Here is a 121,896-nt window from a genome sequence, read left to right as displayed (position 1 = left end):
TCAAAGTCTGCCTTCCTTTGATGTTACCTCGAGCCGAAGTAAACCTACCCCCACCTCTAAGGGAGTGAGTTTTAGAGAAGCATGAAAACACACAGCTGTAAAGGAAAGACAAAATGAGAACTGCAAAAAAGAATGCAGAAACAAAATCTCTTGGTCATTTTCTTTACATAGGATAAGATGAGCTTTATTGTCACTCCAAGCAAAACTGGAACTGTTGGGAGCCATCGATTTAATCAAATTAAAGCCAAAAATTAAATGTAAAGGATGATCATATGTATACACTCATTTAAAACTAATAGTCTAAAGTTATAGCCTTGCAATATATAAACAAATAAAGTTATTTTATAAAGATTTGGTGGAAAGTGTTATACAATCAGGTGGTGTTTATAAAATTCTTATATTGTTGAGGAAAATGCAATACAATGATTGGAAATTTAACAATAAACAAATTAGGAATACAACAGTGGAGGAAATTAATACATTTTTAAAGACTTATGTCATCTTCATCTGCCTCCATCTCACCCTTTACTACATCCATGAACTTTCTCTGTGGTCTTCCTCTTTTTGTCTCCATGTTCAACAGCCTTTTTCCAATACAGATTCAGTATCTCTTCTCTGCACATCTCCAAGCCATCTTAGCCTGGCCTCTCTAATGTTATCCCTCTGATATACTTATTTCCAATACTGAAAGTCTTATATCTTGAACTCTGCTCGGCCTCCACTCTTTTTGTTAGTGCCACTATCTCCAATCCACATATCATAGCAGGTCTCAGTATCATCTTGTAAACCTTTTCTTTCAGTCTTGCCAGAGTTACTACTGCAATCATGGACTGGTTACTTTTTGCTGAGTCTGTGCTTGGTCACTGATGTGATCAGATAGCAAACTATCTCTATGCGCACATGTTTAAATGCAAGAGATAATGGATTCAATTCTTCTTCTTATGCAGTGTAAAAAGCTCATATATATATATATATATATATATATATATATATATATATATATATATATATATATATATATATATATAATATTAACATTATAAATATACATATATATGTTACTTAACCTGAATATTAAACCTATAAATAATATAAATATTACATCTAAATCCTTCCATATGTCGTTAATAGTGTAAACTATCAGTTTGGGGTCCGTTTTTAAAATACCCAATTTACCTGATCTCTACGACGAGACGTCTCGTGAACCTTGAATTTAAGTTCAAGGGAACGGAATCAACAACAACAGGGTAAGACAGCCGGAAATCGCAGCTTAGTAGCGCCGAATTAAAAAAGTGAAAACAACAGATTATTCTACTTAGAGTTAGTCAAGACATTATAGAAGCAATTCTGGATAAGAATTACAATTCAAAACTGCGAAAAAATACAGAAAGATTCGTTGAAAATATTTGAAGACCCCCCTATTTCCGGTAATGGTAGGCTCTGGCTTTGTGACGTTTTAAAAATTCAGCAGGCAGGGTCGGCAGTTGCTTTACTACTGAGAGAAGAAAATCCGTTGTTGTGGAGCGGAAGAAAGGCGAAGAAGAAAACCGAGGAACGTTAAACGTACTCACGCACGAGCGTTTAAAGCCCAGCGTTTGCGGGTCGTTTTTTCTTCCTGCTTATTATTTTCCGTTTTGTTTAGCTATAATGGCTTGTGGAGCTACGTTAAAGCGGTCGATGGAGTTTGAGGCCCTCCTCAGTCCCCAGTCTCCCAAGCGGAGAAGGTGCAATCCACTACCGGGGACTTCTAGCACTCCGTCCCCTCAAAGATGCAGCCTCCGTCCCGCGGTCGACAGCCCTGCGCATTCGATGTCTCCTCCGGCCACTGGCGGCGAACACAGGCTCACTCCAGGTATGGGTTTAGACCAAATTTGACGGCTTTTTTCTCCCTTTCAGGGTGGGTGTCATGGGGGAGGGGGTTTGGGTGGAGTGGAATGGAATGGATAGCTAGCTACTTGAATAGGGGTTGGAGGCTAAATGTTAGCTTACCTCAGCTAACGTCAGGAAAAGGGAATGTCGTCGCTGATTTACCAGGACAGATCTCTTTACCAATCATAATGAATCCGTATAGGTACCGAAAAGTAGAAGCTACTCTGTAAGTATGGGGCTTGTGGCGTCACTGCAGCTCTCTGTTTTTGTCCTGTACTTTGCTGAGCTGGCTTACATTGGCTAAATTTGTTTTGTCCGTGAAAAAAAATATTAGATCCAGAGTTGTTTGCTTGGCTAATTCAAACAGTCTCTGGCGATAGGGGAAGTTGAATAAACATGACGCCCTTTTACAAGCTTTGCTCAGACAATCTTCAGCCATGTTACCACGTTCAATTATTTAATATATTTCATTAAACTTTAATTCGTTTAACTAAAACTGGACTGAAAGGACTGAACAGATCTTTCTTCTTTAACCCCTGCCCGTCGGTTCTCCTGCAGACAAATGGCATCACAGCAGCAGCCTCATCATTGCAGACTATTAATTAGGAGGTGCCTGGGTAATGTTCCTTAGTTTCAATGCCACAGTGCCACAATTGTGTTGTATTGAGGTGGGGGTTACTATTATGCACCACAACCATTTCTTTTCCTCCTCAGGCATGGAGGAAGGCATTGTTCATTTCCTTTATGCCCATACTTCCCTCTCCCATTGATTTGAAAATGCAGCTCCATCCACTCTGAGTCTTGGATGGGTGTGTGGGGTGCACAAATAGGCCCAGACTAATTGCTTGTGTATATCCACTGCATCAAGTGGCCTTAATGTATGTGCCAGTCAGTGATATTTGGCAGGATGGCAGCATGAGGCCTAATCAATCGGTTAATCCTGCCAAAAAAGATTGCAAGATTAATTTAGCTCTTTAACTTGCAGAAAACCACACAATTATAAACCCCTAGATTTTGGGGATTTAAACTCAAATGTGGCTCAGGAGGCAGATAAAGTGTTCTTTTTTTGCCTATCATTTGGCAAATACTGAACCCCAAAAACTGCTCCCGATATGTGTGGTAGAAGTACAAGGCTTTTATTCTGTATTGAACAGTTTGGAACTCACTAGAGAGGTTTTAGCTATAAAGCACGAAGTAATATTACCAGGACTGAGAAAATACATTTTAACCAATTGTTTTAAGTGGGGTTTAACTGGGGTTTACCAGTTATGTATAATCACCTCCTTTAGTTTTACTGGGAAATAATCAAACTCACCAGGTCACTGTTGTTGGGCAATTTGTCTCTTCCATGAAATTGTTTTAATAAAAAAGGCTTAATTATTATTTTTACATGAGTTATTAAGCAGCTGGAACACGATTGGACTGGATCATTATAGCCATTATTGCTGTTTCTTGCTGGGATTGTGTTACTTGACCTAACTACTGAGTGGGTGTGCATGTGTGTTTTCATTTTCTTTTCCTCCTTGGAACAGCAACATGGATGATGTTAAAACCGTGTGATATTTGAAAAATGAAAAAGAAATATGCTATTAGTCAGGGTTGTATTCATCAGAACATTAAACCAACGCGACTCCCAGTTTGCACAGTATGCCTGCTGGGCTGCACGTTTGTCTAGTATTGTTTGAACACAACTCTTTGGAATTTAGCTTTCAGTTTTAGTTTAAACACCCCAGGATCATTTCTCAGTCTGACCTAATAGAAAGTTTTGGAAACAAGTGAGCAAATACCTACATTTGCTTCCTGATTGGCTTAATATGTATGACTGATAAGAGCTAAGGCTTAATATAGAACTTCTTGTGTCTGCCTTTGGGTACTTTTCCTCCACTTGCTATCAGTTCCTCTTGGGTAGATACTGCACCTAAGTGGTGATTTTCGGTGCATCTGCCACCTTAAGAAACAGTATTGTTAGTTCTATGCAAAGCTTTGCAGACTGTCATCTGTGTTTTAGTTGTGTATTATCATGAGTGGTTCAGTATCAAAAATACACTGAACAACTGGACTGTGGGTTGCTCTCATTTGTGGTTGTGCTGTTGGTGGTTCTTTAGCTTCAATTTCTGCCACAGAGAAAACTAAAGTCGTAACACACAAAGAACATACGTGAAGAGAAGTGAGTGTTGACAACAATGAAAACCATCTGGGTGGTAATTTGGGATAATTATATGTATAGCAAAAAAATTAAAGAACATTTTACTGCTTGCAGGCAGCAGCGTTTATTAGTGCAACCATAATGCAAGGTGTTTTCCATAATTCTTCTTCAATGAACTGCTGTCATCTGTCACAGATTGCTAAATTCAAAGTGTGAATGGGCTGATCTTCTTGTTGTGTGTGCTATGGAACATAAGTTCATGGTGCGCAGCAACGTGGGATTCAATTAACTTGTGTGGAAAGGTAGGACAAGTTTAAAAATCATCAAGTCAGAACTAATCCGCTTGGGCAGTAAGGTTAAATGCACACATTTGAGCTGCTGTTGAAAAGATTCAAGATGGAGTTTCAGCTAGCTTTCATGCTCCCTGTTTCTCATAAAAACACAACAAAATGTTAACACTTTGGGGGATTCATGCAAAAGGACATAAATGAGGTACCATGAATGTACTTTCAGTAACACTTCCACCTCATGGTCAGTTCGAACGAAGAAAACAGTTTTTTGGGTTTTGTTTTTTTTTGGTTTTTTTTTAAATGCCTTACATCCAGTAGTTTGTGTGGGTTACATTAGTTTATACTGAGATTGTATGTAAAATGTTGATCTAAACCTCACTGAGGTTTGGTTAGGACGTAATCTTTGACAAAGGGGTCTCTGTTGTTGCTGTTGTCTGGACTGTAACAAAAAATGTGCTTCATTGTGCACATTATTGTATGATGACGCTGCGGGCAGTGCATGATATTGGTCAGAGATGAGGCAAAGCTGCCCTGTTCCTCACAGATACAGGTGTTCATGGCGGTTGGCTTGCTGTGAAATGCGTTTCATCTCTGCCTCTATGTAAATATTAACAGAGACTAACCAAAGAATCATATTGATTCAGGAGTGTTTTTAGTTTTGAGGGAATACAGGGCAGTTAAAAACATTTTTTTTTTTTCTTCTGCTGATTTGTTTATTTTGTTTTGTAATTACAGCGTGGCTGTGTTGTAAAAGAATTGGTTCAGGAGCTGCAAGTTTGAAGTAATGAAGATTTGTCTGCTTTAGAGACACAAAGTCCAGATACCTGATACTAAGCTCATCTTCCCTGAAAGAGGCCTCCCATGGGAGCAGCTCTGCAAGGCTGCCTTTCTGATGTGGTGTGCTAAGCGAAAGCAGCTTTGTATTTAACGAAAGGTCAACTGTCATCCCTCCCACCCAACTCTACCCGCACATGTTTTCCAGCTAGTCAGGTTCTCTCGTGTGCAGGCGAGAAGGCAAGAAAACGGGATCGGACGTTGCCAGTGGATCTTTAAGCAATTTCATTTCATACTGTAGATAGGAAACCTCTTCTCCTCTGCCAGTCTGGGCTTGTACTCCTGTGAAATTCCCCAAGATGACAAATGAGCTGAGTGTTTTCTTGAGAGGCGTTACTTAAAAGGATAAACTGTGTGGCACCTGTTAATTTATAGGTTGGTCAGAAAGCTTCCCAGGTCATAGTTCAAGTGATAACCATAAAAAAGAACATTTTACAAAAAAGAAAATTTAGCATACTATTAGAGAATATATCGGGGTCTTTCCTGGCTCAGAATGGGTCTTCGGGTATGACTATGCACCAAAACACAGTCTGCATGTAGTTAAGGCGCCATTGTGTTTCTGTGCAGGAGTCAACTCTGTACTGGTGTTAAATGAAGCCTATTTATCAGAGTGTCTGTACTGAACTAAATGCATAGCCATAAAAGGCTAGTACTAGTAGGACAAAGTACCAATATGGTGATTTTATTCAATTACATTGATACGCCAAAACATGTTGGCGCTTTAAACAGATCCCCACACAATTATCTTGGGTAGTGTATTGTTTTCATTTTAACATGCTGTAGTTATATTGTGTCAATTGTGAATGCAACTTAAACTCTATTGAATTTGTTATTGTAGCATTTCTTTTTATTAATCTTTCTATACAGCTGCTGCTGCTACTGGCAGAAAGCTTTAGAAAAATCAAGCCTGCTATAGCAGTTCTGATATTTTCACAAAGTCTGAAGTAAAGAAAATATGAACGTTCTGGGAATATCCAAAAGCCTGATTTGTAGTACTGCACTGAGTACCCGCTGTAGTGGGGGTTGTCGTTGTTTGCATACTGTGAATTGGCGTGTCTGCCGTCACCAGGCAGCCAAGCTGTTGATGTTGGACTTAGGTGCTGTTCAAAATTTAGTAGCTCTATGTTTTCTGAATCACAGGGAGAAGGGACCAACTCCATACTAGTGTTTTCAGAGCTACAAACACAAGGAAATGCATTTGTTTTTACTGGCAGAGCACTAGCCAACTATTGGCATGATGAGCGAGATAGAAGCAATAAGAGTGTATTGCATGTAACTAGTTTCTGCTTAGCTAAACTCTGCCAACCAATCTGAGATTGTTTTTTTTTACATTATATGTGACACAAAGTGCAGCAACTTTGTAAAACATGATTAACAAGACACACAAAATACTGCTTTTGTTTTTTAACTTTACTCATTAGTATTTTGAATGCTTTGGGTGTTGTTTTATATTAGTTGAGTAGTCTGATGTTAGAAAGTCTGATCTCTATGTTAAATGACTAGTTAATTAGTCATAAGAAACCTCCCTACCAGTAAAGCCTTGGTAATACTCTCTTATGGACATGGTTACCTGGAAACCTGATGACCGAGTAGTCATTCTTGTTAGACTTCTTTGAAGTCCACCACTTGGGGCACATGGATGTCAGTGGAGTCACAAAAACCAAACAGGCATACAGACATCTCCACAGACCCTCGCGCATACTGTGCGATAATATTTACGTGGTTCTGACCTGAGCAGATGCTGGCGAACTCGTGGATGTGGAGAGTATAATCTTACATCACAACCTATTTCCCAACATTCGAGATATTTGAAACCTACCTCCCCTACAGCCCTTTACGGGTGGAGGGTAAAATGAAGTGAGTCGGCTTTGCTTTCTCTCAGCATGTCCATGTCTAGCCGATCTTCTGCGTATTCACTGCTTAGCCTTTCAGCTGCAGCTTCTACACAGTGTTTCTCTGGCTTCCGGAAGTCTCTGTGATTGATTGCTTGGTCTAGTTGTGGCAGGGTTATTGTTGCCAAGCAGCGCTTTTGAGCTACTGACAGTTGGCAAAGCTTTAAGTGACATACAGCAGGAGAGGGGTTTCACTTGTTATTTAGATGAAAAGACCAGTGATCAGTGGATACTGTATGCATACAAAGCATGCACTCAGATGATTGTGTTCTCACTGATACTCTTTATTGATGGTATTAAATGACTAAAGTTTTTGGGGTGACTGTGGTTGAGCGGATCATCGGCTAATTGTAAGGTTGGTGGTTCAATCCCTGGCTGTTCCAGTCTGCTTGCCAGAGTATCCTTGGGCAAGGTACTAAACCCCAAGTTCACCATCTTCATATATGTTCAGTCAATGTGAATGTGAGAAAGTACTTGGATATAAAAAGTAGCACTCATTTGACTGTTTGTATGAATAGGTGAATGAGTTGTTGTATAAAGAGCTTTGAGTGCTGAAGTAGACTAGAAAAGTGCTATATAAGAACCAGTCCATTTGAACTCTTCAACACATTTGACTTTAAGCGTCTGGCTTTCTCTTCTTACACATATTCATGCAGGCTTTGTTTGATCAAATGTCAGTTTGAGTTCCCTTTACAAATGGAGGGTTTCTCCTAGGAAACTGGTTCGTGGAGATCTGTAGCTCTACCAAGTGGCACTTGGTAGAACCCATAGTAAAGGCTGAAAAAAATAATGCAAAAAAATAATTTCAGCTATTCTTTTGGCTTCCTAGAATTAAGTTGGCCAAGATAAAAATGATTAATTCTGTTTTTTCCTTTCAGCACATCCTTTACTTTTGGGCCTCCATAAAACCCTGCCAGGTTGTTGAATGTTTAGTTCAGTTCACACTTTATTATTCAGCAACTAATATAACTTAATGTTTGATTTGTCTTCAGGACAGCTTCAGCATTATGCCGTCTCTGCAGTTTGTTGTGAAACTTTTTCAACTTCAGTGGTTTTTAAATGGCATCAAAACAGTGATCTGCTTAAACATTGTCCCACATCATTTTTCTCTTCGTACAGCTGATACGAAGATGCAGAGCCTCTGTTGCCTGTAAGATGACGTTGTTCCGTTTGCAGTGACGATGTTTTATTAGTCGCTAAACAAAAAAAGTGCCTTCTAGATTGGTCTTGTGGTGTTTATGCTCAGACGGTTCAGAGGCACGACTACATCCAACAGGAGGATGCATCTCGGAGAACAACAATTCACTGCACAACCATATAGAATGCAGTAAATCCTCTGCTTTGCCAACAGGTCTAAACAACCTTATTGATGAGTGGGTTGAAGTGAAAGAATGGCTTCTTACTCTATCCCCAGCCAAAATAAACAAGGCACTTTTCCTCATATAGAGATGCAGAGTGTGTCGAGACTTTATCTTATTCGACTTATAGAGCGGGTAAAGTTCTCTGTATTCTCTTATCAGCTCAGTTTCAGGCCCCTGTGTAGATCCCCCCCCGCCACTTGTTATGTGAGTATGCAGGCCATGATATTAGCTGTTTTTAACATTGGACAGCAGACTAACATAGACTTCATTCTAAGGAGGAAAGGTGCTAGTCGATAAGTGCTTAGATACTGTACAGGAACAAAATTTACTTGTTGTGTCACAACTTAAGGAAGTGATGGACATCCATGAATTAGTAGAGTGTAACACTTTTTTACCTTTCATGTCAAGGTGAACTTGAGGTATTGTATTTGTCATTATTTTGTCCAACCAACAACCTGAAAGTGTCAGATAGTAAACCATCAAAAGCAGCACATTTTTCTTACTTGCATTAATATACTGGTGACAAGTAATATTTTTTTTGACAAGACTATGGCTTATAGATGCACAGTATACAGCTGGCCTGTTACTCTACTTATGTTTCTCTTAGGCTAAAAATGCATGAATCATGCAGCTTTTACAACAATACAAATCAGTTTGTACTGCATTTTCACAAAAACTGCTAAACAGACTATAGAAGGATAATGGTTGGGTACTTTGGTAAAGAAGTGATTGCTGTTGCTGCTTAGGTCTGAGCATTTGCACAAGTTTTAACTTGGCATCACAGACTGCCATTATGGAAACCGTGTGAAAGAGAAGTGAAAATGATAGTCATAAGATTTAAAAACCAAAAAAGACCTTGTTTGGCTGTGTATGTGTTTGTTACAGCTGTGTTAGTCATGTTAATGTCAATCTAGTGCACATCTGTTCGTTCTGTCAATCTTTAAGCCTATGTTGGCTAACAGAAAACACATGTAAAGTGTTGTTTTTTTTTTCTTTCTTTCTTTTTGCTGGATTATATTAACTTTGTTATGTGGTTGATCTTGAATTCAACAAGTGAACAGATTAATAAAAATAAGCATAGTTTTGTTTTTTGTTTTTTTCTCCTGGAGCAAATCAATGTGTGAAAAACAAAAGTTGGCTTATTCTGCTATTTAAATGTGGACATTTAAAGTTTGCACCAAATAATTCTAGATAATTTACACTGACCATCATTTCTACCACCAAATGTCTCAGTGTTGGGAGCATGTGTGAGTAAGTGTTTTTTGATCCCGTTTTTCCTGTTTCCTGTTTGCCCCCCGCAGAGCAAATCTTCCAGAACCTCCGTCACGAGTACAGCAGGATCCAGAGGCGGCGGCAGCTGGAAGGGGCCTTCAACCAGACTGAGGCCTGTAGCTCCAGTGATGCCCCCAGCCCCAGCTCCTCTCTCAATGCTCCCAGCTCCCCACCAGGTAGGAGACGTAATAAACTTGGTTTTCTGCACCATGCATTTTTTTTTCTTTCTTTTTCTTTTTTTCTGGTAAGCATAAAGACAAAAAAATAAATAAAACACACAACTACACAACACACTCACTACACAATTTCAAGAAAGGCAGATAAACTGTTTCCAAATGTTGATGAGAGATGTTGACTTCTGCATGGGGCTGGGTGACGCGCTCCGTGCTCCTGTTGTTGCATAGAAACACGTTAACTTGAAATCATACAGAAGTCAGCTTCTTTGCATGTAGCCATGCATGCCAAGATACATCAGTGATGCAAGTGTTTGTTATATGTGGATGTTTTATAGAGGGGAAGGTGGACTTAATTAATATCATTATCAATAATATACTTTATCATTGGTGAAATAAGATAGCTTGCCAGTTTAGACTGTTTCTATCAGCGCCACGTTGACGATTGTTGATCGCCATCATCGTCACCCATTGACATAACCCTACTTCTGTCCTAAATCTAACCTGCTGCTGGTGAGTCACTCGTATCCACTAGATACGATAAAAGTTTGGGTGCAAACAGAGAATACATGCGTCATGGGCATATTGTCCAAGTGCTGTTGACTGTAACACATGTGTTTCAGATGGAAAATAACTTTTAGATTAACATTAGATTATTTAAATACATACATCATTTAAAGAGACCTGTCATGTTATTACATGGTCAAGAGGAAGAAGACCCTTGTTGTACACTATACAAATTAAATAAAATGGAATTAAATCTGAAGCTCATAGATCAGATTCACTAAAAGAGTTGACTTTCTCCCCTCCTCGTCTGCTCTGTGCATCTTGATGTGGCTTCCATAAAAAAAAAAAAAATTTCCCCACTGCTATTTTGTGATGCAATGCATCAGATCTGATGGAATTACAAGCATTGTTTTGAGTTGTTGCATTCAGCAGTGGTTAAATTATTAGTTTGGTGCATAAAGTAAAAATTTTTCCCAGTGACTGTGAGTGTAATCCAAGCCTCAGGGCTTTGGGTCTGTGTGCTGTGTGACTCTATGCAGGACGACCTCGTAGATCACAATGACTGCACTGTTACTAACCTGGCCTCTTTCTGTCTGCGAGGCCACTGTTTTAACCTTCATCCCCACTCTGCCATCCTCCACTGTGATTTACAAACATTTTAGTCTATCTGGCTCATAGCAGACCTCAAAGACCACTCTGTAATGAATCACCGAGCTAAAGCCGGCTCCAGTTTGAGCCTGGCAGAGACGCTGGGGAGACTCAGAAAGAGGCAGCATTAGTGTTGCATGACCCTGCTGGTCTTTCTGAGGTGAGAGAGGACACAGAGCTGTAACTCTGCAGCCAGCCGAGCAGCTATTAGCTTAGAGAGGATGTTTCTGCCTATGACTGGGTATTGCACTATAGATGTGATTCTGCTTTATTTATTTATAGCTGATTTGTTTTGTTTTGGGGGTTTTTTTCTTCAGGTGCCTCAAGGAAGGACCAGCCTTCATTTACGCTGAGGCAGGTGAGCTACCTGTGTGAGCGCCTGCTCAAAGACCACGAGGAGAAGATCCGGGAGGAGTACGAACAGATCCTTAATACAAAACTTGCAGGTAAAAAAAATCCACCTTAATAATAAAACTGAAAGGACTCGAATATGAACAGCACCCTTTGTATTCTGGGGATGATGTACAGTCAGTGTGACAAACATTCTTCATAAGCGTTTACAGTGTAACTTCCTGGGAGTTTAAATGTGCTATTAAATCCCAAGATGAATATTTTATAACAGCCGGAGGGAGCAAAGACAGTAAAGAGGATATAAAATGTCATTTGGCAACAAAAGCAAATCTGCATTCATTTGAGTATGTCTGCTTTAAAACGGTTAATTTAAAAAAAAAAAAAAAAAGTGCTCACTCTGTTTTGACTCGGGCCTGAGTGTTTGGAGGGTTTATAAACTTCCAAATTCCAGCTTGGGCTTGTCATACACAGGAAGTGAGACCATCTGCTACATATCACACATTATGTTTATTAAAAGAAGTGTTGACTGTTGCACACAAAAGTACATTACTTCTTTTCTTCCTGTAAACGAAAACTTGTTAAGTTTGTCATTACTTTTGCATTGCTCTGTGACATGGCCCCAGGTGCATTATCACACTAACACAAATTCCTGTGTTAATGAGAACACACAGGATCTTTGCTTTATCGAGGTCCAAAGCCACACAGAACAGCGTTGCAGCCACAGTGACCCTGCTATAGAAATAGCAATATAGAAACTCTACCTCCGGCTGCTTTGGGGGGTCGGGGTCAGCAAACACTCGGCTTTAACATCACTCTGGGTTCTTGGTTGCTACATTTGTACTAGCTTACGGTCAGTTCTAGGAAAGCGGCAATGTCGTTGTTAGCAGCTATTTGTGGTCTGAGCCAAACCGTTTGTACTTTACTGATGTTTTTGTCCTTCCATAGAGTATAACTCAAAGTAATGTTCATATCTGCTCTACTCTAAAGTTGAATTTTCCTCCTCCACATAACTAAAGGGAGCCAATTGTAGCAGAAGTACACTGATTAAAACGGTGTCGGTGAGGCTTAGTAGTTCTACTGATGCTTTATTATGGACAGTTTTTATTAAAAGACCTGGAAATGTGATTGTGAATCAGTTTTCAGGTACTTAGCTTAATGAAAATGAAGACTTGTTCCTCCACCCATTTGATGTTTGCAGAATGTGGCACACACCCTCACCTCCATCCTCTTCTCTTTTCAGAACAATATGAATCTTTTGTAAAATTCACACAAGACCAGATAATGCGAAGATACGGAGCTCGACCTGCTAGTTGTGAGTACTGTTATCTTTATTTACTTTGTTTTTAAGTCTGTTCTCAGTTAAAAAGGACTGCCTCTCTTATAATAACAACTATTTTGTATTTCAGATGTGTCCTGAGCTCACATTCATGTGATCCCGGCTTCCTCTAATAAGATGGCTGCTCTTCTACTGCCTCCTTCCAGTTGATTTACATTTTATTTCCCTAACACCGCTCCCTCGTCCCTTAAACTGTTTGGGTGCCATGATTTATCCACTTTTTAATCCAGAAGTTGGTTTCTTACTTCAAAATTATTGCTGCTGGCCAAACTTAGAAAAGTCTGAGAGAAAGTCTATATGAAGCCCGCTATCTTTTGTTTGTTTTTGTTGTTTTTTTTTTTTTCCCCCCCCTTTTCTTTTCTTTTTTAAAAATATGCTTTTCTGGACTTCCTCACTAAGCAGATGTTTGTTGAATCTCTTGCCAGCGCTGTAGAAAAAGCTTATTGGCTTGTGACCGTTCTGTATAACCTTCCAGCAGCTGTATCTAATGGCTCCTGCTTATCACCTTGTCCCACTTTACTGTCCCCCCTTTCCTGACCTCCCTCCTCACAAAACTTACCCAAAATGTGGATTTTTCTCCCTTTTGAAAAAAATAAAAGTTCTGTGACTAAAACATGTTGTCTTGGGTGTTTATTTAAAGCTCCATATTTATATTAATAATGTGCACGTTAAGCCACAGCATCTCATCATAAGGTCAGTAATAGTTGCTCTTTTGTGACATTTTGACCATAAAACATGTTCTTTTTTGTATCATCTCAAATGTATTTGTTTGCACACCTAAATGACTGAACTTTGAATAAAATTATGTTGAACATCATTTTAACCTAAAACAGGTTATTGGAAATTGTCATCCTGAAGAATACTGCTGCTTGGTTTTTTTTTTAATCAACGGTTTGGCTTGTCTTCCAAAACAAAACAAGGGTTATAATTGAATGTAGATAAATGACTCAATTTGAATTTTACTGCTCTTGGTTTTGAATTTTCTGACATTTTGTACAGAAAAATGCAGATGAGCTGTGATTAATGGAGTATAATTAATGATTATAGCAAAAGACCTCTAACATGAGTTCATCCATGCATAATAATAAAACCTATTTATGTTGAAATCTCGGAGCTGATGAAGTGTTCAAATGGGAAATGTATGGCCATTAAGACTTGTTCTCAACTGGTGTCTTATCTGCCGCAATCGTGATTCTAAAAATAATCCCAGCCATTAGCCTTATTTGCGTGCTGTAGCGCCCCCCTGTGGTAGATGGGGGGAACTACAACCTCAATGTTAAAGCGGGTCTCTGACCTGAGTGCAGTTTATTGACACTGATCAGTTTGAATATGAGCTACACTTCTAATCAAGAGTATTTTCATTTCTATGTGTGGTTGGACGCTGGGGTGGAGGTATAGTGGTGGTCGGGATTAGGCCACGGCTAATCCCGAAGCACTACCGTGTCTGTGACGTCACTGACCACAGGTGTGGTACGAGGGGAACAGGTAGGCTGTTTACGGTGCGCGGTTTGGAAACGTGGGATTCGTGAAAAACAGTTGTGCTGTAGCTGGGAGGAAGAAGGGGGAGCATCGGGGGTTTGTTTATGTCGCGGAGGAAGTTTCCTGCAGGAAAAAAGAAATGAGAGGCCTTTAATTATCTCCAAGGGCTTTAGCGTTTTTTTCGGTCTCTTAGGGAGGGTCAGTCTGAAGAAGGCAGCTCTGCGGGTCGCCTGAAAGCATGGCCGGACTAAGATAAACAGGGGGGCTAAAAAAAAACAAAAAAAAAACCCCACAAAACATTACTGTAGGTAGGTTACTGTTTAACTCCAGCTCTCACTGATCAGCTCTTTCATTCAGGATTTGGAGTCGTTTGATTTAGTTTGGAGAAGTCGGTATTTGTATCTTTGGCACCGGCTGGAGCCATCTTCTCTCTTCCTGTTGAAGGTTAAGGTGAGTTAAGACAAAGTTCGTGATTCGCAATTTATTTTATGTATTTATTATAAGCAGCTATCCAAGAAGGTAAGAGCGCGAATGTAATTCAAGTCCTCTTAATGCCGACAGTCACAGAGTCCTAAAAATCAGACTTCGCCCAGAAAACAGGAAATGCTACAGCACCCGGTAACCCTGCACTGTTACTGTCCTGTGAGAGAAGTTGTAGGTCAAATTGTAGGCAACACGGAAGGAAGTGCCATAAAATAACATTATTATTAATAATAAATTAGAATCCCAGCCTATGGTCTTAAAAGTTAGTTTAATGCTTACAGTAATCTTCAGTGTATTTCATGTAGTTGAAATGCACGATTAAAGACGACACCCAGCTTCAGGTCAGCTCTTGTAAACAAGGCTGAAATAATCAGCTGAAACAAAACTGATTTAAGTAAAACATTTCTTTAGTCAGTTTTCTTGCGCACAACCCGGAGGAGGCTTTATTGAATACTGGATGTTTAGTTGTTCTGGGACATGACTGAGAGTCAGCTGCCTTCATAAAACGATGTGTTTGTTTTGGTTCCTGTTTCAAAACCTGTTAAGTGTCGTCTCCCGAAAAACTTCCAGATATAAGGAGAAAAAAATAAACCTAAACGTTCCTCAATAATCGGAGCGAAACTGAAACAAGAAACCAGACCTTTAAAACTAAATGAAATCCAAAGAAGTCTGACGGGGGGGGAAGAGAAGAGAATTATAATAATTGTTGGTGTCAGAGGAAAATAGGATCGGCTACTGGGTGTAAACAAAAATAAAAATACAAAATGAAAGCATGGATCCATCTGGCCTTGTATCAACGGTTCAGGCTGCTGGTGGTTTAATGGTGTGAGGGATCTTTTCTTGGCACTGTTGCAGTCGGGTCAATATGGGCTAAAATCGAGGAGGCAGCTCTGTCACAAAGACCTCAGGTAGTTATGAAAGCAAAAGAGAATCTAACAGAACGCGGCTGTCAAGACATCATAAATAGATGTGAAATGACCACATACTATTTATTAAATTAATATCCATCCACATTTTAAAAGCTTAAAAAGCTGCTCCTGCTGCCAGTAGTACTCAAATTTCTTTTACACTAACTTAGAATTCACTTTTAACTCAGGGCTGGAGCAGTGATGGCGGACGATGACCTGGAGCAGCAGGAGCCGTTTCCTGTGGAAACAGATGAGAGGCAGGCGAGGGATGAAGAGGAGCAACCGGATGGTGACGTGGAGATGGGATGTCATGAGAAGTTCCACCGTCTTGTCTCCAAATGGATGCTCCCAGAACACTTACGCGAAAAGTACCTGGAACGTGCCAACTGCTTTCCACCCCCCATCTTCATCATCCTCATCAGTATTGCAGAGGTAGTTCTGCATATGCATGACACCGACACTGTACAGGCACTAGGACGGTGATTATGGTCTACATTAGTATTAAATACATCCAGGGTAACTGTTAATAGTACTGTTTTGTTGTTCTTTTGTTCTTAACTTATTTACTGTACAGCACTTTGGTCCTGTGCTGGCTTTTTAAAAGTACTTTATAAATAAAGTTGGATTGATTTGGATAGGATAGCAGATATTAATGAGAAATTATTTATGTCTTATTTGACTGTTTGTATATCTTTGAAAATGTTTTCACAAAGATGAAGCTTCAAACTGAGCAGCTTTGTTCGGCATTTCTTTCTTTCCATGTCTTTCAACATCTGCACCGCCTCCTCTGAATGTCCAGATTCATCAAGTCATTGTTATCAGTGAAAGCAGCGGTAGCTTCAGGTTACACTGAGCTTCACTGCTGGGAGAAGCTTTTCCACAGAAAACCAGTGTGTCTTTGACATTCAGATTCAGTTAAATAAAAACATCCAGTGGAATATGGTAGCTCATCAGTTGATTTACTCTGACCTCAAAGAGTTATTTATGATGTACTTTTTTAATTAAGACTTTAAGTCAAGGTTACAAGGAGTGTATTTAAAAATCCCCTCTATGTTAAACACACATCACTGTAAGCTCTCATAGTGCCAATGTGAGCTCCTTTTTCTGGCTTTGTTGCCAGAACATTATGGCTTCTGCCATTTTGGTTTTTATTGGCGTGGGAAGTGATCATATTTAGACAAGAGGGTGGAGTGCTAACCTGAGAGCTAACGCTACCGAGCTTGTTTACATGTCAGCCTAAGAGCCACAAAGTGCCAAGAGGAAGACTTCCTCTACTTGGCCACACGTAACAAGGCTCCCATGTTAAAGAGCCCAACTTTCATGTTTACAGCCTGGTCTGTGCAGATACTGTCCCCTCTCACAACAACACTAGAAGTGGTGAATTTCAGTATAACTCGCCTATCTGGATACTGGAGTTAGGCGTGTGGGTATTATGATTGGCAGCTGTAGCTGACTGGTGTTTGTTAGGATTCACCTTTGCTCCTTGGAGTCACTGAACTGGATCTCTTCACTTTTTTAGTGTCCTTTGGAGTATTTCTAAAGGCTTAGCTGTATGTGGCTTGCTGTGTGGTATAGATTGTCTGTTTATGCTTCAGTTTCTATGAGCACATCAGGGCTTGTGAGATAATATCATTAAAAATGCTTAAAAAGGAACTGAGAGCGCAGAGGTGGAGCAGTCTAGACAGATGGCATCCACCTGAAAGCCAGGAAACGCTACACATTAATAAAATCTAAAAGCTTTCTTCTAAAGAAATTCACCAAAACTACAGCTGACATGGAATTAGCTATAGACCCAGTTTTTGTTTTTGTTTTTTAATTTTGTTTGTTCCTACCAGGCTGTAAAAATGTTTATTTTACCCTGGGAATCTATCCAGACTGCATTGCTTTTGGAGCCTCAAGTGCAATCTCTTGCATCCACCCTCTGGCTTTTTCCCAGCCCAACCAGTCTAGAAAATGACACAGGCCACCATAGACTCATAAAGCTTAATGTTGTGCAACATAGGCTGAAGGACTGAAGCTCACATGAGAAAAAGAGTCGACTGCACCTTATTGAAATATTGGCGTATCTTTATTTTTGTAGACCTACTTGTCTCACACTGGGGGATAAATAATGTACTTTAAATTGAATATAGAAAGTATTAATACATATGTCCTCTTTATTATCAGTGTTAGCTCATGGCCTGCTTCTAAATGTTTTAAAAGTTTTATAAAGCTCCTAAAAACCAAATCAGTTTTCCACTTGGTTATATTGTAACGTGAGAGCTGGTGTGACGCCTGTTGCCTCTGTTTGCATGCTGCCTTGTTCAAACTTAGGAATGAACAGCTCTCTTTGTAGCTCACAGATGTCCAGTGTCGCTGCATTTGAATGCCCATGGATACTTTCTCAGCGCGTTGTGGCTTTATACTCATAGAGATACAACCATGTAGACTCCCTGTATCATCAGACTGGGAGGATTTTTGAGGTCAAGTTAGTGGGAAACATGTCTCAGTGAAGCAAACCTCAACATCTGTATGTCTAATTCCCTCATGCTTTTGTTTTTTTCACAGCTGTTTTAGATTTAGCTTCACCCTGATATCTTTTCTACAGCGTTTTAGACTCTCATACTTCATGTCTAATGTTTTGTATCCACTCTGTTTCATTCATCAGCTGGCTGTATTTATCTACTATGCTGTGTGGAAGCCACAGAAGCAGTGGGTGACCCTGGATGAAGGCATCTGGAACAGCCCTTTAACCTACAAGCCTGAATGCAGGCAGGAGGCTTGGCGCTTTATCTCCTACATGTTTGTCCACGCCGGGTAAGCATGGGTAGAGCTTTTAGATATGTTAATTACACGAGTGAGGCTCTAATCAGTGCAAAAAACCCCAGAAAAACATAAAAAACAAAACAAAAATGTGGATAAAACTCACTCACGGGTGGTAATTAAACCCAGCGGTCACTTTTTTGTCACTTTTGAGATTGCAGGTTTTGCCTAAACCATCCTGTTTTGAGTTTTTAATGTTGAGTTTTTAGCTGCAGCAGTAGCCCTTCAAAATAACTCACCACAGAGGTGAGTAATTTTTCATGAAGATGGATAATATTATCCCAGCTGCCATGGGGTGAGAATGGGGGCACACCCTGGACAGATCAAAGGTTTATTACAAGGATAGCACAGAGAGAGGCAGACAGTCACACCTCCCACACCTACAACCAATTTCATTTTGAGCCCCCCCAAGAGGAAACCCGTGCAGGCACATGGATAGCATGCAAACTCAAGGTGAGCTTCAGGTCGTGTTAAAGAGTTGCATGGAGTCTTGGTAGTAATTGTTTGGCATGGCTGTAAAACCACTGCAAATGTACTGGATGCAGCAAGAAAGAAGTCATTAGTGCAAAAGCTGCAGAAAGACAGGAAAACCAAACATCATGACTCCACAGGAAAGCTATTAGCAAAGAGGAACAACAGTCTAACCAGCTCTAACTGGAAAAAAAAAAAAAACCCCTAAAGCTTAAGGCGGGTGATATTCTGTAACAAAAACCTCTGAAAAGACCAAAAGCAACAATGAAGTGTATGCTGTGTGTAAACAAAATCATATAGAGCTTATTGCTGTGGACACTCTTATCGTCCAAAACTATTAAAAATACTTACCTGAGGTGTGTTGTTGCCTTGGCTTTTTTTTGCCCATGAATAAACGCACTGTATATTGCTTTGAATCTGGCCTGTAAACTGCCTTAATATCTTCCTGGAACAACGTGCAGAAACAAACAAACCAAGTTTAGTCTCTTAAAGTAACATTTGTGCAACTGATTTACTAATAAAACTAGTTTAAACATCCTTAACACTTCAGAATGAGCGATCTAAATAAGGACTGTCTGTGTTCATGCTATTTTGTCCATCATGCTGTCCTGCATCTTAGTGGCCAAGTACTTATTGCCTACCTTGTATTTTCTAGTGTGCAGCACATTTTGGGCAACCTGTTGATGCAACTGGTGGTGGGAATCGCGCTGGAGCTGGTGCACAAAGGATTTGAAGTGGGGATGGTTTATCTTTCTGGTGTTCTTGCAGGTGAGACTTACCTTTTTTCTGTCTTTCACTTAACCGCCTCAAAACAGAGAAACACCTGCTGCTGATCTCCATTTTTTTGGAATACTGAAAGAGGATAGAGGACACACAAAGTGCCATGATGGTATAGTCAGGCTTTAAATTGGATTGCTGCCATGTCCCTGAGGCTAATCTGGGACTATCATCCAGTTATAATCGTACTAGTCTGATGTGACTCTTAATCCAGGATAAGGTCCTTAATCTTGATATATGATGTCCACTCAGAAATATTCCCCACTTGACAAACTTGTGTGGAATAGTCGTATGCAATGGCGGGGCCAAGCCAAAGCATCACGATGTCTACTTTCCTAGGCAGTATGGCGGAGACGGCTCTGTGCATGACCTCAGTCCTCTGGGACTCTAACTACCAGATGTCAGCAAGCCTCCCTTCCTGAGACTGAAGTCTTCCTGAAGTTAATTTTCCTGTTCATGTTCGTGTTTGAGTGTCAAAGCTGTGGATGTTTCTCCCTCAGGGTCTCTGGCCAGTTCCATTTTTGACCCTCTCAGTGCCTTGGTGGGGGCTTCTGGGGGTGTTTATGCCCTACTCGGCGGTTACTTCATGAACGCTGTGGTGGTAAGTTCATCAGCAGTTCATCGGGAAATCTGTTTGGGGTTTTTTTCATGTGACAAGGCAATATGGTGTAGGTAGTAAAGAGACATGGGCTACAGGTTAGTCTTGTAAGTAAAGACTAGAAATTGAAGTACTAATGTTGAATTTTGTCAGTGCATATGCTCTACAGGTTGGGTGTCAGAAGAGAAAGAAGTATTTGGGAATAAGTTGGGTGAAGAGATTTAAGTCAGAGCAGTGGATATTGGTGATTGGACCAGGCTTCAGTAGATGCATAGCTGAAGGGAACAGAGGAGGTGAAGTGTTGGTAGATGTGGTATCAAGGAGAGAAACGCAGAAAAACAGATCGTGGTGGATTTTGCAAAAAGGATGGAAATGACCGTGGTGAACACCTACTGCAAAAAAACCCATAAGAGTGGAGGAAGGTGCACACAGGTGGACTGTATCTTAAGCAGAAGGTGCAATCTGAAAAAGAGGAAGTAGTGTCAGGGGGAGAATCTAACTAGGCAACATTGGATGGTAGTCTATAGGATGACTTTGGAAATCAACAAGAGGAAGTGAGTGATGTGATCATAGCAATAGTTCGAACAGCTTTTTTAATTATAGGGGAACTTTTCTGTTCTTTTCCATTTCCATGATTTTGTTGTTGGACGCAGTGGTAGTAACTTCACATAATGAACAGTGTAAATTAATTCTATTTAGCCCTACATTGGGCCTTAGGACAGCCCCTTAGTTCATCCCCTCTTTGAAACAAGCAATTTTAGGTTCAGTCCTTTTAAGGCAGCTTTCTTATCACTGGCTGACCTCTGCAAACAGAACGTTTGTGCTAGCAGGGGCTGCTGTACTGACAGCCACTGCTGTCTGCCTGAAATGACCACATTAAAGTTATCAGCTTTCATTTTACATCATACAAAGTGATCATGATGAAACAGAGCATTTAGAGCTCTGGGGATGCTTTTGGCTCATAAGGATTATTTGTACATGTGCTGACCTCATTAGTTGAATCTTTATTTAATCTTAGCAATTTAATTTTCTATGACCAAAAATAGAGAAAAACAAAATAGCTGTACATTTACATTTCTGATTATCCAATGCCCCTTTTACTTTGTAAATTACTACCTGTGTTAACTTTAAATCTAAGTATTGATCTGGTGTTTGCTTCAATCTACAGAATTTCAGAGAGATGATTCCTCTCCTTGGAGTGTTTCGTATCCTCTTCATTGTAGTGTTTGGTAGGTTCTCCTATCTGTGTTTTGGCCTGTTTGTTTTTTGTACCTGAGGAAATTACCTTCAGAAACATTAGATTTATAACTGTTTGCTTTTTCCCAGTTGGTTTAGATTTCGGGTTTGCCTTCTACAGAAGATTTGTCAAACATGAAGATGGTTTACAGGTATGATTTTGCTACTGCTGTACAAAAGCCATAAACAAACAGGGCCTTTTGTTAATCTCCTCTGACACAGAAGATGCCTTAAGACGGATCCAGCTAAGTCAGCAAACCTCCACCAGCAGCAAGCTTGTTTTGTGATAGCATTACTTCCTTGTGGCTCCAGACGAGCTCAGTAGCTCTTGCTGAAACTTGATTATTCATGCCGATACACGCTCCTCTGTGCAACACATGCCAAAACTTTCCACACAACCTTTTTATTTGGTTATTAAACTGGTCTTGCAAGTTTTCTGAGTCGCTTTCCAGTGGGGGTGGGGGGCAGTAGCTTGACTACCTTGTAAATAGTCTGAAAGACTAAATTTAAAACCCATCTTTCCTCTTAGGTGTCCTTTGTTGCTCACTTTGGAGGAATTGTGGCAGGAATGACCGTCGGCTACGTCTTCTTCAGTGCTTACAATGCAAAGCTACTCAAAGACCCACGTTTCTGGATTTGTATAGTGGGCTATACAATCTTTGTTCTCTTTGCTGTGTTCTTCAACATCTTCCTTTCTCCAGCCCCGTAGGAGCATGAAGCTGCACTCAGGTCCTGTTTTAAACTCTAAAATTCTTGTGTCACTCAGGAAGCTGATTTTTACTGATTTGTTGTAGAGAACGGTTACTTTTCAGGGACCCGAGCACAGACTTGTTGGGGTTTTTTTGCTTGTTTGTTTTTTACTTTGAGCTCTCTTTAGGGCTGAATTTGTGTGAAATGGCTCCTCCTGCTGTTTATGTGTAGTGTTGCTTTTAGACTACGCAGATGAAAACGTGCCCATTGAAGCATTAATTTTGAACATGGGGCAGTTATATATGACTTAATTAACATATGTGGTTTACTCTTTCCTTGTGTGTTTTGTTTTGACTTTCTGTATTTTCCACTGTGTTCTTTTTATTTGGATCGTCAAGGACTCCCATTGATCCAATGTTCATAGAAAAGTTTCTTACATTGCTTAAAAACACTGTGCACTAGAAGAAAACATCATATTAACATCTGGCATCACATTTTAAGAGAGTTTTTATATGTATGTTTACATTGATGTAATGACTGGAAAAACAGGGTGAGTGTCCTAAATGCCTCTTCTTTAGCTATGAAGCCGCTTTACTATCAAGCGTGTTATTTTTAAAAATGTACTTTTTTTTTAACAAAAAAAATATTTTTTTGTTATTGAAACTGTAAATTATCTAAGATTATGTGTAAACTATGACAAAAAGACCAAACAGACCTTCTACACTCGTGTTTTCATAAATAAGTCACATTTGTAAATATTTTTTTCACATTAAATATGAAACCTCTGAAGATTTGTTTTGTGTTCCACTTGGTTAAATCTGGTTTTGATCAGGTCCACTGGTGGTATGCGTTTACATATTCTGCTCTCTGTGTTCCAGATGTTGTTGTGGGTAGAGTCATCATCCCTCCTTAATAGCACCTCCTTAATAGCCTGGGTCGGATATAGATATAGCCAGTAGGTTATCTACTAATAGGTGATCTGATTTAAATGTTTCTGGGTAATAAAGTAATGGAATTAATCTCCTGTTTATGTGCAGATGTGTGATCAAAATTATGGTTTTTAGAGGATCATTTCTGAAAAGTTCTCCCTTTGACATATTGGAGATGTACTGAAGTTCCTCAATAAATTAAACAAGATCAGTCTCATACAACAGCGACCCCACAAAGAACAGTTACAAATATGACCAGCAGAGGACGCAATGTGCCACACTACTTAGTAATGTCTGAAAAACAGGATAGAAACAAATATACAGACAGCTGCAGGAAACAGCTGCTTATATGGCAACTAATCCGCATCTGTACAGACAGTAAGTAAAAAACGGGTTTAATAAAAATAACACATTTTTAAAAAAAAGTTATGTGTGTGAAAAATCCAGTCAGATAGATCACAAAACACAGACATGACACAAGAACCATGAGCTACACTAGATGTAAACATTTTGTCAGTATAACCTCCAGTGGGAAACCTATTTTATTTTAGGCCAAAGTCAGCAAACTACGTTTTTCGCTCATGTATGTTTGGCCCAGTGCAGGCACACCTATTCTTACCTAATGCACTAATATGTGTGACACAGTGGTTACATTTATTTATTTATTTTTTGCAGTTTTGATAGAAATAAATGCAGAAACGGGGGAAAAAAAATTGAAAAAAATAAGCCCAAATAAAATTAAAAGTATAAATATTGCATTACTTTAGTATTTTTTAAAGCTCTGCTACATGTGGAGAAGTTGCATTAAAACAGATCAAGCACTAATATTGCTAAATCTCACCTGATTGCTGCTTATTGTTGCAGTTAAATGTAATGTGTAGAAATAAGCACATATGGGAAATTAGCACACTGACAACATCGATGTGCAATTCAGAAAACTGCTGAAGTTTAGAGTTGCCGGTCTCAGGTTCGCCTGCTGCTCATGTTACCACTGATGTTTCTTAGAGGAAAGCAGTCTGATTTATCCCTCGGTCATGCGACGAGCAGAGGGCTGAGGTTGGTTTTGCGTAACATTTTTGATACACTGCTTACATTTGGCCCTCTATATGAATCTGTGCCAGCACTCTTATGTTTAAAGAAATTAAAGACTCATTTTAAAACCCTCCACAGCATCCTCGATCCACCTACTGACATCGAGCATCCGAAAGACGAAGAGGATGGTGAGACAGATTTTTCCTATGGAAGTGGAATGAATATGCACCAGCTCTAAAATCCCCCCGAGGAAGTTCCAGCCTCTCATCTTCACTCTGCCACGGTGACTGATAGAAATTCAATAACAGAGAGACATTAACTAAGTAAAAGCAATGAAAATCTGCTGAATTAGTTCAAACATCAACATCTCCAAGGATAAAATGTCACATTTGGAGAAAATGGACAGCAAAGATGATTTCAGATATATGACAGATGTGATCTCTGGACAGGTCGTAACCCTCTTCAGCAAATCATATGCTTGAAATCATCTTTGGAAATGCAACTTTCTCCAAATATGCGATGTTTTCTCCTTGTTAACATTTCATTTTGTTAAGCTGAGATATATTATATCTTGATCATACCACTGTTAGCTCCCAAAAAATCTTTTTATACTGTGCTCCATTAGTCTAAAATACTGCTGCTAATGTTGCTGTTTGAACTAATTCAGCAGATTTTCTTTGCTTTTATTTAGTTACTGTCTCTCTGTTATTGAATTTCTATCAGTCATCGTGGCAGAGTGAAGATGAGAGGCTGGAACTTCCTCGGGGGGATTTTAGAGCTGGTGCATATCCATTCCACTTCCATAGGAAAAATCTGGCTCACCATCGTCTTCGTCTTTCGGATGCTTCCCCTTATGGCTGCAGTTGAGCATGTGTGGCTGAATGAGCATGCTGACTTTCTTTCCAATACCAAGCAGCCTGGGTGCAGTAGATCCACTAATGGGTGCTGCAGATCATTCTGTGTCCTCTCCCTCTCTGGTTTCCATGGGCCACGCTCTTGATGGGCTCTGGATACTGGAGAAGGGATGGCAGAAGAATAAAGCTCCGCTAACTCCAACCGGTCGCGGCAGATGGCTGCCTCCTCCCTGAGACTGGTTCTGCTGGAGGTTTCTTCCTGTTAAAAGGGAGTTTTTCCTTCCCACTGTCACCAAAGTGCTTGCCAATGGGGGATCATCTAATTGTTGGGGTTTTCTCTGTTGTATTATTGTAGGGTCGTTACCATACAATATAGAGCCCTTGAGGCAACCGTTGTTGTGATTTATACATACAAAGAAATAAATAAATAAATAAAACCAAATATAAATAAAAATTAATCACATTGCTGCTGAGGGAACTGCAGTTGGCCACTGTGAATCTTATAAAATTGAGAAAGAATCTTGAGCAGGAAACAAAATTGCTTCATCAGAAAAAGCTTGTGAAAGCTCAGAGGGCCTCCCTGCTGCTATCTATGTGCCTCATATAATCAGTGGCTCTGTTGTTGAACCAGTCTTCATGACATGCAAGTACCTCCTTTATTGTTATCAGCTAAATCCACACTTCAAGTGTTAACGGGATGGTAGTCCCAGTGTTGTAGACTGTTATCTTTCCACACCAACAGAAAAAGAAAAAAGTCTTTATGGTGTTTGTGTAATGCATCACTGTGATCTCCTGATACGGGGAGACAACAGGACTGAATCTGATGAGTATAAAGTCAAATGCACACTTCAAGTGTGAGAGGGATGCTAGTCCCAGTCCTGTAGACTGTTACGTTCACTGTAATTCAGCAAAGGCTTCTAAGAGTACAACTCCAACATGACTAACAATAAGCAGGAGGCAAAGGACTTTTGTGATCATCCCTTACAAGCCCAGGCTTTTTTCCCGCCTCATTCCCACATTGTCTGCAGGTGAGTTGAGGAGGCTATGCAGGGTTCTAACATGGGTTATTAAATACGCCACATTGCTAAAAGTTAAGAGCATTGACACAGATAAATATGAAGTGCCAAATGAAAGCAGAGGACTTCCCTGCATCAAAAAGTGGTTAACATCAGTTACCCAAAACCAAAGCCATCCACCTCACTGTCACCGGATGACTCCAGCTCAGGATACAGCTTCCTCCAACTACGAAACATTAGTGGTAACAGAAGCAACAAACGTATCTCTGACCTGCAAATCTAAACGTCATTACAGGACACAGCGGTCCAGCCTATAAATGTGCTTCTTTTACATTGAGAAACTTTACACCAGGGTTTATTTTGTTTTTTTGATTTATTTAGTAAATTTAGACGTCTGCACTGGGCAGACATAGGTGAGCTGTGACAACGGTGCTTTGGCTGTTTTATTCATTTAAACCCTCCTCTACCAGTCGTTTAATGTGCGCATTTCCACAAAAAATCTCAAATGACACATTACTATAAGCACTTATCTGAGCAAAAACAATACTGTCAGTTTTCTCACCTGTTTCATAGTTTTGGTTTTTGTATGCACTTGGAGAAATAAGTTTAAGTGTGGAAGAAAGCCTAATGCCCTCTGGTCCCCAAGGTCTTTGTGCTTGGTGTTTGTTTTTTAATGTGTTTTATATCCGGTTTCTTTCAGTGGGTGATTGAGTATGTGTGTTAATGATCCTAAAAAGCTGTAAATGACCACAGTAACTCTGTTGCATTACAGAACTCACTGATAGTTTGCTGTTAATAAATTGATTAAAATTGGAAAAACAAACAAAACAAAAAAACACACACCAAAAAACAAACAAACAAACAAACAAAAAACAGTGATTACAAGGCCATGTTTTATTTTAGATGTGATATATTTTTGTGCACCTACACCAGATTTTTGTAAATAACACACATACATACATTGAGCTGTGTGTCCTCTTAACAAGACAGGAAAGTAAAACAAGCAGCATAATGACTGCCATCTATTACTAACCCACTCGTCATGCTGAAAGTCAGTTTCTACTATAAAGCTATACTAAAGACTAAATAAACCAAAAAAAAAAAAAAAAAAAAAAACCAACAACCCAACACTTATATACATTCATGTACAAAATAAGTTAAATCAAAAGTAGTAAAGCAGAAACTGAGATTTACAAAAGACAAAACAGCAACATAAAAATGTTTAGTTTTCACCTAACAGTGTTGTCTCGCCTTCAATTTTTAAAGTGATAGCAACATAGAAACAAAATGCTGTTGGGGTCTAGTTAGCTGTGCCTCCATCTTCAGGTACAGATTCATAACGCTGGAGCTAGAGAGACAGAGAAGAAAAAACCCAAACATCTATGTTAGTCGAGTTTACAAGCCTTTCAGGAGCTCCTTGTGTCCATGCAGACTGTCAGATAAAAAAAATAAATAAATACACACTGTTACAGACAGGTATCAAAAAGCATCATGGCAGACAACACACTGGCCCACGAGAAGCGGTACAACACTCATACCAGAAGCCTTGGAATAGAGCTGTACCACGACAAAAGTAGGACGTGGTACATGATTGAGGTTTGCTTCTTTTTTCCTTACTGGTCTGGACACACTATGCACTACAACATAACAAAATTACCAGACAGTCACAAGGAGTTTTTGAGCCAATTCCTTTTCATTGCACTTCAGGAGATTATGTGATTGGTATAGGAAAGAATGTATGGAAAAGATTAAATTGAAAAATTATACATGATCCAAATTTTTCCAGCAAAACAGTTTCACAAATATGAAGTAAAATATTGAAAACAAACAACAAACTGGGAGGGATCAACTGCATGTTTTCAGGAAAGTATCACTCGTTTACATTTGTAACACTGGTTAAAATTTGTTAATGCTTCAATTGACCACACTGCTCCAAGGTCATGGGGTCATTTTGTCTCTCTTTGTCTCATTTCAAGGTATGTTGGATATGTTGCGCTACTTTTGTGCATGTTAAAGTTTGTAGTCTGAACTTTAGAATAATTGCAGACTAAAGGGTCCATTTTCGTGTTGTATTAAATTTTGTATTGATGTGAAATCAATGCACAACATTTTTTTGCTTTTTATTTCAACTTGTGGTATCTTGGCATTTATTCTCGCCAGCTGTGGGACACCATGTCTTTTTGCATTCTGTGTCTAAGTATAATGATTGTGCTTCAAAAATCTTAAAATCTAAAAAAGGTTTAAAAAAAAAAAAAAAAAAAGTCTTCTTTGTACAAACCACTGGAGGCTTACCTTTGCTTTAAGCTCTTTATTTTCTCCTGCCAAGCGTGCACACCTTTGCCTGAGATCAATCACCTCCTGCTGCAGAGCCTCAGCATCTTCTGAAGTCTGGCCAACAGCACCGAGGTGCTGCTTGACAAATCTGGGAGAAGGAGCCAGTTAAAGAATCTACAGCTGAAGGTTCACCTCAACACACAGATCATAATGTTGCAGGCTCATAATGTTTCAACAGATTCAGCTTGTGCCATTAGAAGGATACTCCAAAGCGTTGTTGGGCTTTTCTTGTTGTTCATATAGCGACACTAGAACTGAAGACCAGGAGGGGGAGGGGAAAAAAAAAAAAAAAGAGTTAACAAACTTTCTACTTATCACTGACTGTCAGTAATAGGGATGGGTATCGAAACCCGGTTCTTGTTGAGAACCGGTTCCCACTGTTTCAATTCCTTGGAATTGTTTGCCATTTTTGCAAACGATTCCCTTATCGATTCCAGTCACCCCGAATGATGTCACCACGTTGCGGAGCGTCATTTACCTGGCAGGAAACGCTCAAAAGTTTGGTTATACTTTACGAGAACGGATAACAACAGGGCAACTTGCAATACTTGCAAAGTAGATATTTCATTTAAGGTAGGAAACATACGAATATGCAAAAGCATTTGCTCACAAAACAGGCGATAACCTTAAATGAATGTCGTGTTTTTAATTCCGCTCCGGACTCGTGAATCTCAACCCAGCAGCAGCGGTAACGTTTGCACGTCCTCTCCCGTTAATACGGCAGGTAAATAATCAACTAACAGTGCATATTACGTTAGCGCGATCTGCCTTATTACAAAACCTGCCATTACTGTGCACTGCATTTAGGTGACCATGATGAGAGAGACAGAGTCTGGCTGGCTCAGATGCTGGCAGTTCTCGCTGCAGCCTACCGGTAGCGTCTCCTTTCAGGCCAGGATAGACGAATGTCACCGAGCAGTGACTAAGTTTGTGGTCAAAGGCTTGCACCCATTTGCCACAGCAGATGCCCCCGATTTTCGGTAAGTGAATGTGTTTGTAGGCAGGGACATTACTGGATATTCTTGTGTAATTGCTACAGAATAATTTATGTTATACTTTGTTATTGCTACAGAAGAATATTTATTTTATTATTTTACATTTACAATTTTTTTTACTGGGGACCCCGTGACACCCCATTGAAGAGCCATAGGCTGTGGATCTCTTAAGAGCTCACTGTTGGGTTTGTAAGGCCATGTTACTCCTAAATTTCTATCTTGTTCAAAGAGAAGATATAAAACAAAGTTCTAAGCTAATCGACCTTAGTGTTCTCCTTTTTTAAAAAGAATCGATCAGAGAATCGAATCATTAAACAGAATCGAAAATGGAATCGGAATCGTGAAAATCTTATCAATACCCATCCCTAGTCAGTAAATACTTGGATGGACTCTTAGTTCTGTTTACTTGATCTCTGATAACACAATTCGTGAGTTAAATGGCAAATTTGGACTGTTTACTCAAGCAAAGTCCTTGTACTGTGCATTTACGTTAACTCAAATCATAATCTAATGAATTTGAGAAGTTCTGCACCATTTCTTACAGTGAAAAACAAGTCAAAAATTCGTAATAGGTGGAAAATCCTACAAAAAATTTATGTTTGATATCTTACATTCTCTAGAATACAAGCTATCAAACCATGTTGTTAAGGTGTGTTTACTAAAAAGCCCGACACTGGTGAAAAGATTTTCGATGTTATGATTTTCCCTCAAGGCTGCTTGGTGTCAGATAACAATTTGCAGCGCTGTCAGAAGAGGGTCTAGCTTTCAGTTGTACTCTGTAATACTTTGCGAATAGCTCCCAAGGCTAGTATAAGGACTTTTAACAGAAAAAAAATGCACCATACCACTAGTTAGACTGTCAACAACACCGGCTTTCTCCAAGTATCTCCTAAACTGTTCCCTCTTGGGGTCTGGACCCTGCTGGAGGAAGAAAAATAAGACATGTTATTACCAGCTAATCATAAAGTACCTTTAAGCTGTCACATCTTGCCGTGTGAGTGGCCCAATATGATTAAGAGTGTCCTCACTATTTGTAATTTCATCCTATTTGATGCCCTGCACTTTCAAGGTGTAATAAAGAAAGTAGTATTTGTAGCCGTAGCTAGTTTATTTACGTTCTCCAAACTGTTTACCCACAAACATTTGCAGACCACCATCACCGAGAAATCCCAAATACGAGCCGTCACAGGTGCGATGGCGACCTCCTGATGAGCCTCCCTCCCTGCTAACATTAGCTTAGCTAGCTTGAAGCACAGGACATGAAGCGGGTTCTTAAAAACAGCAGAGTAAAATGAATAGAATGGAAGCACACGCACTTACTTTATAATGTGCCATAGTAATGTCGGTTAGAAAGCTGCCCTTTTTCGTGTAGACAGCTCCTATATTTAGCGTTCCGCTTAAAATGGGAGCACCTAACTTTGAGAATAAGGTACACCGCCGGCCGGGTCGGTAAAAGTTTACTTTCGTTTATCTTCTTCGCTCAACCAACTGCTCCACAGAGTCAAAGCTGCATTCAGGAGTTCCTCGGAAATATAAGAACGTGCAAAGGTTCCTCGTCATGAAACCAGTGATAAATTCTTACATATCTCCATTTCTGTTGTTTTTCCTCTTTTACAAAGCACTTAAAATTGGGCCAGTCTACGATTGGAGGGCAAATAATGCGTCAAAACTGGTAAACAAAACAACAACAAAACAATATTATTATGTGTTTAAGAATAATAATAATAAATAATAAACCATCAAAAAATTAGACGTGTCCAGCTCAGGCAATTTTTATACAGATACACTAGGTACACTTTTTAAGAGTTATTGTAGTTGCCGTATGCTATGCCGCATAGCATAGGCAATATAATTTACACAACAATAGATTTATTTACACAACATGGATTATTTAAACTGTTCTGCAATTGTGGAAGGAAATAATTCCTACATTTCAGAAGGCTCCTGAAAGCCTTTGCTTCACTGTAGCGGGCGCCTGCTTCCATCTGCTGGTAACAACACAGCATAACACCATAACCGCTCACTTTCTGTTTGGTTCGTCTTCATTATATGTTCCCTTTCAACCCAAGATAATTTGTGACTATTGTGTTAGTCCACAAAAAAAAAAATACTCTAGGTGGTTTTGAATAGCTCATTTAAAAAAAATAAAAGGTTTTATTATCTCCTCATTCGAGCGACAGTTCACAAAACAAGTCCGAGTACTAGTCAGGTGACAGCCGCGAACCTCATTAAAGTGGCAGGCTGCTCGGCCAATCACCTGTCGAATTGTAAACCAAGCAGCGAATCAGAATCAAAGGGCGGGACTAAATGGTGAGTTTTTTTCAGGGCGAGAGGAAATCCTAAGGAAATGTGTGGGATCACGCTCTGCGTTTCCAAGTAGCTCAGGCGTTATTGACAAACTATCTCCATCGGGTGACGTTACTTCATGGTGCCTACCAACGGCCCGCTACAAACAAACAACTAACCGATAAAGTAAACGGGGGGAATAAGGGGGGAAGCGACCGTGCTTAGGACAAAATGTCGATTCAGTACGAGGTGGAACAGCTGTCTGACAGCTACGGGGTTGCGGACTCGTTTCCCAAAGATTTCGGTTATGGTGAAGAAGAGGCCGACATCGAGGACAGCCCGGCACCGTCCGACAGCAAACCCAGGATCCTGCTTATGGGCCTGAGGAGAAGCGGCAAATCGTCGATACAGAAGGTAGGCAGAGATGTTAAACTGTTAGCCTTCCGAGGCGAGCACCGCCTGCCTCAGCCTCACGCGAGTATAAACGGGACGTTAGCCAAAATAGCTACCGAGTTGGGTTAGCATGTCGCGAGCGATGACGGTTATCAGTCAGCTGACAGCGTGCTCAGCTACGTAAAAATGGAAGAAATAATAATAACAATCATAGTCATAATAAAAAAAAAATTGTAGAAAGCTAATGGTCACTTGGTTATCAGTGTGAACTAACGCCGGTGTGTCCGCAGGAGTGAATTATTAATCAGCTGAACAGAGGCGCTCGGTGCATCTTTAATGGTGCGTGTGTACATGCAGCATGTGACTGTTTGGTTAACAACTTGTCCCACATGCAAAAGGGGGGAAAAAAAAAAAAAAAGAAAAATCTATGTCAGTCCCACCCAGCTGTGCGGTATAGATTTGGAGTGTGCCTTTCACATGACATCAGAGCGACCACACCTTTCAGTCTGCAAGCCATAGCACTTTTTAAATCAGTGCAGCACGTGCAAGGCCTCTTTACCTGAGTTGTACCCATTTTATCTAATTAAGAAAGAAGGAGAAAAAATTTTGTTCGGCCGCTACTTACCCCCCTCCAGTAACTGCCCCTGTGCATGATGGACTATTCAGACGCTCCCACACTCCCAAAAAAATCAGGAGCAGCCAGGACTCCAGTTTGTTTGCTCCAGGAAATTAAGCCCGCCGTATAGTGACACAGCTCCTTGTTAGGAGATGACCTCAGTAGCTGCTCTGAGATTGCTATGACCAGTGACACCTGTGTTTTCACCTGAATTCCTAATCATTCATTTCATAAGCAGTTTTGGCCTTCCATTAAAGCATATTCATGACTGTTTATAAAATGTTTTAAAAAAAATGTTGTTTAATTTGCTTAAGTTTGAAATGCTTTTTTGATTTTTTTTTTTTAAAAAATGGCCAAAGATAGTTAAATCTATGGATGATGATTAACACAGACTTTTTGCCCTAGCTAAATGCAGAGAAACGCCACCCTCACCCCACAAAGTAAAACCCTGTATGAGTGTAGATGACATTTAATATGAAGGCAAAACCTCTGTCAGCTTTGGCCACTGCTGTAAGCCTGGAGCCAAAAAAAAGTTGACATTACAAGTTATGGCGGAGGCAACAAGCCACCAACGCCTGTGGAAACTTTGCAGTTGTTGGCAAAGGGGGAAGGCACGTTCGGAGGCAGTGAGAGAGAAGGAAAAGCAGGAGTGTGGATATCAGAGAGGGGACTTGTGGATATTGTGGGTTGGTGCTAGGGATAGGCTCAGGCGGAGGCAGATGACTTGCTATGGTGATCCCTCATAGGAGGGCTGATGTTTATCCAAGGTAGCAAATCCATTTTGTGGTGTCGAAAGAGCTGGAAAAAAAGGCTTGTTTCCTTAAAACAAAACGAGAAAGAAGTTTTTAAAAAAGTTAATATATGTAAAGAATAAAAAAAAAAAAAAAAAAAGTTCATTATTAGTAATCCAGTTAACTACAACATAATTAAAAATAGGCACAGTATAAGGTGGAATGATAAGATTCCTTAAAGTCCAGAAACTGAGTCTCAGTTAATTTTGTTAATTCCCCAAAGTATAGAATTGTAACTGTAAATAATCAAATGACCACAACCACCTGTCATGCAGCAAACCCTCAAGGTTGGTTCCACTTTTTCTAGTTTTTTTTTCTTTCTTATCTTTATTTCATTTTTCGTCTATAGGCCGCTCAGAATGTTTCTTGGCGTGCCACTTTCACTGTTGTTACACTGTTGTTTAATAATAGATTAGCTGTAGTTGTGCCTTCTATGATATTTTATTATTTATGTTCAAATCCAAGGAGGAAGTAGGAAAAGGCTGAATATAGCTTGACGTGCCGCAAACCTAACCTACAGAAAGTGCATGGAGAAACTTTCTTGTGAAGAATCACACTTCTGTGCCAGTGCATATATGTGCACTCGCACTCTGTTTGCTATAATCCATACACCCTCAAGTCGAAGATTAACATTTTGATGTAAGCTGCCAAATGGGCCCGAGAAACATGTGATTTGGATTTTTTTGCTGGTTCATCGGCCGGTGACCTCAGTGGGCGACACATTGATTTAAAATGCCAGCAGGGGAGCAAATACTCCTACCACATCACACGTCCACTATATCTCGTTTTCTACCCTTTACAGTATTTGTTAGGCCTTCCTCTCATTAATTGTTAACTTCAGTTCAATGTACAGCAGCAGCTTTACTGAAAGCTGAAAAATGCTGACGAGAATGACGTGTTGCAATGGATCTGAGTCTGCAGTGTTTTGCCCTTTTCCCTCTTGTTCTACATGTGATGTCTGGATGATATCTTTATGCTAGAGTAACACTATAAGGCAAATTACAGCAATGTTGTGATAATCTTTCACATGACTGCAATATTTTAATAATGGGATTATGCAACAGCCACTTGTAAACCACAAGTGAAGAAAACCTTACACGTGTCTTCACACATACAAATGTACGGTCATCAGACTTAAAACGTTGTTGGATGACTTCCAGTCTGTTTAAATTCACACCTGCAACAAAAGTTAACAAGGTTATTATACTGAAAAAAAATTATTTACACATCTGTTAGACCCCTTCTTTATGGCCACCTCCTCAAACTCTTCCGTGAGGACAAACATCTCAGTTTAAACATGTCAAATCTCTATGAATCTGCCCAGGGTCTCCCTTTGGTAGGACACACCTGAAATTACTCATCTAGGAGGTTCCAACAAGGCATCTTAGTCAGATTCTCAAATCACCAAAGTCCCTTCTTTTAGTGTGGAGGAGTACCAGCTCATATGTGAGCCCCTTCCAAATTTCTTAGCTCCCCAGTTTTTATTGAAGTATTTATTTAATATAAAAATAAAAACTAGACTTTAGAAATAAAGAATTGTAATAAATTGATAAAACTAAATTGATATCCAACACACTTGATTTAAGAAAAACATACTTGTTATGTCGGTGGCAGTTAAGAATTGATTGCAGTATTGAAAATTTGAAGAAGTGCATGTTTGTCTAGTGACTACAGTGATTAGTGCAGTGTCCTCTGTCCCCAGTATTTCCAATAAATAAAGATGAAGTAACAAGAACAGACAGACGTCTTTGCATTTTTTCCCAGCAGCTAGTGTCAGAATTACCACAGATTTGTGGTCACTGCTATATTAAAGTTTCAGTGACCCTCTTACAAAAGTGTAATTTCTCATAATCCCACTGTTTGCTGAGTGTCATCATATACCAGTTTTCTCCACTAAATTTAATTAATGTAAATCCGGTTCCTCACTTTAGACTCTGTTTGCATTTATTCAACTGAAACATGGCATCAATTTTCATTTCAGGTGGTATTTCACAAAATGTCTCCCAATGAGACCTTGTTTCTGGAGAGCACCAACAAGATCTACAAGGACGACATCTCCAGTAGCTCTTTTGTCAACTTCCAGATCTGGGACTTCCCCGGCCAGGTCGACTTCTTTGACCCCACCTTCGACTACGAGATGATCTTCAGAGGAACCGGGGCTTTGATATTTGTTATTGATGCTCAGGTGAAATAAAGAGGAAGAATTGTTTGATAAGATAATGTGTAGAAGTGCAAAATCAGACCACTTTCAGAATCACGACCACTTACATTTTTATTAAGATGAAACTGTACAGAAGAAGAAAACAGGCATCCAAGTATACACCCATTTCAGCACTGAAGAATGAGCTGGGTGATGAACAGCCAGAGTGGCTTGAATAAAAGACAATTACATGCCACGGCTTTTATGCCTGCGCTGTCCACATGACTCTGAGTGCTTTCAAGAAGTAATCTCAGCTGCGATATAAGCCACAGCTCATCTGATTGCATGGCTTTATTTGTGCTCAAGGTGCATCAGATTCAATTTGCTTCAGCAGTTGGTCACACAGTGATATGAGAGGAGAGCTGTTTTCCTTTTGCTGTTTTGGGAGGCGAGGCAGAGGTGCATTTCCTCAAACCTCACTTTAAACTGATGAGAATGTACTCCTCCATGTTATCTGGAGTGACAGCTAATAATTATGTTGGGCTTAGCTCACAAGACTGTCATTCTCACTTCTTTAAGAGGAAGCGCATCTTGATTTTCCTGTTTATGTCACTGTGATAACTATTTTTTATTTTGAATTAATTAATTAATTTTTTGAAGGACGTTGTTGGATATTATATACACTCTATACGCTACATTAAAATATTTTCTCATAATGTTTTTAAGGTTTAAAAAAGAGCAGATTATGGATGTAGTGTTCTGTAACAATAAAGCAGCATGGTAGTATTAAAATTGTTAAATATTCTATGCTACATGTTGTTTCTGGTTTTGTGTCCAGAACAGAAGATTATAGGAAAATGCTTTAAATCTAATTTTAGATTCACTTTGTGAACGTGTCTGTTTTTGTGTCATCTTCTTTGTTATAGGATGATTATGTGGAGGCTCTGAGTAGGCTTCATCTCACTGTGTCGCGGGCCTACAGGGTCAATCCAGAGATAAACTTCGAGGTGTTTATCCACAAAGTTGACGGCTTGTCAGATGATCACAAGATCGAAACCCAAAGAGACATCCATCAGAGAGCCAATGATGATCTGGTAGATGCCAGTTTAGAGAAGCTGCATCTCAGGTACGATTAACTTGTGATTATTTTAATCATCTGTAAAAGCCAGAAGAAGGGAGGGGGGGGGGGGGCATCCATCCTGTTTTATATTTGATTTACAGCAAACAAAGTTTCACACACTCGATAGCACAATACAATAACTCTAACAGATTTCACTAATCAAGTAAACAGGCCACAGCTTAAATGGTCCTTGGTACAAGTTGGTACAGCAGTTAATCGCTTACCCCAAATCTCTCAGACAAAGCGTAGTCTCTACGTAATCAAGTTTGCTTCACTTGTTTGATTGGATAAACAGACACGAGTAAACACAAGTTTACTCGTGTAAACTTTTTAAAAATTAGTGACTGCTACGTCCCGACCCTCACCTATGGCCACGAGCTGTGGGTAGTGACCGAAAGAACGAGATCGCGGATACAAGCGGCAGAAATGAGTTTCCTCCGAAGGGTGGCTGGCCTCTCCCTTAGAGATAGGGTGAGAAGTTCGGCCATCCGGGAGGGGCTCAGAGTAGAGCCGCTGCTCCTCCACATCGAAAGGAGCCAGTTGAGGTGGTTCGGGCATCTGACAAGGATGCCCCCTGGGCGCCTCCTGGGTGAGGTGTTCCAGGCATGTCCCACCGGGAGGAGGCCCCGGGGCAGACCCAGGACGCGCCGGAGAGATTATATCTCTCGGCTGGCCTGGGAACGCCTTGGTGTTCCCCCGGATGAGCTGGAGGAGGTGGCTGGGGAGAGGGAGGTCTGGGCTTCTCTGCTTAGGCTGCTGCCCCCGCGACCCGATCTCGGATAAAGCGGATGAGGATGGATGGATGGATGGAGTGACTGCTTCAATCAGAGGGGCTTTTTGTTTGTTTTTCCTTTTTTCAATAATTGCAGTAGAAAAGCCATTGGGATGGTTGTTTTTATTAATGTCATTTGCTAATTGGTGTGGATGCTAATAATAAGGCCTAAAAGTAGCTTCTGTTTCCTTCTTTACATATCCAGTAGTCTGTGTCTTCAACATTGTCTGCATAGTTTTAGTGTTCCTGTGAGATTCCTCTTTGACCTCTTAATGAAGCAACAGTGGCCTCTGCTACAGCTATCAGAGCTGTTGTGATTAAGGCTCCAAAGGGCAGAAAAACTTAAGATGCAGAAAGAAAGCCAAAGTACACATCTGCTGTTTGGTTCATCTTTGTGTGCACAGAGCACACCATGGTTTGTTGTTTTCTGGCATAAATGCTAACAGTTTTAACTTTTATGTAGCCTGAGGACATGTGAGGATAAATGATGGCTTCCTAAATATGTTCATTTAGTGGTCTTTAGATTAAAGAAATTATCTTAAATTTTGTCATTGAATGCAATTAATACGTTGCCATTTCGCACAATGGATGTCATGGCTTCAGTTTTTTTAAATTCTTTATTTGGTTTGTTTTGATGTGTGATTGGTGTCAAAAATTCACCATCATAGTAAATTCATCTTGTGAAGCCTCAAGTTACTTGTTTTGGCTATACCCATTCTACTGTTTTGAAACAAGAGGAGGTAAAAGTAACTAAACAGACATGGACATTTGATACTTTAAGTACTTCTATTTTTGATTCTAATGGGGACCATCATTTACAAAGTGAACATTATGTTGTATTAATTAAGATTTGAAAGTAGTCTTTAAGACTAAACTTGTCAGGAAAGGGTTTACTTTGGTCATAGATCTGTGGAGGTGAATAGACATTTTGTCAGACAGTATAAAAATGTAGCGCAACTTCTTAATTTGAAAAGTAAAGTCAAGGCCAAAGTGTCTTAGACATGCATTGTTTCTAATGGCTACCACACATGATTCATTTTTGTGATATTTTCTAGCGTCAAACTAGTCCAGAATTACTAGATGCTGAAATTTATGTTGCAGCTCTAATAAGAGGAGTTAATGTTAATTGCAGCCTTTGCTCCGACACACTGTATAGGAAGCCTAAATGTGTTGTGTAGCACATTAAACAGACTGTCGGGGTTGAGCCTGGGCAGCTCTGCAGCAGCTTTACTGTTGATTTTTAGGACTGTGTTGGCACACTGTGGGGTGTTTTATGTGGAGTGAGATTGTTGTTTATTCTGGTTAGACAGCCTGAGCGGTCCTGGATATATAGTGGATCCCTGCCTTCTGCCTCTGGTGCTTTCTTCATCGTAATACATGGTGAAGTTGAGCTCCTGCCAAGTGTATGCAGACACTTCCATTTGGCTCACACCACTGTTTTCTCAGACACAAACCTTTTATTTATACATCTCACTAACCAATGTCTATAAGTCATGTGTGGCTAGTTTTCAGCAGTCCTATGAAGACTGTGTTGTTTTTTTTTATTTGTTGGATTTTTTTTGCCAAGTTAGCATTAAGTTTTTATCCTTGTGCTTTTGTCTGAATCAGGCTTTAATGCTTTGATTCAGATCTCTTTTCTACAATTCTGCAACTGTTTGTCATGTGATCTCGTGACTCTATGTATTTTTACCTGGTTTCATATGCATTTTGAGGAAGTGAGAAGTATTTCCTACTTGTAACAGCTTATATGCTTCCTTTTTTCTTCATCATTCAGCTTTTACTTGACGAGTATTTATGACCACTCAATCTTTGAAGCCTTCAGCAAAGTGGTGCAGAAGCTCATCCCACAGCTCCCCACCTTGGAGAACCTCCTAAATATCTTCATTTCTGTAAGCACACAAAAACAAACCCTTTATGCATAAGAATTCTCTTGCAACTTTGTCACTGATGGAGTGATTTATGCGTGACAGCATTCATGGCGTGAGTCATTGCCAGCACGGAAGCCACATTAGTTTTGGCAGTTCCTCCACTGTCCTTACAGCCTTTTCTGAAGATATTTGAGATCCTCAGTTGTAATGCTACTTCGTCCCACAGTGCTAGTAGTAGTCGCTCTGTAACTTTTAACTGATTTATCTCAGGGTATGAGATAAACCCCTAACCCTAACTTTGAGTGGAGAACAACTGTTTCTTCCTTAAATGTACTGGTTTGGTAAGATTTACTCTATCAAGGCAGTCCATTCAGTAAACAAGTTCATATTTAGTTTGCCAAGTTTATTTTGGATGAGGTTTGGGTAACTAACAGGTACTTATCTGTTTAGTTATACGAAAAACATGTAAACAAAAACAAAATGCTCCAAAGTTATTGTAAATTTAAATCAGCAGCATCTTCAAAACAGCTTTAATAACTTTATCCCTTTTTAAAAAATAAATTTATTTTACAGTTGTATTAGACTGCATCAGTTTAAGCTTGTTGTGTTATAAGTTGACAGTTATCTTCACATGTAAAGCTTTAAGTATAAAGCTTTGACTTTAGCTTGCTCTTATGACACATTGTCTTCATACCTGAGTTACTGTGGGATCTGATTGTGTATATATGTTATAATACACGATAAAGTGATGAAAAAAAAGCCACAACTTGCTCATTTCCCATTCATTTTGATTTTTTTAAAAACATTCATTCTCATGAAGTTTCAGAGTTAGCTCATTTTCTATGTTTTATATTATTTTGCTATTTCAGGCTTTTAGACCATTTAAAAAAAAAAACAAAAAAAAAAACTTTTGTATTTTACAACCTGATCATTCACAAATCAAATATCAGATTTTTTTGTTTTGTTTTGTTTTGTTTTGTTTTGCAGCCCTTGTAAAATAAACTGTAAGTTAGTTTATTCTCTCAGTAAGGGCTCTGCTACCAGACATTAATTGTAACAGGAAGTAGCTTCCTGTTTCTTTACCATATAACACTTTTTGATTGCCTCTTTCTTCTGTCTGTCCTTTGTTTGTCTGTCTTCTTGTTGGTGACAGAATTCAGGGATAGAGAAGGCCTTTCTGTTTGACGTGGTCAGTAAGATCTACATCGCCACAGACAGCTCTCCTGTGGACATGCAGTCCTATGAACTGTGCTGTGATATGATTGATGTGGTTATCGATGTCTCCTGCATCTATGGGTGAGTTTTGTGCTTTAGTGATGCACCAAAAGAGGTCAGAGTTGAGTAATGAGTGCTCCATGATTTGATAAACATAATTTTGGTCAGTGGTGTCTATAAAGTTAATTTTATATTAACTTTTTGTATTCATTTGCATAATAATAACTACCGTCATATTTGCTTGAATCTTTTGAAATCTTTTAAGCCTTTAAGAGACGGAGTTCACCCACGTGCTGTCTGAGGGTGCTTTCATTGAAGCATAACTTAATTTATGCACAATTAATAACCTCATAGACAGGCTGCAGTTTATTTCCTGTTTCCTCTTTGAATGTTACAGTGTTTTGTTGTGTTTCACTAGTCTGAAGGAGGATGGCAGCGGCAGTGCTTATGACAAGGAGTCCATGGCCATCATCAAGCTCAACAACACCACTGTGCTGTACCTGAAAGAGGTCACCAAGTTCCTGGCCCTTGTCTGCATCCTGCGAGAAGAGAGCTTCGAGCGCAAAGGTAAGCTGTCAGATGACCTGTGATCCTCTGCTGCTCACTCGGCTTAATTTGGTTAATGGTTTTGGCTTGTGTCAAATGTCTTCATGTTTTCTTTCACTTTGTTTATCAGTGCAGTAATAGTGTGTGTCTGCATGTGTACAGATGGAGTGAAATTTGTAAACCTGGTTGTTATCATGCACTGAAGTACATTACACAGAAAGACAGCAAAAATAAACAAAAGTTGGGAGTGATAAAAGGAAGCAGTAATTGACTTTCAAGCTCCAAAAACAGGAGATCAACCACTTACAATTAATTTAAATAGCAACATACTTGATGGCAGTTTGGGTGAATATATTTGTGGCTTGTGATTGTCTGAGCCCATCTGCAGTTTGTTTCCCCATATTATGGAGAGTGGGATTATTTTTGATACTTAATTGCGTGTTTCTTTTAGAATTCAGCACAGTCGATGAATTCTAAAGTGAAATTAAAAGTTTGTCCCATCACAAGCTTGTAGCTGGAGCTGTTGTGCTAAAGGAAAAAAATAACAATTTGTAAGTTTGTAGCATGTTAGCCCTGGATCAGTTTGCGTATTCAGACAAGCTATGGGGTATACTATGAAGGACCTTCAACTAGAGATGGCACGATACCACTTTTTTATGTCCGATACCGATATCATAAATTTGGATATCTGCCGATACCGATATGAATCCGATATTGTGTGTTTTTTAATCAATAAAACTATTTTTTTTAATATCTTGCTGCATTTTGTATAAGTTCATACTCAAGTTTAAATAAACAACAACACTAAAGCTATTCTGTTATACCTGTGTGTAAAAAAAAATACACTGCACCCAAAATATTTCATAGTTCAGCAATACTGATCAATCTAATAAACCTTACCTAACTTAAAACCTAACTTAAACCTACTCCATCCTCCCTATTCTGGTATTTTAAAGAGTACTTAGCAGAAATATTAAGCAAACTAACTAATAGGGTTGCAAACTCCCAGCAAAAAAAAAAAAATAAAATAGGGAACCACCCACCCTCCACCTCATGATGCTTAATCGATGTAATCAACTTTAATTTGATGCAGGGTGGAAAAAAAATGCACAGAAACAAATTATTTTTCAAGAATAATTAAATAGATTCAACATCTTTCTTCAACAGAATTGCAGAATTCACAGATGGTACCTTCCCAAAGGAAAAAGTACTATAGCTTACTAGGGTATATAGACTTAAGAGTTACTATATATAGTAATGGACTTCTATACATTTTACATCAGATTAAAACTTTGGGTGTAAGATTCAGATAATTATTTATTAAAAGCTAGACATTTTAAATGAGAATAAGAAAGAAAAGTATGTCTTTGTGCCCCTTTTCCCTGTTCATGCCCCTATCGGCCCCTGGCTAAACTTTGCTAGATCCGCCCCTGCACAGTTACCAGCCGTCAGCTACGTAGAAAAGGATCCTGGTGTAGAAAGTAATATTAAATAAATTCTAACAACAGCTTATCAAGCTTAAATGTGCTGCTGTTGTTCAGCCGCTGGTTTCCTCTTTCTGGTGCAAAGTGGGCCAAAAACAAAGAAGAGAGACAGACTTGCGACAGAAAAGCCGATCAGCTGATCGTTAAGCAGTTTCATGATTGAAGTAGCAGCAGGAGAGGGAGAGAGAGAGAGAGAGAGGCAGTCGCTCCATATATCGGTTGTTAAGCTTAACGTGGGAACGCTTTACAAACATTCAGAGATGAACTTACACACTTGCTTTACTTCTCTCTGGGATAACTTCCTCGGAGATGAAATGCTGGTTTGGTAGCGAGGCTACAAATACACACAGCCGCTCTATCACATGACGCATACTGCTGCAACCTGCTACTTATGAGCCGAGTTACGCTGTGTTGCAAGTTTTGTGAGATGCTTTTTTGATATTTAATGGATCGGATTACATTTTTTATTTTTCACCGATATCCGATCCAGTAATTTAGGTCAGTATCGGACCGATACCGATACGTAATATCGGATCGGTCCATCTCTACCTTTAACATAGCTGGGCTTTCTTTGCATTAGCTGGTTGGACAAAGCCTAAAACCTCAGGATGTCACATCATGGTTGTGGACTTTCTCTGCCTGTCTCAGGTTCTGTGAGTGTCACCTACTCTGATGAGAGATGTTATCAGATGATATTAAAATGCTAATAAGAATTTATAAGGAACATAAAAAATATAACATTGAAATGCAATACCGCAGCAAACGAGATGAGATTAATGCAACAGAAAATCACTAATCTTGGGATTTAGTGCAGTCTTAAAATAAACAATTCAAGTTAATTATTTTAATTCTTAGAGCACTCTCAATACTGCTGTTTATTTCTAATGTGATGGCTGCACATTAGAGTGCTGAAATTTTAAACATCATACATTTAAACATTAAAAGGTTACTGTCCCATAGCCTAACAAAGGAGACATGGGAATAAAAGTTAAATTCAATTTATTGATCATATACGTGTTCTTTTTGTTTGTTCTGTGTGCTAATTGTTAAAATCCCAACAGCAGAATAAAATATAAAAACACTTTTACATTTTCTGCATCACCAAATGGAATACCTGCATATTTCACTGAGTTTTGAGTTAGTGTAACATTTACTCAACAAGTTCCACATATAAAATGTTCCCTTAGCAGAGGATCTATATCAAATTGTAAAGTTGTAAATACAGAAATCGTTGAAACCGTGCTGCTTCCAGAGTAATCTTTATAATTGGCAGCAGCATATGGCAATTCTATAGATTTGTAGACTTTCAGAAGCACTGTTACTACTACTCATTTCCAAATGGTAGTAAATGGCTTAACGTATATAAATGACCCCATATCTCAAATTGATTGAAGAAACGAGATGGAATTGACAAACATACACATATGTAAACAGACTGCTGAATTTGTAAGTTTGCTGACTTACCAAAGAATGAACCAGTTGCTTGTTCTTATGCTATTTTCATTTTAATAGAGAGAGTCAGAATATCAACCATAAATCCAGGAAAAAAAGCATGTCATTGAGTAAAATAAGTTTGAATCCCAAAGCAAAACATGATTTGGTACTTGGTGAAGAAAACCACCAAGTACCCCAGTTTGGCAACTCGAAGCTTCAGCTCCCTCTACAGGATTGTAGTCTGGAGACTGGCTCAGCTACTTTATGACTTTAATGGACTTTAGCCACTACATTGTTGACAATGTTTTGGGTCATTGTCAGGCTGGAAGAGCCATCCACGACCGGTCTTCAGTGTTCTGGCTGAGGGAAGGAGGTTCTTGTCTAACATGATACCTCGCCCTGTCCATTGGGCCCTCAGTGTGGTGAAGTTGACCTGTACCCTAAACAGAAAAACTGCCCTAAAGCGTAATATTTCCACCTCCGAGCTTGACTGTGAGGATGGTGTTCTTTGGATATATTCAACATTTCTCTTCTTCCAAACACTGCAGTTCAAGTCGATGCCAAAGAGGTGAAATTTTGGTGTCATCTGACCACAACACTTTTTCCCAAACCTTCTTTGAGTCATTTAGATGTCAACTGATAAACTTCAGATGGGCCTGTTCATGTGCCTTCTTGAGCAGGGGGACATTTTTGGTCCTGCACGATTTGAATCTATTACAGCATACTGTGTTACCAGTGGTGTTCTTGGTGGTCCCAACTATGTTCAGATGATTAACATGCTCCTCCTATGTAGTTCTGGGCTGATCCTCATCCCAATCCTGCAAAGAACTCCAGACGGAGGGCGAGTCAGTGATTTTTATATTTTATTCGATTTCCAAAAAACTGTACCAACAGCTGTTACGTTCTCACAAAGCTTCGTGCTGATGGTCTTGTATCCAGCCTTGCAGCTCTACGTTCTTGCCTTTCATGTCCTTTGACAGGTCTTTGGTCTTGCCCATGGTGGTGGAGAGTGTGGATTTTTGGTTAATATTCTCTCCCTCTTCGTCAAAATATAACTACCATTTAAAAATTAGTGACCGTTCATTTCATTGGAAGTGAGCAAACTTTCAAGTTCTGTGTATGTGTGTTTGTCAGACTTATCAATTGTTTAATGACATAGTTGTTTTGTTTTTTCGCGTTCCCAGGACTAATAGACTACAACTTCCACTGTTTCCGGAAGGCTATCCATGAAGTCTTTGAGGTAGGAGTTTCCACTCCGCGTCCAGCTGGTCTACAGGCAATGGGCTCACCCTGCTCCAAGGCTGTTGCACTCAATGGCACACCACGCAACACCATCTAGCTGCTGATGCAAAATTTAAAAAACAAAAAACAAAAAGATGCAACAAGAAGGAAGAGGAAAGGAAAGATTAGGAAGGGCTCGGGAGCCTGTAGAGAAAAGACTACAAAACTGGGGCTCACCAGCGCACCAGTCACTATCCCATGCTCCCAGCACTTAAAGCACTGAGAAATGCCTCAAGCAAAGAGTGTGGGAGCAGCAGTGGAACACAGAGGGGTCAGGCCAAGATGGACGATTGAAGGGAAATTCAGGCATCAGGTAAATGCAAAGCACTGTGTTAGCTTTGAGGAAGCCGAGAGACTAAACTGCACCTGAACAGGAAAAGGTTCAGGATCTTTCTTTGGATTTCTTAAAGCAGTCAAAGGCTGTGATAATTAGCTGCTGTTTCCTCTGTATGAACAATGTGATGTGGGGGAATAAAACCCTCTGTTATAACCTCTTCATATGGACAAACTGTCAGTTTGGAGGCTTCTGTCTCGTGATGAACCCACCCCGACCACTTCTGTGCTGAAAAAGACGATGGACGCAAACTGCTGGTCCAAACCCAAACATGTTCAGAGATGGCCTTATGTAGATAAAAGCTTGACTGTAGTGCAAGCTTTTTCTCTCACCACCATTCACCTCACCTTACCTGAATGCTGCCCAAAACTTGCTTTTTGGTTTGACTAGTGAAGGGAAAATAAGCAGACTAAAAAGGGATTGTGTTGTCCAGTTAAAGTGTGTGTGTGTGTGTGTGTGTGTCAGTCAATGAAAGGTTTTGATTAAATCCCAGGCGAGTTATTGTGAAGGAACTTTACAGAAAATGTATATATGTCCTTTTAGCTAAGAGCAGCTTAGCATGATTAAACTCCTCTCATTCAGTGAAAATAACTCTTCTGTGCTCGTGCTCCACTGAGGAACAACTTCTGATTGACTTTATAATGAATAGAAAAAGGAGTTTACTGGAAATTTGGACATACACATTGCAAAAGCACTGCCACCATGAATGAATCGGAGCCAGTTACACTACGCCACAATTTAAGAAAAAAAAATTAATTAAATTTGTTAAGTATGAGTGAGGTGCAAGGTTGATGAACAGGTCAAGAAACCAGATGGACTCACAGTTTAGGATTGTCAGACATGTCAGCATGCTTGCATGCTTTTCCACTCAGTCACAGTCCCGCCAAAAATTATTAACCCATGTAGCAACCTGATTTAGTTTAGTCCTGATGAGCGGAGTCACAAGAGCAAATCATTACTCCAAGCATGCATACATCAGTGTGTTTTTTCAGTTGCATTGTTCTCAACCAAAACATTGTTTCTTGTTTTGAAAAGGGGAGAGTGGAAATCGAATTAACAAAGAAAATCAAACTGCTAAAGTAGGAGAAAAAGACCAAATTTTATTATAATCGCCATTAAAATGATGCACTGTTCACGTCTGTATGTTTGTGTTTGCTTCTGTCAGGACTGAGAGGTAAAAGCTCGTACCAGTTGCACCTAAATATCGGGACTTTGACTCAGGAACCAGGATTACCACATTATCTAGCTAACTTTCCTGAGTAAAACTGAGTTCTAGTTTTGAAGGTGCGCTTGGTTTTGTTCAGCAAAGTTATTCAGGTAATTCTGGTGCTCCTTGAAACTGGCCCGAGAAGTTGTTTCATTAGTCACCTGAGAATAAGTCGCCGCTTCATTGTTGCACATCAGAACTGTGGTGGATGATTGATTTCATGTAATGTGATGCTATACTGTGTGAAATAAATGAAAATTTAAAGTGTGTTCTTGTGCTTTTATTAGTTAGTTGACTAAGAAATATTTGAGAAACTCCGCATGAATGTCTGCATTCTGTTTGACAACCCTTTCTTCACTATCTAATGCAAAAGTGCAAACAAACACAAGATGGTGCTGCGGGACCATCCAAGTCTCCTCTCCACTATTATATCCAGTTTTCTCTTTGCCAAGACCAGTAAGTCTTTTTCATACTTGTTAAAAATACAGAAAGTGTGCATCCATTGCTTCACCTGTGCGGTGAATTATACAGCCTGTTAAATGTCACCAGCGTCTATAACAACAGCGAGAACTGCTGCTTCGTTTATTGGTTCTGCATTATGAGCATAACAATAGAATAAATTGGATTACTCAGTATTGAGGAAACACAGGGGTTTACTCGCATCCAATTTATAAAAAAGGCATCTTCATGCCGATTCTATGTTTTCGTGTTAAAATGCCAAATAACCGTTTTAAACATTTGTTATTTGCTCAAAAAAACTACTCCAGTATAAAACAAGACAGACTGTTAATTGTCAGTTTTCTTAAAGTTGGCTGTTTGTTGTTCAGATGGCATCATAATGAGTGAGGAAAGAAATCTCCCCCCCCCCCCCTTTTCTGGTTTAGTGCATATAAAAACAACTCAGTGAATAGCTTCACCATGCAAGTTATTCACCAGTTAAGTTAAATAAGCCTCACAGCTACTGTCACGACCCATTATGTGGGGAGTAGGCGAGACAGCTAAACACCACTTCCACACAATTTAGATGCAATAAAACACTGACAGCTTTTTTATCCACTTCATTAAGCCAGTAATTTCTTATAAAAATCTCCCGCATTAATCCTGCCGATGGTTTCCCTGCGGTTCCTTAAGCTCTCCTCCAACCTTAGCCGCCTTGCTTTGATGCTTACTCAAATAGGCGCTAATTTGAGATAAATTATGCATCCACATGTAGCCTACCCATGCCAAAGAATATAAAGTGTGACACTGTGAAAGATGGTGAATTAAAGCAAAGTGTGATACCTTGACGGACTAATGGCAGATGGGTTAGGCCTGTCAGCCGGATGGTTTGTTGATCTGCATGTCACTTCACATTTGAAGAAGTAGAGAGGTCACGCTTATGATGTTTTGAAGGTCATTTGGAGTCACAGCTATTCCTGGAAGACCTTGCGGTGAGATGCAGAGCCAATGATATACTTAAATAAAGACACTCTGAAAGAATAAACTGAGCCATTTTTAGTTCTCCTTTAATTCCAATATGAATATCAAACATTTTTGATTCCATGCAGGGAAATTCAAGTGTCACACCAGCTGAAATACAAGAACAGATGCACACATAAGTAAGTTCAACAGTCAAAATTTCTATCTAAATATGAGCATCTTTTATACGCCAGCATAGCTCGAGAAATTAAAAGGTCCTTAATTCTCTATACGCTGACGCGAAGTACATGGAGACAAAAATAGTAGCAAATAAACTGAGGCGGCAACAAAATCTGAATACAGAAAAAGCACTTGGGGGAACAAAAATTGTCTGGTGGTTAATGTGTCTCATGCCTGCAGACAGCTTAAAAAGCAGCTATTGCACTTGTACTGTAGCAGCAAAAACAAAGCGTGCTTCTAATAATGCAAAACCTGGATGTGTGCACTTCATCCTGAGCATGTTGCAGGTGTATTTATTGTCAGTTCGCTGAAACCCCCCCCCCCCCCCCAGAAAACCTCTCTGCATTTACCCAGGTTGAATTTAAAGTGACTGAAGTAAACTACATGCAATCAAGATATTGGTAAAATAATATCCATGAGCTACTGTTTACTGAAACACCTGGGTCACCTCGTGTCCACTCTGTATCACAGTGACTGAAAAGAATCTGTAGATGGGGCTGTTGTCTGCTGTTTCAGCTGCCGTCTCTCGCTCTTTGGCCGGTCTTTCTGCTCCGTGGTGCAGGCAACATGGAGATCAACATCACACGCGGAGACCTTCCAGTCAGAGAGAGCTGGAGAAAAAGGAGACTGTGGGGAAGTTGAGGAAGCAGCAGAGAGCGAGCCGCATGATGTACAACTGTAATTTGGCGCTGCAGCAGGTCTTGAAATTGCCTTGCTTTATCAAAGGCAACACTCCTCCTTCCCCTGTCCCTAATAAGTAAGCTTAACTAATAATGAAATAAAGCGAGCAGAACATACTTTTGCCTGTGATGTCATGCCCACTTCCGCACGCCGGTCCGCCCATCATCTCAGATCTCTTAGTATCATTACGACGACGATATTGCTATTACGTTCTTAATAAAACTCAGTCAGCGGTGTGCTATCTCCCATCTTTACATTTTATTAACCATGCTTATGAGAGATGAGGGAAAAATGATGTGGCTAAGTAAGACGTCTCGGATAGGTGACAGATGTAATACAGGCTACATGGGAGCTCCAGTGAGAGCAATTATCCAGCATAGACAAGGTAAGCTGGTGCTGAGATGATCTGACATCAAAAACTGTAAGCAAGGCAGTTAGTAGCACGATCATAGCAGTTCTGCTTTGCTTATAGTCAAAACTGGAGTTCCTAATAGCGTCTAATAACTGCTCCAAAATATGCACAAGGCATCTTTTAAATCACAAAAAACAGATGCCTAGTCATGTAACAGGATAAAGGGTGTTCAAAAGTTCTTTTTTTCTACCTTTCTTCTTTTAAAAAGGTGGCTAACTTAAGAGATTTGTGTGTCAGATTGCCAATCATAACAGAAAAGTAATAAAGGCATTATTTGAGCAGTAATTGAGTCAGTAAGTCACTGCCTTGGTCCAGCTTCTTTGCTTACTCATAAACTATCCTCCTTCATTTTGGAGGCTTTATTTGTTATCTCTCTGGTACCTAGGTAAAAAAAAATCAGTCAAGTGGACAAAGCTTAAGTAAGGAAATACAACTTTCATGGGGATATTTTGTTATCCAATAAAAACCCATCCATGCCGAAAACACCACCTGATTTTCCCACAGCCGACACACAAACAGAAAACCTAGTTTGAGGTTTCTGTTGCAACATATCATTAAAGCAAAACAGACCTGTCATAAGGTGTTCGCTTCTTTTTTTTTGAGAAGCTAACCAGCATACCAAACTGCTCTACTACCCTTAATGTGCAGCAATGGGAGAAGCGGTATGAGGAGAGGGGAAAAGGATAACGACAGTGGGAGTTAGAGGAAGGGACAGGCGTCTCCTGCATTTTCTGGTCAGGCAGCAGAGCGTGGAGCGAAGGGGCCAGCGGGCCAGCAGCCAGCTAATGGGGACCAGCAGTGAGCACGGGGCCAGGGACAGCGCTGACAAAAGGAACAGCGACAGATGCCATTATCTCAGCCTCATGCAGATACAATGGAGCTGGACAACACGGGTCCTGACACTTGCAGACATTTGTGAGCGAGCGTGTGGGCCGAGAGAAGGGGGCATGTATGTGTGTGCGCGTGTGTACACTGTGAAGTTAATAGAACACGATGGAGGGGAAGTGGATTATCATGGAGACTACAATTTCTTGGTAACACTCTGAGCTCCGCTGCACCCCTTGCATGCATGCGTGCATGCGCGTATGCAATTCACGTGTGTATTTGAGTATAGCCTACATGACCTCATCTTGTTACAGAAAGACAGCTGGATCAGTCACCCATCACTTGCTTAGAATTCAGGGGCATCGTGGAAAGCACACCACATTTGGTTTCATATTTCTCTGGGTGCTACTCTTGGACTTAAATTATGCAGCGTTCACTTCAACCAAGGATGTTCTGGTCATTTGGACAACCAAAAACGTGTCAGGGTGGGGTTTGCGAGGGGTGGGGGATATTAGCTGGCTGTGGTGATGCTTTTAGCAGGATTGGCAAAGGCAGAGAAGGGCTGTTAAGCAGCAGTTTTTGGGAGGGATAAGAAATGTGAGCTTTAGCCAGTGTAGTGCGGTGACATGGGACAGCGTTATTGACTGTGGCGGTGCATGCTGACAGTGGATTGTCAGCCCCTGCAGTCATTTGCCAGACTGAGCGAATGCAAGGATCAGAGTTCTTGGAGCTTAGAGAACGAGAGCAAAGAAAGTGAGACAGGGAGGGATGGCACGAAAAGGAGAGCAGAGACTGGCAGCCATACAAATGCAGGAATATAAACATAATACACACACACAAAAACACACGCACACAAACACACACTGAGATGTGGGCGCCCCGCAGAGTGTCTGACACTGATGCTGCCAGACTAATCAGGGTACTCTCCCACTCTCTCACTTGCTCATTAGTAATAGAGGAGAAGCCAGACAGTTGTGACGTTGCAACGAGGTTTTGTCTTGCCGTTGTAACCATGTTTGGTGTGAGAGGGTAAGCAGTGATTTTAGAAGTGTTTGAAACAGGTCTGTGACATACTTTGAATCCACTCTCACATGATAGATTGAGCGGTAATATTTTTTTTTTTTGTTGTTGGCTATGTAGAAGCTGTCTGCTTTAATAGATCAGTAACTTTAAAATACAATATCTGAATACATTTTACAGACTTGTAGCATCTCATTTCTGTGTAAGAAGGAATTTGTGTGGCTGCAAGGATTCTAAAGGCAAAAAGCTGGCTAATGAAATCAGCAGAGGCTGAATATCTCAGATTCAAGAGAATATTGGAAAAAATCGGATATTTTTTCATCTATTGCTTGAGAAATTTTTCATATATTCAAGCCAGCCTTGACTCGCATTATTTTAAAATTCAAAACAGAAAAAGGGGGTCCAGGTGAAGAACTGCAGGAAAGCTATGACCAGGACACAGTTATGTTTGTGCCTGTAGTGCTTTCTAATTACTTAACATAACTTTATTTTGTCATTTCAGCCAACACCTTTGACATAATGTTTTGCCATTTGAGGTGTGGTGTATTCATTTTGTGACATATAATGAATAAAAAAGATGTCCCTAGTTTACATGATGAGGTTTCAGGTCAGATTTGCTGACCTTATCATAACCGATTTACTCTTCAAACTAAACAAAAAAATGTATTAGCCATAGGTTGTGTTTTGTAACAGTTTATCTCAAAGTGTTTGTTTGATGCAACCTGTTTTAGTTAAAAAAAATGCATAAATCTCAGGATTTATGCATCCTTTCATATCAACCCACCGGTAACAAATGCAAAAAACAAAGCAGAACAATTTTCCTTCTTTCTCCACTCATTTAGCTCCCCCTCATTTTTATAGGACTTTATTAATTCTCGAGAACACAAGGGGTTAACAAGTGACAAGATTCCAAAAGACCCTAGACCTTTCCTAAAAATAACATTTGAGGGAAAACCTGCTCTTGCATTAACCAGTGTGTCAGCATGTAAATCCTTCACAACACTCTCACACAAACTGACTTTATTAGCTGTTCCATTAATGCCCGTTTATTTTTTTTATGTTTTCCCTTTACGGTCCCAGCATGACTTATACAACCAGAGGTTTGCTTTTCGTGATTTGTTGCCCCTAGATGGAATAACAACAGCAAGAAGAATACCGAAACGGCTACTGCCAAGACATTACAAAGGCTCCTCGGCGCTGAACGGCACAAGGCAAAAGACTAGCGTTGTTATAGCTGTCAAAAAGGCCTCTGAGAATGCCCGCACCGAAGTGCGTTTAAAAGTGATGGAGTGGGCTTGAGTAAAGAGAGTTGGGAGCTTTTAATGCAACAGAACATAAGAAAACAAAGATCCTAAGGTCATATTTAAGTGTGTTATTGACTGGAGCAAAAACAAATCTAAACACAACTCATACATAGTACTTTAAAAGCTTAAACTAACTCAATAAAACTCATGTAGTTGAATGTGGGACCACTGAACAGCAGTCATAAAAAGAAGGTCTTTAAATAAACCAATAAAATGTATATTCAGATCTCAGGGAAAAGTACAGAAAAAAAATCAAAAGTAATGATGCAGAAAACTCCCCCTTTGTCTGGCATATTATTACATATCGCATTATTGATTTTCACTGAAGCATCAAGTAGTGTTTTCGTCTCACAACCGATTGTAACTGCTTTATATACTGTTAATATAGTCAAGCAATCCCAAAACTACAAGTCAGGTCAGAAGTTAAATCGGAGACAGCCTGCGATGATTAATGTGGAGCAAAAAGGGCTTCCTGCACTAATCTGTATTCATTTTTTTAAGACCTGCAAATTAAACAGCAAGAATTCAACACATTAAACGATTTCCCTTTGGGTGCATGAGTTTTCTGTGCATCCCAAAAGAGTTGCAAATTGTTCTTGAAGTTTTACACCGTGACAATGCTGCTTTTACTCTATGTTATTAATGTTAGGCTGGGGCACAAAATAGGACTGTGTTAGAGTTTCAGGATATTAATAAGAAAAGAAAGTTGAATGAAACCAGCACTTGGGTCCAAATAGAAAAACCTAATAAATGCAGTGAAGGAAAAAAAAAGAATGCCTTGCTCGGAACTATATTGGAGAAGAAGCATAAAGTCATTGAAAATGCCTTTTTCAGAGTTTCAAGGAACTTTGGTGCAGAAAGTTATGGGACTTATAAGAAAGGCAATGGGCATGGATACTAAAATAAAAATAGTGCTTCCATTTACGAATAGATGGACTTTGGAGGTGGCAGATGATCAAAGCAGCCAGATGATCAGACTGTAGATGGAGATGGCTTAGAGAGCCGGGGTCGCAGGGTTATGTTTGTCTTTGGACACTCTGTGCACACTCTTGACTGGGTGCACACTCGTTTCCCCCCCAGAAAACTTTGGAAACTTGGGTGTAGTTTCTGACTTTTGTCCCTCCTTCCTTCTTCCCTTCCCTGTTTCCTTTCCCTCTACCACTCAATCTGGGAGTCATGCTAATGACCCCGCTGTCTGCCCTGGCAGTTTCTCATAACACAACTTATCAGCACAGAGCAGGAGTATGGGTATTTTTAAACTCTCTTGCACACACACACACACACACGCACTTACATGCATATACTTTCTTACTATTCAGTAGACTCGCGGGGAACCTGTACTGAGGTCCAGATTGAAAATGTGATGTGTGCTAATGCATTCAGAACAGAGGTGAGGTTGGTCCTTTCCTTTTCTGTAAGCCAGCAGTGGGAACACCAGCCCCAATATGGTAAGCTAGAAAGGCGAGCACATTACAGTGGCTGAGTAATGAGAACCATGGAGCTCCAGTCATTCCCACATTCACACACACACACAGAGGCTGGTCTGTGGGAGTGTGTGAAGCAGTATAAGACTCCAGCAGAGTAGTACCAGTGCTATCCTCTCCTGATGGTGATGCTGTGTGAAGTGCAGAGCTGTTCGACACAGACTCCAGCTGCTGCTGCCCTGTATTCAAATGGCACCACAAGACATCGGCACGCTGTCTCTTGGTTCTTATTAGACTCAGCCTCTCACTCTTTTTGTCTCTTGTCTTTTTTTTTTTTGTTTTTTCTTCTCCCAAACCTCTCAACTTATGTACACCCGCGGCATCCCACTTTTGCTTTGCTTCCCCCCCTCTCTCTCCGCCTCCCCTTTTCTTTACTTCTTTCCTCTTCTTGTCATGTGTTCTGTGCTCTTGTGACTGTTAGGCATCAATTTGTGGCACATCAAACGATGTGGAGGGGGGGAAGAGGATGCATGGGGAGAGAAGTTTATAAGTATTCTTAATTTATTTGCTGAGTGCCTTCAAAGGAACATCTGAGAATCTCAGCGCTTTATTTATGTCAATTGCTGTTTTTTTTGTTGCTTTTTTTATTCCACAGTCATGCAACTTTTACTTGTAAAAATCGAAGTGGGATCAGTCAGGTTGTGTACATGTGCTAAAAATACACATTGTAGCATGCAGCACATGTCAGTGTGTGCATTTGTATTTGTGAGTGGGTGTTCTGTGACAGCAAGCATTTTCACGAAGCATAATAGAGAGGTGAGACACTGGAGTTTGCAGCATGCTAGTTTTCCACTTTATCACGTGCACTCAGGTCCACACAAAGTACAAACAATGAGTCACCCTTATATAAAGCATATGAGGGATGCATGTATGCAGGGTTATGGTGCATGATGTTCATCTAAAGTTTGGAAAGAATGTTTAAACGACATTTACGCATTTAGAAACCATGTAAATGTATTCACAAGGTATATATAGTCATACCGACACATTCTTGCTTACTGTAACATGTTGAAAACTACTTTTGGGGAATTTTATCTTAAAAAAGCGACAATATTGCTATGTAAGATGCCTACTGAAGGGGAGTTTTTTAATATATTTCACACATGGTGTCAATAGGATCTATATGCTTAAAGGATGGACAAATTTATATAACTGAAAGAAGCAAGATGAAGGAAATTCAAACATGAAAAATAACAACAAAAAATAATAAGTTTCCAAGTGGTAATTATTATTATAGTTAAATAATCAGTTTCGTCACTTAAAGTATTAGAAATAATGGAAAAAAAATAGGCCCATCAGAATTCAGAGTAGTGCCTGGTTAGTATAAATACTTTTTAAATGTTTTGCTTATAAAAATAAATAAATAAATAAATAAAATGCTCTATAGCTCTATAAAAAAGTTAACTTACACATAATGTATCGCTCAATATTGGCATACGATTATTAATGTCACATTGGAATGTCACACCACTCTGCATTTAATTATTTGTTATTATTAATTTCCATCTCTGTTCTACGGGTCACCCCCAACTGGTCTCGGCAGATGACCGCCGTCCCTGAGCCTGGTTCTGCCGGAGGTTTCTTCCTGCTAAAATGGAGTTTTTCCTTCCCACTGTTGCCAAAGTGCTTGCTCATAGAAGGTCATATGACTGTTGCGGTTTTCTCTGTTTTCGTTGTATTATTGTAGGTTCTTTACCGTAAAATATAAAGAGCCTTGAGGCTATATGAATTAAATTCAATTGAAACTGGACACCATTTAATTTTTAAGGGCAACAAGCATGAAGGGGCACATAGAAAAAAGGAGTGTAGAGAGTGGTGTGACGGCATTCTGGATGCAGGTGGTCTTATGTAGCATTAGTGAGTTTAAAAACTTACCTGTTGTACACCTGTTTCTCACTTGAACCGGAAAACGGAGGTGATGAATTCGAAGATACCGGTAGCTGAAAAATGAAGTCGACCTCTGGTGAGTGCACATGCTCGACGGCTGCCTGAGCTAACTTTACTAAAAAGTTAGCACAATAAGCTAGTTTAATATCAGTATCAGTGTGCGTAAGCTGGCAAACCACCAGCCAGACTACGATATAAATAAATGAGAACCACAGACTGGAGTAAAGTTTAGCTCTGAGGGTGGATAGTGGACTCTAATTCAACTTTAAATAGACTACACGGTGCGTTTTGGTAAGTATTCTTTAGTGAGGTTCAACTAATCCCCGTTAGTACAATGTTTGTTGAGTTAATTGTTAGTATTGTTACTAATTGTAGGAAATAAACTGATAATTAACCCAACAATGATTATCAGTAACTGCAGGATAGTTAAATAAAACACTGATTGGGTAGTTCGGATGCTATTAATTGTATCTCTTTGTCAAAGAGATACATCTAACAGTAACTTACTAACTAACTCTGTTTAGCTGCTTTGGTCTAAGGGTCTAGTTTACTAAAAAGATGTCTTATTTCCTATTTCTCAATTTCCTATAGCAGAAAAATGCAAAACAATTTCTGCAATCTAAAAGAGACAGAAGGAACCAAAGAAAATTTCCCCCAGTCTTTTCTGAACTCACTGAAAAACCAAACTGGACTAAAACAGCAGAAAACAAGCAAAACAAAAATAATTTTTATTTTGAATTTGATAATATCTTCTAGTAGAGCTGCACCAGCTGTGAAATTTTACATCAGTACCCATGTTTAAAATAAAATTTTCCCAGTAGCTCAAAGTCTTGATTGATTTCCTCCTTTGTGCCAAGAAAGTAAAGACATTTTCATTGAGTACCAATTCATTCATTTATTCATATTTAGAAACTTGATCCTGCAAACCTGTTGGAACTTAACACAAAACAGGGGAATATTGGACAGTATTAACTTACTTTGATTTTTTTATTGTGCTATCCCTTTCTTTTTGCTACCATGCAAGATCACTGCTTGAATGTTGGCATGTTAAGTGGCGTTCAAAATGACTTTAATTTAGTTAATTTAGTGTCTGCTATCACTTGGCGTGCCTTGCATAGTGCCTGAGTGGAGTTTGCAGTGAGAGGAAACCTGAACTGTTTATTATTTCTGAGGCAAAAATAAGACGGAAAACCTTCAGTCAGCACTCGGTCCATCTGAGCCGGACTCATTTTAAAAGACAAGCAGCTCTTCCACTGAGGGATCCAGGGTCACCAGTATATGCTAATAGGAAATCTCTGTGGACTTGCAGTTTCTCATCACATAACCCATCTGCACAACACAGTGGCTGTGTATTTTAGACTCTGCTGCAGCCCGCCTTCCTCTCTTCCTCCCTGTCTTTCTCTCTCCCCTCTTCTGTCTTACTGTCTTTCTCAGACTCGCATATATGTGGTGGTTTGAGCACAAGCAAGAGCACCTAAACTCACACACACAAAGTGCGCACTCACGCACACACGCATACACACGCGCACACAGCAGGAGTGGGGCCTGCAGCTCCTGGGTGTTTTGCGGGTTGGATTCACACCGATGCTTTCTCTGACTGCACTATTGTTATTTAAATGTGGGAGGGCGATCAGCAGCAAGCATTAATGGCATCCTCAGCACTGCGGATTCTGCACAAGACACACACACTTGCACGCACAAAAGCGTACGCACATAGACATGCACACGTGCATGTGCGAGACTCACACTTTCACGCAAACCTTGTGGATGCACCTTGAGGGCCATATGAATAACAAATACCTCTGCCATCTGCAATACCACAGAGTATTCCCGACCATTTCGGCACATTAGTCAGCAGTCCTTTGACTTAGGCTCTCCACGCACTACTTGGTGTATTAGCAGCAATCTCCCTCGCCACGATACGCTGCGTTTAAGAGAGTGCAGTTTGAAGAGAAGTTTGTTTTCTAAGCTTAAACTTTATGTCGCTGCCGATCTGACCTTGTCCTCTCGAGTTTGATGTAATGGGAGGTGCTTGAGTCATTTGCTGCGGCGATGTTTTGTTCTGTCAAGGCCAATCTGAGCCCAGCTCGAATACCTGTGGTGATGGTATCGTTTTAAACTGGTGAAGACCTCCCCCACCTCCCCGACACTGCCAGACCAAATGGGATTAGACAGGCACCCCTGGCCATTAACACTTGATCCTTACCTGATTTCTTTCTCCCTAGGAAACCACGGCTGAAATAGTCAGACATGTTGCCTTTCGATTCCACATGATAAAAGATGTTAGTTCAGAACTGTGGCAAGTGAGTCCAGCGGTCTTATAATGCAGCAAAATGAATTTGGAAGAAAGTTTTGTTGTCTTCCAAGTTCATAATGTAGTAGAAATTATATGCAGTGGAGTATTTTTTAAGGTGCAACACAATATTTGAATTTGAGGCTTAGCTCAGTACTGTCATTGTTGGTGGTTGTGATTGTTTGACAGAATTTGGCAGTTACATATATTCTCAGGGGCTGAAATTCACTTAGGGTACCAACTTAACCAACCAGAAAATTTTGTTTTCAGTAATGTGTAGACACAGATTACTGAGATATACATCAAACTTTCCTGCAAGGTCAAAATGGACATAATTGTTGCTTTTGTATAGTCCATTTTTGCAGGATATTTCTAGTTTTCAGATGAGTGCATATTATAGGTATTATACACCGGATTCCCTAACAGACTTGTCACATCTATAGACAATCATTTGGAGATGGTTTTGGAATATCTGTGAATTTCAGTTGAAGCATATATGGCGACAGGTCTGAGAATCCCGCTAAACTCCCAAGCTGTCATAATGTTATGTTTGTTGACACTAAGGTTTTGTTTGACATTAGATGGCCAACATTTAGGTACACTTAGTGAATTTCACTTATTATTTAAATTGCTCTTTTAAGTATTCTATCAGGAAATTATTGAACAGCTCTCCAAGTTTATCATGTGCAGACTTTAAGTTGTTAGTGTCCAAACTGTGCAATATTAAAAACTGCAGTGGCATCTCTACATTTTTGCTCAGCAGCTGCAAAGTTTGTGATATGGGGCTAATAATGTTGTAGCCTGTAGTTATTTACTAAGATAATAGCTTTCCCACCTGCACCGCGCAAAATTCTTTTGTTTTGCTCTTTTTTTCCAGCAAAAATTTGAATATGATTTTAGATGCTTCAAGCCTCGCTGAAAGATGTTGATATCACTTAAATGCTAAAGTGTTTAGCACTTTTCTAATATCAGTTTTAGGTCAGATACATCAATAGATGTTTTGATAGATTACTTTTCAATTTGCCTCTCAGAAATTTGGGTAATTGTTTATGTAATCAATGTTAAAGTCAAGATAATGTAAATTTGGTGTATCACAGAACACATTTTCTCATTTCTGTGTAATTAAATAAGCAATTATTTAATAATTATTGCTTACAGTAATGGGTTAACTAACTACTTTCTCTGAAAGAAAGCGTAAAAACTAGTAATTACATGTAGTTATTATTAAAAAAAAATACTAGAAGGCACTTTTTGTGACAGGAGAGCTGATTTGGAGAGCTGGCAAGCATCTCTGAGTTCATGAGCACAAGAATCTCCTCGGTTCCTTGGAAGTTTGCCTTTCATCGATGTTGATATTTAAATGCAAGCGTTTTTGAGGAACATTCACGAATATGTGTTTTTGTGTGTGTGTGTGTAAGAGTGCATCTGTGTGAGTCCGAGTGTGTGTTGCAGAGTGTTGTCAGAAGTGATCCTATTTTCATTACTCACTGGCTCAAAGGAGGAGGTGAGGCCCTGGCTTGCAGCAGTGATAAATGCATTACCCCAATAAACCCTGTCTCCACTGAGGTGCTGAATGCTGACACGCACACACACAAAAACACAGACACGAGGGAGGTGGTGGGGGAGGAGGTGGTGACAGAGAGGGAGTAAGAAGGATGTATAGATGGAAGGAGTGAAGAGACAATCAGATAAGGAGAGAAAGACAGTGACAGCTAAGAGGAGATGAGAAAGAGAAGATGGAGGAAGAGAAAGGAAAAAAACAACAGAGGTTGGAATACAGGGGAAAAGTGAAAGGGAAAAGTGACAGGTGCCCAGGAAAACGGAGTGACAGTAGAGAGAGGAGACAGAAGAAAGGATGGAGGCAGACACTAAAGAGAAAGAATGAGAGAGAGAGAGAGAGGGAGGTGGAGGGAGTGGTGGGTGCAGAGAAGCAGAAGGTTAGGGGTAGAGGGGTGCTAATGGCTGTATGCAGAGCAGGACTGGAGGGCATGCGGGGGCTTGTGGGAGCAGAGGAGCAGCAGGGTAGGTGGATGGTTTCACTAGGTATAGATAGGAAGGGAGGTGAAGGATCAGTGGTGTCCAGCTGGCCTCTTCCTCTGCCCCTCATTAGAGTAGCACAGGTCTGTTGAGAATAGTAATCCAGGAGGAGATGAGGTCCATATTCTGTGTGGAGTGTTCATTTCCCCACATGTAGCTTTAAGTTTATTAAATTAACCGTATTCCTGCCTGATCTAACCTACATTAAGAGAAATTCTCACATATGCACACTCCCACTTTTGGATTCAGTTTGAGTTTATTTATCAACGTGCCATCAAATTGAAATATTCTAAATGTCTTCATGTAATATTGATTTCATCCACACACAGCCCGGCGCATTTGGTATCATTAAAATGTGGGCATCTGCACTAGAAGTGTGGTATTGAACAAAGTTTGGATGCGCAGCACAACTTTGTAGTGATTGACATAAACGGTCAGTATGCCAAACTGTGTGTGTCGTTGATATCGTGCATGTTTTTGCTTTTTATTTTGGTGTAAAAACACAGATGTACATGATGTTTAATGTCTTAGGCAGATACACTATGTGCTAGTTTAGGCATCCATGTCTGTGGCCAAAATATGCTTGTGTGGGCATATTATAGGATGAATGTGTGTGCAAAGGCTGTATGGTTAAAAAGTGGTGTGTTTAGTAAGAATGCATCTTAGTGTATGTATTTATAAAGGCAGTTGTTTATGTTTGTGCAGCATATGTGTGTGCATATATGGAATGAGAATATAAAGAATCTGGCCTTGTGTGTATGCAGTGTTTTCATGAATATTTGTGAATGACTGTGGGTGTGTGTGCTCAAACTCCTAATCACCAACTCCCTCCCTCTCTCTCTCTTCTTTGCCTCCCAGCCCACCGCCTCTGGTAATGAGGTGAGGGTAGGAGCAGATCAGAACCCTTAGCGAAGTGGACTGGCCCCGTCCTCAGTCGCAGCTACATGCGGGTCAGGCCTCCCTCATTAGCCGCCATCACTGTGACATCACAGGTGAAAGCGGCGGTGTGCAAATTGAAAACACCAAGTTCACCAAATCAAATCAGAACCCGAACAAAGATCTGCCAAGTCTGAGCTTTAAAAAAAAAGGGGGGGGGGGGAGAAAATAGAAAAAGTGTTAAGCAGGTCTTTTTAAATGTATTCTTTTTTTTTTGGATTTTTAATGAATTAGAGGAGGAGCTGGATGTTGTGTGTTGAAGTGGTGGGAGGGTGTCTGAGAGGGGTGAGAGGGGAGAATACAATTAAAAGAGAGCAGAGAGTCAGGGGGACTGACCTGGTGATGGGAGAGGAGAAGGGGCAGTTCTGAGTGCACGTGAACCACATAATGAAAGGTTGAACTTTTTGTGGCCAGGCTGGCATACCAAATCAACTCACCCTGGGAGTGTTGAGGGGGACAAGAGGGGAAAGAGTCTGTAGTGCGGCGTGAGAGAGGGAGGAAGGAGAAATGGAAAGATCAAGTGACCCGAATGAAAGAAGCAAAGGCGAAGGAGAGGCACAGACTTTAACGAGGGACAAGGGAGGTAGAGGGGGACTGAGCATGGGAGGGACAGAGGGATGCAGACCAACTAGCTGAATGAGTAGCGAGGAGGAGGCTGGAGAAGGAATGGAGGGAGAGACGGAGAGAGTGAGAGGCCCCCGCTACGTGGCTGCCATGGGGGCCTGAGTGACAGAAATTAATAATTAGTGACAATGATTGACAGCACTCCCTCCATCTGCGGCTCTCTGCCGCCTCGCAACGCCTGCCTCCGCCAGCGACCGCGGGCACAATGAGCTCCAGAGGGATTGTGGGAGACGCACTTGATTGACAACTGCCTCCTGGAGAGACGAGGGAGGTGGAGTGGTGGGCTGAGGCAGAGGAGAGAGAAAGGAAGGAGTGAAAGAGAGGAGGGTCGGTGTAGGAGAGGGAGCGATGGAGGGAGAGGTGGGTGAAAGGGGCAAAGAGGGGACGGAACAAGAGAGGGGGGTTGGGAATTTAGGAAGATGGTCAGAGATTGAGGGAAGAAATGCTGCCATCAGCTCCTTTCCGTCTCCTCTTCTATTATCATCCCCACTTTCTCCATCACACCTAGAGTTGCTCATATTGCCATTCCCTCCTCCACCAGCGCCCTGACACTAGCAGCCTTATGCAAAAGTGACAAATTTACCACAGAAGGGAGGAAATGGATAAATAAAGAGGAGAAAATGAGAAAGCGGGGTTGAGGCCTCGGGTTTCCGTGGTGAGGGGGAATAGCCTGTAAATAGTCATCAGCGGGGAATTTGTCACTCTCTCTGCTTCTGTCCTGTCTCTCTTTTCCTCGCGCCATCCTTCTCCACCCTTCCATCACTCCTGCTAGCCATCCCTACTTTCTTTCTCTTTGCTGTCAGCTGTGACACCACGAAGTGTCTCGGGTTTGCTATGTGCGTTTTCTTTCTCTGGAGGTGGAAATGCATCCGTGTAGGAATGAAACCTTGTATGACGATGCGCAGACCTCATGACATGAAGTCAAACAAATGTCATTTCTCCAACACATTTTTTCCTGTCCTTTCCCCCCCCCCTTTTTCTTTTATCTTTGTTCCTTATCCGCCCGTCACATTTTTCTTCTCTCCCTGCCCTGTTTTTTTTCTTTCTTTCATTTCATTCCCTTTTGATACCCTTTTTCATCTACTTCCCTCTGGTGTACCCTTCTCTTCATCCTTTTTCCTTCCATGCCAGACCCATTTCAGCCTGCCATGACATGGCCTGAGCTAATGTGCTCCAGTACGGCTTAATCGCTGCACAGGTCTCCAAGGCTTACTACTACACACTGTAACAAAGTACACTACTTACCTCAGGGCCACACAGAGAATAGGCTTGTACAGAACACAGCGAGATCCAGTGGGAATCAGTTTCACATCACAACACATTATTGATTTTTTTTTTTCTCTCCCCCCAAAACAGACACGTTTTTCATTGTTGCCTTAACCTAGCTTCCTATCTCTCTGTCCTTTATAAAGATGGGGAGGGAGCTTAGGATTAAGGTCATGCCCTAGAGGTAAATGCTGTAATGGATCTTTTTTTTTCCAGTTTTAACGGTTAACATTTTTTCTACTGAGAGTGAACCCATCACTGGTTAGTTTGCACTTTTTTTTGCTATGTCATGTTGCAACAGCTTATACCTCTTTCTCTCAAGACTTCTGCAGCACTGCAATGAACTAAGTTAGAATTTATTTTTTTCATTTAATCAGAAAATAATATTTAAAAAATGATTTTAGTTTTATTTTTTTGTGCAACCAGACACACAGAGGAGAACTTGGAAAGAACTCAGAAATCATTTGTTGTGAGGGTTCCGATCCAGCCGCTGTGAGCTTGATAAAAACTTTATTATTTTTGTTGTTGACATTTTACTGTTCAGGTTGACCTGACTGTGAAGAGGGAGATGGGTTGACATAATATGTGTGTGCTCTTTGGGGAGCTTTCTTAGCACATAACTGTCTTGGTTTTTTGGCCTTAATGTGTGTTTGTGGGTTAAGAAATTTTAATTGGTTTTTGTTGAAGCATTTGTTGAATGCAAATAAATGTCCTTGAACGGCCCGCATCATTTCTTCTTCTCTGTCCATGGCCCAACTGATGCTTGTAACTTTGCAGCAACCCTGTACTCTTTGCGCGCACACACACACACACACACACACACACACACACACACACACTAAACAGACGGCAAAGAACACGTGGAGTTGACAGCTGGTAACTGCAGGGCCCAGCAGGTGCAGAGTGTGTGTATGTGTGTGAGCGTGTGGTTGGCCCCAGAGGGCCCCTGACTCATGGCCAGAGAGGCAGGCAGAGGTGTGTGTGTGTATGTGCGTATACATGGTTATAAGGGGGGCCTGGCTGACTGACTAGCCTGGAGTTGACTTCACTTCAGCTCCAGTGATTGATTGCAATAGGCCTGGACATGAGGCGATGTATTGCCCGTGGATACTACCTTTGACTACCTTCATTACATCAATAGCCCTCTCTCGCTCCTCTTTCCTGTTTTGTTGTTGTTTTTTGTGTGTTCTTGTGGCCTTTTACTGAACTTTGAAGAGTTCACTTTATTATGATAATCGGCACCGGACTGCGAACTTTGTGGAGAGACTCACTTGATGAAATGGATCATCACTTGGACGCAGAAAAAGTTTGACTTGAATGCGGTGAACGTCGAAACTTTTTGTGCACACACCGGAAACTCTATCTCTATATCTTCTTTCCTTTACCAGAACCAGCTTGTTCTTGGTCAGTATGCCATTTGATGGAGTGCTCTTTGCCAGCCTGCCCGCCTCTGGCTATGGTGCCATCTTGAAAAGCGCCGCGGCACACACACCTGGCCTGCCGGCTGCCTCTTTGGTCTGCCTCACCTTTTGTCAGCACCATGTTAATGAAGGCCCTGTCAGTGTCCACTGCTCGCACACCGGGGTGCCTTTTAATGAGTTCGCTATTTGATCACTATAGACACCCGGCATGAACCATGTTCCCTTTTTTTTTTTTTTTTTTTTTTTTTTTTTTTTTTTTTTCAGATCCCTCATGGTTGCTTCTGCTTCAGTCTTGTATGCATGTTCACAAAATTTTGTGTTTGTGTGTGTGGGGGCGGGGGTAAAGGGGAAGGAGACAAGGAGGAGGGGGCTGGTCAGCTGATTAGGACTAGTTTATAATAAAAGGGGAGGGCGGTTGTCTTTTAAAAGAAGGGGGGAAAAGAAAAGAAAATTATTATTTTTATTCCCCCCTCTCTCTATACCCAAGTGAGTCGTGGCTCTCTCTTTTCAGGGGTAGATGAAAGCAGCTGGGCGCAGGGCTTCCAACAAAAAGTGCCAAGCGATCACAAACAAACCTTCAGATGAATCACATCAAAGGCGCTGCCCCAATTGTTAGCCCTCTCATATCTGCGGAAAATTGGCTCATTAAGGGCAAAAAATGACATTGTTTACATTAGCCGGGGCCCTGATTAGTGCTAGCCATGTTTGTTGTGTTGCTCTGCTGTCCGCTTACCAACAGACCACTTCAGCCGCTCTGCACAATCGCTCCTTTGAAGGCTTTCTTTCTGTGGAAAAAAAAGGAGATAGAAAGAGTGAGGACAACAACAACAACAACAAAAAGAAATGGAAAAACAGAGTGGAAAAATACACCAATGCACACACACAAACACAAACTGCGTTTGCAAACCCACACAAATGGACATGATAGCTGCTCTTTTTTTCTCTCTCTGCCTCTCTGCTCTCCTCTGCTTATTGGCTTTTCTCTCTTTAGGACTAATTAGGTTGCTTGTGGAAATAAAGGTGATAGGAGAGGACAGTTGGGCCAATGATGAGTCTGTTTGTGCTGTAATTGCACTGATAAAGAGGCTAGTGTTGTTGGCGGCAAAGAAAAGAAAAGAAAGAGCTTGACAATGAAACGCCCGGGGCTCTTCTTTGTGGCGACGGCTGCGTATCTGTGAAAAGAACACCTTTTGTGGAGCAAAGCTTTTGTAAACTGGGATGATTTCTAATCTGTGGAAAGTGCTATGTGTTTTAGACAGGCATGTGTGTGTTTGATCTCATAGATCTAAGGTGTAAGGGTCCTTATACCTTCTCATCTACTACTTGAACTCCTTTTTTCGCTCATCTGCCCTTTTTAAAAAAACAAAACAAAGCTAAACAAACAACAAACATCTAGACACTGTGGAATCATTCAGCCCTACAGAAGAGATGAAATTAGACTGTTTTAATTTCTAATCACTTCTGCACAGACCCTGTCTTGTTGCATGCTATGCCATGTTATATATGCACAGAGAAAGCCGGACTGTGTTTGTATATTCTTTTTTATGGCTTGCTTGAACAGATGCCGAGATTCATTAAAAAAAACACGGCTAAGACTTTGTATAAAGGTCATGGCCTATAATGCATTATGAACACACTCATAAGATATTATAATGGATTTATGGGGCTGTATATAAACTGAACTCACATGTCCAGAAAGCTTAAATATGAAATGAGCGTTTCAACTGCTCCAATCCACTGCTGGCATGTTTTACAGAACCACAGTGTGCTTGTTAGGCTGTTATAAATAGTTAATAACAAGCTGAAATGAAAGCTGTCTGTATGTATGTTTAATATGCCAGGTATCTCAATACACAGGCTGACAGCAGCAGTGGCCTTGCTCAGCGTTTATTGCAGCTATTACAAATCTTAAGAAATGCAAAGAACCAGTAAGACTGGGAATAAAGACAAGATAAATACAGAATAATATTTATAGCCGCAGAGTTGAGAGTACCACAGCCACCTGACTGCTGCTATCAATAGCAAGCAAACCTACCTGTTAGATACTGAGATAGCAGCATCTAACAGGTAGGTTTGCTTGCTATTGTCGTCCTTGAACGTGACACCCGTTTGGTGTCTTTAGTCTGGCTCAGGATAGTTTTCTTGGGCAAACAAAAACGAGTGACAAGCTCACTGCTGTGTATTTTCCACAGGTTTCTGTGATCTCTACAAACACTTTCCCTTTTCTCTTTTCATCAGAAGGTTAGCACACAAATTGTGAACTATGCTCTCCTTTTTTGTTTTTCTTTTTTTTGGTTGAGTGTAACTAATCAAAGCAAGTGTCAGTGATCGTTACCATGGTAACATCAGTCTTAAGCTTTACTTAGCCTGGGGGTAAGTTGTCAATATTTATTTGGTGCTAAATTAAGACAGGTCTAGCCCTACAGGCCTGTCTAAAGTATCCTTGTGAAACCATCCATCCATCCATTCTCTTCCACTTATTCAATTCAGGGTCACGAGGGGGATGGACTCTATCCCAGCTGCCATAGGGCGACAGCGGGGGTACAACCTGGAAAGGTTGCCGGTCTGTCGCAGGGCTAGGTATTTGACACATGGAGGTAAAAAGCATTGGGAATGCTGTACGTATAAAACCTTGTGCCCATTATAAAAGCTGTTATGAGACCTTTTCATCTCATTTTACTTGTGTAAATACAGGTGCTGGAGTTTTTTTTTTAGGAAAACCTCACATATTTGGCCCTCACACCCAAGGAGGAAGAAAACAACCAATAGTTTGAATGAGATTCAAAGGTTTTTGTATTCCTGCTAAAAAAAACAACTTAATTGACACCTCAGTTCAGAAGGTAGGGACAGACACAGGTGATAAAGAAAAGAAAGACCTGCATGTGGTCTTTCTAGACCTAGCCAGTGCGTTTGGGTCAGTGCTACATGAAGTACTGTGACTGCATATGATTTGTTATGCGTTCCAGAGAGCATAGCTGACTAAGCCTTGAGAGGATGCCACTGAGGAGGCAGATGAAAGGCAGAAACTGTGATACGTAACCATAGCGTTTATATTGTGCTATACTCTCAGGGATTGTAACATCTGGTCTTATTAATCAGTCGAATTCAGAACTCATGAAGAAAAAGGTAGAACAGGTCATCAAGTAATCAGAAGGTTGGTGTTTCGATCCCTGTATGGCTAAGCCTCCAGTCTGCAAGCATAAGTATCTTTGGGCAAGATGCTGAACCCCAAGTTCGTCTTCCATGCATTTATATGAATGTGCGTGAATTTTAGATAGAAAGCAGTTAGGTGTAGAAAAAGTGCTTGTATAGGTGAATGTTGTAGAAAAGTGCTATTTATCAATCGGGCTGATTACTACTTTTGCCAAGTTCTCCAAGCTGTTCCTCCTGTCTCTGTATCAGTTGCCCTCAAACAGTGATGAGGGACAGGTTTGTCCCATTTTTGATTGTCAGTGACATCAGGAGAACCCAAAATTTGTGGGAGAATAGTCACAACGTGTCTGAAGCATTTTTTCCCAGCTGAAGTTGTACATGTGGATTTACTTCTTTTTATGTTGCCAGGTTCAAATTCATTCAGTCTTTCTTATAACACAGACCATGAATCGTCTACGTATTTTGTCTTATTAAAGTGCTTATAATGTATTATACACAAGACATTCATAAAAAACTGTTATCATGGATGCAAGAATTCTGTGATCATCTCTATCGTTTGAGTCCGAGACTTTTTTTGGCAAACTACTTCCAACAAGTTCCCATATTGACACGTTTGACCTATTAAAATTCAGGAGAGGACATTTCATTTATCTTAGCTTGGTCTGGCAGCAGTGAGAGAACAAGACAGTGCATGACAAAAAAAAAAGATGGAAAAAACTTTGGGAGTAAAACTTCAAGTTATGGGTGAGCAGGTCAAGCTGCACTGCTAACGACAGCCACCGACCCTGAGCTCGCCCTGCGTTACCCTTCACCTTCCTCTGCTCCCCAGCCCGACTCACCTTTGCCCTGGGAGAGAAATGGAGTCTGAGATAGAAGAGGAGGGAGGATTGAGGGAAGGATGGAGAAGAGATCCCCCTCAACATAATGATAACCGCAGAGATCTGGCCACCGTCCCCCACCGGGCCCTGGACACTCAGCCCCGCGGCCCCCAGGTCAGCTCAGCACATTATACTCGCTCTCTCCTCCTGAACTCTCTGACTCCACATTTACATACCCACCACTTTTTTTTCCCGCTTACTTTTTCTCTTTTTTTTTTCCTAGTTTGCTATATTTCACCTCCTTTTATTTTCCACTACACCTCATTTTCTTTTCAGTTTCTCCCAGAACTCCTCCCTTTCTCCTCTTTGTCTTTTGCATTTCATCTGTGCAGACCATGCGCTGTGCGTGTATGTGTGTGAGTGTGTAATAATTACCATTTAGAATACTAGTAGATCTCTGAGGGAGGGAGCACAAGTTTGCCAACGCTCAGGCATGGTGGGAGCTGTTTGGTTTGTGTTTAGGTGCCCTTGGTGTGCTCTGCAGAGAAATCAGAATTTCCTTGACTTTTGACCGTTGTTCTCCCCAGGGGGGCGGCGGGTGGGATATAAGGGCACAGACTGACTTCCATTTGCCGTTTAAAGACCCATATGGAAAATATAAATTGGTAGCAGCAGGAAAGACTGAAACCATTGGCATTCCGGGCATCCAGCATTTGAATTCATGAGGTTGTGTTGTGTCTCTGCCCACTTCTCGATTGGAATATTTAAGAACGCGTCACACGGGGAAAGATGGATAGAGATGTCAGCAGTGCTTGCTTCTGTCATTGTTTTTTGTCCGAACCTCTTTCTGAATATTTACTCTGTTTCTTGGTAATATCTGATACATAAACAGAATAAATGTTGACAGCTACGATGAGTTGATTTAGGATCAACAGTGTGCTTTCTATATTTACAAATTGCTGAAGCCTGGGGAAAAGCTTGTACATCCAAAATCTTGTTTGTTTTTATACATTTATTGGTGACATCCGGGAAATGTGCTCATCAAGGCAAACTTACATAATGTTCATCATTAAGGAAACATAACTAGTGGAAATAAGTCGACAGCAAACTATTTCCACAACAAGACATCTTGATCTTTTCTACAGTGTTTAATATGGCAAATTTACTTGTTTTCAAAAAGTGTAATTCTTCTAGTTTTTAACCCTTAACAACCTCTGAAAGACCTGTTCTCTGTTCATTTTTTTATGAGCTGATAACCTACAGTACAGTACCACCCAACATTAAAAAAGCAAAAACAAAGAATTCAACTCCCCCCAGAAGACAAGGGCGATGCTAAAATTGATGTTTTTATTATAAACTGCTGATGTCAGCCTGTTTTTTTTGTTTTTTTGAAATCCCTAATCGCATTGTTTTAATTTAAACTGATGTCAGCATTGTTAATATGGAAAATCTAGTATAGTATATTAAACTTTTTGTGTCATTGTGCAGTCGTACAATGTTGTATGTATGTATTTTTTTTTATCTTTACCCATATGACTTGAGCTGAATTTGCTGAAGCTGCTATAAGCTTCAAAAATACCGGCAGCCACCAGTGCTACTCCTCAGCCTCCTCGTAGACACACCAATGGTATCAGTTTAAAGCGTCTACCTCGCCTCGTTCTTGTGTTATCACATTCACAAATAGTTCACATTGCTCAGCCGCCGACCCGGCAGGGTGATGAAAATACCCCATCAGGCTTTTATAGCGGAGGGGTAAAACCTTGAGATTCCAAGTGCTCTTCATGAACTTTCGTAGGATATATTACTCAATATGGTTTCTTGAAATTCTTTTTTCAAAGTCAACTCTAACCTTGGGTGCTAAAAGGGAAGGTTGAGGTCAAATGAGGACACACAGGATGTTTCTCTTAGTGTTAAGTTTGTACAGAAAGGCGACAACACTGAGCAAAACCAGCCCAAAGCTGGTTTTGCTACTGTCGAAACATGTGCATGTAGAAATGGATGCTACGATGCTACACACATCACTACTTGTCACTGCCTTTGTTATTTGTTGAAGGTCAGGCTCTGACTGCTGGGCTGGGATCAGCATACACTGCATACATCCTGTCTCTGCAGCTTGCAAAGCGCTGATGGTGTGTTCGTAGGATCTTGTATTTTTGTGCAATAAAAAAACAGTAATGTCCACATCGCCACTTAAAAACAAACAACAACAAGCTTAATGATAAAGAAAGAAAAAGGCATTTGATATATTTTTCCTCTGTTCTGCCTGTTGTGTAAATAATTCTTGAACTGTTATAATATAAGTTTAAAAAAAATTGTAATTGTAATGTGATTACTGAATGTAGTATTTAGTTATTTAGGATTTAGTTTAGCTAGTGTAGTTCAATTATTGTGTTACTAAAAATTGTAATGTGATCACAGTAACTCATTTTACCCAACACTTCCAGTGGACAGTAAAAAAAAAAAAAAAGTATAATAATTGTAATAATTTGTCTGTTTAAAAAAAAAAAAAAAAAAAAAGATGTATTTTGTCATGAATTGTTTTTTCAGCTATTTCTTTTGCGAAAGAACTACAGATTTTTAAATATTTTTGTGCACTAGCATGGCTACGCTATGTCAAAATGACCCATAACTAGTTGATAAAAAAGCAACACTTCCATGCAACACATTCACGGAAGCCATGAATCAGTGTCACGTTGACAGTGTCATAGATTTCCTGTCTTACATTGCTCCTCCTGCTTCATGGAACCACACTTGACTAGCACAAGGTGGTGGCTGAATGGAGTAAGGCTTGGTAGATGGATGAGCAGAATATAGTGTATATACTGTGTGTGCGTTTGTGCTAAGGAGGGGTCGTAGACTGACTGTTTGGCCTCGTAGGAGCACGCTTACTGGAGGACGGAGTTCTGTGTGGCTCGTGGGACAACGGACCAACTGTGACCTTGTGGATCATAACTGCCACCAGGGGTCACAGCCAGCCAGCTAGAGAGAGAGAAAGAGAGAGCGAACAAAGCTTGATGATGCCCCATTTTCTCCATCTCACCCTCCTTATGTCACTGCTATCAGTTTAAATGGAGCATTATGCAAAATGAAGATGATTTTGGCTTCAGGGGGTGTGATGAGTAGAATTGCGGGTTAATGTAGGGGAGAAAAGAAAAAAGATGGGGATTTTGTAAGGTGGGGAAAAAAGGGTGGAAGCAATAGTATGAGGTTCTGGGGTTTGGTGGGAGGTGCTGGTGGGGGATAAGGGGTATAAGAGGGTTAATATAAGTGACAAGTGAGTGTTTCATTCTATCTAAACCACCCTCCTAGACAGGTAACTCACTTAGAGAATTTGCTGAATGAGGCAGTCAGGCTATTGGGAAAGATCGTCACTCCAGTGTCTGTCTCAATATCTGCCAGAGGCGACACAGGACCCCGGGGTCCAGCCTTCCCATATAAAAGCCCACCTGAGAGCCAGCACAATAAAGGCCACTCAGCCAGATGCAATATACCACAAAGAGAATTTTCTGAAAAACTTGATTTAAGCTGGAAAGAAATTGAAAGTTATTTGCAAATAGTGATTTCCTAAAATCATATACCCCAGGTTGACTTAGGAGAGTCATTCATATAAGATTGACTGTTATCTACAAACTAAATGGATTTAGTTTCACCTGACTCAAAAGAAAAAGTTATTGGAAAACACTTAGCTAGGTCTCTCGTCTCTTCCTGTGCACTGTGGAGGGAGACTGCAGCGCAGCATATACCCTCAGAGGACTTTCCATTTCCATTGCATATACTGTTTTGAAAGGGACCAAATCTCAGACTTCCCTTGAAGTTTATTCTACCTGCCATGAGTCCAAAATGCAATTACCTAAAATTGTTGTAATTGTATCTCGGTCATGTGTTCAGCAACAATGAATTCCCGACTTCTTTAATATTGACTGTGTGTCTCTGTTGATTGTGTGAAATGTATGCAGCTGTGCTATTTTGTCAAATACAGCAGTAAAGTAATTAGTCTGACTCGTTGTAAACAATACATTTTTTATATGGAGCTTACATTAATACTTCAAAGACATGTATTTTATATTGCATTTTTTTTGTTTTAAATATGGAGTAGATGTAAAAATGAAATAAAGGTGGAAAACAATTTACAAAAATTTTTTTTGTTGAAAGTTTTTTTTTTTTTTTAGTTGATTATTGATTTCTTTCTTCTTCTTTTTTTTTTTAAATTCACCACACCACTTGTAAACTTCTCCCAATACACGGCACCACTGTCTGCATTAGATAAAGGAGGCAAAAATGCTAGCGTGGATGTAAGATGTAGCTGATCAGTTGATACTGGATTTTTGTTTATTTTTCAGCAGTGTATTTCACATACTAGTTAGCAATTCAACACATTGCTAACACAAACAATGGAGTCTATCTGAAGGAAACATTTCTATGGACCCCTTGCATATTTTTCTGCATTGTATTATGTAATGTAGGATAAGATAGCTCTATACAACACCAAAATATAACATCTTGCAGTATCTACATAAAATGTTTGACTCCCCCTGTCATGTAAAGACACAGGAAAAGTGCAGTCCTCTGTTTAAAAGTAATTTGAACTTCCGGCCGATGTGCTGATGAGGCTGCAGAGATCCCCCTGGGGTGTGTTAAATAGTTTCTGTGTATCACTATTACAGAGGTTAACAATTATTTTCTCCCTTGAAATGAGGGGCATTGACCCTAATATGAGGCCACTTAACATCCATAATAAGATGATAATTGGCCAGTGATGATGGCCTTGCCCCTCCCCCACCATCATTGCCGTCAGTTAATTGTAATAGATTACCTGTGTATTAGTTACATTCATCATTTCCAAAATAAAGCACGGGGAGATGCGTGTGTGCTTTGTACACTAGGATCTGTATTTGACTGATTATCAGTGGGGGCAGGGTGACTGAGACTTGAGTTAATAATACTTCAAATCATTTCCTCCTTCTCCATCCTGATATTTTCTTTTTACGCTCAATGCCCCACTTCCTCACATGCGCGGTTCACTGATGACTGTCGTAATTGCATGTTCACGGGCTCGATTTCCCCCGAGGGGTTCCCCAAATTAAAAGAAGTCATCCCACTCTTCCCTCATCTCCCTTTTCTCTAGCACCCTGTTTTACGCACACATAAACACGTACACAGACCTACACACACAATCGCGTACACACTTTATCTCTCCCCCTTCTTGTTCTCTCTTACAATCCTGCTCCAGGGATGCCATGCTTATTTGAATGGAACTTTCTTGTCTTTTTTCTTCTTCCTTTTCAAGCCGCGTGTCACTAATGAATAAATAAAACACACACAAGCAGTGGATTGACTTTCATGCATGGGTGCACTGGCTTTGATGAGACACCCCCCCCCTTCTCCAATCCTTAGACAAGCTGCTGAGGACAGTCACTCTCTGCTCTGTTAGGCTGCTGTTAAACATTTGTTCTGTATTCAGATGATTCACATTTTCAAGTTTGCACGTCCTCTCCACCTAAGGTCAAATAACTGTAAAGACAAAGAAATTCAAATTTTCATTTCGTGTTTAACGGGACACTTAGGATAATCTCATCTATTAATCTGGTACTCTAGACTGGTACTCTAGATGCTCTGGTTTGCAGCAATCCAGAGCATGCAAAATTCTGTGCTGCATGCGTGGTAATTATTGCAAAGACTATAAAAACTGCAGCAGCAGATGCTGCGGTTTGCTTTAGGATAAAGTGAGAGTGAGCACTGGCAGTGATAGCTACCAGAGATCAAAGCCTACAGAAACCAAAAGCAAATTCAAGGACAAGGTCAATCTTGTGCCACGGTTTAGTTGTGAAGTGATGACAGGGAGTCGCAAGCACCAAAACAGATTCAAAGAGCTTAAGAACAGATTTCTGCTTTACACCTGGATAATGATTGAAAATAACTTTCATGCTTTTTATGCATGACGTAAAATGTTATTTCGTAAAGGAGCTGTTTGTTTATCCTTAGTTTTTGTTGTGAAAGCGTTTTGCATTGAACAAAAAGTCTATGAAGAGTAGCCTTTGCTAGCATTTGGAAACCAATGCCAGCGGTTTGTGCCCTCTTAACTGCCAAGGGCCTGGCGTGCTGAGCAGGGCAGAGGGATCCTGGCACTAATTAGCTTGTAATGGCATCATAAATTATGGACAAATCAAGGCGGTGCATCAGACAGACGCTTTAATGAAAAGTTGTAATGGGTCACCCATGGAGGCCTGAGGGCTGAGGTCCTCTCGCCTGCCAGGGTTATCCATCACATCACAGCTAGCAACAGGATGGGATCCACAGACTGATCCAGAGACTGCATGAGTTGTCTGAAGGCTGAAGTTTTCAGTCTCTGTTTTTTCTTTCTCTTCTCCAGCAATACCTGGTTGATTGCTTTGTCACATTTAAGTTTGTCACCCGTGCTGAGCTGGTATTGGATATCCAAGTGAAGCAATCTTCTCCCCATTCAGCATTGTGACATCACCTCGCGTCATATCGAAATCCATATATGCACATAGGGCTTCTCACACATGTCCACACACCACACATGCATGACTTGTGATGATTGTTCCTACACAGAGGGGACCTTTCTTTCACAATGAAATCTTTGAGGAATTGCACATCAATTTCTGAAACGAGTGGTCAAATAAAACCGTTTTGGGACTTATTGATGTTTCTTTTGTCCCTCTGTGCAAAATGCAATAGGGTTCTGGCCATGGCTGCCAGATGAGCGTCTGAGAATCATTAGCAAAGCTGATTTGATTTACGTCCTGTGTAGATGGGGCCATCCAAATGATCTGCCTCACCATGGCCATCATCAATCACCGCCAACCAGAGGGCACAGCCAACACGCATGGGAAAGAGAGCGGGTTGGCACACCAAAGCACCCACAGGGTTGTGAGCATGTGTGGGCACATGTGTACAGACTATACAAATGTACATTTTGTAAATGTTTGCGTGTGACTGTTCCCATGTGTATTTGAGTAGATTTGTGTGTGTGTGTGTGTGTGTGTGTGTGTGTGTGTGTGTGTGTGTGTGTGTGTGTGTGTGTGTGTGTGTCTGTGTGTGTGTCTGTGTGTGTGTGTGTGTGTGTGTGTGTGTGTTTGCTCGTGTTTTTGTATAGGGTGGGGGTGGAGGGTTGGTGTGTGTGCATGCATGTATGATTGAGACTGAATATGCGATTATTACTAACATTTAATGGTAAATTTATGTTACTTTGTAATAGCAGCTTTTTCCAAGAAAGTAAAATCAGGTTGGCTGGTCTGTGATACTTTTATCTCAAACCTTTTGGATTCCTTGCGCAGAGGAAGGATGAGTTGTAAAATGATTTGGTATCATGCATGTATGCAGTTGACTGTTTCTCTTTTGACCACAAAAGGACAAGTACATCTTCACTGTGTCTTCTCAGCAGCTGGATAGCAACTAGTTTAACTAACATCTATCTACTCTGACAGAGAATGAATATTGGTGCAATTATGAGGATGTCTATGCAATAACATACAATAGCTGTTGCTGATTGTGGCTTATGATTTTAAAAATAATAAGGTAATAATAAACATAAACCCAACTACATATAAGGAATTTGTGTATCTGCACTAAATAAGCAGGACTGTACTGAACATAAGCCCTATTGGTGGGTCATTTATTACAACCCCCCAAGACTGCCAGGAGTTGGTACTGCTTCGCATACTGTCATTTCTGCATAACAAATCATCTATCCAGCCCTAACAAAGTAAATACAACTAGCCAATCAGATAAGGGATGAGTTTGTCTTTTTAAAGGAGGAGCAAGCCATAAAGCCATCATCTTGAGTGTCCTGTCATGTCACCTTTTTGTAGTATTGACAGAATACTTGACAGAGTACACCAACACAGTAGCTGTTCGTTGTGTAGGAATGCCAAAAATCTGGCTATTTCAAGTGAAATAAAAACTCATTGTACTCAACCAAAATAAAAAAGCCCTCAGAGGGTTTTGTAGACACTGAATACTAGTTCGTCACTCTTTTAAAATAAGAAACTCGATGTTAACATAACCAGAGAGGAAATTTGTATAAGTGGGACAAGGGCATCTCAGCTCAGTGTAAAGATAAAGTCCACTTTTAATTCTGAATATAATTGTAATTAATATAAAACTACTGGGACTTACTAAAGGAGGGTTGGGGGTTGGTACTTGTATAGCACGTCTAGCATTTACCAAATCTATTTAGAATTCTGTCCAGTGAGTAAAATTATTTTCTAACCTGAGCACTTCTTACCCAAGGCAACTGAGCTGGTAAAATTCCCATGCTGTTCATGATGTCCTGAAATCTCAGTCAAATTTTGTGGAGCTGCTAGATTAATCAAGACATTCTTATCAAACTTTCCCCTCAAAGTGCTCACCTATTTTCCCCTCCTTTGCTTTCAGTGCCTCTGTATATGTGTGTTTGTTTGTTTGCACGTGTATGAATTTATGTCTGTCTGACAAACCGAGTGAAGTGGTGGGCTAGTGAGAATAGGGTGCATTTCCATTTGAGGGCTCATGATTGACGGCCAACTCCAGCTTCCCTGGGAGTATGTTGTTGCTGGCAAGAATCCATGGTGCCTTGTTCACTTACAGAGAGCTGGCACAGGTTCCACTGCACAGTGGTGCACAATTCACATGCCATCGCACTGTTGCATCAGCAATAATCTCTCAAAGCCAACGGAGACAGGGAAATGGATCAACATTTAGTTAATCGAAGTGCTTTTATCCAAGCCTCCTCCCATCGTAACCACCTCCACGCTTAAACAGCGTGGTGCTTGTATTATTGGAACATGCATGCTCAAATATCTCTCTGTGATATGCAAATGAAACACTAATCCTTTAGATTGTAGGTTTATTTGCACTTTTATAGCATTCAGAATCCAGTGATTCCATTGGATTCAGGTTAAAGAAATATCAAATTAGATATGCAGTATCAAGTCCTGGATTTATTACTCAAATATAGGACTATTTGTTTTGTTGTTTCTAATTCACTGGAGCAATAGTAATGAGCTTCACTCAATACTTTAAAATTAGTATAGAGCATGCACATACCATGGATATTAGAGACATGAATATTACACATTAGGGAGAGAAGGGTTGTCTGTGCATGTGTGCGTGTCTGTGCATTCACAGGGTGAAGGCCAAATTAGCCAGGTTGTATAAGCAATTATTGGGGCACACTCTGTACCTAAGCGCCCTAATAGGTATGTAAAGAAGGCATTATTCAATTAGAGTGGTGGTTTGCTGTAGTGAGGAGCAGAGCAGTGGTGACAGCGCCGGTGTCTTCTCCTTATGAAACAACCTATTTAAGCTAAATCAACTCCCACTTAAGAGCTGCGGTAATAAGCGTGTGGCGACGCTCGCCGGCCCGCGGGGGCCCATCCGTCATGCTGTAATACGGAATCAGAATGAGTGATAACACCTAGTGCTGCTACAGCGCCTTAGCTGCTGCCGCAGGAACGGCTCTCAAACACACATAAGATAACATACACACCTGCACTGACACACTCATACACACATTGCTAGAAGCAGCAATACTGCTGGATGGCTTTGCTCATTTCCCTCTCCCACCCACCTCCTGTTCCTCCAACTTGCATATGTGGAAAGAAATTGTGTTTCTATGGATTTGCAAGTATGAGTTTCTGGTTTTTTTGGGGGGGGTTCTTTTGGGAAGGGGGGGAGCACACTTTTTATCTACATGTGTGTCAGTTGCTCCATTAAAATCAATTAACTAATTATGTATTAAAATATTCGAATAATATGCTAACTGTTTAATATGTTTGCGCTATCAGTTGGTTTTTAAAGGCGTCACACTGCTTTTACGTACTTCAGTCCTCAGAATTTCAATTTACAATAATAGATTAGAGTCAAAAAGCAACAAAAACAAAATTTTTAATTTTGACTCCAAACATTTAATGAACTCATAACTGCTTTTCAAAGATTGTTTTTTTTGGTTATTATTTGCTGTTTCCAAAAAGCTGAGGTACTTATTATAGAATAAGGTGATTTCAAAATAATTTAAAGGCAGTACTTTATTGAAAGGAGCACGGAGATGGCTCTTTTTGTTTGTTTCTTGAAAAATACATGTGTATTATCCCAGCAACTTCTCAGTGTGTTGCATCACCATGTTTGGAAAGTGAGGGTTTAGTTTACTCTATTTTTTCAAAGCCAAATTTTTTTCCCATTCTTGCTTGATGCTAAACAGTGTGCTCCTTTGTGTGTACTGTCTTTTAGTGTGCTTCAGATGTTTTCAATAGGTGACAGGAGTGCAGGCAGATCAGTTTGGTGCCCAGGCTCTTTAACTACAAAACCTTGCTTTTTAAAAAACATGAAAAATGTGGTCTGTCATTGTCTTGCTGAAACAAGCAAATCTTTCCCTGATAACGACACTCCCTGCATTTCAGCATATGTTGCTTCAAATCCAGTAGATATCATTCAAAATTATTGGGGTCTTCACAGATGTGCAAATTACCCATGCCATGTCCCTCATCATGTACAGGTATGTGAAAATTTTCCCAAGACTCTTTGCATTCCTGTGAAAAACTAAGTAATGTACAACCTTACTGCTTCCATAAGAATTAAGAGGTTAAATAGTAGCCAAATGCACTTGATAACTGATCATCATCATTAAATGTGCCCTCCTCTATAAAAGCAGATGTTTTGGCAGCTTGCTACTCTGGAGCATTTAGGTAGTAGTTAACACAATACTACAATCTTCTCAGGAATGGATATCCAAGCAATTCACTCCAAGGACAGACCATAATGTTCAGAGAAATTGCAAAATACCCACAAGCTACATGTCATACTGTACAGACTTTAGTTTGCATGGTAAATATTAAAGTTCCTGAGAAAATGTGGTTTGTTTAGAAGGGTTGCCAGGAGAAAGCTTCTCGTCTCTAAAGAGGATTTGTTTGGAAAGTTGCATCAGAAAAAAACACAAGAACTCTGGAAAATTGTCCTTTGGACAGCTGACAATTGGTGATATTCAGCCAAGCAGCACAGCGCCACCTTGGCAAAAACCAAACAGCAAATCAGCACAAACACCTCATACTAAGCATATCAAGCACAGTGATGGTGGTGGGTTTGGGTCATGCAACAGGACACTGATTCCAACCACACCAGGAAATCTACTACAGAATGACTGAAAAAGAAAAGTTTCAAGGTGTTGCGATGGCACAGTCAAGGTTCAGACATCAACCGATTGAAATGCTGTCATGAGCCTGCAAATGTCAATGAAGTGAAGTAACGTTGGAAAGAGGAGAGGACCAAAATTCTACAATATGAGAGACTGTTAGTGAAAGTCATACAGAAAGCAACTACTTATGGTTATTGTTACTAAAGGTGCTTCTATTGTCTACGTTATTGAATCATACGCCTCAGAGTGCTATGGAAACGTTCTTTTCTGTATCCTGGCTTTGAACTGTGTGCGGATAAGAAAATGAATGTTCCCTCTACTCTCTGTCCTACATTTGTCAAACCACAGTCCACTGTAAATGGCTTAGGGTCAAAGGATGTGTCTGTGGTTACAGGATGTTGTTCATGCATCAGTTGTTATTTATTTATTTATTTTTTAACCTGAATTTGGTGATGCAGTGACTGAACTATGTTTACTAACACTGGTTTTCCAAAGAGTTTCTGTAGCCAACAGAATGATTTTGAACAAAGTAGAGTAGTTTCTATTTTTAATCCAGCGCTGACTGAAAGCCCAATACTAGTTTCCAGCCAATATTAGTTTTCAGCCAAAACATCTTTGTAACTTTATGTTGATGAATGTTTTTCTGAAATATTTGAACTACAGACATTCTTTCAAAGAGTCAAGAAACCTTGGCTCTCTTTACTTTTGAAAGACTCTGCTTCTTTGGGATGTTTTTGTGTTCATAATCATGTTACTAATAAAATTAACTAGTTTTGAGATCTTCTGTCACATCTTTCTTTGACCATTATCAAACGTTGGCAGTCTTTTGTTAAACCAGCCCCAACCTTCTTGAAATGTATTTGTTTCATAAAACTTTTATTTATTTATTTTTATATATACAGGAAATTACATAACATATGAATAAGTTTTGAAGCTTTAAGTGTAGTAGTTTTGTTTTGATTGTTATATGCAAATCATTACATTGTATTAACTTTTGGCATAGAGTCCCAAATAGGGCTGTTCGACTGGTTGATGATATCAGGGATTGATGATGTTTGGAGTAATTCAACTTGCCAATCAAGGTGATATTTAGCTTGTTTTACCATTAATGCATCATAATTATTGATAAATTCATAGTAAAATCAATCTGTGTTGCAGGTTACATGACAAAGCACTCCGGCATATTAAAAAGCAAGGCACTCATCCAACACAAGAGGCACTTGGACCAGGAAACAGAGTTGCTACGTCATCACTTAGCAAGCTGGTAATAATTCCTTATCGTAGATGTACTCACACATGAAAGAGTTGCTCTTTAATATGTTATCTACTATATTTAAGCACACAGGTTATTTTGCACAAGTTAGTTTGCACTAATTAGTGGGTATGCACTCCACACGATGGTATACAAGATGCCTGCAGCACATGAAAGTAAAGGCCAGGGATGGAGATAGTCGGCTCCATTCACCAGTAGGAATAGGTAGTTCAGTTTCTTGGAATTTTCAGTCTGCTTGCCTATCGATCTCGCTTATTGGTTCCACTTTGACTTGTGCTACAATCAGCTTATTTCACTTTGTGTCCTAAACAAGGAAAAGAGTGGCACAGTCATAGATGTGGACCTTATTTTATTTTTATTGCACAAAAGATTGAAGATGGGATGGTAAAGTGAAAGCTGCATCCAGAACAAAAACAACCACATTATGCTGCTAACGCAATTTCGACTCTTTGCAAGCATCTGCACAGACAGCATGCTAGCACTAAGCTAGCCAAGAACCCAAAGTGATGTTACAGCTGAGTGAATGCTGACCAAAGCCCAGCAGCCAGACCCTGAACTTCAACAGGTAACAAGCAGATGAGCAGTCAGGCTGCAGCCTCCATTTCTATCTGTTCACGTTTCTAACGTAGACTTACTGTGGAGATCGCTTTTAAGTCTCTTTGTGCTGGTTTTCATCTTTGCTTTGTGCATCAGGTTTGTGTTCATACCTTAATACTAGGAGAAAGCTCATGTGTGTTCCCATTAGAATAGGGATTGTTCTTGTGTGTGGGACTGTAGCCTATGATTTATATTGTTAAATGGGTTTTAGGTAATTTTATAGAGAAACACAAAAGTAACGTAGGGAGAAGTGTAATAAATGACTTTCTCCTGGTAGTAATCGAGTAATGTACTGCATTACTTTTAAGAAAAGTGTTTTGTGTAATGCATTAACTTTTTTTTGAGTAACAACCCAAACACTGATCACAACAAAGAGTGGAAATACCTTCAACATTTGAGGAAAAGCCACCCATTGGTGCAAATAAAGTCAACCTTAAAAGTCCATAAAGTTGTGAAGATGATCAACTTTGACAGCACTGCCTTAAGAAAAGCCACATATGCACTGCCCACATCACAGACCTACTGGTGTTACACATGAAGCTGTTTTTTCAATAAACACTTGCATGGCTGTAAATGATGTCCTGGGGGTAAAACATTGTGCCATATGTGCCCATTGCTGATTAATGTTATGTTCTTTATGAAAGAATTTATCTAATTCTTAAAGCTTTCTAATCAATCATGAATCAACCCTACGTAGGCCTTAGACTTTCATCCTGTCAGTGGGACTGCATTATTTAAAGTTTCTACTATACATGTACTTCTACTCACCACTAGTCTGTGTGCAGATAAAACTTATTACCAAGAAACACCAAAACAAATGCAAACAAACAGAAAAACGGGTACTTTCCAGAGTTTAATTATGGATAGTTGAATGTACAGATGAAAACAACAACAGATCATCTACAGTGATGAAAACGGAGGAGGGAAAAACACAGTCAATAAGCGGCATGCTTGAAACATTTGAGAAGCCTGATTTCATGGGCATCCTTCGTTCTTTTTTTTATCTCTTGTTTGTTTTTCTGCTGCATTCATCCCCCATCTCTCCCTCTCTCTTTCTGTAGCTGACTCTTTCCTAGCTCTCTCTATCTCCATGGCTCATCAGTGTGGTTGTTCATCGGTAATGACTCCCACTGTGGCAGGGCCCCTTTAAGGTTGAGGTCCCCCTTCCCACCCCTCCATCCTTCCCCCTCCTTCAGTCCCATCTGCCATGCATTATTCATGGCTTCACAATCAAATGAGGGAACAACGGTTGGTAGCAGGAGACATGGTGCATGGCTCTTCCTCCCCAAAAGTCCCCCGAGGTGCCCCAGTCTGGTACCCACCATCACCCACTCCCCTTAACCCCCACCCCAGCTCAGCCCAGCACTTCATACTCACCCCTCCCGACACAGTGAGTGACTTTTGTTATTTTTTTTTCTCCTTTTTTTTTTTTTTTTTGCAATGGCGTGGGGGTCCAGACACATTGACTCCATCCTACTCTTCCCTGGGGTTGTTGGCAGTCACACTGGTCACTGGTGACCTCCATTGCCCTTTGGGGTACTCATCACTTCCTCTTCCTCTCCACAGGGATGCACACAAAGTGTCTGGCACCTTTTTAGTAAAGGGCTAAGGATGGTTGGGTTGTCATAGGTCTTTCTTCTTTCTTCTTCTTTCTTCTACAGTAAAAACTATACAACTGACAAGCTGTTAAACTAAAGATGTTAGATTGTACAAACTGCTGTTGCTGTCATTGCCCATCCCCCCCTCCACTGTGCTCTCTCTCTCTCTCTCTCAGAGCTTTGTGACAACAGGCATCCACTCATCTCATTTACTAAGATATCATCGTCTAGATAACTCTTCTAACTTCAGTTCATCATAATATGCGATTATGTTATCTTTCAGAAACCTGCCGGTCTATTTTAAAAATCCAAACAATGAACATGCAAAGGAAACTTACAGTCATGTCAAAAATGGGGTACATAATTATTGACTTAATGCTTCCACTGGAATTAAGAGAGTAGCAGTCAGGTGCTGCTAATCAAATACACTTGATTAACTGATCATCAACAGGAGTGACAAACCTCTGTAAAAGCAGATGTTTTGGGAGTTTGCTGGTTTGGAGCATTCAGGTGTATGTTAAGAAAATCCCACAATGGAACATCCCAGTAAATTCACCCCAAGCTCAGACCATCCAGTGCTGAGAGAAAACAAACAAAACCCACAAAACCTCTGGAACGGCGTCTTTTCGAATAGAAAGTGGGAATGTTTGGCCATAATGTACAGTGCTATGTTTCCAAGCATGTCAAGCACAGCTGTGGAGGGTCGATGAGTTGGGCTTGTTTTACAGCAGTCACCAAGTCAACCGTGAACTCGTCTGAACTCTAAGTATTCTGGAGTCAAATATGGAGCAGTTTTAAGGTCCAGCCACAGCGTTTCAGAGAGCTGTGAAGAGCAAACGTCAGTGAACGAAAACAAAGTTGTTGCCAGAATTCCTCTGGCATGATGTGAGAGACTCATAAAATCAAAGATAAAATGATTACTTCAAGTTACTGCTGCTAAAGGTGGCTTTCCAAGCTGCTGAATTATAGGGTGTACTTAGTTTTTCACAGGAAAAACACAACGCAAAACTTTTGTTTTTCACAAGACTTTAAATCTCTTCTGATCCTCTTAAATTAATAAATGATAAATAAAATTCATGTGTAGCACACACTCATAATGTACCCAATCATTGTCTGGACAGGATCAGGTACAGGACAACAACCAAAGCATCTCTGCCTGGTTTCGGGGGGTGATGGTGACAATAATGACTGTGGCTGCTGGCTACTGATAAACAAGAGCTGCATCTCGAGGTTAAATTTGTTAATTAATTAATTAATTACATTAATGCTCCAGGTATTAATGTGGAAAGTAGAAAGTTCCTCTTTTGTTTGAATGTACCAATGCACTCATAGAATAAAAGGATGGGAATTATGGATGAGAATCAGACAGAAGTTTAATTGGTAATTTATTTGTATCGTGTTTCCCATAAAAACAAATGGACACGCGTATAAATCGTCACTCTTTTTGAAACATAACGCATCTCTCTCTCACGTTTTACATTTGAGGACTGTGTCTTTGAAGTTGATCAGTATATGAAATGATTAGCTGGTGCAGAACTTGCATCAGCGTTTCCCACCATTCATTCTTGGACCCAGTGTGTGGGGGTCAGTGAGAACCGCTACGATTAGAGTTCTAGCAAGAAAGACAAAAAAGGAGAAAATTCCTTTAGTGTGATGCCTGTAGTAGAATAGTTGAATGAACAGGAAGATTACAGATTAACATATTAAATGCCAAGATAGGCCCACCTGGTGTGTGACAGATCTTTCACACAGCGCAGCCAGTGGAAATGGAAATGTATCATAACTAGGTCTCTTGTGAGTAATTTTATTCTGATCACTCCTGGTCTTCTCCTTTGCTGCTTTTTTTTTCATTAGAGGCTTTATGTGTGAAGGATTAAGTCCTGTAATCATGTTGCTAATTGAAATCGGGGGCTGTGATATTGTAAATTTCTTAAAGCCGCACAGTCTCTCGCCTGACACTGGGTCTGAGTTCTCCCATTTCTTTCGCTCCAATTCAGAATAACCTAAAACATAGCAGCCAGTCCTCTGCTTCTCCTAGCCAACCCATAAATATGCCATTATGGTACTCTTATTATCCTCATTATTGGGATGGCTGGAGTGGCGCCTGCGTCTATCACGGCCCTCTAATGTGGGTCTAATAGTTCTGACCTGTACGGGACACAGGTGGTCTCCAGAACAGCCTTGATTGGGTCCATTTATTAAGCCGCTCTGGCGCCAGAAACGGTCCAGTTAGTCATTTGCGTGCGGGGCAGGTTCCATTCTCAAAACTGCTGATCGGTTAGAGGCGACCTCCCCCCCTCTGCAACGTCTCACCCTATAGCCTCAGCTTTGTTCTTTCCTAATGGCTCAATTAAATTGGTTAATTTGGAATGGAGACCCTCTTCAAATCTGTGATTATCACCTAGCCCCCTTCCCTGCCACATAACCAAAGCGCGTGCACGCACACACACACACACATACTGCTGTTGCTTCAGTGCCCCCCCCACCCCGCCCCAACTGCAAGCCCACACATTTATTATTCATTGCAATCAAATAAGTGAGGTGGTTGAAGAAAGTTGCTTTTCTCTCTCTCTCTCTCTCTCACTTTCTTTCTTACCTCTCTCTCATTCTCTCTACCTCCATCCCCTCCCTGCACCTCCTCTCCACTCGTCACCTCTCCTCTCCCAGGGAAGAATTGCTTTTATTGCGACAAACACTCTGTGGAGCCCTCGGCTTTCGGCAGTCCCAGCCAGTCATTGATGCAGGCAGTCAGGAAAGCAGGCAGCCAACCAGCCAGGCAGCCCTCCCCGTCAGGAAAATGAGCAATTCTCTCATTGTAATAATGCGCCTCTGTCATCTTCCCATTATCGGCATGATAAAAGATGAAATATTCAGGGAGGCTGGCCTCCTAACCTGATCTGGGCGCGATATTGGGCCTGTGGAAAATGAGTTTTATCAGCTTTAATATACTCCTTGGCAGACTGACCCTTGAAATTAAACATTATTACAGAGCGGATATTTAAAAAACCGGGGCCACAAATTACATCAAAATGAAAATATTAAGGAACATTACGAATATATCAAGTGGCGCTTCTCTCCCTCTCTTCTCACACTTGCACACCGGCTCTCCTCATCCTGACACCCCCTTTCTCATCCAGCCTCACCCGCCCCACCATTTCACCACCACCACCGCCACCCCCATCCTCGATGAGCGTGGTTGGGGATACGGCAGACGACGTTGTAAGTGTCACTGTTGTTGTTGTGTGTGTGTGTGTGTGTGTGTGTGTGTGTGTGTGTGTGTGTGTGTGTGTCTGCAGTGGGCTGGCAGAGAAATAATAACAATGCTGCCTGTCCCACCAGCTTCATACGTCTGCATAAACTAATTAGACCTAGACGCTCTCATCACCTGCTTTATTGAGAATGGAGGGAGAACACTGGCACGAAGTGTGGGACTTGAGTTGCAGAGTGTGTTCCTATACTTGTGTGTTTGCATGTTCTAGAGGGAGTGTGCAATGAAATTAGTGTTCAATGTGCATTTAAGATGGGGAATTGAAAGTGTGTGAGCCTCTTTTACAGTCGCGGTGGGACTTTATGTGGCAGTTACAAATTTGCCAAGTAAATAATTCTTCCTCCTCAAAACACTTCAGGTTTTTCGACTGCTCAGGTATTAGCTTTCTTTGGACTGACTCCTGTACAGCGATGCTCATGGAAAATAATGGAAATACCAGCAGGAAGTGAGTTTCTCTAATCAGTTTAAAAGTAAAAATCCCCCAAATCTATCTGTCCCCCAAAATGGAGAGAAAGTGATGTTGGTTCTGTGAAGTGTGTGGTGATTTGTCACTTTGTGATGGGGGGATATGAGAAATGCAATAAAAGGCGGAGGAGAGATGTGATTTGAATAGATTTCAGAGGAAGTCGGTCCTTGGGGGAGTTGGATGAGTAAGCAGTGTCCCCGAGGACCGAATTAAAACTTTACTTTTGGTCACGGCGCCCCCCTCCTCATAGTGCTCCCTTTCTTATCGCCCGCATGTGCGAATGTGTGTACGCATGGTTTATAGTGTGTGTGTGTGTGTGTGTGTGTGTGTGTGTGTGTTGGTGTACAAGCATGTATTCGTCTGACTTCTCTGTTTGTGTCCCCGTGTGTGCCAATGTGTTTTCAGATGTGTGTTTTTACTTGTGTATGTGTATCCCACGCAAATTGAGTGCCCTCCCCTGCCCCTCGCCCCGAGGTTATGGGGGGATACACACAGCTCCCTCTGCCAGGCTCAGATGAGTATTCACAGCAGCACGCCCCTCTCCCTTAACCCAGCACAGGGGAGCTTTGCATATTGAGGCCGTGTATGTATCTAAGTGTGTGTTTGTGTGCGAGTGTGTGCACTAGCCTCCCCTCCACAGAAATGAACAGGGGGTCCAGATGATTCCATGCACATGCATTATTATTATTCCATTGGTGATTCAGCTGGCTTGGTTGGTGCCAAACTCACATAGCTGCATGCATACTTGCACGGTAGCTTAACATGAATTGATGCATGCTACCAGCATATATTTTACTGTATGCTGTTAATGCTCAAAGCTCTGATTCTCATTGGCCGGGCTGATGCCGTATGTCCAGAGCAGAGACAGAGGGGGAGTGAAGTAAGCTTCTGTGTGCTCTGTCCAGCCCAACTCCCAGTGCCTGAAAGATTGCTTTTAATGCTCTGCTAAAAGAGGGAGAAGCAATCTGATCAAGCCAAGAAAAGGGGAAAAAAAGAAATAAGGGGAAAAAAAGAAAATAGGGTTGAAAAAAGGGAATAAGGCGAATAGAGAGAATAGACACCACAGGGGTTGGTTGCCGGGAGGGTAGAAAACAGAAGAGGGAAAATGGCTTTCTCCATCCATTCCTCCATTCCACCCTCCCTCTCTCTCCCTCTCTGTTTCTCTCTCCTCTCTCTCTCTCTCTCTCTGCCACTTGATTCATTATGCTGATATACACAGTATTTGCTTCCTGAGTGAGCCCCCCTGCACTCCCGCCCTCCTGGAATGCACACACTGGCGAATGTACACTTGCACACAAACACACAGCAAGGTGGCGGTGGTGCCATAAATATAGCAAACGACACAGCCTAGCAGCCGCGCAAGGTCAGCCGCGGCCCAGGATGACAGTGCCGTGGGCGCTGCACCGAGCTCTTGTTAGAAATGCACACAGATAGCTCATTAGGACAGGCCCCTGAGGCCCCTCAGCACACACATGCACACACAAACATATACAAACATTGATCCATTTACTATTTAATTGCAAAGTTACAGAGTACGCCAAAGTGTAGAACACGCACGGCTCTTTGGCGAGTTTTAATCTGCTCTCCCCATCAAATACTGCTTCATTCCGAGGGTGCGCGCTCATTTTTAGTTTCTGTGTTTATAGTGCGGACTTGCAAGCATGTACATGGAAAAGTCTTTTAATTTTTTTTTTCATATCTTCAAGGTGTTAGACTCATGTATTTACACGTTATATTTATTTCCCTGCATGGAGTGTTGCATCCTTTTAAAAGGGTGTGCTGCTCATTTTTACTCATATCAAGACAACTTTCACCCAGGAGATTCTGGATTTAAGATCCATCTTTTTTTGCTTTCATTTGGTTTTGACTCACTGTTTACTTCCATTTTCACTATCTGTTTAGTTTAGTTTGATTGTTTTTAAGCACCGAAATAGTTTTGGTGCCTAAATAAATAAATGGCTCAGGTACCTAAAGATCAGATGTAAAACGAGGGATGTTGCTTTTCAAGTCTGAAAAGTGACCACAGTGCAGAAGTGCCTTAAACACGCTTTTTTTCCCCCGAAATGCCAGCAAAGAAGTCCAAGTTTATTGCAAGTTTATAGTCTTACTGATGTTCTTTTTGTAGAATATGAAGGAAAAGGAAAGGGAAAAAGCCGGTGGCGCTTCAGGGGAAGCCTACATTGTGAATGTAAAGTCGCTAACCTATGAGCGTGGAGCGTACCTCAGTTTCTCAATCAGTTCCCCACTTTGCTCTTTACATTCATTTTCAAATGACTATGATGACTACTTCCATCTTCCTTATACAGTCTGTAATTAAATAGGTTAAATGCAGCCTTTCACAGTGTTATCTGCAAGTTGCTCACATTTTTTTTGTGATACCAGATTGACAACTCCACCAAGTATGTGACATGCCTTTATTTACTTTACTGCTAGATATTTATCTTCTGTGTATATTGATTCTCCTTCTGGGCTAGGTAGGTACAGGTGGTTGTCTATTAGGAATGTGTATGGGTGTCATTAAAACTTTTAACAATCGATCAACTGGCTGATAAAATGTGAATCAGGTGACGTTTCTGCGATGTTTAAATGATCTCAGTATTTCTTTAGAAACCAGAACAGAGATCTAACCACGGAGCGGTCTCTTGAGTTTTCTTGCCTTTGTGAGAGATATCATGTTAAACAATAAAGGGAGAGCTGTGAAGTGTGGAAAAATGTGTATGAGGAAAAAAATTGGCAGGCGGGCCTTCATGAGAAAAGGGATGTGAGGACGAGGAAAGCTGGGAATCACTCACGCAGGAACAACTGGAGAAAAAGGACCAGTTGATTACGAGTCTACATTAACCTTATAATTGCAGGGTAAAAGTTTGAGTGTGTGTCAGGGTGAAGTGTTTACATCGCGTGTTTGTGTATAAGTGTTGAGGTTAGGGAGGGAGAGAGCAGGTGTGTGTGTGTGTGTGTGTGTGTGTTTGTGTTTGTGTGTGGACTCGAACGTAGTAGAGGTACTTGGCTCATGCTCTGGACACGCCTGAGAGACTCTCTGAGTGTTGCCCTCCTCCCTCCTCCATGCGAGCCTCAGACACATGCTGGGACATACACAACTAGTTTTTCACTCTCCTTTTTTTCTCTCTGCTATCTAGTTTTTCGTTTCTGTCACAGATAATAATTTTTTATCAAGCAGATTTTCTTCTACAAAGGCATTGTTGCTTCATATTGCATGTATTGCTATCCATCTATTATATGCTGAGTAATTGCTGTCTTGTGCTCCAACCCTCTCCACCCTTCATATACACCAGTTATAGGCACTCCATTGACCGTCTCTTTTCTCAGTGTCATCTCCAACACTACCCTACTATGTGAAATAGATAAATGCATTGGATACTGATTGTCCCTTATGCCAACCTCCACCTCCATGCACCCCTTCTCTGGCCCCCTCCTCTGCCCCCTCTCTGCCTCCTGCCTGGCCGGCGGTGGTGTCAGTCTGGCAGGCCTTGGGGCCCCGTCAGGTGACCACTGGGCTGTGACGGGCAGCAGCTCTGCGTCCCTCTCCCTGCAGTCTGGCGCCCGCTGGGGTCTCGTCCGGGAGCCCAGCCTGCCAAAGTGACCTCAGTCCAACTGAGAAAAAAAAAAACTCATACAGGTCACGGTCCACTTCATTTTTACTCTGCAAACTGGACAATGCTGCAAACAAATTAACCAATATCAGTTACTTTGTGATAGAAATTCCACGTGTTCTTACATAATAAATGCCTTAAATGCAGTTAATATTCCAAAAGAAAGGCTGACTTGTCTGTCTAAATTATTTTACTAATGTTATTACATATTGTTCATTCAGTCTTCACAGATATGCAATCAGTGGTTTATGTTTTACGCCCAAATAATAATTCATGTTTGCACTTTCAAGAGATTGTTTCTCATTGTGATGAACATGTCATTATCACAGTTCCACCAAAATGCTCCAGTAATGGTTTGGAAGTATAAAAAGCCCACAAAAGTACATTTTCATATTGCCAACAGTATAAATGATTGTAATTCTTCACTGTTCAACATCTGTATGAACATTTGTGGTTATGATCTTTAGTTTTTTTGCATCACATTATAGTGTATGTGTCTCTTATGTAAAATACTAATGACTCGAGAATATTTGCCCTTGTTTGTTCGCAGAGGCAAGTGTTAAAATGGTTGAACTTAAATTTCGATTTTCAGTAAAATTGAGCACATCTCACGTCTATTCATAGAGGATATATGTTAGTTAAGCAGCACTATAATAACTGGATATCAAGGTTTCTTCTTTCCTGCCTACCAGTTGAAATCTTAATTCACATGCACGTTATTTAATCTTACGTTTGAAATGCGGCTTGCTCATTTTTAACCGTCGTCAAATGCAGATGCTTCAGGATTTGTTCTTGCGTTGAAGACTTTCGAGGCAACATTAAGCTGCTCTTGAGAGGTCTAATTATTAGTGCGCCAGAAAGATCCAGGTGTGTTACACAAACAATTTTCTCTGCCACCATCTCTGGTGGCAAGAACACAACATCGCAGGCTCTCCTGTGACCGAGCATTGAGCTGTGCCTGCTGAGGCGAACCTCCCCCAGCATCCCTGAGAGGGTGATGCAGCGAGGTGACACTGTTAGGGAGGAGAGCTCTGTGTTGTGTGTCTGTTTGTGTATGTGGCTGTTTACCTGCATTAAATGGTAAGAAAGCGTGTGCCTGTTTCGGCACGCGCGCATTTTATTATTTATTTTTTGTGACTTTACATCCAGTTCAAAGAACTATTTCTGATGTGGGTTTCGGTGCAGGCAGTGTGCACTTTATTATCCCGCTGTATGTTTGCAGTGCAATGTACTGTGCTTTACTTCCAACCCCTACCTCCCCGTCCTCTCCCTGTGCCCCGCCCTACCTCAGCCCCATGGAGATGCGTCGGGGTCAGGGAATATGGGGAGAGGAACACAGGGAGGCCGCACTCCACAACTTGAAAGGAATTCTAATGAACCAGCACAGTCGCACTCGCTATTCCCACGACAACAGGCCCCAAACAAATAGCTGCATTTGAAGTCCCCTCGCTTTATGACTTTGAAAATGCTGTGTGTGTGTGAGAGAGAGAGAGAGCTTGTGGTTGTTTTTGTTTTTGGGGTACAGTAAGTGTCTGTTGTGCGAGTGTGCCCATGTGTGCACACAAATGTCTACCTCCACATTTTTATTTTTTTCCAGAAGAAATTGGCCTGGGAACTGATCGGCTTTAAAGTCTGCACCAGACGATGTAATTATTGTCTGCTATGACCAGAGATAGACTTTTCTGGTTGTAATCACCAGATTTTTATTGGTGTAGTTCCTCCCCCAATAAACACTTCACATGTGCTGTGAGGAGACATCTGCTGTGCATGTATGAACGGATAATTGGAGGCTAATTTTTCTTTTATATTTAACATCAAGATACTTTTTTTAATCCAAGATAAGGTAATCATCAAAACACGTTTACTTAGTGCTGTATATTTCACTGTCATCACTCTTGGTGTTATTTAATTGTTAGATTTGATCAAAATGAGCTAATTTGCAAATTTTTCTTATAATTGATCGTACGTTGAAATTTTCCTAGTGAATATACAAACACCACAAAATTGAAAGAAACTTTAAAAGCTTGCAAAAACATTATTAACCTGGCTTTTGTGGAACAAAAACGCCTCTGTTCATTTTTTGAACTTTGAATTTCAGGTTCGGCCTTGCTTTAAGGTTTGAGCGAAAAAAATTAAGTATTTGTCTTTCATTTATCTCAAATCATTTAGATTTAAGGGATTTCCTTTGAGTTTTAATTACATTTTGAAGAGAAAATGTAGTTTTATGCCAAACTTGCGTTACTCTTGAGCTAAAAAACACTTAAACCTGGTTTAATATGATATAGTCTTATAGTATGCCTTTCACTCACTCTTGTGTGTGTGTGTGTGTGTGTGTGTGTGTGTGTGTGTGTGTGTGTGTGTGTGTGTGTGTGTGGTTTGTAAATGGTTAAATAACACTTCCATGTCTTGTTCACCAAGTAAGGTTCTCACCCTACATTTCCATTCTTTTAATTCACACACGAAGATTGCTAAAAGAAGATATAAAATTAACAAGAAAGATGAGTGAAGCAGATGAGGGAGGTGTTGGCCAGTTTGGTGTCTGCATAAATATTAATATCAGTACCCCTTCAGTGCCCTCAGAACCTCCTCCCCCAACCCTTTTCAAACCCCCACTGTGTATGTGTGTGTTTCTCTTTGACAACCTCAGGATGCATGTACAACGGCTCCTATGAACCGGGATGTCTTTTATTTCTCAGTCCAGTGCCTTTGCATCAACTGAGCGTGGCGTGGAGCGGGTGGCTGCCAGGTTTGGTTGGCTGCCTGCTTCGGCTGGCGGGACCAGCTTGTCTGTCTGCGCTGCTTGTTGTTTCGCCTGCTCTGCGCAGACGGTGCGGGTGAGAATGTCAATCCACAAAAGCAGCATGACTAGAGCTGTGTAAACAGTAAATAATAAACAAGTACTCTAATACATTATTGAGAGAATCACTTTAGGCAACTGGGACAGCATGAAACGCATAACCCCCAACACCCCCCCACCCTGTCTCTTTTCAAACTCGCGCTCTTTATGTTTTGGGTCGGTGATGCTGCAGATAGGCTCTAGCACTGTACTGTAGCTTCATGTTTATCCTTTGACATGCATTCTGCTCTCTTTATTTTGAGATGGTAATTAATTTAATATTACTGCGCTGATAAATGGGGGTTTTATAGCTCTTAATTCATTGATTAGTAGTTATTTTTTAATTATTGATTGGCCTGCACATTATTGTTGTTTTTGATGATTAAGTCTGGTAAGTTTATTCCATCCAACAGTCAAAAACTCAGGAAAAATCAGCAAATCTTTACATTTGAGAAGGTTGTTTTTAACCTTTCTGCTTCACACATTAGTTTTGATTTTAAATTAAATTAACCAATTGGCAAATTGTTTCATCAGTACTGGCCACGTCAAATTGTCAAATGTTAGAATTTAATGATTTTTTTCCACTTTGTAATTTACCAGCAACAGTGAAATGGATACACAGTTGTAATCATGAACTAAAAGCAAAGCATTTTTCTTTTTTTTTTGTAAATGTTTGTGTAATATTTCTAGTAGCGAGTTGGATGATATTGTGTGAACATAAAACAGCACCTGAATCTACCTGCTTGTAGCAAATGGAATATCCTCCTCCAGTGGCTTATTGAGCAGAATAATTACATTGCCCATATTGAATTCCACTAATGCTCCAAATGTAGGTCTTATTTAATACCACAACTCCCCGAGGGTTCAGAGAATGATTTGGAGCACACTTCCTTTCACTGTATCTAATGTTCCAGATAGATTTGTATATAAAAAAAACCCATCCAGAGTCACTGCAGTGGTAAACTTGGCTGAATTGGCCTGAAAGCTACCTGGGAATGTACTTATTATTTCTATGAAAATCTCTGCGATAGATTTAACCACAGTGATTATTTTGCTTTCAGCCTGCCATATATTCATATGGTGACTGCTCTGCTGTTCATTTCTCAGACTTTAACCGTTCACGCTTTTGAGGAAAATCATTAAGGTGCATATAAATCTGCAAGAATCTGAGCTGTTGATGTATGTTTATGTAAACACATGCCACACGTAATGATTATGTGTAACGTAAGTCTTAGGGTTACGGCGTCTACAAATCCTTGAATGAAATTAAAAGCGATTAGGGGTGGGGATGTCTAATTTTCATGAAGGAACAATCACCATGTTTAGCTCTAGGGCTTTTAAATCATATCTGTGGCTTGTGGGGGGTGATACTCACAACAGCCTGAAGATGGCAGCCAAAACCTAGTTAGCTGTCATGTGAATTTGCCGGAGCGTTTTCAAAATATTACTTCATAGGTCAAATGTATCTTCTGTGGTAGAATCATGTCTTACCTTCATGTGTTCATATCACATAAAATACGGCAGTCAGCGTAGCGGCAAGACAAATTTAAGCTTTGTTAGTTTTAAGTGAGATGCATTTTCAACGTGCTGCAATAAAGGGGAAGTTAAACATGATGGATGGCATTCAGAAAATACAGTAAAGTAGTTGCTGCAATGAAAACAGGAGAAAAAAATTGTATGATTGGATGGAAAACAAATTGAGGATGTCTGCTGTTTTATCAACACTTTCAGGGCTGAAAATGTAAAACTTGGGAGAGGGCTTCGGCTTAAAACATGAAAATTACTCGAGGTCTTTGTGCATTAAATAAAAAGGCAAAAGAGTTATGCTAATTTCTAATTAAATAAAGTGTGAATCTGTTTTCAATTAAACAGAAAAAATGAATAGTGGTGATGCAGGTAATTTGCTCCCAAATGGATTTTATCCACTGTTGCAGTCTCACCTTCCTAAGTTGAGTGTTGGCAAAAAACACATCAGCAAACCTTTTTTTTTTTTTTTTTTTTTTTTTTGCCACAGCATGAAGAACTTTCCAGCAGACACTTCTCTGCATCAGCATCCTTCTTTCACCGGCTGTTCATCTCTCCATTCTCAGCTGAGACAATGGAGGGGAGGAGAGGAAACAATGGGAGGTTTGAGTGGACGAGTGAGAAGAAGGGAGACAGAGGGGGTTCACACACACACACACACACACACACACACACACACACACAGGCGAGCACCCAGACAGAAGGAGGGTGGTGAAGAGGGAAAGGTCATGTGGGTCAGCGATCAGGCTCTCTTAATCTGTGTGTGCGTGTCTTTTGGGTGCGCTTGCATGACTGTATGGAACCCCACACACACACGCAGACATAACAGCATGGGCAGTCTGGGTCATGCCTGTCCCTTCACAGTCCACTGCGCCATTATTGACGGCTTGAACTGATACCCCAACAATGAGGGTGTGCACGGTCATATGTTGTATGTGAATTTATGTGCACATGCTGGTGGATGCGGTGTGAGGGGATTGGTCGTTACTCTTAAAGATGTCAGAGAGATTCAGAGTCCAGATTCCTCTCTTTATTTCAACCTTTTTTTTTTTTTTTTGTTGTTCCGTCTTGCATTACACACACACACACACACACACACACACACACACACACACACACACACACACACACACACACACACACACACACACACACACACACACACACAAAGTCTCTGCTGACACACCAACTGCTGGTATTTTGCACACATGCACACGCAGGCACAATAGGAGCCGAGTAGGGAGCCGAGGAATGGGGCCCCTGCGGGAGGGGCCTCCTCCTGGTCCGAATCAATATATGAGAAGCCATGCAAGTATAACAGAATCATTACTCTCACAGGGCTTAGGAGGGTACAATACACAGTATGGTTTGTGTGTGTGAGATAGTGTTTACATGTATGCTTTGACACCTGTTGTCTCCATCCTGCTGGTGTCGGGGGGTTTTTCTTTTTTAATAAAGCCAACTTTCTTTGATATCATTAGTATTAAGTCAGAGGATTGTCATTGTGCAAATCATCGCTGGCTCTGCAGCTTATTCAGTATTGTTTCCTCCTACACAGAACAGTATAACAATGTAACCGCACACACCTAAGTACCCACTGTCAAACACGTGCAGTGCTGCGGGTTCAGCGCAAAGAATAACAATCTACCGCTGCCTGAACCTGTGTCTAACAAGACTTTGTATTCTTCTCACTAATCATGATTACTGCCACAATCTTCCCCTCCAGCCCAACTCTTTCTACCCCCTCACACATCAGTGACAACCTCCTTTCATCTGCCGACGTTCAGCCCCACATCCACAATGTATTTACAAGGTCTGAAATGAACAGAGCAATTATTATCAGTCATGCTAATTCTGCAGATAATGATCAAAAGCCGAGTCCTGCTCCTTTTTCTTCTTCCTATCTCCCTCTCCGCCTGCTCTGGGGAGCGAACAGCGGTGACAAACCTCCCCTTTTATTATTTATTATATTATCATGGCCTGTTTAAAGATTTAGTGAGGCCCACAAACCACTACTTTTAATGACCAATTAACAGGAGCAAAGCTCTCTTCGGAGCACCGCGGCCTCGTTCAGGATTTGCTAGAGTAAACAGTGGCGCGGCGTTGGTTGTGCTGGTAGTGGTGGTAGACAGGGTGTATGTCTCGTTACCGGCTCACTGTTCAAACTCGCGCACGTACAAACAGCCATGCACACACACACATACATGCACACACAAGCCCTCTGCTCCACTGCTTATTAAAACCTGGAGGAGCAGCAGTGCTTACCAAAACCTTGAGAGAGAGAGAGTCAGTCAGCAAGAGACAGAGTGAAGAGTCCCGCTCCCACTGGGTATGTGTTTTTTTTTTTTTTTTTTTTTTTTCTTCACTGCCCCTTTTTTTTTCTTTTTAAGAAGAAGGGGCGAAATCTAAAATGATAAACCTTGCTGCAACATCAGCTTAGCTAAAACTGATCCGAGAGCCAGTGAAACGGCGTTGAAGAGAGAGTAAATGAGTAGAGCCTGGATCATTAGCATTGCTCAATAATGTAGCTGGGGGGTAGGACAGCACCACTCAAGGCCACAGGCTTTCTGAGCGGCTAATTTGGACCCGTCTTGTTTATGGGTATGGCAAGCAGGCCCCTCAAGATGACTGTCAAGCTGAGGCTCGCTCCCCAAACTAAACAAACACAAATGAATACACACCAGTTGAAATCCAAAACATGCATGGCTGATCAAGCATATTCCGAAGCACATCCATGGATGGTTCACTACTGTAACTTCTTAGCAGCTGGGTTTTGAAGTTAGCACACAGTTATTTAAAGTCGTCCGTGTTGCAGTTTTACTAGGAATACCTTTTAAAAACAGTTTTAGCTCAAACACAAAGCAGAAATGAAAACGTGCATTTTTTTAATGTGTGGAGTTTAATATAAAGGCTACCTCTAAAGCAGGCAGTCTTTACTTGCCTTTTAAAGTATCTTGCAAAAACACAAGAGATGTAGCTTCTCAGTGATTTAAACTTTGGAGTCTTTTTTTTCTAATTTCTCTCTTATTGGTACACATATAACATTTTTTGGATCTCATGCATTTTAATTGTTGTTTTTCTTCTTTCTTCCGTTTATGTCCGCCCTCCTTCTATTTTGATTTTGGATGTTCTTTACTTTGCTGATTAACCTAACAGTCCTTTGCAATGCCATCCCTATGCCTCCTTACCTTTTCCCCATTACAAATCAGTGTGGTACTGTGTGCATATGCAAACCTGTATTTACATTTGCTGCGCAGTGTCTCCATCAGCACATTGTAGTGTACAGAACACACAAGGAGACGGGGTATTGTCTAGCAGAAGAGGTGTTGTGGAGGATCAGACAACCTGGTTAATAAGACAGTGTCTTGATTGTATTTGTTTTCCATTTGTCTCTCATCGTTTGCATTAAAGACGCTCAGCGGTAATTAAGCCACTAAGTGAAACTGAAACAGGCGAGTCATGGGGTGAGCTCCAAAGCAGCATTATGAGAGGAGAACAACAGGCGCAGAATGACAGAGCTTGGTAGAACAATGCATGGAAATGGAAATCCCCCCATCAGGAATATCCTATTGTACCAGAAAGACAAAACTAGAATAGACAAAGGGAAAAGACGGAAATAAAACCACAATGTTGAATTGATGCCAAGCGCTTAGCATAATGTAATAAATGCGTGGCGTTTATCGGTGCATGTGTACCAATATTGTAAAAGGTATAAAAGCAAGACGGTCAGGTAAATACAGTGTGGGAGGTTGCAAGTTGAAAGAGAGAAGCAAGAGAAGAGGGCACATAAAAAGCTACATGTTAAATCAATACATATGTAGCAATGCACTGATACTCCAGAGAGGCTGGGATTATGGCCTCTCTGGAGTATAAAGTGTATGTTTTCAAAGCAAACAACCCTCCTAAAGTCTTGGTCTCTTAGCTTTAAAAATAAAAATCATGTAAACTTTTAACTTTACTCTTCTCCAGTGTACGCTTTACTTGCAGCCAAGTGAAGCAAATGCATTTAATCCTATATATAGGATTGTATACAGAACAGAGAAAAACAGTAGATCCTCATGCATGACAATATGATCAACACACCTCAGGGGCTTTTACTTGATAAATTGCTTAAATTAATTATGCTATGTTCTGTGGGTCTAAATGATCTATATTTTCATTTCAGCAGTAATGTATACCTAAAAAATGATGAGATAAACCATGGTTTCATTCAGCAACTCCGTCCCAACACCTCCCTCAGAAGGTCCAAGAGCAGGGTAAGACCCTTCGTCAGCCTTTCTTGGATTCCCCTATTTACTCTGCCTTACTTCCCCCTTCTCTCCCCACTTACCCAATGAACCCCAGCAGCAAATCAATGGCCAGGGATAAACACAAATCCCCCATAGAGGTGACTTATAGAAAACAATTTGAACCTGCGGACCCCTCTTAGGCAGTCCTACCCAGCCTTTTTACAGTATGGTTCTAACCTCAAACCTTCTCTGTCTGGCAGTCAATTGAAATTAGATTCCCAGGTAGAAGCGAAGGAGTTGCAGAGATTCGGGAATAGTGTCAGGAGTGATGTTCCTGCTAGGAATACATCGCTAAATAAACAGTTTGCTAATGGTAACAAATGGTACTGCATTCAAAGGAAAAGGGGCTCTTTTACTTTAAAGTGTCATATATATATATATATATATATATATATATATATATATATATATATATATATATATATATATGTGTATATATATATATATATATATATATATATATATATATATATATATATATATATATATATATATATATATATATATATATATATATATATATATATATATATATATATATATATATATATATATATATATATATATATATATATATATATATATATATATATATATATGTATATATATATATATATATATGTATATATATATATATATATATATATATATATATATATATATATATATATATATATATATATATATATATATATATATATATATATATATATATATATATATATATATATATATATATATATATATATATATATATATATATGTATAGTATTAGTAGATATTGTAGATATTGATATTATTGAAGAAACAGATTTTTTTTAATTACTGGAAAATAAATAAAATCTTTTCAGGGAGCAAAGTGTCAGTATTAGTCTCATTCTTTTGCACACACACAACACTCGTATGGGACCCAGTGATATGCAAAAATAAACATGATGTGCAAGATCTAATGAGAGCAAGTTTGAAGAAGATGCAGAGATGAGGCCTTGGTTTCCTCAAGGGAAGACTTGGGCCCAGGGGTTGCACCGGGTAACTCTGGGAGGCGGCAAGAGAGTTAGAGGAGCTCGGGTGAAGAAGCTGTGAGGAGGAGGTGGGTAAGAGCAGGACTGTGTGCTGAGTGGGCCCTCAGAGGGCTCCATCCCCTACTTCCAGATTTAGTGAGGTTGTGGGAGGGTGAGGAGGAGGGTGCTTTTGCATTACCTATTCCTTTATTCTACTCATCCCCCCCTTACTCTCTCTCCCTAAGTCTCCGGCTCTGTCTCTCACTCTCCCTGGTCATGCTAATTGCTCCCAAGGTCAGAGCGTCGGCTGCTCTTCACCGAATGCCCACCCCCAGCCCTGGCTTTGAATGGCATGTTTTGATCAGGCCTAATTTGATTGGTCGACGCTGTCTGGGGTGGATAGGGACAGCACTTTACAGCCCACTGCTTTTGATGTGTGTGGATGTGTGCATGTGTGTGCGTGTCAGGGTGATGCATGTCAGGTTATGAAGTATCTGTGGATGAGTGCATGAGAGTGTTACACGTCAGTAGGGAAGTGTTTTTTGAGGGGTGTCAGAGTGTGTAAACGGGAGTGTGTGTAAAGGGTGGTTTATGTCACGGGCGAGGGTGATTTTGTGTACTTGAGTGTCAAGGAGAGTTTGATGTGTTTTGATACAGCATATGGCAAGGATATTGGGAAATGTGGGCTGACATGTGTTGAAATGCTGCTGTTCAAATAGCAACCTTCATGTTGTCGATACCTGACAAAACTCGAAGCATGCAGTGTGTACCACTGTGCAAGTTTTATTAATAAACTGCTCTTCTGATAAGGATTGAATGCTGGGTGAATGGTTAACGTTCACCACTTCATTTATCAACAAAAAATAAAACTGTGTTTATGAAACAGTCATTTACTTGAATAGTAACATCTTTGCTGAAAAAATCCCTTTATTTTACTCTGGTTGGCATTTTTTTTAAAGAAGTGATTGTTTATTGGACAGAAAACTGACCCACAGTAAGTTCCGCATGCTTAATTACAATTCAAATTAATGTCATGTTAATAGAATCAGCAGATTATTGATATTGTGTTTGATGTGATTGTTTAGGTTACCCTTGACTCTAGTATAATAACTTTTAATACCCAAAAGTCAAACTGTAAAGAAACTCCAGTGATACAGTGTCAACCATTTATAACTGCAAAGATTGCTGAATTTGTTCATCTGAAAGTCCAAGTTGCCAAAATATTAATCAAATCACCAAAGTCAAAATTTAGCATATGGATCTAAAATACTCAAAGTAACTTGAATGGTAACAGGACACATCTGAAGATGGAATAATAATATTCCCTGTCTTACACTAATGGTAGAAAAATTGTTTGAAAATGCAGACCAACTTTTTAAAAGTGTATCTGAACTCTGCACATCACTTCCACATAAAGCCAGTGGAAAAGAAAGGAGTTTTGTTTTAACTCATTTCACCTCTGTCCTGCCAGTTACGTCTGGATGCCTTAAGTGTTTCCCTCCCTGGGGTTCAGAAACAGCAACATCCCTTCTGTGGGTCTCCCTGTCTTAGCTACACTCAGTTCCCCAGTGAGTGCTAGTGTACTAGGTACAGTAGGAAGTCCTAGCATTTCAAACAGGCCATGTGTGTCTGCTATCTGACAGCAGCGCTGATCCGGCCCCTATGAGTGAGATTGATAGGGCCTGTGATCAGGGACGCCGCGCTCCCTCCATCGCCGGCGAGATGGATCACATCACACTGCCGTCTCCTCCGCTTCCAGGATAAATGAACTGAGGGGGAATCTATCACTCCCCACGAAAGAGAGGGAGAGAGGGAGAGAGATCGGGGAACAGAATACCTTACAGAGATACTGAGGAGGATGCAGAAGTAGGAAGGGTAGGAAAAAGGTGGGAAGTACAAAAAAAGCCCAGCTGAAACTGAGACAGAGGGAATAGTGCAAGGAATAAAAAGTGATTTGGGCCAAGGGAGAAAAGGGAAGTGGAGAAAAAAAGGTTGTATGATGGCGACAGCCCCCGCGGCCTGCTGCTAGGTCAGCCCCCTTCCTTGCCCCCAGTCCCCTCACAGGTTAGGTGTTAGGGTGTGGGCTTTTTTTGTGCTCGGCTGTCAGCCAGCTATTTGTCACTGTGAGCGATCTGATGCTCTGCTGAATCAATCACACAGGAGCGCTGTGGGTTGCGTGTGCTATATACATGTGTCTGAACATGAAACCGTGTTTGTGCGTATAAATACATGAATATATGTGCATGGAGGCGCAAAGCCGCGAAAAGAAGCACATTGCTCTCAACAGGAGGCCATAATGGACATGCTCTGCTCCTATTTACACCGGGAAAAGAAATGCATTAGGTCTAGAACAGGTGTTCTCAAACTTCTTCTTTTTTTTATTATACTTTCCAGTGGTCACAATCATTACTCAGCCCCTAGACTCCCCTCTCCTCTTGCTCATTTGGCCTGGCATAAATTAGTCTTTGTCATGGCTGATTGGGAATAGGCACCTTATTGCATTAGGCCATGGCTTATTAAGCAAATGCTCTTAAGACAGGCCTTGCTTAACTGGGTGACAGCTTCTCAATTAGGTCGTCTGTGAAAAATACCCAAGCTAATTGCCCCCAAACGTGAGCCTGAGAATCGGATTAGAACTTATTTTGTTTGACTTGTGTGGACATATTTTCCTTTGAGTTGACAGGTGTCATGGAGCTCAAAGTGGCTGTGCATGCATCAGTGAGTGCTGAAGCATTTGTAGTTATTTAGACACCCCCTTTTTCTATTTTGTGCGTGCGCTCGCGTAAGACAGTGCACTTCAGAGTGTGTTTATGCGCGTGTGTGAAGAGATAACTGACACTTTCTGCTTTTGCCGGATATAGTGCTCATGAGATCTCCTTCTTCTCCTCTCCGGTTGAAATGACAGCTTCAAAAACCTTTCCTCAATGATAATAAGTGACTGATTGGTGAGTCCTTAACTTCCTCTGCCTCCTCCAATAATCCCAACATGGCTCTCAAGTGGCTCTAGGCTGTCTTTATGAGTGCCTGCTTGCGTACTTTATGATTGCCTGATGTGAAAATGGCAACGGTGGTATGAGGGGGTAATTTGTCGGAACCCAACAAAGAAATGTTGTAACAATTAATCATGGGGTGAATACAGAAGAACGTGGTACAGTAATTATGTTCATTAAGTGGCGAGCACAAGAGCAATTATCTGGCATCAGCTTGGGTTGTTACAGTCATGTCAGGCCGAGATGTTGTAATAACTCACTGCTTTCAAAGGGTTATCCCCTCTCATTTAATACCGTGCGATCACCAAGAAAACATATGTGTATACAGTTTGGAGCAGGGTGGCCACAGTTTTGTCACGTGGTTGAGAAGCTATGCAGCTATATGCCCTTGAGTTTGTATACAAATCCAGTGAACTGTGCATCATTACTAATAAATAGACTCTGAATGTGACTAATTGCTTCTCCTTCATCTCCATAAGAGAAATGCATTGTTGTTATACAATAGATGTAATGTAACGGCAATTTGAACCACTTTCACTCCAAGTACGTGCAGTTAAGTTGTGTTTATTGCAAAGAGTGCTCCTTTGTTTAAAAAAAAATAGTAAAAATACTTGAAAAATTGAATATTCCTGCTGGTGGAATGTTTTAATATTCCTTGCTGTGGGAATTTTTCATTGCTATTGCTGTTTAAATCCAGTTTGAATTGACACCTGTTTAGATTCCTTCATCAGCTGATACAGTGTGCACTACTTACTGAGATACAGCTGAACACTTTGTCTAACATCTGCCTCAACTCCGCTGTCTAATACCACCACATTCTTTTTAAGGTCCTTACTGTATAATTTTTATATGTTTTATTTATTTGAATCGCTTTTTTTCAGGGTTCTGGCTGCTGTAACACTGTAATTTCCCAACTTTGAGGTTAAATAAAGTATTTTTTGTGCTAGTTTATTTTAATCTCCTTCTCCCTTTCTTTTTCTTCTTTTTTTCAACTTATTCACCTTCTTGATGGGAAAATGAAAGGAATATCACCTTGAGGTTCGATTTTGGTGTCCCCCCAAACTAATTCAGGTCAAACCATTGTGCCAAACAGCATTACTCCATTAGACAGTTGATTTTTAAAATACCATGCAGGAACTTGTCTATGCATTTGTTCATAAATGGCATCTAAAATCTAAATACATTTTTTTTTATTAGATAAATAATCAGTGCATTACAAATTGCAGATGCTAAGAATATATCTTGCGATGTGGTGAATACTTTTTTCTCCTGTCACTTTTACATGAATGGTTGCTCTGTTAGGGAAATGATGTCAACAGGCGTGATGTGAGGGAATAGAAAATGATATCATGCAAGGGTTGAGACCTGATTAGTTAAAAATGGATACTGAAGAATGGAAATTCCAGTTTTTCATGAAAGACATTCATGATGTAGACACAAAAAGCCATAAAAAAAATCTGCTTCAAGGAAAAGTTGAACATTACACGTTCTCTGCCCTGTAATGTGCGAGGTGGGCATGACTGGTTGTGATGTAGGGAAAGGAGCTATTCAGCAAACTGACAAGCATATTCCTTTAGTATCATACTGTTATAACTAGTTCCGAGTGTGGCCCAGAGATAAGATTGTTGTAGACAGAAAACAGAGCTATGACTCATTTCTGTTCTCTCCTAAACACATAGAAAAAGATGAGTTACCACCACACCTGCAGGAAAAAAAACAACAACAAAAAAACCCACCTGACTACACCTGTATGAAACTCCTAGCGATGCTTGACTGATGTATACCTACTCCCCATCTGACTTACAGTGAAAGAGACCTGCAAGCCCCAGTGAATCTTTAAACAACGGGCTGAAACTTAAATCCTTACTCACAAATCCCAGCCTTGTAGATACAAAACCTGGAAATGGCATCGGACTAATTAAGCTGATTGGCTCTGTCTGTCGTGAAAGAAGGCCGGCCTGCCAATCAAACACGGATGTTTCTGCTGTAACAAACTCTGGCAACATCTTTTCTTCTCCACTTGAAGCCGGGGGAAGAATCAACCTGACAGTGGAGCGTGTGATTGGACAGAACAGTGCAGGCTGTAGCTGTCAATCAGTCAGTGAAGAGTTGAGTATTTCTGACCCTTCTCACCACGCTGCACACCTCTGAAGCTTCCAGGCATGAAAATAATAGATACTTAGAGTAAGGACTCCCAGTGTAATTATACAAACCTGCAGAAGAAGCGCAGTTCTCCACTTTGTGAACACATTGTGCGCTCAGTTCTTTTCTGACATACTCTCTCCTCTTTCTGTGGTTGAGAAAACATCTGCAGGTATCTGTGCTCTCGAGGAGGGCAAGGCAAGAGAAAGATAAATAGCGTGGGCTTTTTATCACCAAAGCCCTCTTGCAAACAGACAATAGCCACACAGGTCTTATTTTAGTCACTGTCTTCTGTGGCTGCCAACAGTCTCAAGCTCCCTCTCTCCCATTTCCCTTTTATTTTCTTGTGTTTTTCCTTGGGCACAGTTTTCTCTCCCTCTCTTCCCTTTTCTTCCCTTCTCTCTCAATTGCAAGCCTATTTGGAGCATGTTTGTTTTCACGCTTTCTCCTCTCGTTCTCAATCTCTCCCTCCCGCTCATTTCCTCTTGCCTTCCCCACCTCCCTCTTCTCCTTCGTGTGTGTGTGTGTGTGTGTGTGTGTGTGTGTGTGTGTGTGTGTGTGTGTGTGTGCTGTACATCCATCGATGGATGCGAGGCGTGTATAACCTCAGGTAAGCTCAATGAAGCAGCCTGACTAGCCAGTGTGTCTGTGGGAGGCTCTGGCTCATCTCTGCCTGCATCCCTGTAGCCTTAATCTGTGACAGACCATTTCATAATCACAGCCAAGGGGGCTTCTCTCTCTCTCTCTCTGTGGCTCTCGCTCCTCCTCCTCCTCCTCCTCCACCTCCTCCTCCTCTTCTTCTTCTCCTTATTCCTGTGCTCCTCATCTCCCTCTATGCCTCTTCCTTCTTCTCTTTCTTCCTCTCCCAAAGTGCAATAATTCACAGGCATGCACCCTCCCACAGGCGGATTAGCAGGCGGCGTGCTCGTCCTACATAATCGCAGCACAATGAGCCCATACGTGCTGCCGCCACAGCCACGCCATAGGGCACAATGCATCTGTGCCGTCCCCCCGCACCAAATGACATGGGACAAAATGGACCCCATCTAGCTTCCACCACCTTCGGTGCAGGCAGGCCAGCAAGGAATCAGCGTTCCTATTTGGTCCCCTGTGGACTAAATTGGAGCTGGATGCATTAATGAAGAAAGATGTACTTTTACAAACTCTTTGTGTTTCACTTGAAACAACAATAGTTGTCAATAGTTAGATTCTTAGACCTTGCCAGTCAGACTCTGAATTAGTTTGTGTCTTCACGTCTTGATAAGTTTGTTACAAGTGGAAAAAAAAAAAGGCAAGGAAACAATTGTGGTGGGCATTGTTTTTGATTTCACATATGACAATTCAGTGAACACACTTGACTGCACTTAGCTTGCCTCTAAATTCTTCCGTGAGCCCAGCTGACTACACTGTGTAACATTAACATATTGTAAAAAAGGAACAAGCATCTTATGATTCATTTTCATTGTCAGAATAATAGCTGAGCCGATTAGCAGCATTGTTGCCATTGGAGAGGCAAAACATCATTACGCTCCTCAATCTGTTTGAGTAATTAAACCATTTGGGAGAATAATTTCATGTGTTTGCTGATTCAGTCAGAGGAGGAAAAAAAACTGCTGTGGAGCACTGCAGCTATATGTAATGTTACATTTATGTATTAGCTTTAAAGGGCTTAAGTGTGAAGCTGTGCACAACTGCTCTGGTAACGGAATGTCAAATAGGATCCATCGCTCCATTCCAATGCGTTTCATATAATACTATAATGAAAGGCAAGGATTTATACCGCATTAGTATCAAGCTCCATCAGATTTAAAGCCATAAATCCATTCTATATCCTCCAAGTTTTCCTCTAACATTTTCCGGGCGCTTAATTTAATTTTCTCTGAAAGTGCCAGGCAACCGCTGTTCTTTGGTGTCAGGTGAATGAAATAATTTGCACATACTTTGTGCCTAAACTGTGGAAATCCAGGAGGCAATTGCTTGCTTTGCTATATCACACAAACACACCAGATCTCCTTTTTCCTGATGCTCTGTTGTTGAAAATGTACTATTAGGCTTACTTTCAAAGTGTGCAGCTGGAATAACTGTGACTATCCTATTTGATTTATCCAGCTTTATCTAAACCAGATCTGCTGTGGTTCTTCTGTAAAAGCCATTCTCTGTCTTTCAAGTTCATTCTATAGCATGAGACATACATTAATCTCTCCTTCAGCAGGGTCCAAATCAGACCGGTACAGGTTTCTTGAAGACTTGGCCTGTATGTAAAACACAGACACGTTCAGCGTGGTATAGCTTCCTCTCCTCCTCTTATCCCTTTCTATTTTGCCAGCTCAGCACAAGCCCACACTGCGGTAATCCCTCACAAGTCAGGACAAAATGAGGGACACAGGGTGGGTTGCAGCTGGAACATGCACGGCCATGCATAAGAGATCTCCTAGATTCTGCCCCTACCTTAGCTTACCGACTGACGGAGAATGAATTAGCAATTACCGGTAGGCAAACCTTGTGGCCCAGTATGTAAGCGCTTTCTACGGTGTGGGCCTTTTCACGCATGCAGGTTTAAACACAAAGGACTTCATTAAAAGTATCACGGCCCGATGATGCTCGCTATATGTAATCCACATGCATGTTCACCCCTTTCTGCTTTGCAGCTCCAAAGAGGCTTGTTAATGCTTATTTGTGTAGAGGTAGGTGCTGAAATGCACAGCCATTAAGGACGCATGTATGGTTTGAAGATGTGCACATTAACGTTTAAACACATAAGCACTGTTTCGCATGGATATTGATGAAATATTTCTAAGAACAGAGAAGTTTTTTCACCCTAACAAATCTTCTCATTTTTAATAATAATTATAGTTCTAGTGTCAAATGTGTAAATTAATAAAGCCAACAGTGTGGCCTCTTATAGGATAGTGCTGTACATGCATACTAGTTAGGTTAGCTAGCCTTTGTACTAACAACATAAAAGAACATCCAGTTTAGAAGTACAGTATATGCAAGTCATAAGAGTTAATCTTGTAGGTTGGTGCGGCTAAACATCAGTAATGTTATGCTGCTGTTGTCTCACTTTTTGGTTTTGCTTTTCTCTTTTGCTTTCTCTCTCCCTCCCTTGCTCATGTCAGTCTGCTGATTTATGGCTCTGTTTAAGTGAAGGCCACACGTATCTCCAGACGCTGCTATTTGTTTCAGCCTGGCTTCATTTTTCCACTCTACCCCCTTTGAAGGCAGCGAGGAACTAACAAAAATTAACCCTTGGCTCTTACGCACGCAGCAAAGTAGGTTTTGCGGCTCTTCCCAGGGTTGTAGCCGCATCAGGGAGCTTGACAGGGCTGCACGGCAACTCCTTGGTTGCTCTGACAAAGCGCCTAGTAGGCCCGGTCCTCTGCTTTTATTGTCAGGAGTGCTTCGGAGATGTAGAAAAATGACATGCCACAAGGATGCCATTAATAATGCTCACACACACGTTTTTCTTGACGTGGGGAAAAATGGCCGACGTCACAAGGCCCTTTTATCAGCCTAATTTCATAAGAGGATTTCATGTCTGAGCAGGGAAAAGTGGCTATTTTTCCTCTTCTTTTATCTTGTAAACAGCCATTACTTGGAGAGGTATACAGGCCTGCTCTGGCAGTAAGTGGATATGAATTTCAAGACCAAACCATCCTTTTATATCAGCCACTCTCACAAACACTTTGACATAATCGTGACATCAGACAGGCCTTACTTGTTTTTTAAACTGCACTTGAATTCTAGCCGTGCCATAATTCAATGCATTTTCTTGATGAGACTTTTTTTTTTCTTCCTTTTGGTGATACTGAAAATTAGTTCTTATTGATTTTTCCAGCAAACTAAAGCAATTGTTTGACTAAATCAAAGAGGCAGCTGGAGCCACAATTACATATTGTGAGTGTGATTGTGTTGCCATTGATTCTAAATGTCTAAAGCACTGAGAGGGATGTGTCTGAGTTGGCTTTAGGTAGTATTGTGGCTGTTAGTTTCTTCTGCTGTGCAGTATTATACTATATTTGCACTTCTTCTTGTGCTTTTCTCATCTGTACCTTTTTGTAGGATGGTATGGAGGAAGCTGTTGTTTACCAAGATAAGCTGCCCATTGTCTCTGGTGGGAATTCCCTGTGGGAGAGAGCGCCACGGGAACACGACTTCGGCATGGCATGAGAAACTAACCGCAGAGCTGCTAGACTCACGTGGTGGGGCTTCTGTCTATCCACTGGGATCTGGTGCCAGGGGTAAGATGGTCATCCCCTGGGACAGCGAGAGGTGGTAAGATAGAGACAACAAAAGGGAGAACGGGAAAGACTGGCACAAAGGGATGGGAAAGGGGGACGGATAACACATGACAGTAAAAGGAAAATGTGCATTTTGTAAGTGAAAGAAAAATCTGTATAACTGGCAGGTAGGAGCGGACAACTATAACAAATTTAGATTAAAAAAAGGGAGATAGAAATAGATGATGAACTGAAGAAAAAAATCAATGACAGGACTGGAATTAATCTTTATTTACTTGGCATGTTTAACTAATATAGGACAACAACAGTAGAGAGAGGAAAAGAGATGGACAGGGATACATCAGAATAGAGTAAGAACCAAAACGCTACTCTAAAATATTCCACTCCCTCTCCCATCATTTCTAAAACAAGGCTTCCTGTTGTATGACCTAACCCTCCTGCACAATAGTCAGAGTTGGGTAGAGCCTGGCTATGCCTGGGGCTGGAGTAGAAGGTGTACCCCAGCTCAGGTGTGTTGGTAGTAGACGCAGGGCACTGACAGTGTGGGTTAGTCTCCTGTCTGGATGCAACTTGACAGCAGCAACGCTTGCAGGCCCCAGTTGGCAGGTTTGGTGCTAAGGGCCTTATAGTGAACCTGAAGTGTACAGGACTCAAAGGGGATAAAAGCGCAGGGAACATAACTGAGTCACATCTCAAGTCAAACAGGATGAACTGTTGGTCAATCACTGTCAGTCCCCGTTGCTCTGCCGATTCATAATGACAGCAACAGACAGCCTAGTAGACTGCGTGTGCTCAGTTTTAAAATTTAATTCAGATAGCGTTATTAGAGCAAAATTGTCTACTTACTTTTGTATGACATACACCAGTGGCAGTCATAGAATCACATTACCATACCCTTGTTTGTTACCGTGCTTTTTTTCTTTCCCAGTTCACAAATGAAAATCACACTTGTTTTTTGAAGATGGAGATTTAATGGCTTTGCGTAGTTTAGGAGCATTGCACTACTTTGGAAGAGGTTGAAATGCCATTGGTTAAGATAATGGAAGGGAGAGATGTAAAGTTCAGTGGAAGAGAGCCTAATGCCTTCTTAAGGTGAGCCATTTTAGCACGCAACCACATTTGTATACGTCTGTGTATTTACCCGCAAAGGGAGGGAGGTGACCTTTCCATGTGGAGATGGTGTCTGCATGGAAACGCTGCTTGCTGCATCCTAATGGCCACCTAGGGCCAACTCGCCTCCACGTCTGTCCTGATATTTGCCTAAACGTGGGGTGGGTGAAAGTTTTTTTTTTTTTTCTTACCCCTCCCAGAAATATTTACTGAGAATTACTGGTCAACAGAAGTGAGGAGAGATGAGTGAGTAGATGGGAATGGGTGTTACAAGGTAAATGTGGTATTCGGCATTCTGTGAATCTGTTAAAGTTAACGATGTTTACAGTGTATTAATTGGGGCTATAGTAGCAAGGCTGTTGTGCTACTTGTTTAGTTTAGTGGAAAGGCACAACAATGTATGCACAGCTGAGTGAACTCATTTCCAAGCTTATATAAACCACTATTGCTATATTGGCAAGTTTACATACATTAGTAAACTATAACTGAGCACACAGTCAAATATTAGGCTGATGAATTGGTTTGTACCTTCTACCTGAACATCGTGCCACTAGTTTCATGTCCCTCTCACCCTGAATGTGTGCTCTCTCGCTCTCTCACATATTCTCAGGTGTGGAAGAAAAACATGTAAAACGTGTAAATTTATTATAGATAATTTTATGTCCTATATTTCTAAAAAAAGAAAACAAAAGAAAGTTTTCTAATCATGTTTCTGTGGATCTGCTAACAAAGGAAGGGTTTTGTCCAGTTAATATGTTAGAGTGCTTTAAATTTAGTAAGATAAAGTGAGTGCTGAGATTTTGCTGACATTATAATGCATAAACTTTAACAGGGCAGGAGCGTAGCAGATACTAAAATATTGTTCAATATCTTTTTTGCCTTTTAAACACTATGAAAAGCTGGGCATGCGGATGCATGGCATTTCCTGTTTGATGAAATGCAGTATTCATATGAATGAATGATAAACGAAATTATGTTATATAACTACCATCAGTGCACTATTTCACCATTTTAACAATTATTAAAAATAATGATACTGTTTTATCTTTAATAATTAGTGTAGATTAGAGAAAAAATTGACTGAATTTATTGGACTTAATGGCATTTGCATGGAATATTTTCTCGCATGTTACTCATTGCATGAGTTTGTCATGAAACGACAAACAACGGGTAAACATACCTGAAATATAACTGTTGCTTGTGTTTTATTGGCTGTCTTGCATAACACATGCTTTATTGATGATTTGATCTTTTAACATGTGAACAACATGTAACTTAATTATGTGGGATTGTGGGAAATTTGGATCATTCTGTTTTCTCACTTGGACAATTGAAGTGCGATGCCTGTAACTCAGCCTGTGCATCGTATATTAGTTCACGTATATTTCATTTTTTTCATTTCTTGAACTAAAAAGTTAAATCGCAAAAGTTAAATTATGGTGTGTGACTCGTTGTTGTTTCAAATGACAGAAGAGAAGTTTACAAACTGACCAACATGCTCAGCAGAGTAAGACTGACACACTATCATTAGTAATGCTGCCCTGAGTGAGGGTTAAGGCAGAGGTCTCCCAGTCAACAGGGCTCCCTGCCTCTAGCTGCTCTGCAGATCATTAGGAAAATGAACGACTGGAGAACTCTGCGTGTGTGTGCGTGTGCGTGTGTGTGTATGAGAGAGAGAGAGATTTCTGTGCCACTGGGCTATGGACAGCCTGATTACTCTGCCCCGTCTCCTACTTACCTGCCTGCCCACTGACTTACCCTCAGCATACTAACTCCCTCAAGTTCCTTCCTTGCTCACGACACACATAGACACACACAGACACACACACAGACACACACGGTAAGGAATCACAAATGCATTAATTTGTCAAGATTATTTTCTGCAAAACTTCTGAATGTATCACATCTTGACAGATGAGCCTAGGCCAGTAAATCTGTTCCTCAGGGTATCTATGTGCCTTTGGAAAAAAAGAAAAATCCTTTGGCTCACAAAACCCTTACCTCCAGTCTTTCACCTGTGTTCATATCTGTTGTATATTTGGAAGAAAATGGCACAGATGTATTTTAAAAGTAAATAAATGACTGGAGCAACAATCCTGAAAGGTGAAAAAAAAAAGTTATTGATGTCAGAGGGACAACTTGGAGTAAGGGGCTAGACATTTTTCACTGCTGTATGGGGGACCGGTGTAAGCTATCCCCACTGGCAAACTGAGGATGAAGGCAATGTAATGCATTAAGCTACCAGCTCTAACTTTATTTCAAAAGTAAAAATATTGTTTGGAAAAATGTAGATAAATGCTGCATGCATTTAAATCTCCAAACAGAGTAGGAGAAATGCATGTCCTTTTTGCAGAAATTGCAGAAGTATCTTTGTATCTATTCTGTAATTTAAGCCGCCGGATTACAAACCCTCATCTTCTTCCTCTATGTTTATTTTTCTAAAGAGTACAAAGCAATCGAGTTGTCTTCTTTTTATAAATTCCCATCATTCCTTATTTTGGAACGCAAACAAATTCACACGTTGCTGTTCACACATTAATTATGCAGTTAGAGAAAAAGCTGTAATGGTGGAAGGGAAGGAAGGTGAAAATGAGGAATTCAGTTTCTTGTCTTCCCTTGTTGAATATTCATATAAGATCAATTTTTTTGATGCTTTCGGGCATTGTTTGTTCCAGGGCGGAGCATTCACTTCCTATTTGCGAAGCTGTTAGGTACCAGGAAATGGGTGAATCTGATTTGGTGAGAGGGGAAAGGTGTCTGTGCTCTTAGGTTGACACATGTGAGGTGTCTGTGGCAGATTGTGTTAGATTTTTAAAGGGCGGTTTGATCCCCAGCGCTTCTCCTCTCCTACCCGAATTATACCTACAAAATATACCTGCCTAAATCTCATTTGATCAAATTTTAATATAAAACTTATTGTCGGTGCTAGGGGGATGTTGATTTTCTCTGACACTCAATTCGGTGCATGTCTGACGACCACTTTTGTTGCTCTTCCTAGTTACCTGTCATAATTTTTCTCTTGGAGATTTGCACAGTTTGTTTCACCTCCGAGATATTTGAGAGCACTTAAAGATAATTATTGCCAAATGATGCTCTAATGAGGGGAACGACTGTCCTCGAGTCTTTGCTTGAGAGCTCGGCCTGCTTGCAGTTACGCCACTTTTTTAGGCTTCATTTTGTTTCCCTGTTTGACAGTGTCAGACTTTCTATAGATGTTGCCTCAATCTGACGCATGCCATAATAATTGGCTGAGCGCAGGAGATGCAAATTGCCAAGGAGTTATTAAAATGCACCTTAAAGGGGTTAGAAATGTCTGTTCGCGAGTCAAATTACCATTTTGCCTCTCTTTGAGTCTTCCTTTTTTTTTGTAAACCTCTCTTAAACTTCTTGCGCTCTTGGAAGAGGTCAGACGCAGCCCTTCATTTGTGGAGGAGGATTTTCGTCTCCTGTGGAAAATTGCAAGGCATTTAGAGCTATCGGAGAGGGTCAGGGACCTTTCCTTTAATTTCCCTTTATCTTCTCTACCATGCTGCACGACCCCAAGCACATCACAGTACTGATGTCTGGCCTGTCTCTATGCATGATGTTTATTTGTGTACCTGTTTTTTCCTTTCAATCAAACAGGATGGAATTTTATTGGCCTGTTCCTTTAAGATATTTGGATCATTTTTCATGTCTTTCCCGAGTGTTTTAATATAATGCACGATTATTGTTTAATTTAAATCACAAATGTTACTTTTTATTGTTAATTCTTGTGAATTCAATTTTAGATTTGGTGACGGGATCAATGTTAAGTGGGCTGAGGTGATACATTTGCCTGGAGAGCCTTCCTGCAGGTGAAGCTTTTGTATATCTGCCTGAACCTCCACAAGAATATTAATGACTTCGGTCGATTGTTTCTTTCTACAAGCTGCTGTCTTGTGCTGCTGTGTGTCTGTTTGGTGTCTTGAAAAGCCACAGTTTCTACGGGAACACAGATATCGTCACTGGTCAGAGTTGAGTGGCAGTTGTTTCTCATCAGTGACATAACGGCACAGGAACAGGCACAGAAGGACGAGGGTGCTCTCTCAGAAGCTTTACAAGAGGATGTTAGCACAGACATTTTCCCCAGTAATCTGTAGCTGAGACTCGCAAGCAGGGGACTGGAACTAATGAAGACAACAATTCAATTATGAGCTCAATTAATGCCAGTGCCTGGAAGCACAGATCACAGATGAACTGAGCTGCTAGCCCTAGATATTGTGGTCTACAGTTGCAGGCGAACAACACACCGAGAGATTGAAATTCTCCCTCAGTCCCTTGGCTTAGCACTCATGGCTGTCTCCACTTTAAAATGGCTTTATGGGCTCATGAGAGGCACCTAAGAGTGTGCCTCAAATCTGTGCCTTTGTGCCTTCGTGTAGGGTCATAAGGACCTGAATTGACTATGTCTAGCTATCGCTTCTTAAGTATTACTCTGTTATTGCCATTCTCTCTCGAGGTTCATCTCCAGCTGCACGATATTTGACCAAGCAAAACAAAAATTCCAATTTAGTCTGATTTTCCTTTGATTCTTTCTTTGGCTCATATTGATTTCGTACAACTTGTTATGTTCTGTTTCTTCTCTGTTTTGTTTTTGGATAAATCCATGTTGTTTACAGTGTGCGATGACCCACGGGGCATCAAGATTATTCTTAACCCTCTTTTCTCACTGTGGTTTTGTGGTGTATTGATAGGTATCCAAGTTTGCTTATAATTAAGTCCCTACTATACCACAAATGGGACTCAGACCAGACCTCTTGGCCCAATTAAAACAAATCTTCCTACTTCAGGACCACCTGCTTTGTTCTATCTATATATAAGCATGCACGCACACACACAGACACATTATATACATGTGTGTATGTAGAAGTGTATTAGTTTGATAAAGAGGGTTACGGTATTTAGCTATTAATGCAGGTTGATACATGACGCTTGCATCCTCATGATGCAAAGCAGCTCTGGATTATCACAGAATATTACATCCTACTATAAAGCACCTTTTTACCCAAAGGGAAATGTTCCACACTGATTAAAGATTAAACATGGAGGAAAAAAACAGGAGCTTTGTAAAAAGGAAAAAAAAACCTAATTATTTCTCTAGAAGTAAAATAAAATGGTAAAGCCACTGGGGAGTTGGGTCTAATTATTTCATTTATCCGTAAAGGGCCTCATGAGGATGTTTCCTTCCTTTACTTTAATTTTTCTCCTCTTTTACACCTTTAGCAGTCTTCCATTGTTGCATTATATTACATCTCTTTCTCTGGTTCATCTTTGCAGAACACGTCGAGGACGATAATTGATCTGCATGCATGCACTGGATTAGGAGACATTGATGGCAATTTGTTAAGGTGACTGTGAGTAATTCAAACTGGTCCACAGTCCTTTGGGTCTCATTAGCTGAAGAAGGCTGAAGATATGCTCTGTAGACCTTTACTAAAACCACTGGCAGAAAAACGGGCCATCTTTGTCCTTGATCATGCATTAATGCTTTCATTTACACAGCAGTGTTTGTTACACATTTGATAACAATGTATCAGAGAGTAAGTGAATACTGCTAACTGATCCGTAAATTTGCCCTCTTCACACAACTAACTATGAAAGTGCAAAATAACTTGAGGCTTTTCATGTCCAGCACACTCTCTTACACTGTGATACGATTATAAAGATTGATGGGTACTGTGTTTTTGTCTCTTCTGCAAGCAATACAACGCTTTAAGTACTGGCGTTGTATTCGACTCTGAATTCTGGCAACTGAATCTGATTTAGCCGTTGCTTTTTTTGTTTTCCTCAAACAGACTATCTGACAAACAGAAGCTCCATTTGCGTGAATTTCAGTTCTGATTGTTATCACATTAACATAATCTTAGATCTCCACAGTAACTTCCACATTGTTTACTACGCAAGAGGTACAAACATATGACTCTAGGTGTACATAGGTGTGTCCTGTTAAAAGTCTATTTTGTAAAAGCCGTGTTGCTCCTCTTCACTCACAAAATCAGCTGTTTTGCGTGTTCAGCCAATGGAACTGTTTTGGAGGTGAGATTTAATATTGTTTCTGCTGCTATTGTTTGACTCATTACAGGCACCTGTGCTCTTCCCTGACTAATTAACTGAACATGTATAGCCTACACACCTTCCTCAGTTCATTTGTACTATGCCCCGAAGAAGGCACACGCCGGTACGCGTGGGCATTTTTAATCGTAAAGCGCGAATATGTCAATATAATAAAGACATTTTAACCCTGAGCAGTGCTTTGATTCAAAGATTTTTCTCTCCCCTTCTCTTTATGCATGGAAAATTTTAATGTTTATGCATTGCTTCAAACAAAAAGCACAGTTTTCTCATAGCCTTTGTTGTCAGTAAAGCCAAATGATATTCCCTTGCATGTGCTTCTGCAAGATTTTTACAAAGTAGTTGGTGTAAAAGCCAGTCGACACTCACTATGCACCTTGAAATGCTTAAATTGTATTTTTATTTTTAGTTTGTAAAATGCAAATTTGCTTTTTTTTAAATGAAAAATAGTATCCTATTTTGATATTGCTTCTGATACCTGATACAGTGTGCTATATTTGTCTACAGATATTGACTGCTACATCAGCACAGGGCCTAACTATGAACAAGCTCGGTCCTGCATCGCTCAGGGCGGTTGTGTGGTTATAGCACCCAAAGCAAGGCTTCCCTAGTGAGGTGACAGAAGCAGCTAAGCCAGTAAACAACAATGACAGTAATCATATGTTTGTGGTGCTATGCTTCATCACCTGTCTAGCACCAAGGCTTGTTAAAGGACAAATGACTGTTAATAAAGAATATTCTTTCCCCTCATCTCTCCCTCTCCCTCTTCTCTCTGTCCCCCTTGTCAGTGTTCCTTTGCTCCCTGCAGCCCTGCCCCCACCTGGGGAGGCCAGGTTGCCAGGCCATGGGGCGGTGGGATTGGCCGGCTCCACGCTGAGATTGATTACCCCTCTAATCTTAGGACTGCCAGTGTGTCTCCAGGGCAAAAACTCTGGCTTGAATCCCCCCCCTCTCTGCCCCAACTCCCACCCTTCCTCTGTCTCTGTACCTCTTCTCTACCTCGTCCTCCATCCCCTTCATCCCTCTGTCCCTGTGCTGCCAGAGGCACTGAGGGACGACACTAAGTCACAGCTTCAGACAGGGCCACTCGCTCGTACTGACTGCCTTGTTCGTCATATGTCACGGCAAATGGGGCTCCCGTGGACTCTGCCGTGGACTTACTGTAAAAAAAAAGAAAAAGACAAGGGGGGCTTGAGGATGAGGGGTGGAAGCTGCATGAGTTGGGCAATAGGTTAGTGCAGAAAATGCCAGTCCAACTAAGACTCAAAGATCATTAAAAACTGCAGTCTTCTTCTGACAGTTGTGAAAATGCTGGAAAAACTAAGTGTATAGAACCTATATCCATTTCTTTCACTTGGTTTTGGGCGTTGACGCTCAGTCCCCCCCCCCCCCCTTCTATATTCACGCCGCTGAGGGGTGCAGGTGATGACATGGAACCCTTTCAATGTGCATTATCGCAGCATCAAGGACACAAGATTCATGACAACTTGTAAAGGTGACAATTGTGCTTGGTGATGGTAGGACCTGTCATCCAGATGCTAGTGAAATGAGCTCTCTTGCTGCTACTCCGGCTCTCACTGGATTTCGAAAGACTTCATATATGGCTGGGTGGTGACATTACCTTTCAAAATGTCAGTTTGGCATTCGGCTTCTCTTGTAAAATCTGATTTATTTAGAACAAAGGTGGGAACAGAGTGGAAATCCTATGACAGTGTAATTAACACTGTCGAGATTCTGCACTTAGAAGAAGCAGAGCAGAGTGGAAATTATAAATAAGGCCAGAAAAAAATCCCCTAACTATTGACTATACAATATGATGTGTTATTCCACCAATTGTCGCATAACTTCGGGCCTTTTACTTGGAGCTACTTTAAAGCCAGCTGTTCTTTTAAGTGCATGAACTCCCATGAACTTTTATGCTTTTGTTGTTTCTGATCATCTTGTTCATACTGACCAAATATTTTTCATCTGATTTGCCTTCTTAACTCAATCTCACCGTGGTTTCACATTGTATAGGGTTAAATAAGGTATAAACAAATCCCAGCACCCGATTGCCTCAGTGACAACCAGTTGCGCCAGTATTAAGAGTGGAAGGTGTGATGATGTTGCGATATGGTGTTAACACTTAAAAACATGACAGATATTTGGCAGAAGAAACGCTTTTATTTGAAATATGTGGTTTCATTTCTAGAATATATGGATATGAGAATAGTTGATGCTGATCATAATTGGAAAATAAGACTTTTTTTATTACATGTAAAGTGGAAACAAAACAAAAACTCCTCTTTTCAAGGTGAAACTTTGTTTACTAAACCACCTGCACATGGATGAGTAATGCTTAAAAGCTGAGTTTATTTCATACATATGAGTATGTCCCCAAAAGCACATGGAAAGGGCCAGACAACCATCAGAAGGCTCTTTGAAGTGCTCCGTCGGGCCACCATGGATTACCCACACACAAGTATTCACAAATGCACTCTTGAGAAAGTCATTGAGGGCACTGTTTTCTCATTCACCTCTGCACCTGTTTATACCTTTCCCCCATTCTTCCTTTTTTCCATGTCTGAGTGAGTCCGAGTCATCGGAAAAAGAAAAAAAGAAAGAAAGAAAAACAGCGTGGGTGAATCTGAGCAGAGAAACATCCTCTGGGTCTTTTTCCTTTTTTAAAAGAACTCCTCCAGATCTCATGTTTAATTTATGAAGGAGGACTCAGGCGTGATACGTTCTGGCATGACAGGCAGAGTCCATCTTTGACTGGGAAACGTGGATTGGACCGGACCAGGGGTGATGTGCCAGTCTCCGTCAGGGCCCCGGGGAGCCACAGACTGGTCAACAGCTGGGGGCGAAATCAACCCTTTCATTGGAACCGGAGCGTGGTTAATTAAACAAGTTCCCCTTGGTCAGAAAGCAGCTGGAGTTGGTTTACTCCATGTGCCAGTCAGTGCCAGGCTGGCTGGAAGGCACACTCCACCACACAAAAGGAGAGAAGATGAGACACTGTTCTTCAATGTAGGAATGTGCAGATCACAACAAACACATGAGAGGATGTTAATGTTTGGGTGTATTCAGATTTTAAGATTCTGCGCCTAAGAAGAGGAGTGGGATGTGCTTCCTTTGGCTCACCCACATCCTACTGTAAGCATCAGTCCACAACCCACACCCTTAAAGCCAACTCCACAGTTTTATGTGCAAGCGCACGATGAACAAATCTAATTTGTTTAAGGCTCTCCAGATCTGCATATTTGCAGTGCAGACAAACATACCAACACGCACACATACAGGCTTAAACACAGCCACAAACAAACTCAGACGAGTGAAATCTTGTCAAGCTGAGCACCGAGTAAAGATTAGGCATCCTTGTCCGCCTTCACAGGCTGAGATGTCGTGGTCAATCCTGGGGCAATTTCAGGGAGAAAGATGGCAGCTGATAGTTGATGGAGAGAAACAAGCTGTAGTCTGAGTGCTAAATCAGTGCTAGGGTTGCAAACTGGGGGAGGGCAAGAAAAAGAGCAAGAGAGGAAGCGAGGGGGGGGGCTGGGTACAAAATAGCCAATTTCATAGTACACATGTGGATTAAGTTCCCTCCTTTGAAAATGCTCTGGAATGCCCATGTACCAATTACACCCTGGTGGTACAGGCGGGAGCTGTGGGGCCATGTTTTTGGATGTTCTTGCGCCTGTGTGTGCTCGGGCTTGCCAGATTGTCTGCGGGCAGCATTTGTGCCTGCTTTGATTCAGTGCCAGTGAGGCCTCGCAGGCTCTTGGCATCCTGACACCTCCCCATCAATACGCTGGCACTATATGGTAGGGGGTATCAAAAATGACCCAATTAGAGGATGGCAATGTGTTCTGACAGGCACTACCTGCTTGGGTGTGTTTAACCACCCTGCCATCTTTTTCTTTCTTTCTTTCTGTTTGCTGTGCACTTTCAAACTCTTCACACTCTGTCTGTGTTTCCCCTACTGAAATTTCTGCTCGCAACTGGTGACAATGGCACAGAAGTGAGTGGGTCTGCCTGTCTTGACACCCTCTTTTTATGTTTCTTTCAGCTGTTTGCTGTAAACATCCCAGCACTTTGCAAGTGTTCAGATACGAGGGGATTGGTTTTGACTAAGAACACTGTGATTAGAGCTCTCAGTGACAGAAACATTATCCACAGAGTTGGCTTGTCAGTGTTCATTGCGCTGACTGACAAGTCTCTGGATTTCCCATTCTCTTTTCCTATGTCTCTGTTTTTCCCTGCTTTTGATTTTCTTGATCTGACTGCTTTTTCCACCAGCAGCTGGAGTTCAGTAGGAATCTCTGCCAGTGTGTGTCAGTGTCATTTGATATCTGTTCAATATGACTGCGGCTCCTTAACAAATTTAAAAACGTGTTATACTGCGTCTTACAAATACATGGAGCTATTAAGAACACTTCAAGTAGAACTAGTTTATATTTTTTCTATAATTGAAAATTTAGTCTAAAATTTAAGTTGCTTTTGCACTTCCTTCCTTCAGTTAATTAATGAAGGCAGTCCCTTTGAGTTCTCTTATTGAAAACAATTACCAGCATTAATTTCTGTCCTTAAGTGACACAAACCAACTTGCTTTTTTGCTCTTCTTTTACATTAGTTCCAGTCTGTCTAATTATATTTTTTCACATCTTTCCGGAATTACTTTTAGTTCCTTCTCATTAGATTTAATGCCTTGCTTGCTCCATCTGAGAGCAGACTGTGAAGGTTTGGCATCTGATGCCCTCTGGCATCATACTGGTCGTGAGCCGAGCCCTCACAGGTCTTGACTGGCATGTTAGAGCAAGCTGCCAAGCTAGATGGGCAGTTGGCGCCAGGTCCACTACCAGCTGGTGAGGTTCTGTGCCATTCTCAGGGCCATCACGCTCATCTGTCAAAATGCTATGACTTCTCCTCCAATTTGTATTTAACACGAGTGTCATTTGCTAATTTGCTAGTTCACAATTTACATCTAAAAATAAATATATTTGCACTGAAGTCACAGAAAAGGATATATTCCCGTACATGAAGTCCTTTTCGCTGTGAATCCTTCGCGGCAGCATCCCTACACTCGACCCCCACCCGATTCTCTCACACCAACTAACCTTTTGTGCTGTATACTGTACTTGTGTGTATTTGTGTACTTTCTGTGAGGGTGTGCTGGTA

At 40.7% G+C, this 121,896-nt stretch overlaps 4 protein-coding genes and 1 long non-coding RNA gene across 11 annotated transcripts; 3 read left to right on the top strand and 2 right to left on the bottom strand.

The window, feature by feature from the left end:
* Positions 1–1,460: 1,460 nt before the first annotated feature.
* akirin1 (akirin 1) lies at positions 1,461–13,292 on the top strand. Its single transcript, XM_039619663.1, has 5 exons — positions 1,461–1,852; positions 9,694–9,840; positions 11,310–11,438; positions 12,584–12,655; positions 12,750–13,292. Exons 1-5 carry the CDS (start codon positions 1,648–1,650, stop codon positions 12,758–12,760), a joined length of 564 nt encoding a protein of 187 aa, XP_039475597.1. The 5' UTR covers positions 1,461–1,647; the 3' UTR covers positions 12,761–13,292.
* Positions 13,293–14,025: 733 nt separating this feature from the next.
* On the top strand, positions 14,026–23,142 carry rhbdl2 (rhomboid, veinlet-like 2 (Drosophila)). 2 transcript variants are annotated; one of them, XM_039619662.1, is made up of 8 exons: positions 14,026–14,164; positions 15,738–15,981; positions 18,197–18,345; positions 19,478–19,590; positions 20,100–20,200; positions 21,366–21,426; positions 21,524–21,585; positions 21,963–23,142. In XM_039619662.1, exons 2-8 carry the CDS (start codon positions 15,751–15,753, stop codon positions 22,140–22,142), a joined length of 897 nt encoding a protein of 298 aa, XP_039475596.1. In that variant the 5' UTR covers positions 14,026–14,164; positions 15,738–15,750; the 3' UTR covers positions 22,143–23,142. The 2 variants fall into 2 exon arrangements, with proteins under 2 accessions (XP_039475596.1, XP_031596522.1); XM_031740662.2 differs by lacking the exon at positions 14,026–14,164 and adding an exon at positions 14,171–14,608.
* Positions 23,143–26,829: 3,687 nt separating this feature from the next.
* Positions 26,830–32,745, bottom strand: LOC116320906 (c-Myc-binding protein). Of its 6 annotated transcripts, none has more exons than XM_031740637.2 (5): positions 32,588–32,745; positions 30,129–30,204; positions 28,494–28,542; positions 28,247–28,376; positions 26,830–27,302 (listed from the first exon to the last, which is right to left on the bottom strand). In XM_031740637.2, exons 1-5 carry the CDS (start codon positions 32,612–32,614, stop codon positions 27,255–27,257), a joined length of 330 nt encoding a protein of 109 aa, XP_031596497.1. In that variant the 5' UTR covers positions 32,615–32,745; the 3' UTR covers positions 26,830–27,254. The 6 variants fall into 6 exon arrangements, with proteins under 6 accessions (XP_031596497.1, XP_031596498.1, XP_031596501.1 ...); XM_031740638.2 differs by having other exon boundaries at positions 30,129–30,201; positions 32,588–32,742; XM_031740641.2 differs by lacking the exon at positions 32,588–32,745 and adding an exon at positions 30,604–30,789 and having other exon boundaries at positions 30,129–30,201.
* Positions 31,217–47,039, top strand: rragca (Ras-related GTP binding Ca). Its single transcript, XM_031740636.2, has 7 exons — positions 31,217–31,983; positions 35,351–35,554; positions 36,436–36,635; positions 39,176–39,290; positions 40,423–40,565; positions 40,903–41,051; positions 45,133–47,039. Exons 1-7 carry the CDS (start codon positions 31,801–31,803, stop codon positions 45,285–45,287), a joined length of 1,149 nt encoding a protein of 382 aa, XP_031596496.1. The 5' UTR covers positions 31,217–31,800; the 3' UTR covers positions 45,288–47,039.
* Positions 47,040–48,165: 1,126 nt separating this feature from the next.
* On the bottom strand, positions 48,166–56,136 carry LOC120442780. The gene is made up of 3 exons (XR_005614919.1): positions 56,010–56,136; positions 48,857–49,019; positions 48,166–48,339 (listed from the first exon to the last, which is right to left on the bottom strand). It is a non-coding gene; the product is annotated as an uncharacterized LOC120442780 (long non-coding RNA).
* Between the last annotated feature and the right edge of the window lie 65,760 nt (positions 56,137–121,896).

Source organism: Oreochromis aureus, linkage group 11 (genome assembly GCF_013358895.1).
Source record: "Oreochromis aureus strain Israel breed Guangdong linkage group 11, ZZ_aureus, whole genome shotgun sequence".
NCBI lineage: Eukaryota > Metazoa > Chordata > Actinopteri > Cichliformes > Cichlidae > Oreochromis > Oreochromis aureus.
The sequence above is the reverse complement of the archived record's forward strand: the minus strand, read 5'-3'. Positions and strand labels throughout refer to the sequence as shown.

Bases quoted from the DNA above. Each gene is read 5' to 3' on its own strand.
- akirin1 (XM_039619663.1), top strand. From the start codon at position 1,648: ATGGCTTGTGGAGCTACGTTAAAGCGGTCGATGGAGTTTGAGGCCCTC. The intron at 1,853-9,693 runs GTATGGGTTTAG...TGCCCCCCGCAG, and splicing joins CGAACACAGGCTCACTCCAG to AGCAAATCTTCCAGAACCTC. The intron at 11,439-12,583 runs GTAAAAAAAATC...TTCTCTTTTCAG, and splicing joins CCTTAATACAAAACTTGCAG to AACAATATGAATCTTTTGTA.
- rhbdl2 (XM_039619662.1), top strand. From the start codon at position 15,751: ATGGCGGACGATGACCTGGAGCAGCAGGAGCCGTTTCCTGTGGAAACA. The intron at 15,982-18,196 runs GTAGTTCTGCAT...TTCATTCATCAG, and splicing joins TCCTCATCAGTATTGCAGAG to CTGGCTGTATTTATCTACTA. The intron at 18,346-19,477 runs GTAAGCATGGGT...TGTATTTTCTAG, and splicing joins TACATGTTTGTCCACGCCGG to TGTGCAGCACATTTTGGGCA.
- rragca (XM_031740636.2), top strand. From the start codon at position 31,801: ATGTCGATTCAGTACGAGGTGGAACAGCTGTCTGACAGCTACGGGGTT. The intron at 39,291-40,422 runs GTAAGCACACAA...TGTTGGTGACAG, and splicing joins TCCTAAATATCTTCATTTCT to AATTCAGGGATAGAGAAGGC. The intron at 40,566-40,902 runs GTGAGTTTTGTG...GTGTTTCACTAG, and splicing joins GATGTCTCCTGCATCTATGG to TCTGAAGGAGGATGGCAGCG.
- LOC116320906 (XM_031740637.2), bottom strand. From the start codon at position 32,614: ATGCACAGGGGCAGTTACTGGAGGGGG. The intron at 28,543-30,128 runs GTATGGTGCATT...CCTGGTCTTCAG, and splicing joins TGTTGACAGTCTAACTAGTG to TTCTAGTGTCGCTATATGAA. The intron at 28,377-28,493 runs GTATCCTTCTAA...TCCTTCTCCCAG, and splicing joins AAGCCCAACAACGCTTTGGA to ATTTGTCAAGCAGCACCTCG.